Genomic DNA, 142,866 nt, shown 5'->3' on the forward strand with positions numbered 1-142,866 from the left:
GGGCTTTAAAAACAATTCTTATTTATTTTTGGCTGTGTTGGGTCTTCGTTGCTGCGCGTGGGCTTTAACTAGTTGCAGCGAGCGGCGGCTACTCTTTGCTGAGGTGCGCGGGCTTCTCATTGCGGTGGCTTCTCTTGTTGCAGAGCATGGGCTCTAGGTGCAAGGGCTTCAGAGTTGTGGCGCATGGGCTTAGCTGCTACGCAGCATGTGGGATCTTCCTGGACCAAGGCTCAAACCCATGTCCCCCACACTGGCAGGTGCATTCTTAACCACTGTGCCACCAGGGAAGCCCAATCTGACTTACTTTTGGATCTATATTTTTTCCTGAGAACATCTTAGCTTTAAAAATTAGCTGATTCACAGTGAAATATTAACTAAAGCTACACATATAATTTCATTCTGCATAAAACAAGACAAAACAGTTAAAGCTCTAATGTGGAAGTGAGGGCGGGGACAAGGGAAATATGAGGCCAGTCATGAAGCCTCCGAAAAAACTGCCGATCTTATAGTGTGTAAAGATATTATTTGCTATTGGTGAAGTGTGATAATAGTAGAATCAGGGAATGTTCTCATATATGACTGGAGGTACAATGTAGTGTATGTTCAAGTCACAATGTGACCACAGTCTTTACACTAAAACCAAGATTATCTTGTACTTCTCTGTGGTCTTTCCCTCACCCTCATAGCTTCTATACAGGGGTGGTAATCAGCATTCAACTGCTGAAGGCTACGAGAAGGCACAAGGACCTTCCAGAAGAAGTACATCACCAAAGCTACGGAATTAACCTGGCTGCTGCTGTAGATAAGCTATGTCCCCAGAAAGAGCTTCATAATGTTTACATCAACAGTAGGTACAAACCTTGGAGATACAACTGAGATTCACTTACAAGGATGGAAAATGAGGTAAAAGCTCTTTAGCTTCATATAAGCCACAGCAAAACAAATTCAGCACATATATAGGTTTTCTTCAAATTCACTGTGTAGCAGGCTACTGGTTTAGAAACTGATAATGCTTTGGCAAGAAAATCCAATTCAGTTGAGAGACAAAAAAAAAAAAAAAAAAAAAAATCACTCAGGGGAAAATATAACTAAAGGACATTTATTTGTTTCTCACTAAGACTCTGTCTTGAGGACGTAACTAAACCGCGTCACCACCCCACCCTGATTTGAAGAAGGGTTAGTACAGTGAATGTTATAAAGCAGGTGCGGACAGTCTGAAGGACTGGAACCAACATTAACTGATAAAAACCAACCTCCACCTAAATCATCATAAAAATGTTTAAGTAAAAAAAAAAAAAGGAGTGGAGAGAAGGGGGCAAAGGGGGTTTCAGATTGAACAAGATCCTATTTTATCTAATACATTCAATCCTGGCTAGAGTGTACCAAAATGGAAACAGGATTACTATAATACAAAACTTCTACTACAGCACACTGTACACACCTGTGTTCCAAGCCCACCCCCATCCCCCTAACGCTTCCAAACTCAACTATTTCCCGGCCTGTTGGGCCTGTCGACGAAGGAGCACGTAGATCTTCTCTTTAATCCAGTCTTTGTTATAAGGCTGGTACGTCTGGGTATCAGCTCGGTAACTGAGGAACAGAAAGGTAATAGGCAAAGTTACAATGGTCAATTACTGTCACGTTTTTAAAACCTGAAATCATAACTGCCCAATGATAGCACAGATGTGCACATGTTCATACATGAACTTAATGAAAATGTAAAAGAGCGATTACATAACTGTTGAATTTTAAGCGATATGAAGTTTAGATCACCTAGTACTATCTTACAGCAGAAAAAGAAACCAAGGCCTAGAGATCTTAAGTTAAATGTGTAATGTTACACATCTACTTCTTGACAAAGTATGACCAGAAACCATGTGTTCTTTCTCCTACATAGTTACTATTTTTATGGTTCTTTTAGTGATTAAAAAACAAAAATTGAACACTAATTCAAATTTGCTAAATTTACTTTGAATCAACTTAAAAAAAACCAAACCTTTAACATGTTACTGCCACAAAGATTTCTTCCCTGAAAAGTATTAACAGGAGGAAATACTTTTATATACATCCAGTATTTTAGGATTTGCTTTTTAATATAAACAATGCTAGAGGCTGGGAAGGGTCTGGAGTACAAGGAGTAGCATTAGCAATGAAGCTCCAATAGGATTCCAGGGTTTTGGGAGTACAAGGCATCAACTTAATAGCCAAATCACTCAAGGTATCTTTAGAGGACTCAAAAAACAGAAACATTCCAGCTGACCTACAACTGAAATCTAGCTGGTTAAGCAATAAATTCATTTTTTTGGAGTTAAAAAAAACTAAAGCTATAGTATGAAAAAAGCAGACAATAAGTAAGCAGAGACTGCACAAATACAAGGCACATCACAGCGTTTCAAAGTCATGTGCACCATCTGGTGGAAATATTGCATGGCATTCAAGAGAGGCGAAGGATACAACTTGCCTTAAAAAAAAACAACAAAAAACCCTTAGGGATGCCCTAAAAAAATGAAATATCTAATTTATCAATTATTGTTTCATTTTACCCAGAAGCCTCATTTTTTAGCTTCTCAGCAAAAAATTATATACATAAATACAAATGATAGTAAATACCTATTAAGAAGTTGCCAACTGCTAGGTATTGCTTTAGGCACTCATCTGAATCAACTCACTTAATCCTGTTTACAACTGTTGTAAACAGGATTAAGTGAGTTGATTCAGATGAGTGCCTAAAGCAATACCTAGCAGTTGAGTAGATAAAATTATTACCCTTTTTTTATAAAGGAGGAAACCAAGGCTCAAAAAAGTTCAGTAACTTATTAGCTAAGTGACTTCAGGCAAGGAGTGAAAGTTTAAACACTCCTGACCAGAGTCCTTACCGTGAACCACTAAGCTAGAAACGTATGACCCAATTTTTGAAGAAAAACAAACTCCAAAGTAAGAATGCCTTACACCATTATCATATTCTTTCCCTGAATGGCAAGGTCAGAATCTGGTTTATTAAAAATGCATAAGCTTTCTAATTTTACAAAACATTTGGCTTTTTACTAATGTCTTTTTGTTACAATGAGAAATACTCTAAAAAGTAAACCAATGTTCTTTGACTATCCTCTGTTCATATGTCCTAATTAAATAAGTGCTAATCTAGTCTACTCCAAGGTAGGGCAGAATAGACTACAGTATTTATATTAACACTGGAACAGAAATAAAAAAGGAAAAGAATTTTTCAGAACTATAATATCTGGGTGGGACAGTCTTATTTAGATAGATCATTCACCCCACCAAGATCACTTCAGAATCCATCAACTTGCATGCTATTTTCCAACGTAAGAAATAGTTAATAATGCCTTCTTTATGGAAAGCTGTATGTTGATGGCTGTTAACTGACACTTGAAAATGAGACAATTAAATGTTAAGTACATTAATAAAATCCTTAGCTGTTGGTACAGATAAATCATTTAGCCTACTATTATGGTCAGTAAGTGCAGGTTTAGGGACTTCCCTGGCGGTCCAGTGGTTAAGACTCCATGCTCCCAATGCAGGGGGTGTGGGTTTGATCCCCGGTCAGGGAACTAAGATCCCACATGCCCTACAGCGTGGCCAAAAAAGAATAAAACTAAGTGCAGGTTTATGCAAGAACAGAAGCTGTGAATCTGAGCAGGGAAATCAGCTGGGGTCTTCACCGATATCAAGTTGTCTTCCTGATTAGGAAGGAGTACCTTCCTTATTACAATAACTAAGGATAAAAATGTCCCTCTGTCTCTAAGCAAACAAGAAAAGCCCTCATCTTCGAAAGGCCAACAGGCTGTTATCTTAATCTTAAAAAAAGCCTATTTAAAAAAGAAAAAAAAAAACGAAACAACAACAAACAAAAAAAACCACCTTACAGATCACAGAACTGTGAAGAAATCTGTACTCTGATTTCAAATATATGAAATACAAATCCTTCATGAATAAATTTTACTATTAATGCATGGTCAGTTTGTTTTGGGTTTAATTATGTCAACAAAGTATCTTATTTATTCCATTCTTCCTCTACTGGTTTAAGAATAAATAATTAAAAATATCTTGCCATTTAAACTTAATACAAGCAACGAGTACACAGCAATTACAAACCAAAAATGAACTTAATTCTTGGTCTGAGGCCAATTCTTGGCCAAGTCACAATCCCTGATTAAGGAGAGGGGCAGGATGTGCTGTTATAGGAAATGCCATGGCAATAGGTGACCTCTTTGGAAGCAATTTTGGAAATCTTATTTCTCTGGAACATTCAAATAACAAAGTCATATGAGCAAAATGGTTCTAAATCCAAATTTGATTCTGAAAGTTTTCAAAGGCCAAAAGTTCAACATTAGAGATAGAAACATAAATAGCTACAGTTTACAGTTTTATAGACAATTAAAAACTATAGATTACCATTAATCTCTCTTTTATACTATCTGAACTACTACAGCTTAGAAAAAATTATCTATAATAATTAAATAATTATTGTAATATATATAATTGTATATAATGTATATAATTAAAGATGTATTTCCTCTGTTTTGCTTTCATAATGCAAGTATTAGAAGTCATCTTAGCATGCTAGACGCAGTTTCTGGTTTACACTTAATGGCACGAAGTTAGAAACGTTATGTTCTATCACTAATGACACACCTGTAGATGTCCCCATAAAAGCTACTATTTTACTCTGTGTAACTTTCACTGTCAAAAAACCAACATAACACCTCTTTATTCGTTAACAGTACAATGTAACTCACTTGTGAAATTTGAAACTATCATTCTACTTGGGGCAAATTTTAAAGAACCAACCTCCTCACTCTAATTAAAAATAAAACCCTGCCTGATGTCAACCTAGTTAAAAATGGAGTTCCTGCCATATACCTGATACTGCTGCGCTAAGTAAGCACTGCATCCTCACCAGTAGTCCTGTAAGGTAGAGGTATCTAAATTTTACAAATAAGCAATCTGCGGTTTAGCAGTATTAAGCTAACTTGCCCAAGGGAGCTAGCAAATGACAGAGCCAGGATTCAAACTCAGCTATGTCTAATCCTAAAACTCCAGTTAGATCTTAACCATAACCTCCCAAGGTTGTAAGTAATTCCCCATCTGTTGCGAATGAGTGCCATATCCCAAACCATCAGGATTAGATACCCAATGTCTCAATAAGTGATTTTTATAGAATCAGAAAGACAGCCATTAATTTTTAAAATAAAATCAACAATTCATTTAAAGAATGAAATGAGAATATGCATACTAGCTCTGTTAAAATTTTCAGTTCCAACTGAAACATCCAATGTTTAAGTTCAAGTGTGAATATTTCACCAAATACACCTAGAACATATATTAAAAAACAAAAAACAAACAAAACTCTCCATCACAGTGTAAAAATAATATAAAATACCCACAGCTTAATCAGATAAATAATATCAATGACTTCTGAGAATACAAGACACTGCAAAATTTAGCATGAAAGAAGTCATATTAGATTCTTTCACTTTTATTTAGACCATCCTATCATTTCCGACTGTAGCTCTGTAATGCAAATGAGAGAAAAGGAAGATTACCAATAATTTTAAAAAGCTATGCCTCAAATCATATTATATTGATGACATGTATTTTAACAACCAATATTTAGTCAATACCAACTATGTGCCAAATACTATTCTAGGCACTGGGGATACAGCAGTGAACAAAAACAAAGCTCCCTGTTCTCAAATTCTAGAAAGTAAATAAACACATTACTGGTGATTTCATATCCACTAGATGATCCTGCCAACATCTGGGCCTCTAAGTTCCTTGAACTCCTCTCCTCCAATGATCTCATGCCCTGCCCTTCCTTGGCCAGATCCCTACACCTTCTCATTACCAGCAACTTCAATCTCCCAATTTCAAGCACCTCGTTCTCTGATCACTACTTCCCAACACCCCACCTTCAACAATCCTTTGACCCCACTGTGACCTGTAATTAATTGATCCTACCTGTCCCCACGCCATCCCAACCCCTACATGGTCATTCAGTCCTTTGCATTAATACTCCCTTGCATACATCCTCAACTGTTAGCAAAATCTCTGCTGATTCTCTACCTGTAGAGACTCACCTGTAACCATTCAGGTTAAGAGTGACTAGGAAAAACCTATTTATCACATGATTAATTTAACTTTAACTTCATTATCACGTACCTCTTAAATCACACATTCCCTAATCCCTTCACCCTCCTAGATAATTTCTTACCTCTTTTCACAAGCCTCCGACACCTCCTCCCTCACCCTTAATTTCAAATGGTGTCCTTCTTCCTATTTACCTGAGGTAACTAAAACAATTAGAAAACAACTTCCCCAAGCTTCCACCATATCTGCCCATCCTTCCTACTTCACTATTAACGTACTGTCCAAGATCCCACCTAAAGCCGTCAATTTTCCCCTCTCTACTATATCATCCCAACAGCCTGCAAACTTACCATTATTTCTCTCAGCTTAAAAACAAAATTAAAGGAAAGGAAAAGAAAAAGTATTCCTTTCTCTAGCTATAACCCCATTTCTATGCTCTGCTTCTGAGCTGAATTCTTCAAAAAAGTTGTCTGTGTTGGCTGCCTACAATTTCTCTCCTCATTAACTTAAACTCACTGGACTATATAAAGATTTTACTCCTGTCACACTACCAAAACTGCTCTGGAAGTCACCAAAAACTTCCACATAGCTAAACCAAGAGTCAGTTCTCAGTCCTCATTAATTTGATCTACCAATAATATGAAGTACTTTTGAGTTGGCTTCTAGGATATCACCCTCTCTGCCCCACCAAATTCATCTCCCTCTACTCTCCCCCTCACTTATTCTTCTGCAGCTTCACAGGGTTCCTTTTAACCTGATTTATTCACTGTTCAATCCCCAGTGCCTAGAACACACATGGTACATAGTTGGCACTTCATAAATATTTGTTAAATGAATATTTGTCTCTTTCTGTGTGCGTCAGGCAATAAACAGATCAACTATAGCCATTACAAACTAACATAGCGTAATATATATAGCTCTACTGGCCTCAACAGTTTTCTGAGTTTTTATATTAAAATAATAAAATTATAAACACATTTCATTAAAGACCAGAACTGGATCACCTGAATGTTCTGAATGAGCAAAATGAAATGGCTATAAGTGAAACACAATGAAGAGATGCAGAAAACAAAACTCAAAAATCCCCAGGAAATGCTTATTTTCACCAGCAATCTTTGGTGAGACGGCAAGTCCAGGCTTGGCTCCAGTGGTGATCCAGGAAATGCCTCAGAGTAGGACCTATATGTTTTTCACCACTGAAAAATATTTTTTTCTTCTAGCAGGGTCTGGCATGTAATAAACATTAAGGCATCTGGTGACTGAAGATCTCATTATAAGGTACTTCCATTTTCCCTTTTAAAATTAGCCGTACTTATACTCAGGCTCTTGTCCAAAAATGTTGAGGAGACTGAGGAAGTATTACAGACTCACTTGCTCCTTAGTAATAGTGGTGATAAGTAATTATCGAAATAAATTATAACAAGCATAATATGTTAGAAAAAAATTTTAATTTGACAAACCTCTGAGAATAGAAAACATAAGGGTCTATAAAAAAAAAAATCTCATTCTAACATGCCAAAATATACCTGACTAACACTGGGTGGAATTAAAATTAAATTCCATTTCAGTCCTATATATATACATTCTAAAAATAATGTCATGAAAACAGAATAATCTTAGTTTTAATCAAAGCCAACTGCTTTCAGATAAAGACTATAATGGGGAAAAAAAACCAAGAAAAAGATTATTAAGTTTAAGGAACAAAGTTCTCAGTTCAAAGTTGATGCATACTAACTGCATCAATTAGCAAAGTTCTTAAGATTTTCCTGTGCCTTTAGCTTTATGTTGACAACTTAATTTATGAGCCACATGCAGAAGAAATATTAATTAATACATAGTAAGCAAAACACAACGATCAGTGTCAGGCAGAGTGAGTTCCCAACACCATAAATCGCCTCAAACAAACAAACAATAGAAAAATACAATTTAAGAGATATGGTGGCTAATACTTACACAAGGCAGCTGAGGTCTGCCAGGTCATCAATGAAGTCAAATAACTGACTGATATCATATGTGATAGAGGGGCTGTTGGGATTCATTCTCTTCAGATGTTCTTCATACATTTTACAAACACCTAAGAGGGAGGGGAAAACCAAGATCTTACAATTATATGAACTTTAGATACGAGTAGTGTTATATACTAATATCGTAATATTTATTTTTATAAAGTTGGGCTGGGAAAAGAACAGTAAGTTGATCACTTTTGTTTTCACCGTTGCCACTAGCAAATTTTTAAAAATTTTATAAATTCACCAGAATGTTGGTATTTTGTGCCTTAATAATAAAACTTTTTTCTTTTTGGCTGCACCGCGCACAGCTTGCAGCACTTAGTTCCCTGACCAGGGATCGAACCTGGGCCCCCTGCCGTGGAAGTGCAGTGCCCTAACCACTGGACCGCCGGGGAATTCCGACAGCGTGTGTCTTAGCAGGTTATTCAACAAATAAATATGTTCTATCCTGTACATACAGGTCTTCATGTACCTCTAAATTGACTTCATAAATTTCCTAAGAAAAAGTAATATTCAACCACAGAGTTGTCAAAAGCTATCTTAGTAAGGGTTTTTTTTTTTTAAGTTTTAGTTATTTTATTTATTTTTTTGGTTGAGCCAGGTCTTAGTTGTGGCTTGCCAGCTCCTTGGTTGTGGCATGCGAACTCTTAGTTGTGGCATGCGAACTCTTAGTTGTGGCATGCATGTGGGATCTAGTTCCCTAACCAGGGATCAAACCCGGGCCCCCTGCGTTGGGAACACGGAGTCTTATCCACTGCACCAACAGGGAAGTCCCTTAGTAAGGGTTTTTGATTGGTACTGATACACACACTGTGATCAGAAACATCACTCATAAGTTCCTGAATAGAAAGGGTGAAATGGAAAGGAAGTAAAAACCTTTCACAATGAAGGAAATTTCATTGTAGCACTGACCCACAGTTACCATCATACTTAGCGGTGAAAGACTGAATGCTTTCCCACTCAGATGAGAAGAACACCAGAATATCCGCTCTTGCCACTCTTATTCAACATTGTATCGGAGGTTCTAGTCAGGTTGATTTGGCAAGGAGTAGAAATAACAAGCATTCTGATTGGAAAGGAAGAAGTGTACCTATCTCTATTCACAAATGACACGATCTTATATACAGAACGTCTTAAGGAAACTACAAAACACAAACTATTAGAACCAATAAATGAGTGCAGCAAGACTGCATGATATAAGATCAATATACAAAAATCAATATTTCTATATCCCAACAATCTGAAAAGGAAATAAATAGCATCAAAAAAGAATTCTTATGAATAAATTTAATAAAAAAGATGCAAGACACACACTGAAAACTATAAAATGTCACTGAAAGTAAAGATTTAAATAAATGGAATGCTATCTCATGTTCATGGAACGGGTGACTCAGTATCAAGATGGTCATACTCCCCCAAATGATCTATAAATTTAATGCAATCCATATAAAAATCCGAGGTACTTTTGCAGAAACTGAGAAGCTGATCCTAAATTTGATACAGAAATACAGGGGTCCAGGATAGTCAACAATATTGAAAAAGAACAAAGTTAGAAGACTCACACTTCCTGATTCCAAAACTTATTACAAAACTACAGTAATCAAGACAGTGTGGTACTGCTTATGCATAAAGACAGGCACACAGATTAATGGAATAGAAGCAAGAGTCCACAAATAAACCCTCACATCTATGGTCAACTGCTTTTCGACAAGGAGACCAAGACAATCCAATGGACAAAGAGTAGTTTTATTAACAAACGGTGCTAGGACAACTGTACATTCACATGCAAAAGAAAGAACTTGGATCCATCTCACGCCATGTATGAGATGGATGAGTAGGTGGAGCACAGGGGATTTTTAGGGTAGTAAATGGTCATTACACATGTCAAAATCCACAAAATGTTCAAAGCAAACATTAACGTAAACTATAGACTTTAGTTATTAATGTGTCAGTATTGATTCTACAATTGTAACTAACGTATCAAACTAATACAGGATATAAATAATAGGGAAAACTGGGAGGGGGTGGGAAGGAAGCAGGGGTATGGTAGAACTGTACTTTCTAACCAATTTTCCTGTAAACCTGAAACTACTCTAAAAAAAATTAAATCTATTAATTTTAAAAAAGGGATGCAGGGAGGGAAAGCTCTGTATTCCAGAGGAATATTAACTACTATAACGAAGAAAAATAAGAAAGAAAATTACCATTTGGCAACCACCATGTGAGAACTGATTCCAGTATTTCCATTTTAGCTTTTAAAATGGAAAATAAACCACCATTTCTAATTTTAAAAGAAAAGAAAAAAAAAAGAGCTATCAAGCCACAAAAAGACATGGAAGAACCTTAAATACATACTGCTAAGTGAAAAAAGCTAGTCTGAAAGGGGTACATATGGCAATGATTCCAATTCTATGACAAGGCAAAAACAATGGAAGCAGCAAGGAGACCAGTGGTTGCCAGGCAGCAGGGATGGGGTGAAGAGGGATGAATACGTGGAGCACAGGGGATTTTTAGGACAGTGAGTCTATTTTATATGATACTCTAATGGTAGATACATGACATTATGCATTTGGCAAAACCCACGGAACTGCATAACACAAAGAATGAACTCTAATGTAAACTATGGACTTTAATAAAAACGTATCAATACTGGTTCATCAACTGTAACAAATGTAGCATACCAATGCAAGATTTATTAATAGGGGAAACTGGGGTTAGGGAGAAGTATATGGGAACTCTCTGTACTTCCTGTTCAATTTTTCTTTAAACCTAAAACTGCTCTAGAAATAAAGTGTATTCATTAAAAAGACAGTGTAGGTACAAAGTCTACCTTAATGGCAAGTAAGGATATCAGCAGAGGAAGGGACCTAAGAAAAGAACAAGAGCCTTGCTCTTCTAGAGCAGAATCTGATGGCAGGATCAGGAAAGTGTAGAAGCTGTCTCTAATTACTAGAAGTAGCTTTTTTCCCCCCACAGGTCTACCCATTGTTGGTTTTAAATGAAGAGATTTTAAGTCTAACCCTGTTAGCTTCAGATAATCAACAAATTCAGGGACATGCCAGCAGCAAAAACACCGACTATAACATCTTTATATGAAGTGAAGAACGTGCAATTTGCTGGACAGGGCGCAGGGTGGTTTACTTGATATAATGATTAAGTGTAAAGATGAATCCAATTTGTGATGATCCAATCTATGTGCTCTCATCTAATGGTTTACTGAGGGCTAATACTTCCCTTCAGGGTGGTGCCAGCTTATCAAATGTACACGAAGGTATACTGATTTGGTTCCATTTGCCTTTATTCACTGAGCTGATTTTTTACTTTTTAACGTTCTGATGGACCAGCTTTTAACATTTATTTGTTTAATAAGCAGACCATTAGGTTCCGTAGGCACTATTAGGTTCCTCGGGCCTGCCTTAACTACTCTATAGTGCTTGAGTTTAACCACAATATATAAGGAATACCTGTAAAATATTTACATAACACAGTAACAAAATAACATAACAAATAACAGAACATTTACACAACAATCAGAGGCTTGGGAAAGTCATTATATAATGAGCTTGATTTAAAAAACGTAAAGTAATATTTGCAACAGAAAAAGACAGTATATATAATTTATATTTCAAATATTCAACAAATACAGTCCTAAGTATCCACTTTCCTTGCTCAAATTAACAATGCAAGAAATCTGGAGGAAAACACAAACTCAAGACACCTGAGAGCTGCAGCACCTACCACCCTCACCCTGGCCAGCGTCAACAAGCTGGTGTGGACACTAGCGTAGGAATGGGGAGTCTCTACAGCCCAGCCCCCCCGACCCCCCAACACCTCCCCACCCCCGAAACAAACGCAAAGATTTCTACCCCTCGACTAGTGTTTAAACTTACCTTCCATGCATTCATTCACAGATTCGTAGTCAGCGTAAGTTCTGCCTTCTGGCCTCTTGGTAGGCTGTACCAGCAAAATGGTGTGAGACTGTGGAAAGAAAAGTGATTTCAATATAAGTTTCCAACTCATATTTGAGAAATTCATAGTATGAGATAGAATCTCCATTCATCACAAATGATCACTAGTTATTAAAACACTATTAATCAGGGTGCTCCTTCTACAATACTTATGCCTTTGCCCAAGCGTAGCACCAGAAGCTGGATTACCTTCTGTAGGGTCTCTCTTAGCCTCCCAGTCCTTAATGAGTGCTTTGTCAAACTTTTATTGCACTTAACTGGCTGCAAGTACTCAGCATAAGCTACCCTGTACTGTTTTTTCTCTTTTGCACCTATCTTCCTAGCCAGATTATAAACCTGCTTAGGTGTTCTATCTCCATTGGTCACTTTCTAGCTCTAATCCTATTAAGTCCCTAATAAAAACAGATATGGGCTGATGAAAGGAGAGAAAAAGGAAAACACTATAATGACTGCAAGCACTGCATCAATCTATGTTCTTTTTCTAACTTTAGCACAACGGTGAAGTCACATCTTATCCAGGGATTAGACTCAAACATTAAGGCGTAAGATAAATTGGCAATATAAAATTAGTATATATAGTTAACATTACCCTAGAAAATCCATTAAATTATTCACCTAGTAGATGACTCACCTTAAGGGGCTATGTATTTTTAAACTCTGGAATCACACAAAATAGCTAGAGGATCACATTGTAAGAGATGTGAATAGGCCTAAAGAACAGCAGATAGACTTTTATCTTCCATCTCACCCTCAATGGGGAGCATGTTTTTGTTAGTGGGTCTATTTTAGGGTTTCTCAACCTTGGCACTACTACATTTGGGGCTGGAAGATTCCTTGTTGCAGAGGCTGTCCTGTGCGTTGCAGGATGTTCAGCAGTATCCCTGGTCTATTCCCACTAAATACCAGTAGTACCTGCACTCCCACCCTCTCCTGGCCAAGCTGTGACCACCAAAAATGCCCCCAGACACTGTTGGTCTGTTGAGGATACAACCCCTTCCAATTTTTTGCCAAGTGTGTAAGACTTATTAAATAAATTCAAGTATGATGTAACCTCACTGTAAACCCAATCCTAAATCAAACTATTCATATTTTTCTCTTCTCTTCTGCTGTACTATTATTTTTGGGTAAAAAACAAACAAACAAAATCTCCTAATTACAGGAACCAAACTGTTTTGAAATGATCAGAATTTTTAACCACCAACAATCTGCAACTGAAATAGCTGATGCCTAGACTTTCTGAATAATTACCCCCAAACAGTACTTTGAACACAATATGAAAAACAAAAGAATTTATCGTACTCCTCCCTCCCCATCAAAAATGGAGTCATTCTGATTAAAAGTTTGAGGATTTGAAATAAAACGAAACTTGATGACAAGAGATGAAAACTAATTCTCACCTATAATGACCTGAACACAATCAAGGCCTTTCTTAAATAGTGAGTAAAAGCTAAAGAAAGCAGCATATTAGATTACGTGTTATTTATAAGTTTTTATAAGTCACCAGTAGTTTCAATAGGTCATATGTTGAGAAGAAAATTAATTTATAAACTACATTAGCATTCCTGCAAAAGGGCCTGCCCCATACACTAGCCATACCAGTTGCTACTATATTTTGTTCTTATTCTAATGCAAAATAAAGGATTAAGTCACTTAAAAGAGTAAAGATATGGGAATGGCTATACAGTATGCTTTTTATATCTACCCTTAAAGTGAACCTGAGCGAAGTTTACTGTTTTCAGTACTTACTGCCCAAAGACAAGGCTTAAAAATTAAGAACAAGAAATGACTAAATGTACAGAACTGTAGTCAAAATGGTTATTATTCTTAAGTGACAGTGCCTTTCTGTCACCAGTTTAAGATCATAATACCTCTCAAACCAATTTTGGTCACTTTCTTCTTATTGGAGCCATTTTTGGAACCCTTTCGTTTCACTAAAAATCCAAATATATTTGCCCTATCAATTTTTTCCTTCTTCTGGACAGATTTGGTCCTGGCCTTCCTTACGGTACTCTTTCTCAGGGGAATAACCAGTTCCATATATATATATATATATATATACACACACACACACACAAAACATAAGTACATATAGGCAAACATATATATATTTATATTTGCCACAATAGGGAGATAACACTGTGAAACCTAAATCAGAAAAATAAAATTTATGCAGGATTACCTTAATAAAATCCTTATTCTCTCTGATTACCAAGTGGCTTTGATTCACTCTAATGAATAGTTAATCTGGCTTTGTTAACTTTTTTAAAGTCTCACAAACATGAACCCTAATAGTCATTCTACTGTTGCAGAAATACTACAGTACATAACACTGGCTCTTTAGCTTCAAATGCTTCTCCCCAACTACCAAAAAGAAAAAAAAAAAAAGAAATCGAAGCTGGTATCTTCAGTAAACCAAAAGTACTTAAGACTTTTGAACCAATAATTGTTCCCTTTAAATACAAATTCCAATTTTTAATTCTACTTGAAATAAGGAATTATCACTGATATTTGTTCAACGAGAATGGGTTGTTTATATTAACTGCTGTCATTTTCCCAGATTTTAATCTAAGCATTTTAATACAATACCAAATAGTGACATAAAAGGCAGAGAAAGAAGGAAACTCAGAGATGAAACGACTTGCCCAAGTTATAACAAAACAGGAACTGGAAACCCAGTCTTCTAATTCCTAGTCCTCTTTGGGAGATTATGTTGGGTCAAACATTGAAATTCATTAAAGGACAACCTGAAAAAGTTCTTTGTTAACATTAGCTGCATAATCTGTTAATAACTGCAGCAACCAGAAAACGAAAATTGAAGTGTGGAAGTAACCATGACTCCTCAGAATCCCTGTAAGCGTCTCCTTTTTGCGGATTACAAAATACACACACACAAGCAAAAAACAAAAAACCACAAACAACCCTTCCCAACCACTCCACTACCAACCCGGTCAGATTCTAAGGAACCTGGACCTTCAGCTGAACCTATCTTTTCTGCCTCCAGCCCCAAGAGAATATAAATAACGATAAGCATAGGATTAAGGGCTGAAAAAACAAAAACAAAACCCACACCAAACCAGGCCACTGGAGGTCTTAGAGAAGAGGAAAAATATTACATATTTTTCCAATAAAGCAGAGCACAGAAATACAAAAGGAAATAGCTGAGAGAGCACGCTACAAAGCAAAGACGACCCCTCCTGGCCCACACGCTGGGTGCAGTAGACTCAATCTGTCAGCTTTGGGACAGGATTGTCAGACATCCCTCGGCCATTGTTCCCACAGGAAGCTAGAGAGTTTGGAGGGAAAGGGCACCCTCCCCATGCCTGCCTCTACCAAGCAGCAATCGGGAAAAAGCGCATCCTCCGCACCGCACGCCTTGCCCGAGCCAGCCGGCGGGCGCGCAACCGCAGGGCGGACCCTGGCTCCGGGGCCTACCGCCAGGCCCAGCGTCTCCGCGGCGGGAAGGGGAAGGGTCGACCCACACGCCGGAGGGCCGAGCAGCTGCATACTCGCGCTGGACTGGGTGGGGAGAAGAGGTAGGGGCTGGGGTCATCCTGGCGGCTGGGGGCTCGGAGAACCGGTTAGGCCTTTCTCACCATCGCGCCAAACTCTCGCTGCCGCCGCTGCCGACTCTACCGCCGACTCCGCTGCCGCACACGAGTTTAGCCGCAATGTATCCAACAGCCAATCCCCGCGAGAGGAGCCGCCGGAAGTCGTCAGAAGGACACCGCGAAAGAACCTTTCGGACCATAGAGACTAACATATTTCCGGCAGCTAGAGCAGATACTGACTCTGTTTCAGCCATCTTGGAAAAGGGCGACGAGACCCACGGGGAATGTATCGGAACTTGAAAAAGAATCATTTTTTTTTCAAGACGCGGTCTTCCGTACTCTCGTTATTATGCATGCGGCTAAATTGATCACTGGTATAGAGAGTGATACAAGTCATCTTTCAATGGCCCCACTCAAAAATGGCGGCAGTATAAGAATCCCGGGGCATAGGTCAGTTGTAACCCGGAAGTACCCTTCTAAAGGAGGGGGTGGTAAAGCAATCCGGAAGTGGAGTAATGAAGAGGTGCCACTTGGCGGCCATGGGAGCTGTAGTATCGGTGGCTCCGGGTCAAGCCCCAGCGGAGTGGAGTAACATGGGCAGCACTGGGTATAGGGCAGAGACAGCTTTGTATCAGCTTCGCTACTGAACCCCTAAGGCCCATCGTTAGAAATCTGCAGGACTCCTTTTCTCATTCGAGACTCGGAAGAGAGTTTGCCGGGATTGGAGGGCTGGTCCCAGACCAGCCTGAGGATCACAGGCGGGGCGGCCCCGGGGAGATAGGGCCGCTGGAAGAACGAACGAGTTCTCTTGGGTTTTCGTGCTTTTCTGCCGCCGTCTGGAACGCTGTTCGTGGAGGAAGTAGGCCCATTGTGCTACCCTTATTCCGACGACTGAAGAAATCGCTCACTCTTATATTTCCCATTGACTTTTCTCATCTGTTAACCCACGGGAATCCAGTGACTGGTATCGGAAAATTTACGGGCAGGGACCTAAAATTGCTGAAAGTTCTCTCTGGTGCTAGTATTAGCAAAAAGGGGCTGTTTCCAGGTACGTTCAAGAGAAAAGTGCCTCGTGAACACATCTGCCGGTGGGGAGGACCAAAGAAGTGAAAGTCCACTTGTTATCTTTGAACAACCACACGCGTTTAAGAACCTAAGCACCCTTCGAAGCCTCGAGAATTTGTAGGCTGGTGGTGGGTGAATAAAGGAGGGCAGAATGGATGATTTCATCTCCATTAGTTTGCTGTCTCTGGCTATGTTGGTGGGATGTTACGTGGCTGGAATCATTCCTTTGGCTGTTAATTTCTCGGAGGTAAGAAGTTCTCAATTTTCTGTTAGCTGTCAGGATGGCAGCTAGGAAGTAGTGACAGTTGTAAAGGGAAGCTGCTTCCCCAGTTAATATCAGAGTTAAAGGTCTTGTTAAGGAAGACTATCTTTTCGAAAGATGCATAACATGTAATAATAGAAACAAACCTCCTCTTCATCACTACAGTTCATAACGGGGGTGGGTGGATCCACTGAAGATTCTGGAATACTCTGAACTCGCTGAAATTGCATACCAAAATTTGGGACTCTGCATTTTACGGGAGAGAGGCACCATAATGTTCTTTTGATACCCAGAAGTTCCAAAGAATCAAGATTCTAGATTGCAATCAAAATATAAATGGAGAATGTTGTTTGTCCATATGAGTTGAAATCAGTATAACTTCTCTTTTTGAGAAAATCAAGCATAGCTTTTTGGGGAAAGGTATTTTTTTGGATACCTGTAATAAGAATGAAGTAAGAAAAACACTAAATTAGATTGTTCTTAAGTCAATTTCCTTTTAAAGAAGGAGACCATTGAATGGGTTTTTGAAGTTGTTTTCAAATGTTTGTTTAGAAATGAATTTTTTGTTAATATGGTTTGACATTTTGTTTAATTTATTTGATTCTTTATCATTACTTGAAGAAACATTAACAGGGAAAAATGATGAAAGCATTTTTCAACGAAAGTGCAGATAGGTTCTTCATGTTGTCATAAGGAGTTCACAACATGCATAGCGCTCAAAGATTGAGGGAGAAAAACTACTACATTCAGGATTTCTTGAGTATACCTTGGGGTTCAGCAGTAAGATAGTTTCACTGCCAGTCCTGAAAGTGCTTTCAAAGAAAAGGGGAGTGGAGAATGGCCTGAAGTATTGATATAAAGGAAAGGTATAGATGAGGTGTGAGGTAGGCCTTGAGGAAACCTGAGGAAAGAGGAGGCATTTATTGCTGGTAAAGAAAATAACCTGTGGGTGAGAAAGAAGGCGGAACTAGGCCTTATGAGTTTGAGAAATAAAGCCCACAGCCAGATAGAAGGGGGACTTGAATTGCTGCTGCTCCTTTTCCGTTTCCTTTTTTTATCCATTCCTTTCAGCATCTAATGATAACATTGAGCTACAATGTTTTGAACATATACACTACTTAATTTCATTTAAAAAACCCAGTGAGGTACAGATGAGGAGACTGACACTTAGATCATGTAACTTGGACGAGTTCATCAAGTGTGTTAGAGTCACAGCTGTTTTTTCAGTCTCCATTTTTCTGACTCAGAGCAGTTCTTAGCCACTCTGTCCCTTGTGGCAGAGGTAGCAAACTGGTAGCCCATGTACCAAATCTAGCCTACAGACTTACTTTATTAGATTAGCAGAATGTTAATTTTATTGTTATTGGTTTTTGTCTTTATTCCTCAAGGTAACAGTTGGCTAGAGCTGAGTAGTGGTAGATTGTCACAGTCCTTCTTGGCTGTGAAGCCTACTTCACTCATTTGGGCTACCTGCCTGCCCAGTCCTTTGTGAACCTGCTATCTCTGCTCTGGCATAAATCATATTTTCTTATAACTACAGTAGAATTGAGTTGATATTATTAGAGCTGACATTTGTGAAGTTTAAGTTGGTTTGTATATTTAAAAACTTATTGAGATAACATTTATCAAGAATTATAATTAATTCAAATGAAGAACTGATAGAACTTTTTATTTCTATAAAATTCTTAGACCTTTTCCGGTTTCAGTATTTTCTCAAACTGTCTTGAGTGATTTTTGCAATATACAGGTATACGCTATCTTTTCTCACTGAAGGAAATGTGTACGTGAGTGGTGTAATTAACTGGGCTATTAATAAGGATAATTAGTATGATATGTCACTTATGGCTTTCTAAATGGATGATCGAATGGTCTTTTTCCAGATGCAGGTCTTGAAATGCTGTAAGTCATCATTCATAATATCTGTTCATTATTACAGCAGTAACTGCATTTTGAGCTGTTAGGACAAAAATAAAAGTTATGTGTAACTTAGTTAAAGACATTTTAGAATTCAACTGGTGATTTTTTTTTTTTTTTTCCTTTCCTTTTTTTTTTTTTATTAAACATCTTTATTGGGGTATAATTGCTTTACAATGGTGTGTTATATAATTGCTTTACAATGGTGTGATTCACTCTGCTTTATAACAAAGTGAATCAGCTATACATATACATATGTTACCATATGTCTTCCCTCTTGCGTCTCCCTCCCTCCCACTCTCCCCATCCCACCCTTCCAGGCTGTCACAAAGCACGGAGCTAATATCCCTGTGCCTTGCGGCTGCTTCCCCCCAGCTATCTACCTTACTACGTTTGTTAGTGTGTATATGTCCATGACTCTCTCTCGCCCTGTCAAAACTCACCCCTCCCCCTCCCCATACCCTCAAGTCCGTTCTCCAGTAGGTCTGCGTCTTTATTCCTATCTTACCCCTAGGTTCTTCATGACATTTTTTTCCCTTAAATTCCATATATATGTGTTAGCATACGGTATTTGTCTTTTTCTTTCTGACTTACTTCACTCTGTATGACAGACTCTAGGTCTATCCATCTCATTACAAATAGCTCAATTTCATTTCTTTTTAAGGCTGAGTAATATTCCATTGTGTATATGTGCCACATCTTCTTTATCCATTCATCCGATGATGGGCGCTTAGGTTGTTTCCATGTCCTGGCTATTGTAAATAGAGCTGCAATGAACATTTTGGTACATGACTCTTTTTGAATTTTGGTTTTCTCAGGGTATATGCCAAGTAGTGGGATTGCTGGGTCATATGGTAATTCTATTTGTAGTTTTTTAAGGAACCTCCATACTGTTCTCCAGAGTGGCTGAACCAATTCACATTCCCACCAGCAGTGCAAGAGTGTCCCCTTTTCTCCACACCCTCTCCAGCATTTATTGTTTCTAGATTTTTTGATGATGGCCATTCTGACTGGTGTGAGATGATATCTCATTGTAGTTTTGATTTGCATTTCTCTAATGATTAATGATGTTGAGCTTTCTTTCATGTGTTTGTTGGCATTCTGTATATCTTCTTTGGAGAAATGTCTATTTAGGTCTTCTGCCCATTTTTGGATGGGGTTGTTTGTTTTTTTGTTATTGAGCTGCATGAGCTGCTTGTAAATTTTGGAGATTAATCCTTTGTCAGTTGCTTCATTTGCAAATGTTTTCTCCCATTCTGAGGGTTGTCTTTTGGTCTTGGTTATGGTTTCCTTTGCTGTGCAAAAGCTTTGAAGTTTCATTAGGTCCCATTTGTTTATTTTTGTTTTTATTTCCATTACTCTAGGAGGTGGGTCAGAAAGGATCTTGCTGTGATTTATGTCATAGAGTGTTCTTCCTATGTTTTCTTCTAAGAGTTTGATAGTTTCTGGCCTTACATTTAGGTCTTTAATCCATTTTGAGCTTATTTTTGTGTATGGTGTTAGGGAGTGATCTAATCTCATACTTTTACATGTACCTGTCCAGTTTTCCCAGCACCATTTATTGAAGAGGCTGTCCTTTCTCCACTGTACATTCCTGCCTCCTTTATCAAAGATAAGGTGTCCATATGTGCGTGGGTTTATCTCTGGGCTTTCTATCCTGTTCCACTGATCTATCTTTCTGTTTTTGTGCCAGTACCATACTGTCTTGATTACTGTTGCTTTGTAATATAGTCTGAAGTCAGGGAGCCTGATTCCTCCAGCTCCTTTTTTCGTTCTCAAGATTGCTTTGGCTATTCGGGGTCTTTTGTGTTTCCATACAAATTGCGAAATTTTTTGTTCTAGTTCTGTGAAAAATGCCAGTGGTAGTTTGATAGGGATTGCATTGAATCTGTAGATTGCTTTGGGTAGTAGAGTCATTTTCACAATGTTGATTCTTCCCATCCAAGAACATGGTATATCTCTCCAACTATTTGTATCATCTTTAATTTCTTTCATCAGTGTCTTATAATTTTCTGCATACAGGTCTTTCGTATCCTTAGGTAGGTTTATTCCTAGATATTTTATTCTTTTTGTTGCAATGGTAAATGGGAGTGTTTTCTTGATTTCACTTTCAGATTTTTCATCATTAGTATATAGGAATGCCAGAGATTTCTGTGCATTAATTTTGTATCCTGCTACTTTACCAAATTCATTGATTAGCTCTAGTAGTTTTCTGGTAGCATCTTTAGGATTCTCTATGTATAGTATCATGTCATCTGCAAACAGTGACAGCTTTACTTCTTCTTTTCCGATTTGGATTCCTTTTATTTCCTTTTCTTCTCTGATTGCTGTGGCTAAAACTTCCAAAACTATGTTGAATAAGAGTGGTGAGAGTGGGCAACCTTGTCTTGTTCCTGATCTTAGTGGAAATGCTTTCAGTTTTTCACCATTGAGGATGATGTTTGCTGTGGGCTTGTCATATATGGCTTTTATTATGTTTAGGAAAGTTCCCTCTATGCCTACTTTCTGGAGGGTTTTTATCATAAATGGGTGTTGAATTTTGTCGAAAGCTTTCTCTGCATCTATTGAGATGATCATATGGTTTTTCTCCTTCAATTTGTTAATATAGTTTATCACATTGATAGATTTGCGTATATTGAAGAATCCTTGCATTCCTGGAATAAACCCCACTTGATCATGGTGTATGATCCTTTTAATGTGCTGTTGGATTCTGTTTGCTAGTATTTTGTTGAGGATTTTTGCATCTATGTTCATCAGTGATATTGGCCTGTAGTTTTCTTTCTTTGTGACATCCTTGTCTGGTTTTGGTATCAAGGTGATGGTGGCTTCGTAGAAGGAATTTGGGAGTGTTCCTCCCTCTGCTATATTTTGGAAGAGTTTGAGAAGGATAGGTGTTAGCTCTTCTCTAAACGTTTGATAGAATTCACCTGTGAAGCCATCTGGTCCTGGGCTTTTGTTTGTTGGAAGGTTTTTAATCACAGTTTCAATTTCAGTGCTTGTGATTGGTCTGTTCATATTTTCTATTTCTTCCTGATTCAGTCTTGGCAGGTTGTGCATTTCTAAGAATTTGTCCATTTCTTCCAGATTGTCCATTTTATTGGCATAGAGTTGCTTGTAGTAATCTCTCATGATTTTTTTTATTTCTGCAGTGTCAGTTGTTACTTCTCCTTTTTCATTTCTAATTCTATTGATTTGAGTCTTCTCCCTTTTTTTCTTGATGAGTCTGGCTAGTGGTTTATCTATTTTGTTTATCTTCTCAAAGAACCAGCTTTTAGTTTTATTGATCTTTGCTATTGTTCCTTCATTTCTTTTTCATTTATTTCTGATCTGATTTTTATGATTTCTTTCCTTCTGCTAGCTTTGGGGTTTTTTTGTTCTTCTTTCTCTAATTGCTTGAGGTGCAAGGTTAGGTTGTTTATTCGAGATGTTTCCTGCTTCTTAAGGTGGGCTTGTATTGCTATAAACTTCCCCCTTAGAACTGCTTTTGCTGCATCCCATAGGTTTTGGGTCGTTGTGTCTCCATTGTCATTTGTTTCTAGGTATTTTTTGATTTCCCCTTTGATTTCTTCAGTGATCACTTCATTATTAAGTAGTGTATTGTTTAGCCTCCATGTGTTTGTATTTTTTACAGATCTTTTCCTGTAATTGATATCTAGTCTCATGGCGTTGTGGTCGGAAAAGATACTTGATACAATTTCAGTTTTCTTAAATTTACCAAGGCTTGATTTGTGACCCAAGATATGATCTATCCTGGAGAATGTTCCATGAGCACTTGAGAAAAATGTGTATTCTGTTGTTTTTGGATGGAGTGTCCTATAAATATCAATTAAGTCCATCTTGTTTAATGTATCATTTAAAGCTTGTGTTTCCTTATTTATTTTCATTTTGGATGATCTGTCCATGGGTGAAAGTGGGGTGTTAAAGTCCCCTACTATGAATGTGTTACTGTTGATCTCCCCTTTTATGGTTGTTAGTATTTGCCTTATGTATTGAGGTGCTCCTATGTTGGGTGCATAAATATTTACAATTGTTATATCTTCTTCTTGGATCGATCCCTTGATCATTATGTAGTGTCCTTCTTTGTCCCTTTTAATAGTCCTTATTTTAAAGTCTATTTTGTCTGATATGAGAATTGCTACTCCAGCTTTCTTTTGGTTTCCATTTGCATGGAATATCTTTTTCCATCCCCTTACTTTCAGTCTGTATGTGTCTCTAGTTCTGAAGTGGGTCTCTTGTAGACAGCATATATAAGGGTCTTGTTTTTGTATCCATTCAGCCAATCTGTGTCTTTTGGTGGGAGCATTTAGTCCATTTACATTTAAGGTAATTATCGATATGTATGTTCCTATTTCCATTTTATATATTGTTTTGGGTTCGCTACTATAGGTCATTTCCTTCTCTTGTGTTTCGTGTCTAGAGAAGTTCCTTTAGCATTTGTTGTAAAGCTGGTTTGGTGGTGCTGAACTCTCTCAGCTTTTGCTTGTCTGTAAAGGTTTTAATTTCTCCATCAAATGTGAATGAGATCCTTGCTGGGTAGAGTAGTCTTGGTTGCAGGCTATTCTCCTTCATCACTTTCAGTATGTCCTGCCACTCCCTTCTGGCTTGTAGGGTTTCTGCTGAGAGATCAGCTGTTAACCTTATGGGGATTCCCTTGTGTGTTATTTGTTGTTTTTCCCTTGCTGCTTTTAATATGCTTTCTTTGTATTTAATTTTTGACAGTTTGATTAATATGTGTCTTGGCGTGTTTCTCCTTGTATTTATCCTGTATGGGACCCTCTGTGCTTCCTGGACTTGATTAACTATTTCCTTTCCCATATTAGGGAAGTTTTCAACTATAATCTCTTCAAATATTTTCTCAGTCCCTTTCTTTCTTTCTTCTTCTTCTGGAACCCCTATAATTCGAATGTTGGTGCATTTCATGTTGTCCCAGAGGTCTCTGAGACTGTCCTCAGTTCTTTTCATTCTTTTTTCTTTATTCTGCTCTGCAGTAGTTATTTCCACTACTTTATCTTCCAGGTCACTTATCCGTTCTTCTGCCTCAGTTATTCTGCTATTGATCCTATCTAGAGTGATTTTAATTTCATTTATTGCATTGTTCATCGTTGCTTGTTTCATCTTTAGTTCTTGTAGGTCCTTGTTAACTGTTTCTTGCATTTTGTCCATTCTACTTCCAAGATTTCGGATCATCCTTACTATCATTATTCTGAATTCTTTTTCAGGTAGATTGCCTATTTCCTCTTCATTTGTTAGGTCTGGTGGGTTTTTATCTTGCTCCTTCATCTGCTGTGTGTTTTTCTGTCTTCTCATTTTGCTTATCTTACTGTGTTTGGGGTCTCCTTTTTGCAGGCTGCACTTTCGTAGTTCCCGTTGTTTTTGATGTCTGTCTCCAGTGGCTAAGGTTGTTTCAGTGGGTTGTGTAGGCTTCCTGGTGGAGGGGACTAGTGCCTGTGTTGTGCTGGATGAGGCTGGATCTTGTCTCTCTAGTGGGCAGGTTCACGTCTGGTGGTGTGTTTTGGGGTGTCTGTGGCCTTATTATGATTTTAGGCAGCCTCTCTGCTAATGGGTGGGGTTGTGTTCCTGTTTTGCTAGTTGTTTGGCATAGGTTGTCCAGCACTGTGGCTTGCTGGTCGTTGAGTGAAGCTGGGTGCTGGTGTTAAGATGGAGGTCTCTGGGATATTTCCACCGTTTAATATTATGTGGAGCTGGGAGGTCTCTTGTTGACCAGTGTCCTGAAGTTGGCTCTCCTACCTCAGAGGCAGAGCCTTGACTCCTGGCTGGAGCACCAAGAGCCTTTCATCCACACAGCTCAGAATAAAAGGGAGAAAAAGTAGGGAGAATTAGTAGAAGTATGAGTAAAGAAAGAAGGAAAGGAGGAAAGGAAGGAAGGAAGAAAGAAGCAAAGAAGGAAAGGAGGGAGGGAGGGAGGGAGGAAGGAAGGAAGGAGGGAAAGAAGGAAAAAGGACAGAAAGAAAGATGATACAGTAAAAATAAAATAAAGTATAATATAGTTATTGAATTAAAAAATATTTAGAAAAAAAAAAAAAGGGACGGATAGAACCTTAGGACAAATGTTGGAAGCAAAGCTATACAGAGAAAATCTTACACAGAAGCATACACATACACCTTCACAAAAAGAGGTAAAGGGGGAAAAATCATAAATCCTGCTCCCTGAGACCACCTCCTCAATTTGGGGTGATTCGTTGTCTAAAGGAGGGAAGGAAGGAAGGAAAGAAAGAAAGAACGAAGGTAAAGTATAATAAAGTTATTACAATTAAACTTAATTATTAAGAAAAAGAATTTTTAAAAAAAAGTCATGGACGGATAGAGCCCTAGGACAAATGGTGGAAGCAAGAGTATACAGACAGGATCTCACACAGAAGCATACACGTACACATTCACAAAAAGAGGAAAAGGGAAAAAATCATAGATCTCGCTCCTAAATTCCACCTCTTCAATTTGGGATCATTCCTTGTCTATTCAGGTATTCCACAGATGCAGGGTATATCAAGTTGATTGTGGAGCTTTAATCCGCTGCTTCTGTGGCTGCTGGGAGAGATTTCCCTTTCTCTTCTTTGTTCTCACAGCTCACAGGAGCTCAGCTTTGGATTTGGCCCTGCCTCTGCGTGTAGGTCGCTGGAGGGCGTCTGTTTTTTCGCTCAGACAGGACGGGGTTAAAGGAGCCGCTGATTCGGGGCCTCCGGCTCACTCAGGCCGGGGGTTGGGGGATGGGGGTAGGAGGGGCACTACGTGCGGGGCGGGCCTGCGGCTGCAGAGGCAGCGTGACGTTGCGGCAGAGGCCGGCGTGATGTTGCACCAGCCTGAGACCCGCCGTGCGTACTCCCGGGGAAGTTGTCCCTGGATCCCGGGAACCTGGCAGTGGCGGGCTGCACAGGCTCCGCGGAAGAGGGGTGTGGAGAGTGACCTGTGCTCGCACACAGGCCCCTTGGTGGCGGCAGCAGCAGCCTTAGCGTCTCCCGCCCGTCTCTGGGGTCCGCGGTTTTAGCCGCGGTTCGCGCCCGTCTCTGGGGTTTGCGCTTTCAGCCGCGGCTCGCGCCCGTCTCGGGGGCTCGCGCCCTCAGCCGCGGCTCGCGCCCGTCTCTGGGGTTCGCGCTTTTAGCCGCGGCTCGCGCCCGTCTCTGGAGTTCCTTTAAGCAGCGCTCTTAAACCCCTCTCCTCGCGCACCAGGAAACAAAGAGGGAAGAAAAAGTCTCTTGCCTCTTCGGCCGGTGCAGGCTTTTCCCCGAACTCCCTCCCGGCTAGTCGTGGTGCACTAACCCCTTCAGGCTATGTTCAAGCCGCCAACCCCAGTCCTCTCCCTGAGCTCCGTCCAAAACCAAAACCCGAGCCTCAGCTCGCAGCCCCACCCGCCCCGGCGGGTGAGCAGACAAGCCACTCGGGCTGGTGAGTGCCGGTCAGCACCGATCGTCTGTGCAGGAATCTCCCCGCTTTGCCCTCCGCACCCGTCGCTGTGCACTACTCCGCGGTCCCGAAACTCCCCCCTCTGCCTCCCGCAGTCTCCGCCCGCGGAGGGGCTTCCTAGTGTGTGGAAACTTTTCCTCCTTCACAGCTCCCTCCCACTGGTGCAGGTGCCGTCCTTATTCTTTTGTCTCTGTTTTTTCTTTTGCCCTACCCAGTTACGTGGGGAGTTTCTTGCCTTTTGGGAGGTCTGAGGTCTTCTGCCAGCCTTCAGTAGGAGTTCTGTAGGAGTTGTTCCACGTGTGGATGTATTTCTGGTGTATCCGTGGGGAGGAAGGCGATCTCCGCGTCTTACTCTTCCGCCATCTTCAAGGTCCCCCTCAACTGGTGATTTTTATCTCCTAGGAATTAGCATTTTTTTCTAGACAAATTATACTATTATTATAGATCAATGTATTGCGAAACTAGTGAGATGATAAATGTGTAAAAAATAAACTTCAGGGCTTCCCTGGTGGCGCAGTGGTTGAGAGTCCACCTGGCGATGCAGGGGACGCGGGTTTGTGCCCCGGTCTGGGAAGATCCCACATGCCGCGGAGCGGCTGGGCCCGTGAGCCATGGCCACTGAGCCTGCGCGTCCGGAGCCTGTGCTCCACAACGGGAGAGGCCACAACAGTGAGAGGCCCGCGTACTGCAAAAATAAAATAAAATAAAATAAACTTCATTCATGGAGACTAGGAAGCACAGTTTATACGCTTAGAGAATAGCTCCCCTAACTCCTACATTGGCTAAACAACTTTTCTTTTTAAGGAAGTCTAGCTTTTCTTGGGGACTGGAGTTATTATAAATAAAAGGACCAATAAACCTAATTTATTTTGCAGTTCACTTTCATTTATTTGAAAAGATACGCTTTTTATTCATGTTCTTAATCTGTCTGCTGCTTTGTCATTCCAAACTTTTTTCTTCAGAATTTCTCAGAGCAGGAATAAAAGATCAATAAAGCCATTAATTATGGCAGGATTAGTATTTAGAAATGAGTTGAAATCAAGTAGTCTGAAATTGCCGTAGCAGTGGTGTCTAGCTGCCATATCTGACCGTCAAGAGGTTTGTGTGGCGTAGATTTTTTTGGTCACTTTCTCCACTGCCTTGCCCGCCAACCAACTTTCTTGATGCTTTCGTAACTTCCTTATGCCTAAATGACTTCTAAAACAAAGGAACAAAATCTCTGATTCTCAAACGCATTTATAAGTGACGGATAATTACGATGCTTTCTTCTTCAGCATATGGGCAGGAGAAAAATTAAACCTGTAAAGGCAGCCGAAACATGCTTTGCACAAATGAGGTTTTGTCGGATGAAAGAGTTGGGCGCACTAGTGTAGTCCTACATTGTGTTTTAAGATTCAGTTGTCAATGAGCAGTTTTCTTTGACTCTAAATGAAAATGCTACATAAGTAGGTTGAGAGCCTGCAACTTAACATTACCTAGGATAAACCCAGCTTATCAGGTGCTCTGATTAAGGAATGAAGTTCGGATATAAATGATGGCCAGAGTGAGATTTTATATTGATGGTCTGGGGATTGTCATTTACCTGAGCATGTCTCCTTTTTGTCATAGAGCTGGGAAAGCAAAGTGTTTGCACCAGAGCTCTAGGGCAGCACTCCTCAAATTCTCTGGTGCATGCCAGTTTTTGTTTAACTTCCATTCCATTGCAGAGCAATATACTTGTGGAAATGAAATACTAAGAAAATGAAGTGGAAAAAAGGCATACAGGGCTTCCCTGGTGACGCAGTGGTTAAGAATCTGCCTGCCAATGCAGGGGACACGGGTTCAAGCCCTGATCCGGGAAGATCTCACACTCCCAGAGCAGCTAAGCCTGTGCGCCACTACTGAGCCCGCGTGCCACAACTACTAAAGTCCGCACGCCTAGAGCCCGTGCTCCGTAGCAAGAGAAGCCACTGCAATGAGAAGCCCATGCACCACAGCAAAGAGTAGCCCCTGCTCGCCGCAACTAGAGAAAGCCCACGCGCAGCAACGAAGACCTAACACAGCCAAAAATAAAGCAAATAATTAAAAAAAAAAAAAGCATACAAAATACAAGCCCAAATGCAGTATTGTGAGATTTAACAGACATACAGTTACTCCTATAACTGTAAATATCATATTGCTATAAAACTTTTTGAAGGCTTTCTCTCATTTCGTACTTTTCTTGTTACAGGCCAGTTTGGATTATAATGCCACATTTTTCATGTGTTGAAGCAGTATAGATCCATAGATATGCAGATGAAAGTAGTGCTGTTCTTACTTCAATAAAGTTTTTAAGGTAATTAGTAATGCACTCATTTCAGAAGGAACTGTCTGAGACGGGTGGTGTCGGTCAAAATCAGTGTCACTGCTTGAGCAAAGCTGTGTAACATCCAGCTCTTCTCTTACATGACTTTATAGGATTGTTGTGAGGATGTAAGGAAATAACGAGCACAGGGCTTAGCACTGTATCTAGAACATAATAAGAACTTTAAAAAACACTGAGGATTATTCTCAGTACTAATTGTAAAAACTTTAAGATTTTCATTTTTATAACTTTGTTCTAAATTATAATTTTTAAACCTTTTATTTTGGAGCAGTCTTCTATTAAGGGGTAAACTCCCCCCACCCCCAAATCACGAAACTCCTCAGCAATTTGGAATCCAAAAAGTCTTGTTTAGTGGTTGGCATTCCTGTTCACCATGAATGTTTCATTTGGAGAGGCCAGGGCTTTTCCTTTGGTCTCCCTGCTTTATAGTATTTTTCTTAGTAGTTAACTTTCTCTTCTTCATTATACTTATTCTCAGTTTAAGCTTTGTTTTGTTTTTCATGTGTTAAAGTTTTTATTTTGTGTCTAATGATAATAACTGACTCATTCATAATAAATCTCTTTGGCTCTTTGAGTTACCACCAAATCAAAGGTTTGTGTCTAAAGAACGAATTTGTTCAGTATGTTTTTTCTCTGACAATTGATTATTTTTAAAATAGATTTGACAAAGTTTCATTTTTAAGGACTTTTTGCAGTTTCTGGTGTATTAACCTTTTATTCTTTTATGGTAATACAATAGATTTTACAGTTGTTTGGAATTTCATTTCTAAATTTTAGACTTTGAAACTTTGAATTCTCTGTAGTTTATCCATATCTGGAAAGCAATCAGTAACTTTGTCTTCCCTCAGATTATTGTCTTATAATGTTATTGTCTCATAAGTATCTTTGCTTGATAAAGCTAAGTTTGAATCAAAATCTAGGTGCAATCTGATTCAATATTATTTTCCTGAAAAAGTTATATGGATAAACATCATTGAAATTTATCTGCATAATAATATTAATAATAGTTAATGCATATTGAGCTCCTTCTATGTACCAGGCAATGATGTGCATTATCTTGTTTAATCCTCAGGATGAGACTATGAGATAGATACTCAGGCTTGAAGACATCACATACCTGGTAGAGGTGGGATTTGAACTAAGTCAGTTTGATTACCAGTCCAAAGCACTTGACCATGAGATGATATTTTCTTTCCTAATGAACATTGTAAAGAAGGAATGAAAATATTATGGATCTAAATCAGCACCTTTAGCTCCCCCAACTAGGAATATCTTGCATCACTAACATTTTACCTTCCAGAGTATATCTCATGCCTTGTGCTTACTCAGTGTAGCAGAATTAAAACTACTGAGGTAAACAATCTCTGAATACCATTGAAACGTGTAAGAAAGACTGAATATGTCTTAGATGCCCTTTAAATTAGCACCTGCCAAATTGGAATCTGAAGCAGTTCTCATTTTAAACTATTCAAGATTAACTTCACACTCGATATCTCGATATCTTCATAGTTTAGTCATTCTAAATTGTGCTCTTCAAGAATTGACATCCTTTTTGAGGGAAGAGGACCTGAACTGGATTCAGAATGCTTCTGTATGACAGTCTTAACCTCTCCTCTCATTGAAGAATTTAGATGTGAGACTTTGTTGAATGACAGTGAAGTTTAAGAGCCTCTGTAGCTCAGTTTGGAATTCCAAGTAATAAGTAGTAATGCTAACCATGAGTATAGGTATTTCTTAAAACTTATGATGGAATTATAAAAATCTCAATTCTCCTTTAATACTAATATTCAATGTCTAACTTCATTGCAATAGAAGCAGGTATTTGTTGGTCTGCAAAGTCCTCTGCCCTGATTATATGGATTTTTAAGGGACAGGGTCTTGGGGTTAACTACTAGATAATTACATTAAACAATCGATTGTGAACCCTGTATTTATCTGGAGGTCAATTTTCTATTAACCAAAAAATTATACCCTAGCTTCTGCACCTTGTTGTATATGTTCCTTTCATTAATTCTTTATGCATTTGACAAAGGCAAGTTAGGGAGAGAAGACAGGAGCTAAAAGCAAAAGGTGAAACAATGAAATAGGTTTTATAGAGAAGCAGTTTAGCATGGTGCTTAAGAGTATAGATTCTGGAGCTAGACTGTGTAGGTTCAGATCATGGCTCTGCCATTTGCTGGCTTTGTGAGCCTGGACAAATTACTTGAACTTTCGCTGCCTCTGTTGTACAAAGTGGGGATAATAGAAGTATCTACCTTATAGGATTATTGTGAGGATTAAATGAGTTAATATATGTAAGGTGATTATAATTGAACGTGCCTGGCTTAGTAAGTACTTAGTGAATATTATTATTAATAGAGGTGAAGGAAAAGAATATTGATAGCACCTCTGTTATGCAGAACCTGTCCATCCAGAAGCCTCAGCAATCTAAAGGACCAGAAAAGTCTCTGATTAGCTAAATAGATAGCCTTAAGAGCAAGCACTTTACTTGCTGTCTACTGTTCTTGGCTCTCACTTGGCTCCTGTGTATCTTTTTATGTAATTTTAGTAAGCTGGTGTGCCAGTTATCAATTTATTGCCTCTCAGCTCCAAATTCACTCTTCATTAGCTACGCTGCAAAAATGGATGTGGGCCCTTTAAATATTTTTCCTTTGCCAGCTGGCGCAGTGTTAAGCTTTGTCAGTAGAGGATGCTGGAGAGAAGTTGTAAGGAGAAGGGGATTTCCCTCTTGGTTCTGGCATGCTTGCTCAGCAGGCCTCCTAGGTGACAGCCTCACCAATGTCCAGCTTCTGCACTGCAGGTGGCTTTCAAAGCCCCAGACTTCTGCTGAGCACACAGCTTCTCCAGCGCCCAGCAGTCAGGAGTTCCCACTGGCAACCCCGTCTTGGGTGGTTTTATAGGAGAGTCTCTCTGGTGAGACACTTTCCCATGAACAGTTTTCCCAACACCCTAGAGTACAGATTTCCAGTGAGTTAACACCAGTGTGGCACCACAGAAACTTCTCTGCTTGTGATATTGTGATTTATAATAAGAAGTATGTATTTGCTTTTCCTGGCACAGAGTTCCTAAAACCCTTGGAATTTCCTAAATGATAAGAGCCATAAAGGTGTCTTATTATGTGAATGAGGTGACTTTTGGAAAGCCACTAGGTAACCTAAGGATGGGGGCTTGTCACCTGGAGAACCAACCACATGATTTCAAGGGTTGGAACTTAACAGTCCCACCAGGGAGGGGAAAGGGGATGGAGGTTGAATGAATCGTCAGTGGCCAGTGATTTAATCAATCATGCCTATGTAATGAAGCCTCCATAAAACCCCAAAGGATAGGGTTTGGAGAGCTGGTTCGGTGAACATGTGGAAGGTGCTAGGAGAGTTGCATGCCCAGAGAGCATGGAAGCTCCGTGACCTTTCCCCATACCTTGCCTATGAATCTCTTATATCTGGCTGTTCTTAAGTTATATTCTTTTATAATAAACAGGTAATCTAGTAGGTAAAATGTTTTTCCAAGTTCTGTGAGCTACTCTAGCCAATTAATTGAACCCAAGGAACCTCTGACCTATAGCTAGTTGGTCAGAAGCACTGGTAACAACCTGGACTTGGAACTGGCATCTGAAATGGCAGGGGGCCAGTCTTGTAGGACCTGATGCTATTTCCGGGTAGTGTTACAATTGAACTGAATTGTGGGACACCCTACTGGTGTCCAAGCATTGCTTGGTCTAGGGAAACCCCACCACCACACATATACCTCGGAATTGGTCCCAGACCTTTTACTGCTGTTCATTGAGCCCCAGCCATGCCCTCTCCAGCAGAGTTTGGATCTCAACCCTTATGAGACCTCTTCTTCGAGCAAATCTTATTTTGGTCCTAGGTAGTCACTGCTCCTTTTAGCTGCATTTCTTATGTTCTTCAGAGTTCTTTCTTACTGGTTAATTTCTCATTATTCCAGCCCCCCCCCCTTTTTTTTTTTTTTTGCGGTACGCGGGCCTCTCACTGCTGTGGCCTTTCCTGTTGCGGAGCACAGCCTCCGGGCGTGCAGGCTCAGCGGCCATGGCTCACGGGCCTAGACGCTCCGCGGCATGTGGGATCTTCCCAGACCGGGACACGAACCTGTGTCCCCTGCATCGATAGACGGACTCTCAACCACTGCACCACCAGGGAAGCCCTCCAGTCCCCTTTTATAATTACTCTTTGTATTAAATTTTTCTGGTTCAAATTACTTTATGATTTCCATTTCTTGATTGAACCCTGACTAATACAGCTAGGTAACGGGTCATAAAATCATGTAAGTATTGAGGCTGAGCAGTGAATCAGGCCTGGAGGAAGATAAAATGGTCCAAGTGTCATGATGTGTGGCAGCTAACCTCCAGTGTCAGTGCCTGGGAGTCTAAGGGAGTCGTGAGAACTGTGGTCAACTGTGGCACAGAAGAGCATGTGCCATTTGATGACAGCAGCCCTGCTGTTGTCAAATCTTCCTACTTTTCAGAAGTTGGAAATCTGGATTCTTATATGAATCTTCTAAATTTTATACTTTGGCTACTAATTCAAATATTATTGCGTCACTGTGTGGGTCAAAAAACCTGTGTTTTGGACTTCCCTGGTGGCGCAGTGGTTAAGAATCCGCCTGCCAATGCAGGGGACATGGGTTCGATCCCTGGTCCCGGAAGATCCCACGTGCCACGGAGCAACTAAGCCTGTGCGCCACGACTACTGAGCCTGTGCTCTATGGAGCACGTGCCGCAACTACTGAGCCCATTGCTGCAACTACTGAAGCCCGTGTGCCTAGAGCCCGTGCTCTGCAACAAGAAAAGCCACCGCAATGAGAAGCCTGCGCACTGCAGTGAAGAGTAGCCCCCCGCTCGCTGCAACTAGAGAAAGCCCGCATGCAGTAACAAAAACCCAACACAGCCAAAAACGAAACAAAACAAAACCAAAAAAAACCCCTATGTTTTGAACTGCCAGTCTCAATCCTCTGGGCTGGACTGTCTGATTTCTAAGCTCTCTGTAAAGTAGAAAGAGCAAACTAGAAGGGGTGGGGCAACAAGTAGAGGAAATAAGTCACAGCACGACAACAAGGGGGGAGACTGAAAAACATTTCAAATTACTACAAAACCTAAGTGTTTTGTAGTAATTTGAAGTGTTACTACGTGTTTAGAACCACTTGGTAAAGGGGAAAACATCTCTACGTGCATATTAAGGGCACTGTGCTCTCTAAACCCACCACAGTATAATAATTAATAATAACAGTAGCTACAGTATCAACTCATGTGTCAAGTTCTGTACTGATTTTACAGTAACCTTGAAAGGGAAGAATTCTTATCCTGTTTATAGATGAGGAAACTGAGCCTCAGGGTTTACTAAGTTCAAAGTCACTGTTTATATAGCCTCTAATTAAATGAACAAAAAAAATTTTTTTAAGCCTGGCTGTATAATAGGGATTCTTTGTGGCAAATTTAAAAAATATGATAATGTGTAAAAAGAAAATAAAATCATCCATTATCCCACTGTCCAGTGAGAATCACCAGTAACATTTTTGTTTCTTTTCATTCTTTTTTTTTCTATTTGTTTGCATTTTTAATATGGTTGATTATGTGGTATATTTATAAATTTACATTTCCCCTTCTTTTACCTGGTAATTATAAACATTTTCCTTTATTATTAAAATCATGTTCTACGCACTTTTTTGGGGCGGGGGGCATGCTGCGCGGCTTGTGGGATCCAGGGATTGAACCTGGGCCCTTGGCAGTGAAAGTGCCAAGTCCTAACCACTGGACCACCACGGAATTCCCTATAGGCACTTTTTTTTTTTTTTGGCTGTATTGGGTCTTCGTTGCTGTGTGCAGGCTTTCTCTAGTTGCCGCGAGTGGGGGCTACTCTTAGTTGCGGTGCGCAGGCTTCTCATTGCGGTGGCTTCTCTGTTGTGGAACGCAGGATCTAGGCGCGGTGGGCTTCAGTAGTTGTGACACGTGGGCTCAGTAGTTGTGGCTCGCGGGCTGTAGGGCACAGGCTCCATAGTTGTGGCGCATGGGCTTCGTTGCTCCACGGCATGTAGGATCTTCCCAGACCAGGGCTCGAACCCGCGTCCCCTGCCTTGGCAGGCAGATTCTTAACCACTGCACCACCAGGGAAGTCCCCTATAGGCACTTTTTAATGTCTTCATTACGTTCAGTTATTTTACATACAGAAATTCTTATTATGCATTTAATTTGTTTTCAAGTTTTTTCTATGATAATAGTGTTGAATGAATATTTTTGTGTCTAAAGCTATGACCATATTTCAGATTATTTCTTCAGGGGTAGAATGACAGGATTAAAGAGCATAAACATCTTCAAGAAGGTTCTCAATCTATATTACCAGTTTTTTTTAATGCATTTTTTTTCAACAAATGCAAATGACACTGTGTTCTCACAAACACTGAGTACTATCATTTTTAATTTTTAAAACTTTGCTAATTCGATAGAGAAAATGTAGTTTATTATTTTAATTTTCTCAGTTCAGTCAAACTTCTTATGTATTAATAATATAATATTTCATTGCCAGTGTTTTCCCAGGTCTTTCCCATGCATCAATGGGTTTCTGTTTGTTTTTGTAGTCACATCGAACAATCTTATGGGATTTCCTTTTATTTTTAGAAAGGACTCATACAAAAAGACAAGTTAGTCTTGTTTTCCAAGATTGAAGGAAGTGGCATCAATAAAGTATTGCTTGTTCTTACCTCTATGTCAAATGAATTAGGAAAGGGGAAGCCTATATGCCACTGGCATAATGGCAACTGTGGTAGCATTGTTCACTTGAACTTCTCTCCAAGTATCTGGGTTTTGTTTTGTGATTCTTGTGGAGGAGGGGCTTAGAAGCATTTACTGCATGCTACTGATGAGGCTGAAGATAAGTAATAATAAAACTACTCTGTGCTAAATGTGCTAACATCATACTCCTACATGATCGTGGTAGTAGTGGCAGCCCTGAAGGATATTGAACTTGCTCAGTATCACAGAGCCACTACTTAGAGGCAGGAAGCTTTTTGGCATCTTGCCTCAGTTGTAAGGACTTGAAGAATCGAGTTCATATTTGAGTTTTCTTCGTTATCTGTTACTGACACTTAGCAGCAGATAATGTAGTAGTTAAATTGACATTAGGAAGTATCTCCTTGAAGCAGGCTTATTTGTAAGAATATGGAGAAAGAAAGCCTTTGTTGCTTGAACAAGAGTTACTTTGTGCCCTGTGATATTTCATCTCTTCAGTGCCTGGAGCTTTGAAGGAATCAGTCTCATAACATGAGATGCATCTTTGATTTTTTAGGAGACTATAGTTGATGCTTTCAGAACTAACATGAACATGGTATAAGGGAGATTGAAATAAACAATCTTCGGTATTAAAAGCTTTTAAAATTATCAGCATGTGTTTAGTTGAACCAAACAATTTATTGACTGTTTCTATGAGCAAGGAAAGAAAAACCATTTAACTACCTTGGTGTCTGCCAAGAAAACTAAACTGACTTCAAAGCTTTGCACTGCACTGATAGCTAATGGCATTGAATACAAACTGTTGTTTTAATTAATACTTCTGGTCAATCGTTTGGCTTAGTCAGGCTACAGATGTGAAACTGTAAAATGAGATATCATAAAATGAATGACATCGCACAGTTCATGCCTCTCTTGAGCAAATATTTCATTTCTCCACCAGAAACTATTGCTTTGGGAACTCTTTTCATCTTGGACCAACACTTGGAATTTGTAGTTCTTCATTTAAATACACCCTTTTAGTGATTTACCATAAGCAAAGGAGGGAACCATAAGCAAAATGTCAGCATTTTAACTTTGACATGTACATAGTTTTGAGATTAAATAACAAGTTATGAAGTTGTGTGAAAGAATACAGCTGTACAAATAACATGGAGCCACATCTCAAGTGCTTGAAATAAATAAGATTGAGTCTAAAATGATTTAGGTAGTTAAAAAAATTTTTTTAAGAAAAATTGAAACTACAACCCTTGACAATTATGCCTATTTTTTGACTATTGATTTTTTTTCATCACGAGTGTTGCCTCTATAATTAGGTTGTTGTAAGAAAGTTAGTACACATTTATCGAGCTGATGAAAGTTATGTAGAATAAATAATCTTTATATCGCTTTGCTGAAGATTGAAACAGTGACTGAACAGTGATTGAAACTGCTGAAGATTGAAACAAGGTTTTGAGCTCCTTGGAAATAAAACAGTTGTCATTTAAGGTATTTGCATGAATGAGACAGATGACAGCATTGCCTCACATTTACTATGATGGAATCCTATTATGGTTCTTCATTATATGTACTTTAATACCCCTTGAGCCAAAGGATAAATTCTGGATCAAATAACCACTGAAAATTCTAGATATGGTTATGCTTTTAAGGGACTTTTTCCCTTAAAAGGCCTATTTCCTAGCACAAGTATTCTAAAGAGGTTCCAGTGCATTCATATATTTGTTGATATTAAAGGCCGGTGGAGTGGCAGGTACCAAGTCCCCAGTGCCTTGCATGATGCTGGGCATTTAATTCATTCTCTTAGTATATGTTTAGGGGAGAATCTGTTATAAACTGAGTATTCAGCAGGAAATTAAAAACAAAAGTTTCTGCCTTCATAGAACTTAAAGTTTTGGGGTAAGGAGTTCCAGGAACAAACATAGGTTTGTTCAATTTAGTTAACTTAGTTAAACATAGGAAGTTTAACTTCATTTGGTAAATAAATGTGCTTTAATTTCAAAATAGACTGAAAACATAATACAGTAATTTTAGCTCACACTGCCTTTCCTCAGAGGAAATATTACAAAGCTAGATGATTTACTCAAGTTTACCTCAATGATCTCTTTTTTACAAATTCTCAAATTCTTTTTTTTCTGACTTTTTTTATGGTATTGTAATACAGATCTCATGCTTACACTGTTGTAGACCAGGGTTTTCCGGGCTTTTGGATTTCACAGGTCAGTAATATATTTGAAATTCAGGAGAATTGATAAAGGATTGCCTGCTTTAATTTTGCAAGTAAGGACACTAAAAAACAAAAACTATTGTCACCATCATTTCTTAAAAGAAAGGACATTTTAACATAAAAGAGTATGTAGGACATAATCTTAGAATAAAGAATAGTCCTCAAAAAAAAAAAACAAAAACAATAGTCCTCTACATTGAAGAAATAAAATGTTATGAAAAGCTCATTACATTGTCCTTATTTCTCATTTTGCCACAGACTTTTAGAAAATGTCAACAGAGAACAATTATAACTAATTGTAATTTTGGTTTTCCTCTCGATGTTGCTAAGGGATTTTTCTGACACACTATTTAAAGAGGTTGTGTGATTGGATTTTATCTTTTTTTTTAGAGGTGAATTTTATGTAATGGATTTATGTCTCGTGCCATATGAGGGACATTGTCTTGGAATGCACAGGGCAGCAGAGTACGATGTCAGATCTGATCATGCCTCTACACTGACTAACCTAGCTGTGTGATCTTGGGCAAATCATCCCTCATTTTTGGCTTTTGATTCTCCATCTTCATAGAGTGAGGATCATTTCTTAAATTTCTTCCAGTTCTTAAACTTGGATTCCATGTTGATAACTTTGGTAGCTAGTATCACACTTTCAAAAGTATGTGTCTAAAGACTAATAAAAATTTTTACTGTCTTTCTAAAAATTTGGGCCAGGCTCCCGTTCACATTCCTTCAGCTGAGAGCATTTAATTGTTCATACATTATTAACAAAGAAGTGTAATTTCATGACTATGTACTTTAAAGATTTACCATGATTTTTTTGTAATGATATTAGCTACACATGGAGATTTGACTGTTTTCTAGCTTGGGCCTTTGGGAAATTCTTATAAAATCTGTTGTGATAATGTTCAGAAATCTGGTCCATGTAAATACGTGAATGGAATTATAAGTAATTTCATCTTAGAAACAATGTCTAAAAATATTAGATTATTTTAAATTACTTAAAATTTAAAAGACAGCATTTTAGGAGAATTATTTTTTACTTTCTTTATAGATTTGAAGCTTTTGTTTTTTATGTAGTGTCCATAGTTATTCTGGATGGTATGTATCCCTCAGTTCTCTTAAATGGTACTGTTTCAGCACCTTAATTTTGTGGTATGCAAGCCTCAAAAACTCTTCTGCTCCTGCTTGTAAAACTTGTCTCAGTCTAGTGCTTCATGTGACTCCAGTGTAGAATATAATGAAGCACCTGGTAAGTGCCTTGTGAATTTGTGGATTGATCCACAATTGTAAGCACCACTGGTTTCTGCATGCAGTTATTTACATAAAATTCTGGTGAATGATTTTTAAGGACTATCTGAATGACAAATTAGATTAAGAAAAAAAGAATTTTTTTTTCGGCCACAGCACTTAGCTTGCAGGATCTCAGTTCCCCAACCAGGGATTGAACCCAGGCCATGGCAGTGAAAGCCCAGAATCCTAACCACTAGGCCACCAGGGAATTCCCCAAGAAAACATTTTGAAAGTGGTTTTTGGTATTCTCCATAGACCTCTGACCTTGGTTTCGAAAAACTGCCATGAAGACGCCTTGTTAAAATTGAATAGTTCTGAAATGAATCCTTTCAGAGGTCCTGGCTGAGTAAATTACTCTCCAGATAATTTTATAGAGTAAAAGGTACAAATCTTAATACAGTTTGCTAAAATGTGACAAATGTATATAAATGTAACTCACATCCCAGTCAAGATTTAGAACACTTCCATCATGCTAAAAAAATAACCTGGTGCCATTTTCCGGTTAGTCTTTTCTGCCACTGTGTGACAGAAGCAGCCTGCCAGAAGTAGCCGCTGTTCTGATTTCTATTGCCATAGATAGTTTGGCCTGCTTTTAAACTTCATGTAAATGGACTCAGTACATGCTCTCTTTGTGTAAGGCCTTTCAAACACTGGGGTGATGTTTTTGAGATTCACGTTGCTGTATGAAGCAGTCATTTTTTCCTTTTTGTTACTGATTAGTATTCCATTGTGTAAGTGTACCACAGTTTGTTTATCCATTCTGCTATTGCTGTACATCTGATTCAGATTCTGGCTATTATGGATAAAGCTTCTATGAGCATTCTTATACAAATTTTGGTGGGGACATATGCTTTCATTTCTCTTGGTAAATACCCCAAAGTGGAATTGCTGGTTTAACCTTATAGGAGATGACCGGTTTTCCAAAGTGGTTGTACCATTTTATGCTCTCACCAGCACTGTGTGAGAGTTCCAGTTGCTCTATATCCTTGCCATCATTTAGTGTTGTCAGTCTGTTTAATTTTAGCCGTTCTAGTGGGTGTGAAGAGGTATCTCACTGTAGTTTAAATTTGCACTTTCATGATGCTTAAATGATGTTGAGCACCTTTTCACGGGCTTTCTGGCCATTCATATATCTTTTGTGAAGTATCTGTTCAGTGTTTTACCCGTTTTTATTTTTTAATTTTAATTTTGTCTCTTATTGAGTTGTATTCATTCTTTATATTTCAAATACAAGCGCTTTGTCAGTGTCTTAGGTTGGGTTCCCCAGAAAACAGACTCTGAGAAGATTTGCATGCAGGAAGTTTATTGGGGAGTGCTCTTGGGAGTAACACCTGTGAAAGAATGAGCAGGATTAAGCAGATGGAGAAGTTGAACTGTCGTTCAGTTGCCCTAGAGGCCTCAGATCAACCCACAGAAGGCTCTGAAGCTGGATGGCCCTTCTGAGATATTCTGAATTGAGACAAGGAGGAGAGGCTTTGTACCTCCCTCCACATAGCCCCAAGTGGGCTAGTCACTGGATGTGGACTGCCTTGGGGGAGGGACTATAACTTGAGGCTAGCCAGTTCCCTTTGACCCAAGGGCAGTATCGCAGAGGGAGTCAGCTGCAAGCCATCAGCAGGGAACAGCCCCAGCAGCTGGGGGAATAAGTGTCTCCAACCTGAAGGGGGCTGATGTGGGCAGCGTTACCACAGATATATGTATTTCCATTACGGATGTAGGTACTGCGGGTATTCTATTCCAGTATGCAGCTTGCCTATTCATTTTCTTAATGGATCAGCAAACATTTAAAATTGTGATGTTGAATTTTTTCGCTTAGAATAGTTTATGTTTTCTGTGTCCCTGCTGAGAAATCTTTGCCAACCCTGTGATTGCCAAGATATTCTACATTTTCTTCTAACAGCTTTTGCGTTTTAGGTTTTATATTTAGGTGTATAACCCATCAAGAATTAACTTTTGTGTATGATGTGAGTGTCTTAGGTTGGGTTCCCCAGAAAACAGACTCTGAGAGGATTTGCATGCAGGACGTTTATTGGGGAGTGCTCTTGGGAGTAACACCTGTAACTGGGTTACAGGTGTAACTTGGATTACTGGTAACCCAAGTTATTCTTGAGGGCAATTAGCTCTTTCTCTTTTCGTTACATACATCTCTTTCCTCTCTTCTCATCTTCCCTTAATTTGCAAATCTGGGGTATCTTTCATTTCCATTTCCCAGAGTAGAGCATAGTCAAAATGCTGACAGGACAATCTTCTTTCCTAGTAATTTATTCATCAGTTTGAATTGTGGAGTTCTGAAACCAAGGCCTTCAAATGAAATGGTATGCTCAGTCCAGTTCAGTTTTACCCTCATTTTTGTCCTTCCTTAGCAGTAAAACTTGACATTCATGATTTTTTTTAAACAAAGGTGACTTTTATGAATTGTTTAGAGAGAATGATGAAAAGACTAATTACCGTGTCACCTTCTATACAGAATAGAGCTGTTTTTCCATCTTGTGTTCTCCATGCTCTGACAGTTTGTCTCAAATGAATGCTGTGATTAGCAGTACTTCGGTGAGTTTAGTAACTTGGAAAAGACAAAGACTCTTAGAATAGCTCAGTATTGAGCATTAAAATAGTAATGGTGTCATTTTTCCAAAATGCTTCGGCCACTTTCTCCTTTTGACTCCTCTATCTTCACAAGACATGTAGAAATATTATTTTACAGAAGAAAAGTTGAGGGACTTCCCCAGTGGCGCAGTGGTTAAGAATCCACCTGTCAATGCAGAGGACACGGGTTCAAGCCCTGGTTCAGGGAGATCCCACATGCCACGGAGTAACTAAGCCTGTGCGCCACAACTACTAAGCCTGCGCTCTAGAGCCAGCAAGCCACAACTACTGAGCCCACGTGCCACAACTACTGAAGCCTGCACACCTAGAGCCCGTGCTCCCCAACAGGAGAAGCCACCGCAATGAGAAGCCCGCGCACCGCAACAAAGAGTAGTCCCTGCTCACTGCAACTAGAGAAAGCCTGTGCACAGCAACGAAGACCCAACGCAGCTGAAAAATTAATTGATTAATTAATTAATTAAAAAATAAGAAGAGTTGAGGTGCTAACTTGTTAACTAATTTGAACATGGAGTCAGTTCTGCCTCCCAAGCCAGTGCCCCAACCACTGGATGCATTCAGAACACTCTCAGTTTATAAGTCGTTAATGGCTATCCTGAATGTATGAAGGGGTGACCTGGCGTGGGTGCTAAGGGGATTTCCCTCTTGCTATAGGGCAAGTATTAGCTGGTGCTGACACTGCAACTGTAGTTCCCCCATTTTCAATAGATACACAATAGGTATAGATCCCTTCTTTGTTCCCAAACAAGGAACGGCTAATGTTTCAACCAGCCTTTCAGCTAAAAACCCATTTTCCTGTAGAGGCAGTACTTGTACATATATATTCCCACAGCTTCACAGTTGCAAGTTCAGTAGTATATCAGAACTAATACAACCATTGTTATTTTTGCTAACCTCATGAAAGAAACTAAAACAGAAAAGTTAAGTACATGATATACTATTAAATTGTTAAAACTTTTTCCTAAGCAACATAAATGCCCTCTTGTAGGTTTTTTTTTTTTTTTTTTAAATTTCATTTTTGGCTGCATTGGGTCTTCGTTGCTGTGCACGGGCTTTCTCTAGTTGTGGCGAGCAGGGAGTATTCTTCATTGTGGTGTACGGACTTATTGCGGTGTCTTCTCTTGTTGCGGAGCACAGGCTCTAGGTGCGCGGGCCTCAGTAGCTGTGGCTCACGGGCTTAGTTGCTCCATGGCATGTGAGATCTTCCCGGACCAGGGCTAGAACCTGTGTCCCCTGCGTTGGCAGGCGGATTCCCAACCACTGCGCCACCAGGGAAGTCCACCCTCCTGTAGTTTTAAAGATCATTTTTCATACTGCTAAGACTTCAGGAAGCCATATAGGGTACATCACCGCTTCAAGAAATTTTGAAACTTAATCTTTTATATCTTGTATGTCAGGATACTGTCTCTTAAAGAAATCTGAGTGAAAAGAAAAAACTGGGATTAAGTGGATTAAAACCATAGATCATTTATGGCATTGATTGTGATGATGGTTTCACAGATATATACTTATTTCCAAACACATAAAGTTGTATGCATTAAATATCTATAACTCTAGTATGTCAGTCTTAGTTAAGCGTTTTTTAAAAAGCTATAGGACATTTAAGCATCAAACTGAATACGGGGACTTCACTGGTGGTGCAGTGGTTAACAATCCACCTGCCAATGCAGGGGACATTGGTTCGAGCCCTGGTCTGGGAAGATCCCACATGCCACGGAGCATCTAAGCCCGTGTGCCACAACTACTGAGCCTGCGCTCTAGAGCCCGCGAGCCACAGCTACTGAGCCCGCGTGCTGCAACTACTGAAGCCCACACGCCTAGAGCCCATGCTCTGCAACAAGAGAAGCCACCACAATGAGAAGCCCACACACTGCAACAAAGAGTAGCCCCCACTTGCTGCAACTAGAGAAAGCCTGCATGCAGCAACCAAGACCCAACACAGCAAAAAAATAATAATAATAAATAAATTTAAAAATAAAATTTAAAAAATGTGTTGTAAATTATATATTACACATTACGTTTATAATCTATAAAGTAAAAAATTAATGTGTAATTTATACTTGTTCTACTTGTATGTATACATTTTTAAAAGGTTTATGAGATTATCAATGCATATTGTTGGCCACCAGCTTTTTCCTCATAACAGTACATCATGACTTTCTATATCCATGAATAGACCTGTATCATAATTTTTAATTGCTGTCTTGTGCTACTGTGATGAAGTATTAAAGTTTATTAGCTAGTCTCCTTTTGTGGACATTTAGGTTACTTTCAAGTTTGCATTCTTAATATGTGCAGTGGTCATCTTTGCATAGTTCTTTCTTTCTTAGGATAAATTTCTAGAAGTGGGGCTTCCCTGGTGGCGCAGTGGTTGAGAGTCCGCCTGCCGATGCAGGGGACACGGGTTCGTGCCCTGGTCCGGGAAGATCCCACATGCCGCGGAGCGGCTGGGCCCGTGAGCCATGGCCGCCGAGCCTACGCATCCGCAGCCTGTGCTCCGCAACGGGAGAGGCCACAACAGTGAGAGGCCCGCATACCACAAAAAAAAAAAAAAAAAAAAAAAAAAATTTCTAGAAGTGAAATCGCTGGATCAAAGAACTCACATTTTTGAGGCTTTAAATCTAAATTGCCAAATTGGGGTCCAGGTAGGTTGCAGCAATTCACATTTCTTCCAGTGTTAGACAAGTATGCTCATTTCTCCTTATTGTGGGTAGTAGACAAGTTTTCCCACATCACTGCCAATCTGGTAAACTTAAAAATGGCATCTCCTTGTTTTAATTGGCATTATTATTCATGAAGCTGACGCTTTTTCATGTTCAGTGGCCATTGTAGATTTTGGCCTCACAGATAAGCAGCTCACAGTCTTCATTGCAGGTACTTCAGAAACTTTACCCCGTTCATTCATCAGTCTTTTCAACAGCTTATGTTTTCTTTCCAGGAGCGACTAAAGCTGGTGACTGTTTTGGGTGCTGGCCTTCTCTGTGGAACTGCCCTTGCTGTCATCGTGCCTGAAGGAGTACATGCACTTTATGAAGATTTTCTTGAGGGTGAGAAAGAGAGACAGGCCTTTGAGATACGTTATTGATGTGGAGGGCTGAAAGGAGCAGCTTAGTGGTATTTTTTTCTGAACACAGTTCATGTTTGCCATAGAATATATGCCAAAACATATCTTTTGACGTCTTTGACAATAAACACATCAATAGCAGTTTGTGATTGAATGCCTCAATCCATGAATACCACTTAAGATTTATTTGCAATAATGCATGAATTCTGGGCTTTATAAGTATGACAGTCATTTTTTAATGTCCGTGCAAAAACTTCCAAGATCCTACATGATAATGATTGTATTTTTAGTGTTGTTGTTTTTTTTTTGCGGTACGCGGGCGTCTCACTGTTGTGGCCTCTCCCGTTGCGGAGCACAGGCTCTGGACGCGCAGGCTCAGCGGCCATGGCTCACAGGCCCAGCCACTCCACGGCACGTGGGATCCTCCCAGACCGGGGCACGAACCCATGTCCCCTGCATCGGCAGGCGGACTCTCAACCACTGCGCCACCAGGGAAGCCCCAAATGATTCTTAATAGACAAGTTTGGGAAACACTGGGGTAGAGGAAAGAACTGCTTCAGGTTTAGTTTTTGTTTGTTTGTTTGTTTTTTAATAACAGTTTATGAGATAATTTACATACCATATTTCAGGTATAGTTTTAAAGTTAAATGTAGCTACTATGTGTTGGGTTGCTTTCCTTTATTTTAATAGTTTTCCTGGTTTTGTCCTAAAATAATTTTGTGGATTCATTTGAAAATGTATGTGCTGTATAAACCTGTTTTTTCAAAAATAAGCATTCTGGTCTCTTTAACCTTTTCACCATAGATTATTCTTCTGCCCTAAGCCATCATTAAAAAATCTTTTAAGGGACTTCCCTGGCGGTCCAGTGGTTAAGACTCCGTGCTTTCACTGCAGGGCGTGTGGGTTCTATCCCTGGTTGGGGAACTAAGATCCCACAAGCCACCGAGCCTTGCCAAAAAAAAGAAAAAAAAACTTTAAAAATTATTTTCCCTGGTGGCGCAGTGGTTGAGAGTCCGCCTGCTGATGCAGGGGACACGGGTTCGTGCCCCGGTCGGGAAGATCCCCCATGCCGCGGAGCGGCTGGGCCCATGAGCCATGGCCGCTGAGCCTGCGCGTCCGGAGCCTGTGCTCCACAACGGGAAGGGCCACAACAGTGAGAGGCCTGCGTACCGCAAAAAAAAAAAAAAAAAAAAAAATTATTTTCATTTATATATTTTACATTCACTCTTTTTGGCATGAATGACTGCATTTTGCCAAATGCATAAAGTCAAAATGCAGAACAGTCCCATCACCTTCATCCCCTTTTGTAGTCAAACCTTTCCCCCAACCTTGGGCAACCTCTGATCTCTTCTCTCTCTCTATAGTTTTGCCTTTTCTGAATGTCATATACATGTAATCCTGTAGCCTTTGGGTCTGACTTCTTTCAGTTAGCATAATGAGGTTGAGAGTCATCATGTTGTTCTGTGTGTCAGTGGTTTGTACCTTTTTATTTCTGAGTAGTATGCCATTGTTTGGATGAACCATTGTTTGGATGAACCATAGTTTGTTTATTCCTTCACCAGTTGAAAGACATGGGTTTTTTCCAGTGTTGGTGATTATCAGTAAAGTCACTATAAGCATTTGTGTACAGGTCTTTGTACGAACATGAATTTTTATTTCTTTTGACAGGTGGAATTGCTGGGTTATATGGTCAGTGTGTGTTTACCTTCATAAGAAATTGCCAAACTTGTTTCCAAAGTGCCTGTACCATTTTGTGTTCCCCTCAGTAATGTGTGAGAGTTCCAGTTGATTCCCTTCCCAACACTTGATGTTGTCTATTTTGTTTTAGTTTTTTATTTTAGTCACTCTGATAGGTGGGTAGTGGTATCTCAGTGTGGTTTTGATTTGCAGTTTCCTAATGGCAAATGACGTTGAACATCTTTCATGTGCTTGATTGCCATTGCTGTATCTTCTTTGATGGTATCCAATCATTTGTCCATATTCTAAATTGAGTTTTCTTATTATTGAGTTTGGAGAGTTCTTCATGTATTCTGGATACAAGTCCTTTACTGAGATATGTGATTTGCAAATATTTTCTCCTAGTCTGTGGCTTCATTCTCTTAACAGTATCTTTCACAGAGTAGTTTTTAATTTTGATGAAGTGAATTTATCAGTTCTTTCTTTCATGAATTGTGCTTTTGGTGTCATATTTTAAAACCTTTTGCTAAACCCAAGTTCACAAAGATTTTCTCTTTTGTTTTCCTCTAGAAGTTTTATAATTTTAGGTTTTATACTTAGGTCTATGATCCATTTTGAGTTAATTTTGAACACAATGTAAAGGTTCATTTTTTTAAAAAATAAATTTATTTATATTTTTTATTTTTGGCTGCATTGGGTCTTTGTTGCTGCACGCGGGCTTTCTCTAGTTGCGTGAGCGGGGGCTACTCTGTTGTGGTGCACGGGCTTCTCATTGCGGTGGCTTCTCTTATTGAGGAGCATGGGCTCTAGGTGCACGGGCTTCAGCAGTTGTGGCTCATGAGCTCTAGAGCGCACAGGCTCAGTAGTTGTGGCGCACAGGCTTAGTTGCTCTGCAGCATGTGGGATCTTCCTGGGCCAGGGCTCGAACCCGTGTCCCCTGCATTGGCAGGCAGATTCTTAACTACTGCACCACCAGGGAAGTCCTTCATTTTTTGCATATGGATGGATGTCCAATAGTTCCAACACCGTTTGTTGAAAAGACTATCTCTATTGAATTGTCTTTGCACCTTTGTCAAAAATCAGTTGACCATGTTTGTGTTGGTCTATTTCTGGATTCTCTGTTCTGTTCCATTGATCTATTTGTCTATCCTTTGCCAATACTACATTTGTCTTCTTGATGACTGTATCTTTATAGCAGATTTTGAAATTAGATTGTGAAGTCCTTCTAACTTTGTTCTTATTTTTCAAAATTGTTTTGGTTAAACTAGTTCCTTTGCCTTTCTTTAAAAATTTAGAGTCAGCTTGTCAGTATCTACAAAAATAATCGTGCTGGGATCCTGACTGATATCAAATTGAATCTATAGATTAATTTGGGGAGAGTTGACATTTTGAGAATATTGTGCCTTCCAATCCATGAACACAATATATCTCTCTATTTATTTAGGTCTTCTTTGATTTCTTTCATCAGTATTGTAGTTTTTAGCATACAGATCTGCAAATATTTTGTTAGATTTATACCTAAATATTTCATATTTTTGTGCAATTGTAAATGTTACTTTAAAAATGTCAATTTCCGATATTCTAGTATTTAGAAATTTGATAAGCTCCATGTAGCTTGAGCTGCTGTCAGGGCAAAGTGGCAGGAGAAAAGAGAGAACAGAATAACCTGTTTTCCCCCCATACTCTTCAGACCACTGGGGCCCTTTTCCTAGATACTGTGGCCAGAAAGATGGTGTATTTCTTGGGGTTTTAACTGCTGTTGTTACTGCCATGAAGTTCTGCAGCTGGGGCTGCCTTCAAGGCAGGGCTGGGAAAGAAAAGAGAGGGAGAGTAAAAGGAAAAAGAAGGGGAGGGCTTCCCTCCACACCAACACCTCTTAGCAGTCCCTCTTCCTGGTCCTCTGCTAGAAGGACAGGGTTTCTTTTGAAGTTTTTGCTGCCCTCTCTCTTCTTGCTATTGTTTACTCTTAATAGTCTTCAAGTAGTTGTATTTTGTATGTTTTGTCCAGAGTTTTTGTTGTAATCAGTGTGTGATTGAGACTATAGTGGGTTTACTCCACCTTGGCCAGCACCAGAAGTCCCCATCATTCTTTTTATTTTTTAAAATATTTATTTATTTATTTTTGTCTGCGTTGGGTCTTCTTTGCCGCGCGGGGGCTACTCTTGGTTACGGTGCACAGGCCTCCCATTGCGGTGGGCTCTCTCCTTGCGGAGCACGGGCTCTAGGCGCGCAGGCTTCAGTAGTTGTGGCACACGGGCTCAGTCGCTTCACGGCATGTGGGATCTTCCCGGAGCAGGGTTCAAACCCGTGTCCCCTGCGTTGGCAGGCGGACTCCTAACCACTGCGCCACCAGGGAAGCCCTAGAAACAGAAGTTTTGAGAACATAGTTTATTGAGTACTGCAGTCCTTGTTACTATGGAGCTAATGTTTGAAACCACCATAATTCTTTGGAACATGAGAATTGATATGTTTAGGAAGGCAGACTGTTGGTCAAAGACCTAAATATAAATGTGTTGTGCTCATAACTGGATGATCATTGAAACTGTTGTGATCAGAAATAGTTCAGTATAGATTATCCTACTTATTTCTCCAAGAATGCCATGTGTAAGATTCTTTAGAGAGATACAGTTATCATTTTATGACTTTCTCTGTCATTTTGCTCTACATTTAAAGTAGAGGGTTAAATCTGCTATTATATTTAATTAACTTTTATCCTATCATTCATTAATAAAAATGGAGCTTTTTAAGGCTCTTGTTATACTTTACTTTCAGGATTCTGAAACATGGATGATCCTGGACTAGTACAACCTATCTCATCTACCTCTTATTCTGTCTGCTAAAATGTCTAGTCTCTGCTTTTTCCCTGCCCCTTCCTCTCCCTTCACCCCCAGCATTGTTTTATTGTTCAGTATTGTATCTGACCAGATAATCAGGCCAACTATTTCATATAAGATGTTTAAAAATAAATCTCCCAAATTAATTCCATTTAATGTGCAACTGTGTCCCTAAACATTCAGTGAGCACTTAACCACATACCAGGTATTGTGTGGATATATTGCCTGATCACGACAGCAACCCTCTGAGGTGGATACTATTTTGTAGATGAGGCTTTTGAGCCACAAAGAGGTTAAATAATTTGCGCAAGGAACTCAGCCAGTAAGCGTCAGGACCAGGATTTGAAACACAGGCTGTCTTACTCAGAAGACTACACTTTTTTTTCTTAACATCTTTATTGGAGTATAACTGCTTTACAATGGTGAGTTAGTTTCTGTGAAGCCTACACTTTTAATGACACTGTGCTACATGGTGGACTTTGTAAGGAATTTCACATTACCAAAACACTTTATCTGCTAAAGAAATCTGTTTCCTACCTTGTAATGAGATTCTTGTCTTTCACAAACACGGTAGTATTTTGATAAAAGATTCGCTAACATCCCTTTAAAATGTCAGCTTTATACATTTGACTATGGTCAGTTTTCTGTTTTACATCAGAAACAGAATGTATCATTATTAAGAGCTACACCACCCTATTACTGAAAACACATCAAGTGTAAAGAACTGTCTGTCTTTGCCAGAAAAAGAAAAGTATATAGTAAAAATCTGTGTAGGTTATAAGGTGTGAGTAGAAGTTAAGAAATTTAAAACAACCAGTGAAGGCCAAAAATATAAAAATCAAAACTGGGGATCACCTCAAAAAAAACAAAAAAAAAAAAACCCTAATTACCTGAAGGTTTGATTCTTAGAATGCTTTGTTCTTTGTACATGTTAATCTGAAGAAGAAGTTCCAACAAATCTGTTCAAAGGGTAAATTGATTCTGTTATATTAAATTTCACGTATGTGTCTGTGTCATAGAAAGGCTACATACTATACTGATGGAACTTACTGGAAGGATTCCTATATGAATATCTAGGGAAAGAATTAAGCCCATAATGATTTGCTGAACACTCTGTTAGTGGCACGAGAAATATATGTCTGATGAGCAATATCCAATGATAATACTGGGTTTATATACTCTGCAGTGGGGAATGTGATGTGGAACATGTCTCAGCTAATGAATTACCAACCAGTGCCCTGAGTAAAACAGACTCAACGATAACAACCTGAAAGTTCTTTTGAGAATGAGTAACACATGTCCACAACGTAATGTATTTTAATTAAATAGCTTGGTTTTTAAAATATTTTATTGAAGTATAGTTGATTTACAGTGTGATGTTAATTTCTGCTGTGTGGCAGAGTTGATTCAGTTATACATATATATACATTCTTTTTCATATTCTTTTCCATTATAGTTTATTATAGGATATTGAATATAGTTCCCTGTGCTATACAGGAGGACCTTGTTGTTTATCCGTTCTATATATAGTAGTTTGCATCTGCTAATCCCAAACTCCCAATCCATCCCCTGCCCACCCCCCTCCTCCTTGGCAACCACAAGTCTGTTCTCTATGTCTGTGAGTCTGTTTCTTTTTCGTAGATAAGTTCATTTGTGTCATATTTTAGATTCCACATGTAAGTGATATCATATGGTATTTGTCTTTCTCTTTCTGACTCACTTCACTTAGTATGATACTCTCTAGGTCATCCATGTTGCTACAAATGGCATTATTTCATTCTTTTTTATGGCTGAGTAGTATTCCATTGTATATATACACTACATCTTCTTTATCCATTCATCTCTTGATGGACATGTAGGTTGTTTCCATGTCTTGGCTACTGTAAATAGTAAATAGCTGGGTTTTGAGATCTCAGTTTTTGCTAGGTTGAGTTTCATGTCCTAGAGTAGAAGGAAGGACGGATGTGTTAATACTGAATATCTGGATCCCATTTACTAATCTGTTTATGTACTAATAAGATCATGGGATTATCACTCACTTTGAAAAGTTTTTTTTGTTTTGTTTTGGCTAATGCTTGCAAATAAAACCAATAATGCCTACCATTCATTGTATATAATCCAGTAAATATTTCATGTTTTTATATAAAGTTAGATTCCACTTAAGTATAAGTAGTCAGGTCTTTTATGGAAAGCTTCAATCAACAGCACACTTATTTCAAGCCATATATATATATGCATGTGAACATGTATATATATATATACATATAAAATAATGTTGCTGACATTTTACTTATTTGCCACAATTTTACATAAAATTAGGTGTTAACGCCTTCAAAATGGGAACGTCAGGAAATTATGTACTTGTATCAATGAATGCTCAAAAAATGTTGGAACTCTTTCTTTAATTTACCTCCAGAGTATGCAGCACACTTAGATGAGAATCATCAGTGGCAGCAGAATTTTCCTTGAAAGTAGTTTAGGTTTAGAGAAATATACAACTTATTCAGTGCCAATCTGTTTGATAAGATAGGTGACCTGTTTATTCAATATTATTTTAGATCAAAAGCTGGTGATACTAGAAAGTATGACAGTTTTATTGTGATTCATAAACTTGACTCTGAATGCTGTACCAAGAGTTACAAAATTATTTAGATAAAGAAAGCATTGTTAGGATAAGATATAGAAGGATCTTATACTCATTTAAATTTAAAAATTCTGATATAGTTATACCTTATGAAGGGAAATAATTTTGGCCACCCTTTGAAAGTTGTAATTAGGCTTGACATTTAGTTTCAGAACTATGGACACCACAAAATTAATTATCTTTAAAAATTATTATGCAACTGTTCACAAATAATAGTATGACTAACACCCTTTAATAAGGTGTTAACCCACCTTTGTGCCTCAGCTCGCTTTAGCATAACCTTTCACCTAATTTAGCATGTACGTCTGTTACCTATTGAGTCTGGATTTATAAAGAAGCATGTGCATAATTATCTTAAAACATACAGCTAAAAGATTGTATTTATTTCCATTTAAAAAAACCTTTTTGCTTAGGAAGTAATTAATTGAGATGAAATGCCACATTAAAAAATTACAGAGGTGAAGGCCATTTTTTTGCCTTCAACATCAATTTGTTGAGTATCTACTCAACTTATGGCCTTATATTGATTGTTATCCGTTCATAGATATATAATATAGCCCCTGCCTTCAAGAATTCACAGCTGATGGAAAATGGATAAATTAACAGTCAGTGACAGCAGGGGTTGGCAAACTTTTTCTGTAAAGGGCCAGATAGTAAATATTTTAGGCTTTGTGGGCCATATGGTTTCTGTTGCAGTTACTCAACTCTGCTGTCATAGCGTGAAAGCAACCACAGACAGTCCATGAACAAATGAGCATGGCTGTGTTCCAGTGCAAATTTTATTTACAGAGCTAGGCATGAGCCTTTGTCCTGCAGTTTGCTGCTGTCTGAATTATGGTATAGTCATATAAAATCTATGGTAGACACGTACTACTATGCTGTGTGTACATGACTAGAGGAGGACACAGAAAATCTCAAGGAGGAAGGGACTTATGAGCTGAGTCTTGAAAGACAAGGTGTTATCCAGGAGAAGCAGCATGGAAGGCCCATGGATTCATTAACTCCTGCAGAGTCTAAGCAAAGGCAGAGACAGGAGCCCATTTTGTTAAATATTTAGTGGGTACCTTATGAAAAGATAATCATTCAAATCCTTTCCAATAGCATCTTTCTAAATAGTGTTGAAAATTGTAGTTACCAGAATTCTATGACTGACTTCACATGTGTAGTTTCTTTACATCTATAAATATGAAGAATTGGTTTGTATGTTAAAACAGAAGCATACCAAAAATTGCCTTGTCTTTAGAGAAAGTCAGTTGTTTTACTTCGTTTATTTATTTTACATTCTTGAGGGCATTGCTAAGCTATTCTCCCAGCACACAAAGACCTACTTGAAAAGTAATGAGTTCTGCCATCTCAGTATTTGTCATCAGGGTACTGCATTTTGAGTTTATTAACTTTTCATTGAAATATTGCATACAAAAAAGTATACGTCATACACACAAGAAAGTACACATATTGGCAGTATATAGCTCAATGATTTTTCACAAACTGAACACCCTCCTTTTACCAAGAGGCTACATTTTAATTGTCCAACACTACCGATCAAAATTCTTAGACTGCTTCTCTCATAAACTTAATTATTTTTCATCTCTGAGCTTTCAGTAAGTTCTCTGGCTTAAAATCCTTACTGCTAACAATAATTTTGCTTGCATGAAGGGCAGGGTGGGCTCATTCTGTCTGCCCGCCTTTTCCTCCTAGGCCTGTCTAGCGTTCCGTTCTCTTTAATGGATCACTGCAGCGTAGGCTTCTGATTTCCAGGAAATACCTTTTATTCCAAGATCATCCATTTCTTCCCCGGAAAGTCTCTCTTTACCTCCAGCAGTGCTTCCAAACTGAAGGTAGCAACTCTGGATCCTGAAATAAATTTAGTAAGTTGGACTTGTGACTGGCATTTAAGAAGAGCACAAAGGAGGGACAAGACAGATGAAGAAATAGAATAGTGCATTGTAACCATTGTAAGGATAAGTATTATTTTTTGCAAATTTTTATTTAGTTTTTCATCTATGTGTATGTTTACTAGATCATGATGTAAAATTTATTTTTTACTAGGGATCATGTCCTTAAAAGTTTAAAAAACATTGTCGTAAGTCTCATGTCAGCAATTTCAAAAACTGCTTAACATTAGCACCATTAACGTTAACTGCTGATACTCGTAGAACTTGTTTAAATTAATAAAATGGAAACTGGGGGGCTGGAGGAAGTTTTTTTCTGCCTGTCTCTTGGAGGAGCACTCCGTCTCATTTTAAGATGCCATTGTAACTCAAACAGAGATGTTACAAGAAAAAATATTGCAGACAGATATCCCTCATGAATGTAGATGGCACAGTGCTTTACCAAATATTAGCAAATTGAATACAGCAATATATAGACAGGATAATACCTTTTGACCAATTGGAGTCTATTCTAGGAATGCAAATCAGGGGTTGGATTAATATCCAAAAACCATTTTAATTTATTATCTTAATCGAATAAAGTAGAAAAACCATTTGATCATCCTTAACAGGTACAGAAAAGCATAAACATTTGACAGAATTAAACTCCTAATTCTCAGCAAACTAGGAAGGAACTTCCTTACTGAGAAAGGGTATATTTGAAAAACCTACAGGTAAGATGCCTAACACTGGGAACAAAACATGGCTGTCTCCTCTCAACCACTTGTACTTAACATTGTACTTGGGGTCTTGGCCAGACAAAGAAAGAGAAGGCGTAAAGATTGGCAAGAAGTAAAACTATCTGTTTGCAGATGACACGATCACCTATGTAAAAATGGTTAAAAATTTAAAGCCTCACAATATCAAATGTTGACAATGGAATGGAGCAACTAGTACTCTCAGACATTGCTGTTGGGTTTGCAAAATGGTACAGCCACTTCGGAAAACAGTTTGACAGGTTTTTTTTATAACGTTAAACATACATACACCTGTCAGTTCTGATCCTAGGTATTTACCCAAGGGAAAAGAAAATGTGTATCCACAGAAAGACTTGTACCTGAATGCTCATAGCAGCTTTATTTATAATGGACCGAAATTGGAAATTACCTAAATGTCTATCAACAGCTGAATGGATAAACAAGTTGTGATATGTCCATACAATGGAACACTACTCAACAAAAAAGAGGACCAAACTACATGCAAAGCTTAGATAAATCTCAAAATATTATGCTGAACAAAAGAATCCTTATGCAAAAGAGGATATATTGCATAATTCCATTTATATGAAGTCCTAGATCAGGGAAAACTCTGGGGACAAAAAGCTCTTCAGTGCCTGCTTGGGACCAAGAGTGACATATTGACTCCAGGGATGCACAAGAGAACTTTTCTGGTATTTTAAAGTACTGTTCCATATCTTGACCTTGGTGGTAGTTACTAGAGTTTTTACATTTGTGAGTTATACCTCAATAAAGTTGATTTTAAAAAAAAAGAGAGGGCTTCCCTGGTGGCGCAGTGGTTGAGAGAGTCCGCCTGCCGATGCAGGGGACGCGGGTTCGTGCCCCGGTCCGGGAAGATCCCACATGCCGCGGAGCAGCTAGGCCTGTGAGCCATGGCCGCTGAGCCTGCGTGTCCGGAGCCTGTGCTCCGCAACGGGAGAGGCCACAACAGTGAGAGGCCCGCGTACCACCAAAAAAAAAAAAAAAAAGAGAGAGAGATTTAGACATTTTAAAACAAGTAAATGAAATCACTATTAGGGAAAAAAATCTTAAGATTAAAAAATTACTTTGGGAAGATGAAAAGTTTTAGAGATGGATGATGGTTGTAGAATGATGTGAGTGTACTTAAAGCCACAGAATTGTATGCTTAAAAATGGTTAAAATGGTAAGTAAATTTTATGTAATGTGTATTTTACCACAGTTTTTAAAAGTTAAAAAAAGGTGTGTAAACAAACAAAAAATCTTTCAAGAATTAGAAAAATACATGTTTTTACTATCTTAAGATGGTATGTGCTTTGTGCTTCTCAAAAATGACTTTTAAAGAATTAAGGCAGGCTCTAAAATATTGCAACAGACTTACGTAATTTCTTTGGTCAAAGATTAAAATGCTTAATCTAATTATAAGCAAGAAATGTGTTTAGTATGTTCGCCTGTATTTATGAAACACAGCAAAGGTCAGGATTCTGGCCTTGAAGTGTTTATGTTTTGAGTGTCAAATATGTGAGTATAATAAACTAGCAGTATTACTTAGCCAGGTGTCATTTACTGTAATTCAGAGTATCCCGACAATCATCTTTCTAGAACAATCATCTTTCTAGAAGGAAATGTCTCTTTTAAATTGCTCTGCCCTTTTGGTTTCTAATTAGTGATTGTCCCCTGAGATTTTTTAAAGCTAAAAGTGTTTTATACTCAGTTTGCCCTTTATTTGCAATTTTTATATCAACCTAAGTGTAAAACTAGTTAAATTTGATTGTAATTATTTTCACTGTTACTGTTCTTCATTTGCCTATTTTCATCAAAATAAACCTTACTGTAGTTTCTGGTGAGATTGGTGTGAATTTCTCTAGCCCGAAAGGAAGATCTGGGGAATGCTATCTATCCCTTGGGAATATGACTGCTTTCTTGGTGATTTGCTTCCACTTCCTAGGTTTTGGGAATAATAGGCAGTTAAAAGCTCTGCATGCCAAAAGCAGAGGACCCTTGGGAATTTTTTCATCATGAACTTTAAGTTAAGGGAGTTTATGATTGGCTAGATTATAATACAGGAAGTGAATGTCTTTGCAGTAAAATATGTAGAGCTTGAAATACAAAAGAATGGAAGCTTCTACATGAACATGTTTTGAGGGGGAAAACACATTTTCTCTTTACGGTTCATTCTGCTCTAGGGAAACACCACCAAGCGAGTCAAACACAGAATGTGATTGCGTCAGACAAAGCAGAAATACCGGTTGCCCATGACCATGAGCACAGCCATGACCACACACAGCTCCATGCCTACATCGGTGTTTCTCTCGTACTGGGCTTTGTTTTCATGTTGCTGGTGGACCAGATTGGCAGCTCCCATGTGCATTCTACTGATGGTAAGTAGCTCCAAGGTTTTCTGGGCAGTGCAAGACATTTGCATTTTAGGTGATCACAAATGATTGACTAATTCAGTATGTATCAGTGGCCTTATTTAGTGCTAAAACTTTCTCAGGTTCTGGTGAACATTTCATTCATTTGAGAAAGCTAGTGGGTTGTGACATGTGGCACAAGGGAGTGTTTATTATATTATTACCCTGGTTATTTTAAAGCTCATTTGATGGAGGTCTAGGGCAGAAGTTCTTAACCCTTTTTGTGCCATGGAGCCTTTCAGCAGTCTAAAGCCTGTGGCCTTTAGATCAAATCAAAATTCCACTGAGATGCCATTTCTCACCTGTCAGATAGGCAGAAATTCAAAACCCTGGCAGTATACTCTGTTGGCAAAGCTGTGAGAAACAGGCACTCTCATCTATTGCTGTGGGTGTGCGTAGTGGTACAGCCCCTGTAGTGGAGAATTTACCCTTCAACCCCAAAATCGCACTTCTAGGAATCTGTTCTGATGAATCGGCTCCAGTATGAAGATACATATGCACAAGACTAATCGGCACAGCATTGTTTGTCATTGTGAAAACACTTCAACGTCCAGCCACACAGACTGGTTGAGTGCAGTGTGGCGTGTCCATGTAATGGAGTTCTATGTAGCCATGAAATAGAATAAGGAATCGATCTCTGTGAACCAATATGGAGAGATTTCCAGGAAATACTGTTAAGTGGGGGGAAAAAAAGCAAAAATAAATTATTATACATCATATATTATGTTTTGTGTAAAAAAGAAGGGGAAACAAGTATACGTGTATATATTTGCTTATCTTTACAAAAAGGAAACATGAAGGATCAGCTAGAGAACAAAGTTGATTACTTGTAGGAGTGAGGGCATGGGTGGGATAAGGTAGAAGGGTTTTGGGAGGGCATGACACTTCCCCGGGCATGCCTTTTTGATATAGTTTTGACTTTGGGAAATATGTTAATATTTTCCATATTCAAAATATAAAATGAAATCAACAAAGGATGGGGGAGCTAACTGAAACAGATGAACTATACTTCAAATGAATAACACAGTTACACTGAAGGGGATGTAGAAAAAACTAATTCAAGTAACTTATGAATGTAGTATTTGACTATATACCTTTAGTGGTGAGTAGAGTTGGGGAAGAAGCGTAAACAGTACTGAACTCTTTTTAATAGGCTTTGCTTTTTGTAATGGTGTGGGGAAAACAGTTCTGAAACTAGTTTAGATATGTTACAAGATTGAGCAGATGAGTAAATGTGTTGCTGTTGGTGGAACCAGAGTCCTCACTGAGGAAGAAGGGACATGCAAATAGGGAATGAGGGAAAGCAAGAAAGAACCCCTACAGGGATGGGTTGGAATCGGAGCTATTGGAATCATGATTTCTAAAACTTGTATGTGTATGTGTACATATACATGTGTGTCTATGTATACATGTATGTATGTCTTAGTTCTGTGTGCAGAGAGGGCCTAGAAGTAAAGACATCCCACTAGCAATGAGCATATCAGGGCTCTTCAGAGAAATGGCTGATTCTAGGACAGAACAGGGTAAGGATAAAATGAGCTTGGAACATCTAGTGCTCAAAGAAGATGGAAACATGTCACAGGATATAGAAACTAGCTTGAAGGGGCTTCTCTTGGCCAGATCTCAGACAGTTTGTGCACCAAGATAATTAAGAACAGCAATAAAGCGTAAATCATTGAAAAAATGGGAATCAATGGGCACATCCACATGGGAGAAAGATAAAAGGAGAAGGGAGGGCATTTGGTTCCAGCAGAAGCTAAATGCCATTTGGTAAATGTGCAAGCAGTTGGAGTTGGACAATCATCTTTGCAACCTTCATAGTAAAAATTGGCTCAGGCCAGAATCATCAATGAATGTTAAATCTAGGGGGTATATTTTGATTTGCTTATTAGTTACAAGGGAAAAAAAAGTAACTAAATGAAGAAATTGGACAATACCTTGATCAGATGATCAAAATTAATGTCACTGGTATTCTGCTTTCAGTGTGGGCAGAATGTTCCTACCAGACCAGCCTCTGTACAGATAACTGTAAACTTTGGACAGAATTTTGAAAACCACTATCTGAAGACATTGGAGAGTGAGTGACCTAAAGGAGGCAAATTCTGGAAGGGAGTCTACACTTGGAACCTATTTTTACTACTTTTAGTTCCTATTTTTACTGCTTTTAGCAGTCAGTGCCTATGGGGTAACTAACTGATAGAAGACAGTCTTTCTGGCCTAAGGAACTGGAGGACAGAGTTCAGGGTACCCAGCCTCTGGAAAGTGAGGGGAGAATCTTAGAAAGGAGAGAGACAGAGAAACTCAGCCCCAAATTCTATGTGTAAACTGCCCAAGTCTCTGGCTAAGCCCTGAACCATGCTTTCTTGGGCAGACTGTAGACGGCTCAGCTAAATGTAAAAGAACCAAACTGAGATTTAGGCAGCTGCCCAGAAGACAGAGTTTGCAGTTTGAGCCAAATCAAGTTATGTAAAGCAAAGCAAAAAATCACCACTCTTCGGAGGAATATAATAGGATCCATAGTATCCACAAGATAACATTTACAATATCCAATATATAATCCAGAATTCACACCACCAGTGAGCAGCAGACGTACATCCTGTGCCTCTAGATGTGATAGCCTGGGGAGCATCACCTATGTAGTATTCCAACCAAGAATGCGTCATCTAAGGACACATCAGACAAATCCAAAAGGAAGGACCACTCTGTTATAAAACAAGAAAGGCGCAGGGAAGGAAATGTATTCTTCAGAGATATCAAAGTCACACAAGTCAAAGGCAGAGAAAATGTCTCAGATTAAAGGAGACTAAAGAGATAAAACTAGGTGCAACATATGATCTTAGGCTGGATCCTTCCTGGAAAAGGAAAAATGCCCTGAAAGACATTCTTGGGCAATTGACAAATTAGAATATGCAAGAGAGAGTAGAAAAAAATATCAATGTTAAATTTACTGAAGTTGATAACTTTACTGTGATTATATAAGAAAATATCCTTTATCATCGGAAATACACACTGAAGTATCTAAGTATAAAGAGTTACAATGTATGCAGTTTACTCTTAAATGGTACAGAAAAAAAGATATACACAAATATGTGTATCTGTGTAGTGTAGATAGAGAACAAGAGAGCATAAGCCCAAATGATAAAGCAAATGGGGCAAAGTGTTGGCCAATTAGTCATTCTGAGAAAAGGGTATATGATTGCTTTTTGAACTATTCTTGCAACTTTTTTTTTTTAACTAACCAAGTCTTATTTTAGGAAATGGATTTTGGAGTAAAAGGTTTTACTTATGTGCTTTATTCCAAACAGCAAATGAGAAGCACCCTCTGTTGGATGGAATCCGACTCCAGCTACATTACATAGTTGTCCATAGTGGCCTTTATGACATTTTTCTTGCAATTCTTGTCAGTTTAAATTTAAAATGCATTTATAGGTGCATTAGTGTCCTGTAGCCCCATACAAAGAATTAACTGTAGTATGTGTTTATTTTTCCTCCTGTTTTGTCTCAGAGGTCACTGTTTTTGCTGGTTTTCATGAATCTGATGACCTCGCTTTACCTATTACCTGCAGGGTTTTATGTATTATTATCAGTAAAAGTTAATTCGTTTATTAAATTTATTCTGAATCAGTCTTTTCCTATAGATTTATAGAAATTGTGTTTTAATTTTAAAACCTCTAATTTTTTAAAAAATTAATTAATTTATTTTTGGATGTGTTGGGTCTTTGTTTCCGTGCGAGGGCTTTCTCTAGTTGTGGCGAGCGGGGGCCACTCTTCATCGCGGTGCGCGGGCCTCTCACTGTCGCAGCCTCTCTTGTTGCGGAGCACAGGCTCCAGACGCGCAGGCTCAGTAGTTGTGGCTCACGGGCCCAGTTGCTCCGCAGCATGTGGGATCTTCCCAGACCAGGGCTCGAACCCGTGTCCCCTGCATTGGCAGGCAGATTCTCAACCACTGCGCCACCAGGGAAGCCCCCCTCTAATTTTTTTTAAGATGCTACTTATAATTAGACCACAAGACTGTGTAAAGAAAAGCCAAAACAAGCTTGTCACACAGTGTAACATGATCGTTCTTTCCAGTTTGGGGTGGTATTGAAATATCTGTTGTCTCAGAGTGATTAGGGGCTTTAGCTTCCCTTCTTGCAGTGTTTTAATTAGAAGATAATTTTTTTTTTTGCGGTACGTGGGCCTCTCACTGTTGTGGCCTCTCCCGTTGCGGAGCACAGGCTCCGGACCCGCAGGCTCATTGGCCATGGCTCATGGGCATAGCCGCTCCGTGGCATGTGGGATCCTCCCGGACCGGGGCACGAACCTGTGTCCCCTGCATCGGCAGGCGGACTCTCAACCACTGCGCCACCAGGGAAGCCCTAGAAGATAAATTTTGTTAGTAAAAAGATAAAGATACTTTACTTGTGCATGCTTTTTCCATTGTAAACCATTCCTTCAGTGGGCTAGACCCCTCAAAAGATTAAATTCCTTTCAATTTACTTGACTAATGTCCATCTATCATTTCACCTGGCATTTTGATGTCCATGTCTTTGAACTTTACATTGTTTGGACATGATTTACTTGTTTATATATTTCTTTCTTTTTTTTTTTTTGTGGTACACGGGCTTCTCACTGTCTTGGCCTCTCCCATTGTGGAGCACAGGCTCCGGACGCCCAGGCTCAGCGGCCATGGCTCATGGGCCCAAGCCGCTCCGCGGCATGTGGGATCTTCCTGGACCGGGGCACAAACCCGTGTCCCCTGCCTCGGCAGGCGGACTCTCAAGCACTGCGCCACCAGGGAAGCCCTATATATTTCTTATAATACCTGTAATACAGATAAATACTTTTTAAAATCTCCAACAAGGATTTATTAAGCAACTGTTGGGTGACCAGTGCTATGCTACATTCTATAAGACAAATAAAAAATGGAAAGAAGTATAAAATTTAATTCTGTATAGTTCACAGTCAATTGGGAGGGACATATTTAAGTGAAAACAGTTTTGTATATCTAAGGTGGAATACAGAAGAAACCTTGAAGTAGCATGTAGAGACTGCATAGAGCTGTACATTTCTAGGCAAGGGGAGAGTTGTTCTAAGCTGGAATTAATCTTTGATTCTTTCGCAGAGTAAGCGGTCCTAGAATTAAGACTTTGAACAACGTCTTGGTTTTGGATTGATGAGCTGGGCAGTTTAGTACATGCCAAGAATTAGGGGTGAGGAGATTTGGGGAAAGGAGAATGAGACAATTTTTGTTAGAGGGTGTTACAGAAACTGGTTTAACTGGACTGGACAGTAAGAAATAAGATGATACCAGCTGAGGACTTCCCTGGTGGCACAGTGGTTAAGAATCTGCCTGCCAGTGCAGGAGACACGGGTTCGAGCCCTGGTCTGGGAAGATCCCACATGCCATGGAGCAACGAAGCCCATGCGCCACAGCTACTGAGCCTGTGCTCTAGAACCTGCGAGCCACAACTACTGAGCCTGCGAGCCACAACTACTGAAACCCGCATGCCTAAAGCCTGTGCTCTGCAACAAAGAGAAGCCACCACAGTGAGAAGCCTGCGCACTGCAATGAAGAGTAGTCCCCACTCTCGCAACTAGAGAAAGCCCATGAGCAGCAACAGACCCAATGCAGCCAAAAATAAATAAATTTAATTAAAAAAAAAAAAAAGATGATACCAGTTGATAGAGGGCTCAAGACCTCCTTAATAGAGCAGTTTGGACTGAATTTGAAAAGCAACAGATTCTTAACTGACCCATCACAAGGGTGGTGATTCAGAAAGATGAATCCGACAAGGATGTGTAAGATGAATTAGGTTAGGGAGAAATGAGAGTAAGGGGAGACAACCAGATGGGAGCCTACTGCTAATTTAGGTTTGAGGTGATGAAAATTTAGGTTAGGATGGTGGCAGCAAAATGGAGAAAGGCAAATGTGAACGACATTTTGATGTTAGAATACAGATAAAGTTGCAGGAGGCTGGGGAGGGGGAGGGGGTAGGCAATGACAATGAGATTGGTCTAGACAGGTGGTCAGACGCCACAGAGCACTTTCCTTGGAGAGGTGAAGCGTTAAGAGGTGTGAGGCTGTTTGGGGTGACATCTTGTCTGTTCAGGGAAGCCTGGGTCAAATGAAGAGTTTCCACCTGCCCACCTCTTCAGGACAGGGGAAACTTCCAAGTGTTTGAAGCAGAAGAAAAAAGACAACAGTGAGGAAAATAATAATCTTCTACTTTAAGAGCTTTCAAAGACTTCTTCCACCCGCAGGTGAATGTTCTATTAGTTTCTGTTTCACGTTGCTTCATGGCTGACTTGCTTATTTTTACTTCAGATCCAGAAACAGCAAGGCCTAGCAATTCCAAAATCACCACCACGCTGGGTCTGGTCGTCCATGCTGCAGGTAGGGTCAGATTGCAGTGGAACCCCTTTCTTTTCTGTCACACAGGGACCATCCACATGAAATACTCTAGGGCTGGCCTTTTGGGGAAAGGGTTGCTTAATGAAGGCCTCCAACAGAAGCATGAGCCCTGGAGTACTCAGTGTTAGGTTTGCAATAAGAATGGTTCTGTATTTCTTAATGGATGAAAATAATTTGTGGCACATGAAAAATACATGAAATTCAAATTTCAGTGTCCATAGTAAAGTTGTATTGGAACACAGCCATGGCCACTTGTTTACGTATTATCTGTGGCTGCTTTCACACAATGGTAGAATTGAGTAGTTGCAAGAGACTCATGAAGGAAGGCTAAAATTCTTCCTATCTATCCCTTTAACAAAAAGTTTGCTGACCTCTACTGTAGGATCTCATCTGCATAAGAGCCTGCTCACTTTTGTACTCAGTAGCCCTGGTGCTGGGTATCTACCCAAGTGCCAGGTGAGGCAGAGATAGGCTGTAGAGTGTCGAAGTCTCAGCATTGCTGACAGGGCATGCCTTAGAATCATAACCAAAACTAGTCCCAGTAGTAGGGCTCTGTAAATGACAAAAGCATGTGAAAGGTGACACACTCTTATCTGGACTTTGTAGTAAAACATGCTTTTCTAACAAAAAAATTCATCCATTTCAACCACTATTTACTCATTACGTATAAATCATCTATGCCAAGTCGCGGTGTCTTTATTTTGGTTTTTCATCTGCAAGATGCAGAGATGCTTCCTTTGAAATTCTTTGATATTTCTGTTATTACAGTTTGATTGATTAATCAGTAGATTTTTGAGCATCATACTTTTCCAACAACAGCAACAATAACTGACAAATTGAATATTGAATAGCACCTATGCTAAGCTCTTCACATATGTTACCTCATGAAAACCCTAGGAATACATACTTTATTGAACCCATTGTAGAAATGAGAAGGCTAAGGTTCAGAAAGGTTAAGTAACCGTCCCAGAGTCCAGTCCAGCTCTATCTGACTCTAAAGCCCACACAGTCACTCACCAACTATTATAGTTGTTATTTATAGTTACAGTGTTTTATGTTTCACTTTTTCCAAATTCAGCTGACGGTGTTGCTTTGGGAGCAGCAGCTTCTACTTCACAAACTAGTGTCCAGTTAATTGTGTTTGTGGCAATAATGCTACATAAGGTAAGCAAAATTTTGGTGTAAGATTTGGTATTGACTACATTTATAATTAAAATTTCTCTTTGGTCATTATGTTTTTCTGGAATGGAAATTTTTTTAGTTATTTTCGTAATTGCTGTTCGTTTTAGAGAATTGAATAAATCTGTTCATAGCTGGGTCTTTTGCTACCATTTTCTTAACCTTATACTTGAAGGGTTTTTTTTTTTATGGTCATATACACAAACTGTTAAGTCCTCTACAGATTTCTACATTTCATAGTAATTTTTGTTCATAAATATTCTTCCTTTCTTTATACTCTTTTCTTAACTATTACACAGACACACATACACGCACACACACACACAAATGGGATATTTTCTAGCTTAGAACATTAATTCCTAAAAGGCAAAGCCCAGACTTACTAGTATGCCTGGTTTTCTTGTATGAGAATTCAGTCAAATGATATGTACTTCATAATGTAGAAGCAATGCAAACTTCCAGAGTAACAAGGGATAGTTTTTCTTTTCCAGGCACCAGCTGCTTTTGGGCTGGTTTCCTTCTTAATGCATGCAGGCCTCGAGCGGAATCGAATCAGAAAGCACTTACTGGTCTTTGCACTGGCAGCACCAGTTATGTCCATGGTGACATACTTAGGACTAAGTAAGGTAAGTCTGACTCATTCCTAGCTTATCTAGACAAGTATCTAATTCTTTGTGATCTACTAGAAGGTGTAGTCTCTTATATTGAATTTTTCAGTTAAATTACCCCCTCAAACTGAAGATAAAATTCGAATTAAAAACCTGTACGAAGTGTACATCTTAATTCCAAGTCAATCCTCTTCATAAATTTGGAGCATTTTCTTATTCATTTAATTCGAAAACTTCTTCCCCATCAGTTCCAAAAATACTTGCACAAATATATGATCTTTAAAATAATACAACTTAAACCTTATCAGACATGCTAACTTTATTTGACAGATACATAATAAGTCACAACAGAATGTATTTAATGTTTCAGGAGGCACAGGAAGAGGGAGGGACAAGGTTGCAGCAGCTTTGAGAGCAGTAAGGGATGAGCAGAGATCTCTGTATTCAGCTAAGACTCAGATTCTTCTACTCCCAGCTCTCATATCACTGCATGTTAAGTACCCAGGGCTTCATCATTGCACTCAATGTAGCTCCCCACCTGAAGTGGCATGTGTCGCTTGTCACCTCCGAGCCCGGGCATTCTGCTCTGTTGCTCCAGTTGGACCTTTCCACGCTTTATAATTTTGTCCGCTAGGGCCGCAGTTCTTAGCAGCAGCCTTACCCATTTTACTTAAATATCAGTTGGCAGGCAACAGGAGGAAAACCTTGGAACCAAGCCAAGTCAGGGCTAGTTCCTGGAAACCACTTTCCCCCACTGTCTCTGAAGGTCACTGATTCTTCTGAGCATCATTCAGTTCGTATTTGATATAGTACAATTTGTATTGAACATATGAGAAATGAGATGGTTAAAGAATGGTTAATTCCTGTTAATCAAGGGTTAGTTGATCTGGATTGCTAACACCTGATTGTGAGCTTTATCGTCTTTTAGTCACTGAGCAATACATAGTTCCCTTTTAAATATTACCCTATTGGGACTTCCCTGGTGGTCCAGTGAGTAAGACTCCACGCTGGCAAGGCAGGGGGCCCGGGGTCAATCCCTGGTCAGGGGACTAGATCCTGCATGCATGCTGTGACTAAAAGATCTCACATGCTGCAACTAAGACCCAGTGCAGCCTAAATAAATAAATATTACCCTGTTTATTACTGCATTGATCAATATAAGTTTTTAGAACTTTTGAGAGGAAGGTATGATAATTTTGGAGGCATGAAGTTAACATATTACATTTATGGCATGTTCTTAAATTTTCAATTAATTGTCTTAGGAGGTCCACTTTTTTCATTAAAAAAATTGAAATGAGGGCTTCCCTGGTGGCACAGTGGTTGAGAGTCCGCCTGCCGATGCAGGGGACACGGGTTTGTGTGCCGGTCCGGGAAGATCCCACATGCTGCAGAGCGGCTGGGCCCGTGAGCCATGGCCGCTGAGCCTGCGCGTCCGGAGCCTGTGCTCCGCAACGGGAGAGGCCACAACAGTGAGAGGCCTGCGTACAGCAAAAAAAAAAAAAAAAAAAAAAAAATTGAAATGAATTGTATAAAGATTAGCTTACGAGATATTTCTAGGCTCTGTGAGGGCAAGTACTGTGTCTCGATTCCCACTGTATCTCAGGCACTGGCCTAGAGCCTGGTGCATATGGCATATTTGCTAATATTAGTAGAATAAATGAATGAATGTATGAACTTTGATATCTGCATTAATGCTGTTGATTCCATCTTAATAATATAGGCCAAACCTGTTCAACCAGACTTGAAGTTTGTTTGAAAAAGTAATCGTGTACATCACCAATAGTCTTAAACCCTTGTTTGGAAGCTTCCCATAAATAACAAGATCGTTCCGATCTCAGGATGTCCCCGGTGCCCCAGATAACACGAGTTATGAATATTGGGTATTTTTTTATTGGGACTTCTTCCTGCCTCTGGATTTTACTTGACTTAATTTTTCTTCTCTACCTTACTTCACAGAGCAGTAAAGAAGCCCTTTCAGAGGTCAATGCCACTGGAGTGGCCATGCTTTTCTCTGCTGGGACATTTCTTTATGTTGCCACGGTGCATGTCCTCCCTGAGGTAGGCGGAATGGGGCACAGCCACAAACCCGACCCCGCTGGAGGGAGAGGCCTCAGCCGCCTGGAGGTAGCAGCCCTGGTTCTGGGCTGCCTCATCCCGCTCGCTCTGTCAGTAGGACACCAGCACTGACTGTTGAGGGTCCAGCCTCAGGCCATGGCCATTTTCCATCCAGTGAGAACAGCCAGCACGTGACAGCTGCTCACTTCCTCAGTCTCTTGTCTCGCCTTGCCCATCTCCACCCGTAACCCTAAAGATTCTGGAGGGAGGTGAGATGAAAACCTGGAGCAATGGAAAGCTTTTCGAGTAGAAACAACACACTGCGAAGGATACAGACATTCCATGTGTTGTCTTTTCAAGGGCCCTTGGCATTTTGAGTTTTGTTGTTTCCCTTAACCCTATTCTCAGGGAAGATGGAATTTAGTTTTAAGGAAAAGTGGAGACCTTCATACTCATAATGAAATAATTATGAAAGTACAGTGTTCTGTAATTAAGCTAAATCTCTTTCTTAGTTTCGAGGCTCTGCCACTTTAATCCATTGATTTTTAACATGGTTCTCGCCGTGTAAGTCTGGTGCTTTAGCATCTATGCCACATCTATGCCTTGAATGAAGGTCATAATGCCCACTGTCTTAGATGCTAAAGATAAGTAGTTCATTTGGGGCTAGAGTCAGGAAAAGGACGGCAAGACACATTGAAAGCTGACTTTATACTTGAGAGAGATCCACTGAAGAGGGTATGTCTGGAGCGTCTTTTAAACACCTCCTTCTGCACTGGTCTCTTTAAAGAGAGCCTGCCATTCCATCCAATGGAGCAACAGAGGTGGACTGGCTTTTAAAGAGGTAACTAGTGTTTTATAAAGCATTTCTTTTCAAGTTCTCCTTTGTGTAGAGTAGCTGCCTGTACAGCACATTCTTTATAGAGGAGCCAGGTTCTAGTAGGTGGGCTTTCCTTAGGCATAGGCTTTCCTTCAGGAACAGTCAGGTCCCAAAGTATCTTTGGAAATTAAAGGGGATTCAATTATAAGTGAATTCGGATAGTTACTGACATCTTTGTAGTAACCTTTTAAAAAGTAAGATTACCAAAACCTATGTTGTCCTTTTTTTGTCTCTTTAAGTACTTATCTTAGCAGACCAGCAGTCCCTCTGGCAAAATACTTGGTGCCCCTTGGGGACTGCTAGGTCAGTGTCACATAAGCACCTGTAGCAGTGAGGAAAGTCAAGATGTATCATAAATGGGAATTGTTTGCCTGTTGATTTAAAGCTTATTAAAATCATGTCTTTTGTCTCTTCATCTTTTCCATGCTTTTCTCCTAACTTTTCCCTCCAGCCCTTCCTCGCTACAATTTGCTGCTTACTGCTGGTGGTGATGTTAATATTTGTGAGTTGAGTTCTCTCATCAGGACAACCACTTCTTGAACTGTGATGATGAAGATAGTCTCGTGTCTGTTCTTTATTCCTTTCAGTGAAGTTACCTTTGTGTCAAATGCAGCTTTATTAAGCCCTTAAAATATCACTTCCTCATATGTGAGATGACACAATCACTAATATTCTGGTAACTTAAACAATTGAGATAGTAAAAGTGTTAAGCAAACTAGGATAATTTTTCCATATTTGCCAAAATCCCTGTAAACCTTATGTTATCAAATAAGTATATGATATATTGTTAATTTATTTTGATTTTCTGTACCATTTCAAACCACATTACAGAAAGGGGGAACCAAGACTGTTTTCGTCAGGGCATTGGATTTAGGAGTTTGTAAAACATTTTATATGACACATAAGCCAGCATGCCCAGGATATCTTTATTTCCTTCCTAGATTTGTTACTGGGTCAGCAGCTGGGGAAAAAGAACTTGAGAGCCCTCTGCTGGCTGTAGACCAAAGTAGCATAAACAGGATCTGGTTCTGGATAGTGGCTGGCGGCCATTGTGTACGACATTAAAACCAACAGAAGGTACAGTATGAAAGTCTAAGTGACTTTCCTGATAACAACTCTGACTTAGGAGAGTCATAGGGTTTCATCTGGTCCTTCAAAGTAACACGGTTGCCTTGATTCTCCCTGGAAATTTACTTAGTTAAGTAAATAGCTCATTTTAGTGTCTGGTTCGGTTTGGATAGTGGCACTTTCTATCATATTATTGTGTGCAATGATCAGAAATTTGTTCTGCTGGCCAAAGCCTCTTTCAGCAGTGCCTTGCCATCACACTTAAAAGTTTGGCTACAATATCTTGCTGGGTAGGGCCTTGAACTCTGGCAAGGATCAGACCATCTAACTTCCAAATTTGCCTTCCCCTCTGGACCTCACGTTAACAAGCAAACCTTTCACGGCCTGTCAGCTCTCAAGAGCTATGGGCTTTCCCAGATTTTAAAGCTGCTGCCTCGGAAGCACTTATTTCCCTCCTGGTCAGCAGGCAGAAATAGCCATACTAATCTTACAGGGCTCAAATGCATCTCCAGGCAGCAAGGAACCGAGCAGCGTGGCAGAGGCCTCCTTCACGGGGGGAAGGACTTGTTCATGGTGGGCAGTGTCCCAGGAGAGGTCACACTGATGGTCACTTATTGGCACATTTCAGTTCCATTTTCCTCTTGTTTAAAACTGCCTCCTTCGATGTGGATGCCTTAATGCTCTCACACATTTGAAAACCTTGGCAATACTTAAGTTGCTGCCATGATTACAGATGGAATTATTGGCTACCAGAGAGATGCAACTGATGATGAAAAGCATGGCCCTTCCTTCCTCATAACCAAAGTTAATCTGAATTGCAATTTGACTCCCTTTCCTCGGTAGGGATAGACTTTCTTCAGATCGCAAGTGCTCTCTTAAATGGCAAATTAAGTTGAAAAACACTACTGATGCATTCCCATCACTTGTTCGCCAGTGAATTGCTTGTCAGTTCCCATATCCCCAAAGTAGCGATGTTCCAGGTCTGATGGCTTTCCTGTGCATGCTATTGCCAGATTTCAGTTTTTAGGCAAAGGTTCTGCACTGGAGTGTAGAGAGTTGGAAACAGTACCACCTACAGAGGCTATGTTGTTCTCTCTTCCCCTCATCACCTTTTAATTTCCCTATTCAAGACAGCCAAGTCTGTTCCTGTATTTTGAATCATTAGAAAAATGAGAGAGGTGGCTGTTTTGAGTGGTCAGTTCTTTGTAGAAAGGAGAAAATGTAATTGTGTTTTTTTACCGGCCTATTTCTAAGTGTCATTGCCTGGTTTTTCTCTTTTTCAAGGATTAGAACTCGGAGGACATGCCAGCCTCTCAGACACATGGTAGCTAGGTACTGAACGTGGGAACTGTATGTATGTCAACAGCACAAGCCCCCAAAGAACGTTCCTGTCTATGGGGCCCCCTTGGGAGACTGAGAATAATGACCGGATTCATCCAAAACTGCTGTAGGGCAAGGCCAGAACTCTCTATAGGCGTTCCACAGGGGTACCTTCCTTACATTACAAAACTTCTGCTCAATACACAATGGTCCACATAACCCCAAGAGCACTGTTGGAGATGCTATGAAATTAAAACCAGTGATGTAGCTCCTTTGTACCTGAGACATCTAGATTCACCTGAGGAGACCTGAGGGAAATGTATGACTTGCATAAGAGGTCTAGACAACCATTAGGAATTTTCTAGATATGCCCAGCCTAACACAGGGAAGTTGGCTTTGATCTGTTTTCTCATAGCATCTTCTACCAAGTTGGAAGTCTCGTGGGACAACACTGCAGTTCCCCTGGTTCAGTAGCCTGAACAGTGATTTTAAATGTCCCCTTTTCTGGATCCTTTGTAAACATGAAATCATTCCATGGATGGCTGCCTTATAATTTTGTCTCTTTCCACTTTAATTGTGAATGGTTTAAAGAAATGTTTTTGCTGTTTTCTGGTTTATTTTATGATATTAAATTTTTATTAGTGCATACCTTATGTGAGTGGTTCATTACTTATCCTCTCGGCAGTTTTCTTTTTCTGTTTGATGACCAGACTGGACCCACATTCGAACATCAGAAAAGGTAATGAAAAGTTTTGAGGGACAGTGGAAAGATGTGTCTATATGTACATCCTTTAGGGAAGGAGGGAAGGAAAGGAGGAGGGGAGATTAAGCACTCAATACACCATCTGCCCCAAAAGATAGCAATTTATTTTCCATGGCCATTGTTGTTAGCAAATATTATTTGTGAAGGTAGCCATTTAATCCCAGAAAAGAGAAGCAGGCCAATAGATCCCAGTCACAGTGGGTGCATTTCAAAGGGCACAGTTACTAATACGAGTGTGTAGACGCTATGAACAACTGACTCTGGAAATAGAGATTTCAATAGAAGTGCAATTTGTGAATTTTATAAGTGTTTTCTCCCTCTGTAGACTTTAGTACTAGATCTCATTTTTTAACTGATATACCGATAAACGCTCTGTATAGCAATGGATCAGTTAAATGTATAGCTTATGTTTATTCATTAGATTTCATTATTGCTGGTCTACTTTGTGCTGACTTTCTATATGTGTCACGTGTGCTACAGCTAGTTACAAAGATTGTGCCCAGAGTGTTACATGTTGCCTGAAAACCTTTCCTCATAAATAAGAAAATAGGCCAAAAGGACATGGTATTTATGATTCCTGCCATCTCTTATGGAAGCTTTCAGGTGAAGTGCCTCATCCCTCTTTTGCCTTAAGCAGTGGTTGTGAAATCTTCAGAAGCCAGCATTATTAAGTAACAGCCCTTTCATCCTACTGCCCTGAGATCAAAATGTATATAGATATATGTGTATACATATACATATTTATACATGTGTGTCTATATACAGTTTTAGCCAAAATAGCCAACAATCCTTATTCTGTTTAATTTCTAATTCTTACAAGCTAGAGCTGCATCCTGCAGTGTAGTTTTTATGATGTATGATGAGCCTGCTTTGTGTCCCACTCTGGTCGCCCCGCGTCGAGAACGCCCCTCCTCTAGCTCCCTCACGCCCTCCAGGTCTTGGTCCAGAGTCTCCTTCAGTTAGGCCTCCTGTGACCACCGTATTTAAAACTGTAATCTGCTCACCCCCGCCTCAGTGTTCTTTGCGGAGCACAGGCTCCGGATGCGCAGGCTCAGAGTCCATGGCTCACGGGACCAGCCGCTCCGCAGCAGGTGGGATCCTCCCCACGAACCTGCGTCCCCTGCATCGGCAGGCGGACTCTCAACCACTGCGCCACCAGGGTAGCGCATACCCTATTTCTTTTTCTGTAGCACTGATCACCTTTTAATCTGCTTTATAATATATGTCTTTGCTTTGTCCCTCTTCCCTGCTGAAATATAAGCTCTGGGGAGCTAGGTTCTTAAAAAATATGTTGTTAAATGAATTGGTCTGCCCTGAGGGGGCAATTTTTTCCTGATATGTGCTCTCCCCTCCTTTTCCCCCACCAGCTTCTGCCCTGATTCGTGGCAGAATCAGCTGCTGGCCTTATGTGTAGCTCCGCCTTTGTCTCACACTGAAGCCAGGGCTGCTTGGGAGTTAGCAAAGGGGCGGGGAGTCAGGGCAGGAGACTGAGCATATACGTGGGCAATTAACTGGGTTCAGGTTACTAATCCAGTACTAACTAATGTTAGTAAGGTACTATGTGACTGATTTATGGATCAGAAAACCTGGTTCTCCTTTCTGGCTTAGCTACTGATTTCTGTTGCAATGATAGCCATTGCCCATTTCTGTAAATTTTGGATAAGGATGTGAGTGAAAGCATGTGTCCCAATCTGGTTGCCTCATTCATAAAGGGATCCTGACAAATTCTAGAGCCGTCAGAGGAGGGAGCCCAGTGGAGAGGGGATGGGAAGCCAGGGCCTTGGAGGCGGTGTAGAAGGGACTGGATTGTTTACTTACGTCTGGAATGCTCTTGGGGACAGAATTTGATAACCATCACCAGATACTTCAAGGGCTGTCAGGTGCAGGAGGGTATAGATACCATATTCTCCAGTGGGTGGAACAGGAAGTAGACTGAGCCCCCCACCTCTCCTCCACTAACCCACCTCTTCATTCAGCAGGGTTAACAGCCCTTCCTATGGACCAGGCACTCCTCAGAGCGAGTGCACAGAAGGCAATAAGGGTCAGTTCCGGTCCTTAAAGAGCTCATGCTTCAGTGAGGCATTCGAACAAGGAAACAGTTGGCAATGCTGAGAGCCAAGGCAATGCTGGGCGCTCAGAGAACACCTGGGGGCAAGGAACCCAGGGTGGGCTTCAGGGAGAACATCAGAGGGAGATAGCACCTGCGCTGAACTCAAAGGCTGAGCAGATGAGCTAGTGAAGGTGGGAGAGAGAGGACCCACGAGGGCAGAGGCCTGGTGGCACAAGAAGACGGACTCCGCCTAGGAGTTGCCATGGCTGGAGGACAGGTGAGGTGAGAGCTGGTGTGCAAGACATGCTGGCTCCCTAGGTGACTTCGAAGCTTCCAGATTTGAAATCCTACAGGTAATTGGGCCCAGCCAGGGTCTTTGTAATTCCTGCATCAACTGCCACTCCCAGGTGCAGTCCGGCTGGCCTCAGCTCCTGTCACAACACGATGATTTGTGGGGTAGAAGTCTGCACTCTGGTGGCTCTGCTGGCACCTCAAGGTGGGGCTTGGTGACTTTCCCTACCTCATCCCTGCTTGCCTTCCTCACTTCCTGGCTGGGGCCCAAGGACTCCCTCCTTCCACTTCTGAACATTGGTGTTAGTTATATTCAGAGGACCTGACCCGGCCTGGGAAGGGTGCCCCATCTTCCTTCTCTCTTCGCTTCTCCCTCCCCAATTCTCTGGTTTACTTAAGGGGACTTGCCCTGGATCAGGAAGTGTCCTGCCTACTATCTTCCTTTGTTACCACTGTCTCACCAGAGCCTCCACCCTCCACCTCTTGTTTCCTCCCCCGCTCCAGCCCCTGTGTGAAATGGGTCTTCCCCTGCGCTGACAGTGGGGTGGGACTGGGAATGTGAGGAGAACCTGTGTTACCTTCTCCTCTTCTGTCTCTGCCCTTCCCCGGCTCAGTACTTTGAGAAATCAGAAAAGAACGTGCTATTGGACCTAGAAGAAAGAGTCCAAGGATGACGTGATGCTGAGAGTTGGAAGGGCCCCTTTTGATATATGAAGGGGCCCTTCATATATCAAATATCACATATGATATATATGAAGTCACAAACGTTTCAAAGTAACTTGCCCAAGGTCTTTTCACTAAGTCAAGATGGAGCTACCACTGGTACCCAAGCCCCTGGCACCTGGTCCCATGAACTGCCGGCTCTGTTCTAGAGGAACCGGCATCCTGGCTCTCCCTCAGACGTTCTGGGAGTGTGTGAGATTGTGACAACAAATGGCTATGGGCTTTCTGGTCAGATTGAACACCGCCCCCCCGTCCCCTAATAAAATATTATATTCAGTACTTGTTCTTAGAAGCCAAATTAATGTTTACATTTGAGTCCACACATCACCCACGAGGGGGAGCCCTTTGTACCTTCAGTGTTTCTGAGCAGCGTGCTGTCCTCAGCAATGCCGTTGGGTACCAAGAGCCCGCGTCAGTGCAGTGAAAAGGCTGGCAGGGCAGGAGATCCTTGGCCACCCCGAGAGATACATCACATTGGCAACCTTGAGTGTGAGCAGGTGTTTGGCAGAGAGGGTAGAAGCCTAGCAAGAGGCTGACCCTGCTGACGAGAACAGAGCTGTCTAGTTCGGTGCAATGGCCTCTCGGTCTCAAGACGTTTAGAATGGGGATTTGCCCGGGGCCCACACGTGCACTCCTTTGATCCCCCATCCCCTTCGTCCTTCGGCTGCTGGCTTTGACCTTACCCGTGGTGCCATTTACCCCCCTCCCTTCCCCCTCGGGTTCCCCTGCGGGCAGCCAAGCCCTGCCCCTTAGTATAGGCGTCTGAGACCTACCCTTGGTCATAGGAAATGCAGTCAAAGTGGAATACAATTCGATAAAAAGAGGTAAGTGTTTCAATCCTCAGAAGGGGTGGCATCAGAAAGGGCTTCACAAAAGAAGAGTCATTTGAGCTGAATCTTGAAGTAGGATTTGGGGAAGTTAAGAAAGACATTCTAGACTGAGAGAACAAGTGAAAAGAAGATGTGAAAGAGCGTGGTAGCTCCTCAGAATATTAGAACCCATGTGGCTGGAGAAGAGAATGTGGGATAAGGTGACAAGGGGTGACCGTGACAATAAGTTGGGACCAGATTGTGGAGGGTATTAGTCAAAGGTCAGGAGCTGGCAGCTGAAGTTGAAGGAATGGAGACCCATTCAAGGGTTTTAAACAGGAGGCTCATATGATCACCTTTGAGTCTTGACAAGATCATGTGAGTGAGGGTGACAAGCTGAGATTCCTTCGGGGATCCTGCTGTAGGTGGGGAGTCATTTGAAAAGGCTTTTCAGTGGAAGAGGACTGACTACATGAAGCAAGCTGGGAAGCCCAGAGAAGTCCAATGATGGTTCTCAGTTCACACAGCTAATGGCAGAACCTGGAATTAAACCCACCTTAACGCTAAAAGCAGGCGACAAGCCTGCCATCTAAAGATTGTTTCATGGCCATTCTCAGCCACCCCACAGATTCTGTTTTGTAGATGAGGGTCAGCTGAGGGCCTGAGAAGTCAGTCTCCACTCAGGTGGCAAATTGAAACAAGAAACGGTGGCGTCTGAACAGGGGCCAGGAGAAGACAAATCAGTTCAGTAAGCATTTGCTGAGCACCTACTACACGCCCTGGACCCTGTCTTCAAGGAGCTCACAGTCTGGAAGGGACATACACAGAGAGAAAAACTCCAAACAAGGCAGACAGACACGTGCTAGGATGGAAGGATGGGCAAAGGTCCACAGGAACCAAGAGGAGAGTGTAGTTTCAGCTGAATTGGTTCCATACCCTGTGGAATCCAGGACAGGAGCCTGAATGATGGAATTAGGGTTGGAGGAGGAAAAGAGCTTCTATGGAAGAGATTTGATACTATAGCAAGGCCTGGCCTGGAGCCCAGATCTTTTCTGTTTCTTCTGCTTCTTGGCCCTATAGGCATACTTGTGCTGGGCCCAGCCATCAGACTGACACGGGCACCGGGACAGCTCAGGGAACCTGGAGTAGAAGTGTTCCTGGGTCCTTCACTTAGCATCAGCCTGGCCTGCTTGCCTGAGGGTGGGGTCAGGGTCAGAGAGGGCTGAGGGCTGAGGAGATGGCACTATGGGAAGAGCTACTTCTGTCCAAGTTGCTGGGAGCTTTTGAGGCCCAATCAGGATGTGACTCCAGGAAGACCCTTGTCACTGTTCCCTTTCTGAGAATGTCTTCCTGCCCATCCCTGGCCGGAGCGGGTTAAGTAAGACTCTGTGTCTGGCTCGCTCTGGCTGAAGTGTAAGATCAGAGAGCTGGATACCTGTCAGTACTCACACATTTAACTACCACGGGCTGGTCATATACAACAGCCATGCTAATACCTGTTTCATGGAACAATGGTGACCATCACATGAGCCTGCAGATGACGGATAAAAGCAACATTATGAAACTGTATGTTCTTTTTCACAGTAAAGGAAACAATCAACAAAATGGAAAAAAACAAAAAAAAACTATGGAATGGGAGAAATGATTTGCAAACCATTTATCTGATAAAGGGTTAACATCCAAAATATGTAAGGAACTCATACAACTCAATAGCAAAAAAGCAACCTGATTAAAAAGTGGGCAAGGGGCTTCCCTGGTGGTGCAGTGGTTGAGAGTCCGCCTGCCGATGCAGGGGACACGGGTTCGTGCCCGGTCTGGGAAGATCCCACATGCTGTGGAGCGGCTGGACCCGTGAGCCATGGCCGCTGAGCCTGCGCGTCCGGAGCCTGTGCTCCGCCACGGGAGAGGCCGCAACAGTGAGAGGCCCGCATACCACAAAAAAAAAAAAAAAAAAAAAAAAGGGGCAAGGGACCTGAATAGACATATTTCTAAAGAAGAAATACAAATGGCCAACAGATACATGAAAAGGTGTTCAGCATCACTAATCATCAGGAATGCAAATCAAAACCACAATGAGAGAGTACTTCACACCTGTTAGGATGGCTAGTCTCATTAAGACAAGAGATGAGTATTTGTGAGGATGTAGAGAAAAGGGAACCCTTGTACACTGTTGGTGGGAATGTAAATTGGTACAGTCACTGTGGAACACAGTATGGAGGTTCCTCAAAAAATTAAAAATAGAACTACCATATGATCCAGCAATTCCACTTCTGGAATATATATCCAAAGGAAATGAAATCAGTGTATTAATAAAGAGCTATCTGCATTCCCATGTTCATTGCAGCGTTATTTACAATAGCCAAGATATGGAAACAACTGAAAGTGTCCGTTGATGGCTGAATGGAGAAAGAACATTTCATACACACACACACACACACACACACACACACACACACAGGAATATTATTTTACCATAAAAAAGAAGGAAATTCTGCCATTTGCAGCAACGTGGATGAACCTGGAGGACATTATGCTAAGTGAAATAAGTCAGACACAGAAAGACAAATACTGTATGATTTCACTTATCTGTGGAATCTAAAAAAGTCAAATTCATAGAACCAGACAGTAGAACAGTGGTTGCCAGGGGCTGGAAGGTGGGAGAAATGGGGAGATGTTGGTCAAGGGGTAAAACTTTCAGTTATAAGATGAATAAGTCCTGGAGATATAATGTACACTTAATAATACTGTATTGTATACTTGAAATTTGCCAACAGAGTAGATTGTTTTTAAAAATTTATTTTATTGATGTATAGTTGATTTACAGTGTTGTGTTAATTTCTGCTGTACAGCAAAGTGATTCAGTTATACATATATGTACATTCTTTTGCATATTCTTTTCCATTATGGTTTATCACAGGATATTGAATATAGTTCCCTGTGCTCTACAGTAGGACCTTGTTGTTTACACATCCTACATATAATAGTTTGAATCTGCTAATCCCAAACTCCCATTCCATCCGTCTCTCATCCCCCTGCCCCCTTGGCAATGATAAGTCTGTTCTCTATGTCTGTGAGTCTGTTTCCAATAGAGTAGATCTTAAATGTTCTCACCACACACACACAAAAACAGTAACTCTGTGAGGTGATGGATGTATTAACTAACTTGATTGTGGTAAGCACTTCCCAATGCATATGTATATTAAACTATCATATTGTACATCTTTAAAAAATCATATTATATACTAAATATATACAATTTGTATTTGTCAATCATATCTCAGGAAAGCTGGCGAGAAAATAAAAACTATCAGAAAATGTGTGTTCATTATTAGGAGTCTATCCCTGAACACAGCTGAGAGGCTGGAATTTTACAGTGTAAGAGGAGTTTTCTCTTCAATTCTGCGGGAACTTGGTGAGTTGGCAATTGAGAGAAATTACTAGAAAAAAGTGGAGAGACTGAAAGAAAGGTCCAGCACTTTCCCAGACTGCACCTCACTCGGCAGTGTGCTGTGGTGTGACAGGTATGGGCTTAGGATTCAGACCAAATTAAGTATCTCCATCCTGCCTTTCCCTCATTCAACACGGTATCTGAGGGTCTATCATGTTCCAGGAAATGACTAGCTGGGCGACCTTAGGTAGACAACTTTTTAATTAATTTATTTATTTAATTAATTTATTTTTTTGTGGTATGCGGGCCTCTCACTGCTGTGACCTCTCCCGTTGCGGAGCACAGGCTCCGGACGCGCAGGCTCAGCAGCCATGGCTCACGGGCCCAGCCGCTCCACGGCATGTGGGATCTTCCCGGACCGGGGCACGAACCCGTGTCCCCTGCGTCAGCAGGCGGACTCTCAACCATTGCTCCACCAGGGAAGCCCTAGACAACTTTTTTGAACTTCATTTTTTTCATCAGGAAAACTAAAAGTAACACACACCTCATCGGGGCTGTTTCAAAAATGAAACGAAATAGATAAGATGTAAATCATATATTCAGAACATCATCTCTGTATTTGAGCCTGTAGAGCACAAGGTCCCTGAGTTTCCACCCCGACTTGCTTCCCGATAAGATTGGGCAGCCCTGGCCCACACTTGGGCTGGGGCAGTGGATTGGCACCCAGCTTGTTTTGTCTTATGCAGAAGTACCTGTCAGGCATTCAGCACTGCCACCAGCTGGAGCAGAGAACGGAAGCAGAAACGGCGTCTCCCAAGGCTGACTTAGCATGATCTGGACTGGTTAGCTGAGGGAAGCATGATCTGGACTGGTTAGCTGAGGGAAGCAGAAGCCACTCAAGTACCCAGTGGACCATCAAACTCATGCTGTTTGTCTCAGGGCAGTCTTTCCACCTCTTCTTAACTACCAGTAGCTAAGGTCTCTTCAGAGGTCCTGTCTGCAGAGGGAATGGGCAAAGATTGCTTTCTCTTTGCTGCTGAAGGAACTTGTGATCTATTTCTTCCACAGAAGAAACAGAATGAAGATGGTTCTTTCCCAGGAACTATCTGGGCTCACCCAGCCCTTCTCCTTGGGAAGGACTCCCTTAAAAATGATTCCAGGCATACTGCCTTTCTCCCACCTATGGCTCATCCCCAGTCCTTCATGACAAGCAGCTAAAACTGGTACTGGCCTGATTAAGCAGAAGAGGAATTAATTTATTAAAAGGACATTGGCAGGGCTAAAGAACCAGGGTCTGACCTGGGGTGAAGCTTCCAGGAATGCTATCCAGAACCATGCGGCAGAAGCAGCCTGATGGGGAGGCTGTTGATGCTGCCATGTGTGTGCTGCCAGGAGCCCACCTGCCTGTGACTGTCCGTGTGGCCAGTCAAATGCTGCTGGCTGCGTTGGGCACGCAACCTTACCGCCACAGCTGACCCCCAAAGCAAGTCAGATGCCTCCGGTACTTACCCTTGAGGAACTGGTGGCGGTGCATCCTCTTTCCTCATGTTTGTCCCCTGCAACTTAGTCCTGTCCTGGTGCCCCAACCAGTGAACTCCACACCACAAGCTTGTGACCCAAGTTTTCTAGCTTCCATCTGGAAAAAAACAAAACTCCTAAAGTGGCAAGTTTTCCAAGCATGAAAACGTGTCAAAAATAACCTCCCAAAGTGTGAAATGTCCACTTTGTATGCTCTCCATGGGCTCTCATCATCTTCCTAGTCCTGTCTCTTCCCACCTGGTGGACCCAGGCCCTGGACCCTGTGTTAAAGCTGTACCTGAGATGTTCTGCAGGGAAACGTGAGCCCCGAGGGGCACAAGGGGATTCAGATGGGCCCCTTTGGACAGTGAGAAACAAGAGGATGTTGCCTGGGCTTGGGAACCCAACACTTGGTTAGGGGAAGGGTGCCAGCGTGTGGAAGCCCTTTATTAAGCCCCTTCTTAACTAGACTCATAACGTGTTAGGCCTGGGAAGGCCTTGGAGGAGCATCTAGTGAGGATCACAAATCCAAATGCCTGAAACGAGAAGCCAGGCAGGTAATAATGAGTGAAGCAGGCTTAGCAAAGGACTCCAGGGGATGGTTGCTCTGTAGAGAATGCCATTTTAGACATTAAAATTTTAAACTTTTAAAAAGGCGTGCCAATGTTGATAAGAGTCTGAAAGTGGTTTGCCTGGGTCGGAGTGAGGATGGGAAGTTGGCCAGCAGGAGCGTAAGGGAACTTCCTGGGGCGATGGAAATGTTCTGCATCTTGCTTTGGGTGCTGGTGGCTTGGTGTATACATTCATCAAATTAACTTCATCAAATAAATACCTGCGATCTGTGCGTTTTGTCATATTTTAATTATACCTCAAGTTTTTACTTTTGCTTGGGCAAATTAATAACGTCTGTCTATAAAGTGATTTGGCACTCAGGCTACCTATTTGCAAACTTCTGCTCCAATCTGACGTCTTTATCTTACAGCTGAGGCATCAGAGCCCCTGAGGGGGTAAGTGGTTTTCCCAAGTGCGCGGAAGAATCCTGACTGTCCAGAGATGGCCTGCAACTCCGCGGCCAGGAGTTGCAGGAGTTGTAGGATGGTCCAGCCGGCTGCCTCTCCGAGCAGACTCACTTCCCTGCCTTTGGAGCGGTGCCTGCACGCAGCGATGCTAACAGAGCCTCTCCGCGGGTGGTCCCCAGGGGCAGGACAGACGTCTGCACCCGCCGGAAAGTGAGACGGTCATCTAGAGGCGCCGAGAGGAGCGGAAGTGGATGGAGCGCCAGGCCCCAGGGAGCACGGGCCAGGCGTGCAGATAAATCACGGACAGTAGCTGCACTGACCGTTCGGGATTGGCACTGAGTGCCAAATGCCGACGCAGGCAGCCAAGTTCTGGGAAAAGAAATCCGATCCGGGCGCGGCAGCGGTGGTACAAAGTGAGACCCAGCAGAGCAGGCGGGGAGGGGCTGACAGCCCCGATGGAGCCTCCTCTCGGGGCGGGCGCTCGGGCACTGGCTGAAGTCTTACCTGGTCCCCGCCCTGCCTGAGAAGGTACAGGCGTCTCCGCTCTACAGGAGAGAAAACTGAGGCTCACGGAGTCAGGTAAGGACTGAAGTGGGATTCCAAGCCCGATCATCTGCTCTCCCCCACCCAGAGCGAGTAGGGATCTGCAGCAGTGACTCCAAGCCCGTCACAAAGCAGACGTGTTCCCGGTTTCGATGTGGGCGCTGCAACCGAGAGGAAACCCGGGGGAGAAATGGGTACGCGGGGTGGGGGTGGGGAAGTGCTGGGGCCTAGTCTCGGGGCCGCGCGACCCGCCGGGACCTTCCGGGCGCACGGAGCCCGGCCCTACCGCCGGCGCCCGCACTGATTGGCGCTCGCGGCCGGCCTCCAGCCAGCTCACCTGCCCCGCCCAGCCAATCGGGGCCACCAGAATTGGGGCTGTCTCAGGGAGGGGGGTGGGCGATGCTTCTGGCTGGAGGCTGAGCCTCCCTCCCCGCCGAGTTCCCGCCTGGCCCGGCTCACCCCCGAGCCCTAGCCGCAGACTGCGTGCCCCTCGCCAGTTGCCGCGGCGCTCCGGGCTCCGCGCGCTTTAACGCAGCAGCTCTCGGTCGGAGCCGCCTCGCGTCTCCGCCGGCTGCGACGCGCCCCGACGGCGCCCGGAGGCGCCTGCCGACGCCGACGCCTCGCAGCCTCCCGCCGCGCCCGCCCTCGCCCGGAGCCCCGCATCCGTGCCGGCCCCGGGGAGCGGGTGGGCCCGGCTGGGGCAGCCCCGCTGAAGCAGGATGTTCGCGTCCAAATCCAACTCGGTGTCGCCCTCGCCGTCTCTGGAGCAGGCTGACTCGGACGCGCTGGACATCAGCACCAAAGTGCAGCTCTATGGTGTGCTGTGGAAGCGGCCCTTCGGGAGGCCGTCGGCCAAGTGGTCCCGACGGTGAGTGCCCCTGCCGCGCCCGGTGATGACCGCCGGGGGAGGGAGCCAGGGCCGAAGGACCCCCTACCAAACCCTTCATTACCGTCCTACCTCTGCCTTCCTTTGTGACCTTGGCCTCGCCCCATTTCACTCCACACTGGCTCCTCCTGGAAGATGTGGATCCTAGCCTGGGCTGGGTCATCTCTGCCCGAGGCTGGTCGAGCTGGGGTGGGACCACGGAGTTCTCTGCGGAATGGATTTAAGTCGGGTTGGGGAGAGTGGGTGTGGGCTGAAGAGATCGTGGCCGTGGTAGGAGCCCAGCTGGGTCAGATTGGGCCATACTCTGGTGCGGAGGAAGAAGCCCTGTCTCCAGCCAAAGATAGCCTCCTGGGGGCCCCACTGCGGCTCCATCATCTTCACAGCTCCCCTGCTCCAGGCTTCTAGAAGTGCACTTAAGGTGGGACATGGGTGTCCTACATCCCACCCCCCACTTCCGCCTACCCCCAACTGGTACATACACTGAGAGAGCTTCTGAAAGGCACCGGCCAGGAGAAGGGCCTAGAAGGCTCTGTGCCCACCCCTGGAGGAGTGATGCTAGGAGCCCCTCCAACTGTCCCTTGAAATGCATATATTTCAAGGGAGATGGGGCAGAGACTGAGGAAAGTGGGAGAAAGGATGGACTGGTCCTGTCAGAAGGATGTATCCCTTGGAAGGAGTGGTTAGGAAGGTCAGAGCAGCCTGGGTCTTTCAGCATCAGCTTCCTGGTCCCAACTCAGAGGCCACACTCCCCAGACATCAGTAGCTACTTTCCACTCATAAATGAGCCTGGAAGGTATCGGAGGAAGGGGGAGTTCACAGCCCTGAATTTGCAGGAAGCTCCCAATGCTGGTTTCAGGAGCAATGGGACACCTTCTGGACAAGCCCATCTCAGTTCTGAGGTTTTCTATGGAATGGCCTAGTGAACTCAGACCCTGATTGGCCCCTCCCTGCAGGCATGATCCTGCCCAGGAAACTAGGATTGTGTCTAGATGCCCCTTCCCAACCCACACTATGAGCCTGCCCCTGAGCAGGGGGGGCTTCATATGTTCCCAGGAACACAGTTCACGGAGACATGGTAGGGGTTGGTTCTGATGTTCTGTTTTGATGAATAATTTAATATGTCTGCAAGACCACAGAACAAACGGAGCTGTAGATGGTGTTTCACATTTTACATACCTGGTTTCGCATACTTTCGTTAGTTCTGCTGGATTTTCACTCTAGGGTTTAATGGGATGTAGGCTCCTTGAGTTCCTCCAAAGTTCAGCTTATCTCTGATCCCCTGAATGGAGGCCTGGGGCAGTGTGGAGAGCATCTTGTGAGGGGTCTCCAGGGCTGTGCTGTCTGAGTTGCAGTTCCCGAGCGCCAGGAGCAAGCTTGTCTCTACCAGGGCGCCCGAGTGGTGGTGGGAAGGCTGCTTATAACTTTAAGAACCCTTAGCAGAGTGCCCCATCACCACTTCTACCTCAGCTGCTCCAGGCAGCCCACACTCCTCCACTGGGTCTGGCTGCTGTCCTTGGTATTACCTCCGGACATCCAAGATGTCTCTTTCCAGGTATTTTCACCTGATTGCATCCCTAGTAAATGCTAGGGATCTGCAACCCTCAGGTGTGGGGACCTGGCCCCCGCAGCTACAGTTGATTCCAGGGCTGGGAGGTGTTGGGGACAAAAGCTCCAGCTAAAAGCACAGTGATGGAGCCAAGGGGGCCTTGGAGAGCTGTAGTGCCCCCACCCCAAGGATCTCCACCAGTAACCCCTACAGCCACTCAGAAACCGTCCAATCCAAGTCAGAGCAGCGTACATGCCCTGCAAAGTCAAGCCCTCCAGCCCCCTTCCAAGGAGACTGTCACTTCTGTTCCCCACCTTTGTGGGAATTCTGGAGTTGCCACTGTGAAAAGACTCCCCCGGCCCACTCTAGGCCTCTGTCCATGTTCACAGTTCTGGGAACACACCAGACACACACACACACGCACACACGATTTAGCCTTGGGTCAGCAACAGCCAGCCAGAGAGGGTCTGGGATGGGGGAGTCACGATGCTAAGCTTAGCTCCCTTTCAATGCCCAGCAGGGGCCCCTGGGTCCCAGTTCCCCATTTGTGAAGTGAGGTCTGTGGACTCCAGCTAATTAGCAGCCGCAGGAAGGCCTGGGAAGGGGCAGCTCAGGCCCGCCACTGCAGAGCCTTGCCATTAGGGCGATCGATGCCCTGGGAGGGGGACAGCTAAGAGGAGGGGCCCTGGAAAGGCTCCCAAGCCACATAAATAATGAACGGGCAGGATGGCGGCGTCTGTGGCCAGCTGGGTTCTGTACAACCTCTTCCGCTCAGGGTGTGTTTCAGGACTGTGCCTCCAGCTCCTGGTGCCCCAGCAGTCCTGCCCTTCCGCGGGTGGGAAGGTGCCTTTGAGCTGAAGGGTCAGCTTTTTTCCATGAACAACAAAAAGAGAAAGGAATCAAAAACATTCCTTAGCAGAGATAAGAGGATCTGGAAGAGGTGTCTAGAGGGCAAGGTGGATGACTCTGTCCTCCCCCTAACCTGTGAGCAGTGGAGATGCCGGTGCTCAGAGACAAGGAGGAAGGGAGTAGAGCATCTCTGCCTTGGCTGGTGTGAGCCCCGTGGTAGGGCTGGTCCAGCAGACAGGCCAGCTCTCTCTCAGGGCTTCATACTTTCCCCAGCATTCCAGTCCCTCTCCCAAATCCCCCCCAACACCTCCCAAGGCTGGAGCCCCTGATGAGGCGGGCCCAGCCCATTCCTTCCTGCGGCAGGAGCGTCCACACTCCCGTCCCTCCTCCCCCAGCCCCCCAGGTGTAAGGTGACTAGTGGGCCCTGAGCCTAGCCCAGCAGCAGCTCACTCTTGGGGAACATCGGTGGGTCCTGCCTCAGGGAGCTGAGACTCACGGTGTCCACGAAGTGCCAGGGAAACCATGAAGACAGTGGCCTGATTTCCCAAATCTCAGGCCACAACCTGCGCAGGTGTGGAAAGGTGATCTGTGCAGTTAGTGGTCATCATACCAGAAAGACTTGGGGAGACTTTCTTCACACAGAGATTTGGGTCCGGGAGTTTCATCTTTGGCTCTGAGCACCGCTTCCTAAAGGTGACGCTGCGGTACTGAGCTGTCCCAAAGGGCTGAGGGGAAGAGCTAGCATATCACCTCCATGCACTAGGCTCTGCCTCACGCTAGTGACACTGGGATTTGGTCTCACTTTCTGGCTCAGGTAGCGTTTCTCACAGCTGACTGGGAGGTCACCCCCCAGCACAGCTGCAGCATTTCTGCTTGTTCTGTCCCAGCTGGAGGGTGCCCGCAGGCCCCTCTTTTTCTAATCAGCTTGTGTTCTCCAAACTTCTTTTAGAAGGACAGCATTTGGTGGTAGGCAGTGGCTAGGTGGCAGCGGAGGGATGTCCCCAGATCCCTCTGTCCATCGCACCCTGCCCCTTCTGAGGTGGTGGCATCGAGGTTACACGGAGTCCTTAGCTTAAGGAGATGGGTACGCTCTCCGGATCGCAGCACAGCTGTAAGATGAAATTAACACCCATTATTTCCGGCTTCACTGCGGTCCTGTGCTGATTCGCCTGCCCCGAGGTTAAAGGAGTTGATTGTGCCAACAAGACACACTTCTTCCTCTCCCCGCCCTCCCAGGGAGCTGGCAGTGGAGGCTGTTTGAAAATGGGGGCCAGAACCCTTTCAGGCAATTCAACTTCCTTATGTCCAAGACTTGGAAACATAAAGCCGTTTCTTTTGAGAGCAGCTGTGGCCGTTGGTGGCAGGTGAACCCATGCTTAGAGGCAGGACCTCTGAGTTCCAGTCCCAGCTCTGCCGGTGACCAGCCGCATGGCTCAGGCCGAGGCATGGCTGTGTCACATCTCACTGGCTGGCAGTGTCTCATCCACAGAATGGAAATGGATCAAATTGTGGCTTTTAAACTCTGTTCCATGGTGATTCTACAAGTGCCTCGACTCCACCACAGGGGGGTGGGGAGAGAAGGCGGGGCTCCAAGGCCCCTCCCATTTCACCCAGTGCCTCTGCACGGTTATCTGCTTGACCTAGTAAGCTCGTCTTGACTGTGTTCTTTGAAGAATCCTCACATTTTTTGGAGCCCCTTGGACTTGATGATCTCTTCATAAACCCTAACTTGTCATCACCCATGTATCAATACGTCACAGGCAGGATTCCTCCTGTCCTGTCATCTCAGACCTAGAGCCAGGCAAGTGGCAGAGGCCAGGATGAGCATCCCCTGAGCATACAAGGCCACCCGGAAAGAATGAAAAGGGACACGCACTGAGGGCTGTGTCATTTCTACCTTCCTTCTGTCACTTCTGAAAGGGACACTTCTGATAAGCTGTCCTTCCCTCGCTCTAGGGTTTACCTGGCTTCAAACCCCACACCCCCGTTCTCAGTGCCTGAGGGGCTCAGGGATGGGGGAGCCTGTGTGCTGGTTCTGTGCTGGACGTTTGTGCCCAGGGAAGGAGGGGCAGCCAGGCTGCGTATCCCGCCTTCCCGTGAAACGTAACCCATGGGCAGCTCGCACGTCCGCTGGGCTCCGGCTGCCCTCTTGAGAGTGAGATGTCTGGCCCAAGGTCTCATCCCACAGGAAGACTTGAGGAAGTGTAAAGCCTGCGCAGGGTTTCTGCTAATCCCCGAGGGGCTCTAAACTCTTGTTTCCTTGTTTTTGGATGAATTGGCTGCCCAGTGTAGATGCTTCTTGTTGCACTAGCAGATATGGACCCCGGCTCGTTCCTCCGTCTTTGCGCCCACCCCACCCCCGCCACACAGATTCACCAGCCTCCACACAAGGTCTTTGGGGGTCTAGTAGACTGTGCTGAGGGGAAGGTTTGGCAAAGAGCAGGGTGGAGGAGGCATTTAAATCCCAGAGGTGCAAGCACCTAGTTGAGGGTCAGCTCCCTAGTTTCTCGAGCTTTCCAGGCACCGCATCTCACTAGCATCAGAGCTGGGATTGTTCACTGCTATCTCTTGACCCTGTAGGACTGGGGCTCGTGCAACTTCCCTGCATCCTCTCTCCTCTGCATTCTCCCATCACCCCTCCTCCCCACCGCCCTCCAGGATTTCCCCCAACTCCAAGTTTCTCTCACTCTGTGATGCAAAGCCCTTTCCAGCCCGTACGCCCACACTTGGCTTTTGCATCTCCAAACATTAAGGAGCTCGGGCAGAGTAGATGGGCCTTTCTTTGCCAGGACCCACCCAGCCTAGAAGGTACCTGTGGGTCTAAGTACCATTTTTTCCCTCACTTCCAGCTGGATCGACTGTGAGGCCTATGTTAGCTCTCAAGCTCTGCCTGAGCCCTTGTCAACCTTCAGAGCACTGAGGAGGGGAGTAAAGGTGGAGGCACAGCTTAGGAAGGTTCCCTAGTTCAGCTTGGATTGCACCTGTGTCCACCTTGTCACCTAAGCTAGTTCCTGGCCCTCATGTCATCCCAGACTCTGCTCTCCCCACTCTTGTCCATTCAACAAGCCCTGCTGATTCTTATCAGCAATAACCAATAACTAACTCTAATCTGCGCCTTTGCCGGGGTGTGGAGCCCTCAAAGCCACCGTCACCATGTCTACGACTGCAATCTGACCTCCCAAGTGCCCTGTTTGAAACCCACTGGCAGCTCTCTTCATCTGCAAGAAGCAGCCCCACCTTCTCACAAGGACCACACGCCCCACCCTGGTCTGGTCCTCACTTGTCTCTTTGACCTTGACTCACCCCCTACTCTCCCTCCCCCCACACCACTGCCCACCCCTTTGGCACCTACCTGCCAGTAATGCCAGAATGTTCCGATAACCTCGAACACACTATTCGTTGCATCTGCTGTTCCTTCTGTCTGGAATGCATCTCCCCTTTCCTCTTCCTCTCAGTTTCCTAGATACTCGTATTCATTCTTCCAAACCCCGCTCAGTTGTCACCTCCTCTCACTTGCCGCTCCCTTGGCTGGACACCCAAACCATTTGTTGCTCACTGGTCTGTACTCTTCCGGTGTCTCATACAAACTTACAATGTCACAGGGTACCCTGGTGCTTTGTAATGATCCCAGCTCCCCACTTACCAGCTGTGTAAGCTGGGGCATGTTACTTAACCTCTCTGTTCTCCACTTACCTCATCTAGCTCACGTGAGGAATGAGTAGTTAACAAACATTCTGATGTTACTAAAACAGTGCCTGGCACAAACGAGGAGCTTGATAAGCATTGAGTAGTTCTCAAATTATTGATTTATACAACTCTCGCTCTTGCATTTGCTCCCTGAGGGCAGGAAATCATCAAGCCCCAGGGCCCAGGCTGTACCAGGTGATTCATTCACGCTGTCTGACCTGAGCCGGCCAGGAGCTTACAGTCACTTTGCAGAGAGAAGCTCTAAGAAGGCAAACAACAATGCCAGGTCTGAAGCCATGAGGAGAGACAAGTGCAGCGATGAGGGGCAGGCATCAGAGAGCACAGCACTTGAGAACCTGAGCTCTGTCAGCATGTTACGCAACCAGGTTTGTTTGCCCGACGCACAGCAAGCCAAGCACTGAGCCACCCAGGTTTACAGCAGAGGAAAGGTTTATTCACAAGGCAGCCAAGTGAGGACACCTGAGAATAAATCTCAAATTCGTCTCCCGGAAGGCGAGGAGCTTGGGGTATTTATAGTGTAAACAAACAGGGTGGTCTGAGGTGTGGGGAGAGGTGATTGGAGGGAAGGAGGTGAGGAAAGAGGTGTTCTGCGCAGGCGTATCTGAGTTACAGACTTCTTCATGGGACCCATGTGCAAATTCCAGGTGAGTTTGGTATGAACCGTGGGGGAATTTGGGGCTGTGACGTCAAAAGGTCACCCATGGGGCAAGCAAGTCTATTCTGTGCAGACTGGGATCCGCAGGGTTGGGTCCCTCCGGTTTCAGCAGGTCTCGTTGTGTTACAAGCAGAGGGGTTTTAAAGAAGCTGTTCCCTTATCTGCAGTTCTGTAAGACAAGCTCAAGAGTTTCTGTGAGTCACCTGTTTCTGTTATGGGTTTTTAACCCTGTGGGGCACAGTTTCAGTCCTCCCCTATCTTTTGATCCAATTCCTCAGTCTTGAGGGAAGAGGCCTACTTTCTGCTGTTAAGGGGCGAAGGCCTACAGAGGATTTGAGGAATGGAATTGTTTTGCCTTTGATTGCAAATATGGGACCAAGGCTTTGGGTCTGGGTCTTTTCTTTTGGCGGGGGATGGTGGGGTGGGGGTGGGGTGGGGGTCTGGGTCTTTATGTTGATTGGTCATCGTATGGATTAGAACTTGGGGCTTAAGCGTGCGTGGCAAAGAGCAAGTACAGAGTTTTAGCAAGGAGTATAGGTCGTAGCAAGCACACCAAAAATGACGGTTTAAGTAATCCCTCAATTATCGACCTTATTCCTGATGGGATCCATAAGAAGATATTTCCCAAGAGATCGATCCAGGCTCTCGTGATGACCCTTGTTGGAGCCAAGTTGTCTAATGTTCTCTCAGTAGGTTTTAACTTCCGATGTGGTATTAATATACACATAACAGGAGCTACCGGCCACTCCACATATGCCCTTGTCTCTGCTGCAAACCTCGGCCTCTCAGCATTTGGCTTGCTGCGTGTCAGGCAAACGAACCTGGTTCAGTAACAGGCAGACACAGCTGAGTTCCCAGTTTGCCCTTTGCTAGTTGCTGAATCTTTCTGTGCCTCAGTTTCCTCACCAGTGAAATGGAAAAACAAACACCCCCATCTCTTAGAATTGCTATGAGAGATTTAAATGAGATAATGTCAATAAAACACTTAGAAAAATGAGTATCTTGGTACCTCATAAATGCTCCTTAATCTAGAGGTGAAAACACTTAAATTCTTTAAAACCAGAGAGAAGAGGCAGCCAGGGTAGACACTGACCCCCCAGACACAGACTCACGCACGCTCTCTGGGCTTCACCACAGCACAGTGGGCTGGACAGGGAGGCCCTGAGGGCTAGGGCTGGAGGCAAAGCTTCGCCCAGGACTGAAGTTGGCCTGGATAGAAGGGTGGGCCTTGGACAGGAGGGAGGGGCAAATGCAGGAAAGTGCTGTGTGTTTGGAGGAGAGCGAGCTGGCCAGCTGGGCTGGAGCCAAGAGCTCCTGCCAGGAGGAGCTTTTGTGAGCACAAATGGGAAAGGAGGTCAGGGGAGGCTGCGGCAGACGTTGAACCTAATAATAATAAATAAAATAGTAGTAATAAAAGTAAACACTTAAGGAATATTTACCATGTGTCTCACAATGTTCGAAGTCTTTATGTGAACAAACTCATTTCATTATCCTGACAACCCTAAGAGATGTATGTACTATTATTATCCTCAAGTTACTCTGGGGGACCTGAGACCTAGAGAGATCAGGGGACTTGCCCTGGTCACACTGCTGGTAAGTGGCAGAGCTCTGACCCTTGGCTACCCCAGCCTTAACACCTACTGCCTTTGGCCCATCTGTTTCCTGCCCAGGTGCTGGCACGAAGACCAGAGTAGCTCCCAAGACAGTGTGGTGTGGGTGTAGAAGCAGGGGCTGTTGTCTTTGGGTTCCAGTCCCAGCTCCACCTCTGCCCTGGCTGTGTGACCTTGCATGTGTTACTTCACCTCTAAGCCTCAGTTTCCTCATCTATAAAATGGGAACAAAAAGCCCTACCTTCCAGGATTGTTACATGGATCAAATACTGATACGTACGTTCTGCATGGAAGCCAGTACATGAGAACAGCTAAGTAATCAGTGACTATCTCCGGCCCTTACTCAGCCAGCCCAACTCTGCAGGGCCCAGAAGGAGGCGGCCCCTGGCTTGCAGTCAGAATGAGAGGCCTGGGAGTAAGGGGACTTCGGAGAAAGGGGCAGGAAGAGGAAGTGGCCAGTGCAGGGGCACTCAGGCCCCAGGCCCCCACCTGCTGAGGTGAAGCCTGAGTCATCAGCTGGAGCAGTGGGCAGGCACTGAGGCGGAGTTGTAAGCAAAGCCAGCCCTTTGGGTCCTCGAAGTTTGCTTGCCAAATATGCCCTTTCTTGGGCCATCCTCTTCCTTGCCAGCCAGGGAGTCGCCCTCCTCCTCCAGGTCCGTGCCGGCTCCCCTCCCTGTGACCCTCACCCCTACCCAAACCAAACCGACAGCAGCTGCAACAGGGGCCAGTCTTGGCATGCATGGCCCATGGGCCCTTCACAGCCCCTGCAGCCATGGGGGCCCTGAGGCCTGCTGAAGTCTGGCTGGCGTGGAACAAAGGCTACCCTGGACATCCGTCTGCCCCTGCCTCTCTGTGCCCTCCTTGAGAGGGCAAGGGGAGGAGGGCCGTGACATCTGGGGACACATCCTGCGTGGCAGACAAGTGCGGAGGACTTTATGGGCCTTTATCCACCGGATCCTTTCTTGCCCCTTTTGTGGCCACTAATGGATCCCTGTGCCTCCCCCGCTCCCTGACACTCCCCGCCAACAATCTGTTCTCAGCCCAGCAGCCAGGCTGAACATTTTGCAGTGTGAGTCAGATCCTGTCACCCCTCTCAGAACCCTCAGTGGCCGTCCCTCTTAGAGGAAAAACCAGCCTCTAACAACTAGCAGTCTGACTTTCAGCGGGTTGTGTCACCTTTCTGCTTCATTTCTGCCCATAGACGCGCAGACACCTGCCTCATAGGGTAATAGCGAGTATTAAATGAATTAAACGCCACAGCTGAGAAGCGGCAGGTCTGTGTCCTTAACTACTCTGTGAAGTTCCCTTGCAACTCTCTGGGGACATCTCCTCATCCCACAGGACTGAGGGACCATGGCCCGCCCTCTAGGAGCCCAGTGTCCCCTCCAGACAAGATGAGCACATGGGGTGTGGCTGTGGAGCTAAGTGCCAAGCTCATGGCCGGTCAGCAAGTGCGGGAGGAACTCCGACGGCAGTGTGGGCTGGGCTGGGCTGGTCACCAAGGGTGAGGCAGGTTCAACCAGTGGGCACTCCTGGGAGAGCTGCACAGTCTCCGCAGGATCATGCAAAACAGAGTAAGGCAGTAGGCAGTGAGCTCGGTGTTCGCCTCGAGCAGAGAGGCGGAAGGGCAGAAGTGGTGGCAAGGCCAAGAAGGTGGGCAGGGGTCAGGTGCTGGGGGGCCCAGGAGGTGCCTGCAGTTCCGCAGAGGGTGGTATTCGTGTGTTCTTCCTCCACTGGGCGAGGAGTTGGCATTAGCAGTATGTCACCTCTGAGGTCCACAGCTCCCCTCAGTATCTGGCTGGGCAGAGAGGGTTGGTGCAAATAAAGAACGTGGTTGGGGTGAGGCACACAGCAGAGGACAGAGCTGAGCTCCTTTCCTAGAGGAGGTGAGACGGTAGCTGTCAGCCATGCCAGCGACCCTCCAGCTGCAGCCGCGGCCTCAGGAAGGGTCCCAGGGCTGGTGGCACCTTCAGAGATTCGCCAGCAACTTTTCAAGCCCCTCCCAGGAGGGTGTGTCCAACCAGTGATGTGCTGATAAGTATTTAATAACTGGCTCTCTTGGGAGGGGGGTGGGGTGCAGCACTGCTTTGTAACATTTGATGATTTTCATGGTGTAAATACTCACAGTATGACTGATATCAGCTACCAATACGGTGTCACTGAACACAGAGCCGGGGAGAGTCATGCTGTTGGCTGTCATGAGCCCATCTGAGCGCTGTTTCTGGCTCCCCCAAGTCCCATGGCTCCAACAGTGACATTAGCAGGGGCCCTGGGAGGAAGGAGCCAGCCACTCTGAGTGTCCCAGAGCCTCGGGGCTCTCAGTTCCAATTGGATCTTCCCCTGGAGGGCACCTGGTGTCTTATCCTAGTCAGCTCCAAGCACGAGGTCTGTGAGAGTCCCTAGGCCATGCTCCAGCTGTGGGCATCAGTCAGAAAGCACCAAGGGCCCAGAGATCCTAAGTGAGACCCACATCCCAGAAGGAGGCTGTGGAGCAGCTGAGCCCAGAGGCAATGCGGGTGTCACGTGTAGGCGGCAGGCCTGGCCTCACCAGCCTGGTACCCACACCCCATTTGACCGCCAGTCTTCAGGACCACGTGTCAAAAGACCCACCTCGGGATCCTGTGTCTTCTTGCCCTCCTTCTGCCTCTCCTGGGGTAGACCCTAAGGGACCAAGATGATGGCTCACGAGGCTGAAGGTACCTGAGGGGAAGGACCACAGATACCCGCTGTGTGGCGGCTCAGGGGGCTGGAGGAGCTGGTTGTGGAAGCCACTGAAGGCCTCTCGTGTTCACTTCCACTGGTGCAAGGGTTGGGCTGCCTGCTGGTGGGTGACTGGCCAGCTGAGGCCTTTGCCCGGATGTGGCACATGAGTGGGTGAGGATGAGTCTGAGCTGGTGTCCCCAGGGGCTCCCCATGTCAGCGTGCGCCCCTCAAGGCCTTGTCGTCCCGAGAAACCTCACCCCTTCTCTCTCCTGGTTGCCCCTCCTTCCCCACCGCCTGCTATAGGTTTTTCATCATCAAAGAGAGCTTTCTTCTTTACTACTCTGAGAGTGAAAAAAAGAGCTTTGAAACCAACAAATACTTCAATATACATCCTAAGGTGAGGGGGCCTCTCCCCAGGGCCACAGTGGGGGAGGTCCCCGTGGGGACAATGGGGGCTGGTATCCTCTGAGGGTAGGGTACCATCTGTTGTCCTGCTCTGGTCAGGGAGTCTGGAAAACAAGTCCTTCTGGGGACACAAGCCACCCTGGACCCCTCCTGACCTGGGTCCCCGCCCTCCAGTGCCCCCTCTGGGAAAGTTCTGGTCTGGCTTCCTCTCGGGCCCTGGGCAACACCTGGCTATGGCTGAGGGCTCCCAGAGGACTTGAGTGACCTGGGCTGGGCGGGGGTGGGGGGGTGGGCGCCTCTTCTGATTCTTTCTCAGGGTGTCATCCCTCTGGGGGGCTGCCTGGTGGAGGCTAAGGAAGAGCCCAGCATGCCCTACGCCATGAAAATCTCCCACCAGGATTTCCACGTGAGTAAGGCTCTCCCCTTGGCCTGGGCTCAGCAGGGGCACAGCAGCTTCTCTGGGACCCCAGGCTCCCCAGGGGCAACCCCTCCAGTGGGCTGGCCTGGGAAGAGTGTCAGTGACTTGTGGATGTCGGGAGGGAGAGCAGAACAGGGCCTACAGAGGGCTGGCTGTGGCCTCCATGGTCCTCAAGCTGGCCTCCTCTCAGGCACAACCATGGCTCCTCTTCCTGGCAGGGGAACATCTTGCTGGCTGCCGAGTCGGAGTTCGAGCAGACCCAGTGGCTGGAGATGCTGCAGGAGTCTGGGAAGGTGTAAGTGCGCACGGGCAGGAGGGGTCAGCCTGAGGGTCCAGAAGGGAAAAGGGTGTGGGCTGTGCCGACCCGGATCTCCCTGCCTCTCTGCCGGGATCCCGGTGCGCACTGAGCATCCTAGGGGAGGGCAGGGTGGGGAGGACAGGGCTGTGGGAGCTGGTTATTGTGGGAAGAGGAGACAGACCAGGTTTCGAGCATCTTTGGGGGGTCTCCTAAGTGAGCTTTGAGCCAAGTGAGTTTGCTTGTCTAGCGTCACAGGTGGCAGACGTGGGCACCATTTGTCTCCAACTCTCAGGACCAAACCCAGCATCGCTAGGAGGATTTGGCTGCCTCCTGACACCCGTCTCATCTCCCCAGGCCCATAATTAACCCTAGCTCAGACCAGAGCTGGTGCTTTGTACATCAGAGTCCAGATCACAGAAACCTCCAGCCCAGCGCTATCCATTTGCACACAAACCCCTGTCCCAGCCCCTGCCTATTCATGCTGGGTCGTGCTTTTAGTTCCACAAATAATGCTGAGTGCCTGCCCCGTGCCAGGCCTTGTGCCAGGTGGTGGGCATTCAATGGTGTAGAAAGCAGTCCAGGAAGCAATCTCTTCCCTGCTCCCAAAGTTCTGTTGGCCCAGCCCACGGTGGCCCACTTTGCAGCCTGGGCCAGCCTCCGGGGACTGTAACTGATCGATGCTGGTGGCGTGCCCAGAGCCGCGGGTGCCGAGGGGAACGCGAGCTGGGATTCTGGAGGAGAAAGAATGGCGAGTACACACCATGCATATTCTTTCTCCTCCACCCTTCTGTTTTAACGATTTTGTGTTTCTTCCTCTTCTCTCCTGTCCCATCTGCCCTCCCTCCCCAGGACTTGGAAGAATGCCCAGCTGGGAGAAGCCATGATCAAAAGCCTAGAGGCCCAGGGGCTACAGCTGGCCAAGGAGAAGCAGGAGTATTTAGGTTGGCTGAGGGATGGGCTGGAAACTGAGGCTGCCTGACGGTAGCATTTCAGGGCCGGGGGCTGCAGCCCAGGGCTTGATGCAGCACTGAGAGAGCGTGTCTTGGGTGGGGCTTAGCAGGCTATGAGGAGCCAGAGACTGGCTCGGAGCCTGGAGGGCTGTATGGCGTGATACATGTCCTCTGGGCCAGCGTGACAGGAGGCAGGATAGCCTGGTGGTTAGGAGCCTGGCCTCTGGACCCGGCTTTGTCATTTATTCATCAGCTGTGTGTATCTTTAGGCAGCTCAGCCTAAGTTTCAGTTTCCTCGTCCTTAAAATGGAGACATTTTTGTTCCTAGCTTTTAGAGGTGGTATGAGGATCAGGTTAAATAAGAAAACGCCTGGAAGCTCTTGTGTCAGGCATGCGGTAAGGGTCCCACTAATGGAATTGACGTTATCCTGCCCAGGGCCCCAAAGGTCTGGACTTGGTCCCAGTTATGACCCCCAGCCCACTTTAAGGTTCTAGGCCCCTGTGTTCCTGACTGGCTGGTAGGCATGCTCTGTTTGAGAAAGAAGCAGGTGAGCCCGGGAGGTCGGTCCTTTGCCTGGGACCCTCTCCCCGGCTTAGACAAGTGGGGCCCCAGCACCGGTTCCCCTCTGCCTGCTCCAGACACCCTCTGCCCCCAGGACCTGCCCTGCCTCACTAGCCAGACACCAGCACAGAGGTTAACCCGGGGGTGCAGAGAGCCACCTGAGCTTCCAAAGATGAGCTGTCATTGTCTTATGAATGCACGAAGCAGGGACAGTGCCGGGACGGGAGTGTAGCAGCTCAGGCCAGCATGGAGCGTCCGTCCCCGGGAGCTGCCCCACCTCCTCTGGCCTGGGCACGGTAGTGCCGACCTCTTCCTTGGGAGGAGCTGGGGGTGACGGAGGTGATCGCAGGCACTGACCCCTCAGGACTGGACCTGGAGTGAGCTTTTCGTGACAGCGTGTGTACTTGCTTTGGCAGACAAACTGATGGAAGAGACTGAAGAACTCTGCCTTCAGAGGGAACAGAGAGAGGTAGGGGCGCATCGAGGCTGCTCCCCGCCGTCTCCCGCTCTGTGGGCCCTTTCACAGCCACAGTGTACTGACTTGTGTTCCTGGCATTAGGGAGTGGTGTAGGGGAGATGGGCACCCAGACAACTCGCTGGGAAATCAGACGGGCAGAGCAGGGAGGCCAATGAGATGACAGTGCTTGGGACTTGCTGTTGCTTCTTGGCAAGAAGTGTATTTCTCCTTGCCAGTCGCGGGGGAGGAAAATAAAAAGGGTGGGTGATCACTTTCTAGAGAAAGAGCCATTCAAAAATTTTATAAGCTGTGTCAGGAGGTAATGAGCTGCTTGTCACTGGTGGTATTCACAGGAGGCTGCGGTGGCCTTTCTCATCCATAGCGGGGCTTCTGGCACCATAAAGGTGATTGGGTTGGATGATATCAGAGGTTCCTTCATCCTCTAAATGTCAACATACAAGTTCTAAGGAGGCCAAGCATTGGCTGGGGGCAGGCTGTGGTGTGAAGGAGACCCTTGCCTCATTTGAAGATGGGGGCTGCTGAAGTCCATGCCGTTTGGGATCTCCATGCAGCACTGGGCCTTGCCTGTTGTGAGAAATCATGACCACCCCTGAAGGGCAGGGTAGGGTAGTGGTTAGCGGTGCTGACTTGGAGTCAGGCTGCCTGTGTCTGGATTGGACCTTCACTGCTTCTGGCTGTGTGACCTTGGGCAAGTTACCTAACCTCTCTGAACATTAATAGTCTCATGTGAAAAATGGGGATAATAATAGAACCCATCTTATCAGGGATGTTTTGAGGATTCAGTGAGGTGTTACATAGAAAGTGCTTAGCACATAGTACGTGCTTAATGAACATCTACATTTGTTAGTGTTACGGTTATTAATTAGCCCATCCTGCACTTGAACTGCCTGGGCGCCAAGCCCCAGAGCGGCATACCCTGAGGTGCCTGCAGAGGGAGGGCCTGATTTGGTCCACTTCTCTTTGCCTGGTGCCTGTTCCTTGTCTCTCCCAGGCAAGTCCAGGGCTGGGCCCATCAGCCTGGGCTCAGTGCCTGCCTCTCTGACTTGACTTTTGCAAACTCCTCACCCTTTCCAACCACCCGTCACTGGGCTCGGAAACGGGCCCGACAGTCAAGAAGCATCATGGCCCTGTAGCACCCCAAACACTCCCGGGGCCTGGCAGAGCACCTGGCCCAGGATGGGTGCGTGATAAATGTCGTGGAATGACTCGATGATTCTTATAATTTTACATTACATCTTGATTTTAATCCAGTAGGACAATCTACCCTCATTTTTCTTCTTCTAAAAATGTATCAGATATTCTTGCCCAATTTTTCTTCCAGCTGGACTTCAGAATCATTTTGTCAATTATAAAACAAACAAACGAACAAAAAACCCAAACCCAAACAAACAGGAAAGAAAATCTATTGAGGATTTGTATTAGGACTGCATGGATCTGAGGATTGGCATCATGGTGGCATTGAGCCTCCTCCCCCCCAGCAGTGTGTGGGCCTCTGGGTCCGGGCTGTCATCTGGGCTCTTCCCACGTTAGCATTTTGGCATTTTCTTTATACAGTTCTGTACATTTTGAAAAGTGAGACTTCTGGTGGATTGTCAGCAACTTAAAAGCAGGTAATTTAGGAAGCCAGGGGATGGGATGGAGTGACAGACACAGCCGCTGGCAGAGAGAGACAGACTTATCCATCAGAGAGACTAAATCTGGGACAGCAGTCAGCCCGAGGAAAATTTAGACACTCTATCTAGGTCTTTAGCCAGGAAATGAGGCCAGCAGAGACCCACTGCTCACAGACATTGCTTAAAGCCATAGCACGCTGAAGGAAGGAGACCTGCCAGCTGTGAACGTCCTGGGTTTTGGGTACAAAATGTGAACAAGACTCACTTGGGTCCAGCTTGGGTCCACCTTGGTGAAGGCTGCTCTGGGCTGGCAGGAGGGAGAGGATGCGCTCAGGTTCTCATTCCAGTGTCAGCTGTGTGCTCTAGATTGGGAATAGAACTCACGGAGTCATTCTGTCAAGGGTTTTCCTTCCTTAACTTGTTCATTTATATTATGGATCCACCTGCCTCCTTCACCTTTCCCATTTCCACTCCAGGTCACAGAGATGGTCTGGGAGTACCTTGCTTGGGCCACTTAGAAAGGCATTTGGTACAATGGCCCAGTGAGAAGCTGAAGATTCTCTGGTCTCCAAGAGGCAGTCTGGTTTAAAAGGAGACTCAGGGTCTGGTACCAGTCTATCACTGACTGTGTGACCTAGGACAAATTCGGCTCTGTGATGCTCCAGTAAGGGTGATGGCTGTGCCTGGCTGGCTCCCAGGTTGCTGAGGGGCTCAGTGAAATAGAAGCCAGGGAGTGCTTTGTGGACCGGTAAGGCCTGTGCAGATACGCGCTGTGTGACGGTGCAGCTCTGACATCCTCCACTTGGCAGAAAGGGCGGGGAACTCTTGGGGTACGAGCTGAGAGTTCAAAGGGAGCCATCCTGGGCTCTTCTGCCCTGGGGTCAGAAGACAATGCCGTTCCTTGGGTGCAGGTCCCTCAGTTGTCCCTGGCTCCCTTATCATCACTCTTATTCCCTGGAGGAGGGCAGCCTGCCTACCTTCCCTTTTCTGGTTGAACTGTGAGAGCTCAGCCTTGCATGTGGGCCGGCACATGGGAAATCAGAAATGCCCAGGGCCAAGTCAGGCAGGGTTCCTGCCATGCGGGGTGCTCCCAGTCAGAACTCAGACTCTTGGAGCTGGAAAGGATGGCCCCTTTCAAGGTGAGGCTCTCTGCCGACCTCCCTGATGGATACTGATCCTGATTCTGGCATGGGCAGCTCACTACCTCCGGAGGTATCCTTTGCATTATTGCTCCACTATCTGGAAGCTCTTCCTTCCGTGGAGCTGGAATTTGCCGTCTAGTGCCTTCTTTCCAACCTCATACTTTGGCAACTTAAGTCAGGTGCAAGAGTCAGAAGCAAAAAAAAAAAAAAAGCAAAAAAAAAAAGTCAGAAGCACAAGCATGATGTGGTGGAGAAAGTCTTCAGCTGCAGGGGGTCTTAGCTCACCCCAGTCACGGCAGCGGTGCCGCAGACACTCATGCCGCCTTGGGCCGCGTGAACAGAAAGTTCTGGCTGCTTCGGCTTTATAGGTTGTGTGTTCCACTCCCATCAGCATTCTTAGGCTCTACCTGGACATCAGCTTCATTTAAGAATCACCCAGATGAAATGGAAGGTGGAAAGGAAGGGAGCAACCAGGAAGGAGATTTTCTTTCTTTTTCCTCTTTAATATAGAACTTTAACCCCTAATAGTAGAAATCGTGCTCTTTGTAGAAAATTTGGAAAACATGAAGAAGAAAACATATTTTATCCTTAACCCCACAACTGATCAGTAATTACTGTTAACTTTTTTAAAAAATTTATTTATTTAGTTTTGGCTGTGTTGGGTCTTCGTTGCTGCGCATGGGCTTTCTCTAGTTGCGTTGAGTGGGGGCTGCTCTTCATTGCGGTGCGCGGGCTTCTCACTGTGGTGGCTTCTCTTGTTGCGGAGCACGGGCTCTAGGCCCACGGGCTTCAGTAGTTGTGGCTCGCGGGCTCCAGAGCGCAGGCTCAGTAGTTGTGGCGCACGGGCTTAGTTGCTCCACAGCATGTGGGATCTTCCTGGACCAGGGCTCGAACCCGTGTCCCCTGCATTGACAGGTGGATTCCTAACCACTGCACCACCAGGGAAGCCCCTACTGTCAACTTTTTGGTGTTTTTCCTTGGTCTTTTTTCCTATATAATATTCTTATATATATCTTAAACATAATAGGATCACATCAGATATTCAGTTTTACGGCCTTTTTCATGATACCTTTCATTTTACCTTCATTAACACTGTACCTTCAGCAGTCTTCCATGTCATTGAACGTTCTTTGAAAACATTAGTTTTAGTGACTCTAGGGTCACTAATCGGACTCTTCCCTTTCCTTTGGGTTTTATTCCTTCTCTGATTCTCCTCAAAGCCAAGGGCAACTTCTCCCTACAGGCAGCCCCACTCCCTGGTGGGGTTTCCATTCCTTGAGAACAAAGCCCCTGGGTGAAGAATGAGGGCGTAATTTGGAGCTAGAAGATGAGAGAGAAAGTGGATCTAGAAATAATATCCTCCCACAGCGTAAAATGTGGAAGAACAAAACAGTTGTCACAAAATGCTTCTAACCACCCTTCGCTTGAAGTACACCCCTCAATACCACCTGCCACTGAACCCCAGGAAAACAGAACCCCTGGGGGGCACCTGCTTGCTGGGAAAACACATGAGCTCGCCGGCAATCCTGAAGGGACTGGTCTGGTTCCCCGGGCCAGCTTGTCCTGGGCTTTCTGGCTATACTGTTCCCTTGGGGGTGAGTCCAGGGGAGGCTGCAGCCACCCGTGCTCATTGTTTCCCAGATGCCTTGAGGAAAAGGGCTTTACTCTCTGACTCTGGGATTGGGAATAGCTTTCCTTTGCGGCTTCTAACAGATGCCACTCCAGGGATCTTTAATGGAAATCTACACACACACACACACACACACACACACACACACACACACACACACACACGTTTCCCTCCAGGGCTTGGGGGCCAGCCAACACGCCTTAGGGTGTGAGTGACTGGAGTTGCCCAGTGGAGCAGACATCTAGAATTATCATCACATCCTGTCGCAGGAGATAATGTTGGGATCCTTTCTAAACCCTAGCTCAGCACGCTAAGTGTGTTCTTGTTTTGCTTTATTTTTTGTTTATTTATTTTTGAAATTTTTATTGTAGTATGGTTGATTTACAATGTTGTGTTAGTTTCAGGTGTACAGCAAAGTGATTCATTTCTATACACACACACACATCCATATGTATATATGTTCTAAGTGTGTTTTAAGTGAGCCCAGTTCATCACAGATCTCGGTTTCATTGAGACTGTGTGTCACTGAATGGGACCAGGGCTCCTCGGGCTTAATTCCAGGTCTGGTGCAGACGGCGCTGAACCGCAGAGGGTCCCCTGGGCTAGAGCGGGGCTCTCTGGCCTCAGGAGCCCTTTGCTGCCTGTGACGCTTTTCTTCCTCTCTGATTCTCTTTAGGAGCTTGAGCGCTTGAACCAGGTGCTGGAGGCCGAGAAGCAGCAGTTTGAGGAGGTGGTACAGGAGCTGAAGATGGAACAGGAGCAGATCAAGAGGTGGTGGTGGGGCTTCCCTGGTGGCGCAGTGGTTGAGAGTCCGCCTGCTGATGCAGGGGACGCGCGTTCGTGCCCCGGTCCGGGAAGATCCCACATGCCGTGGAGCGGCTGGGCCCGTGAGCCATGGCCGCTGAGCCTGCGCGTCCGGAGCCTGTGCTCCGCAACGGGAGAGGCCACAGCAGTGAGAGGCCCGCGTACCGCAAAAAAAAAAAAAAAAAAAAAAAAAAAAAGAGGTGGTGGTGGTGCCTGGGGGAAGGGGGCGGGGGCAAGGTGCACCCAGGCTGGGACACATAGGACCCATGTTTCCCGTTAGGCTGGAGAGGCCTCCCCCCAGGAGATCCTCACTGCTTGATGACTTGGTTTAGATCTGTCCTCCCAATGCTCCGGGCCTTGGAGTGTGCCCAGAAAAAGCTGCAGACCCCACACCAATGGGCCACTTCTGCACCCTGGAGCATGAGGCATGGGCAGGTGCAATCAGAAATCCCCATGAGCAACGACCCCCTCCTGCCTCGGGCAAACCTCCCTTACCCGGGGCAGACAGGTCAGGCTGGGCTGGAGGTGCCCTTGGCCAAAATCCCCAACATTCCCTGTCTTTCCCGCACAGTCTCTTCACATTCCGGCTAATGATGTCTGTCCCTTGGGATCTTTAGTCTGTGTATGGTTTGCAAACCCAGTTGCATATTATAATCATCTAAGAGGATTAGAATCTGCTGAAGTTAGGACCCAGAAATCTATCCAGTAAGTCCCCTACACATGAACGAGTTCCTTTCCAATAGCTTGTTCCTAAGTCCAATTTGTAAGTCCAACAGATTTAGCCTAGGTACCCAACTGACCCAATCGGCTGTATAGTACTGTACTGTAATAGGTTTCTAATACTTTTCACACAAATAATACATAAAAAACAAACACAGAAGATAAAGAAAACTTTTTCGATCTCACAGCACAGTACCTTGAAAAGTACTGTAGTACAGTACAACTGGCATCCCGGGGCTGGCATCGAGTGAACAGGCAGGAAGAGTTACTGACTGGAGGAGGGAGAGGAGGTGGGAGATGGTAGAGCTGAAGGATCGTCAGCAACAGGAGATGGAGGACAAGCTGCAGTTTCACTCACAACTGACGTTGATGGCACAGGTTCTGGTTCCTTGCTGGATTCAATTCTATCTACTCTCTTGAAAAAACGATCCAGTGATGTGTGGGTAGTAGCTCTTTCCTGGGCTTGAGATAAAGATACTGTACTCTGTACTCTATACAGTACTGTACAGTAAAGGGCACAAAAGCACGACCATTTGTAGAGGATGCACGCACGTGACAATGTACGCCAGACACGTAAACTAACTTAGGTGATGGGACATGCGAATGCCTGTTCACATCTTTGAAAGTTTGCAACTTGAGGGTTCGTATGTAGGGGACTTACTGTACTTTAAAAAGTTCTCCAGGTCGTTACTTTTTCTTTTCCTTTTTTATTTTTTTCTGCGTTGGTTATTCATTGCTGCTCGCGGGCTTTCTCTAGTTGTGGCGAGCGGAGGCTACTCTTCATTGCGGTGCACGGGCTTCTCATTGCGGTGGCTTCTCTCGTTGAGGAGCACGGGCTTAGGTGCTCCACGGCATGTGGGGTCTTCCCGGACCGGGGATCAAACCCGTGTCCCCTGCATTGACAGGAGCATTCTTAACCACTGCGCCACGAGGGAAGTCCCTGCAGGTCATTCTGTGTAGCCTATCCATGAATTTGGAGACAACTGCTCCGGTTACTGTTAATGGTGCTGGTTGTTGTCACCATCACCATCATTATCATCACCGGCACCATCATCACTACTGATTATCAGTGATAGCCCAGAAAGAGTGTTCTTGAAACAACTTTATAAAAGAAAGTCATTAGACATGTGTTTTGGGGAGGGAGAAGCTCAGAGACTCTCATCAACTAATAGCCAAGCACCTGCTCACTTCCAGAATTGTGCCAGACCCTGGAATGGAAGATAAGCCCTCTCTCCCTTCAGGATCTGGTTGGGAAAACCAGACTCACACCCAGGAAACATCAACAATGTTTACAATAATGTACAAACAGGTGCTCAAGGGCACAGCACAGACCCCCTGTTTTATAGGAATTAAGATATATGTGGGTTTCAACAGAGGTTAGATTGTGCTGGGCCTTGAAGGGTGGTAGGAGTTGGAAAATGGGTGGGAGAAGGAAAAGGCATCACAAGCAGGAGGAAGGGAAACCAGGTGTAAAGGCCCAAGGGGACCCAGGCTTGTTAAGACAGCAGCAAGGAGTTTGTCACCCCAGAGAAGGGCCTCAGCCATGTCCCATGTCAGAGTGAGCAGACTGTAGCAAGGGCTGTCCAGGGAAGACAGGGTGAGGCCATTGTTTCTCCAGTACTCCTCTTTGCCCTTGGGGTGGCCCTGGATTTATTTTGACAGATTCATGTACACCTGGAGCAAGTGACTTCAGCCCCACTTGGCCGGGATCTGCTCCGTTCAGCCCTGGGCTCCTACAGCTGCTGGCAGCACCCAGCCATGTGAGGGGCTGGCCTTCCAAAGAGCCCTCTGAGCTGTATAGGGAAGCCGTATAAGCTTCTGTGAAGCGGAAGCCACAAAGGGGCCTGGGAGGGGTGGGCACTGCCATACCCAGCCCTCTGTCCCTGCAGGGAGCTAGAACTGACTGCAAGATGCCTCAAGGGTGTGGAGCAAGAGAAAAAGGAGCTGAGGCGCCTCACAGAGTCCTTACAGCAGATGCTGGAGGTGAGGGGTCACTGGCGGGCTGGCTGCCTGGAGGGAGCCATCGTTGGTTGGGCCATGTGATACAGTTTTTTCCAACAGTGTTGCCCCAGAGAGTTATCTGCAAGGGAAACAGGGCACGAAGGGGAGCTGATCTAAAGGGTTTCTTCTCTGTGGACCACTGGGAACTCCAGCTGACACTTGAGGCTCAAAGCAGATCCCAGAAGGGCAAATTCAAGTTTGCCCTGGCTATGACCGTGGCCTTAGGAAATCCACCTTCTTCAGTGCTTTTATATATATATATATATTTTTTTTTTTTTTTTTTTTTTTGCGGTACGCGGGCCTCTCACTGCTGTGGCCTCTCCCGTTGCGGAGCACAGGCTCCGGACGCGCAGGCTCAGTAGCCATGGCTCACGGGCCCAGCCGCTCTGCGGCACGTGGGATCTTCCCGGACCGGGGCACGAACCCGTGTCCCCTGCATCGGCAGGTGGACCCTCAACCACTGCGCCACCAGGGAAGCCCCAGTGCTTATATTTTTATACTCGATGGAGGATCGATTAGGGTGGGCTGCATGGCCACCCTCCACTTCCTTCTTGTGGCTCATTCACTTAGCTGTTCCCGGTGAAATTGAGCATGAGGGAAAATCCACTGCCAGATCACCTCCACTTGATACGGAAACAGCGAGGGGGTAGGAGGAGGCATGTGTCAAGGACACGGTGCCAACTCTTTAGCAGGGCGTCCAGGTGCACATTCTGGCCCCAGCCTCTGCTACCCTCCCGTCCCCTCTCCCTCTGCTGCCCCTCCACACCCGGCACAATGACATCCCCACATCTGGTTCAAACCACTGAACACAAGTGCCCCAAGGAAGCCGTGACCTCCATCCTCCACACCTTGGCCCACACTGCTCCTTCTCCCCAGAACGTGCTCTCACCTCTTCTCTGCCTAGAGAACACTTTCATCCTTCTAAAGCTCAGCTCAAATATCACTGTAGTCCAGGTTCCCTGACTCTTCGAAGGAGGGATTTGCTCCGAGCTCTGGGTCCCCACGGCACTTTGTACATCTGTTAACGCACTTGACACATGAGGTTGTGTTTTCCAAACGGTGAGCTTCACTAGATTGCATCTTAAGTTCTCTCCAAGCCCAGCACCTCGAGTGAGCCTGGCATGTCGTGGGAGATCCGTGATGGTTACCAGATTCATGAACTGCCTTGCGGATTGCAAGGTTTCTATTCCCCCTTGACTGACTGCGGCTTTGTGGTGCCTTTATTTGTTTATCTTTCCCTGTCTCACCACAGGAAGTCGTTCTCATGGGTAGTTTCAACTCCAGAATTTCTTAGTAGTGCAAGATCCCAGTCTGATAAGTGGGGAGAATGTCTAAGTCTGCTCTTGGGCTGGTTCCTGTTGGGTGTTCTTCACACAAGCCCAGCACACTCCCTCACTTGTTCCTGGAGGAACAAGGACCCCAGAAGCTCACGATGCCCTTGAGCCTTTGGTCCCCATTGTAGTAGGTGCCCCGTCCGCGTCCACTGCCACGAGCTGGGCTCCTCCCTGACTTCCTCGATGGAGGAGTAGCCTTGCCTCAGTGGGAGGAAGGAGATCCTCGCTGGCCTTTTACCTCAGGGAAGAATGAAGACATTTCAGGTGTCCCTCAGAGGACTGAGCGAGGAGAGCCTCACTTCCCGGAATTGAAATCCAGGTGAGGGCAGCCATGGCGGAGATCCTGACTTAGGCTCTTTCTCTTCTTCGCCTCCCTCCATGCCAGGAACTCTCCATAGAGAAGAAGAAAACCCTGGAAATGCTGGAGGAGAATGAGAACCAGCTGCAGACACTGGCCAATCAGAGCGAGCAGCAACCCCCCAGTGGGGGTCTCCATAGCAACCTGAGGCAGATAGAGGAGAAGATGCAGCAGCTCTTAGAGGAGAAGCTCCTGGCGGAGAAGCGGTGAGGGAGCCCTAAACCCCTAAGTCCATAGAGGAAACTCTCCGTGAACTGGACACCTGGGCTCTTGGGTTCTAGTTGTCCTCGATCAAATGGGTCACTCACTTCCTTTTGGCTAGGACTCAGTTTCCCCACCAGGCAAATGGGAAGCAATCCTTCGCTATCCTAAGCAGACTTGGTAATTGTCTCTTGCAATGGTGTGACCCATACAGACAGTCACTAGGCCTGTCTAACAGAGCTTTGTGACGGGCTGGGCAGGTCCTCTCAGCCCCATTTTACAGATGAGGAAACTGAGCCTTGGAGGGGTTGGAGGACCTCCCCGAGCTCACAGAACTAGCGAGACGTGGACCCAGGACTCCCCTCACTGACCACGTTACCCCCATCACCACCTGGGAGACAGGACCCAGCCAGTTCTGGGGCTCACGAAGCAGGGTCTCAGGTTTCTCCAGCCAGGTCCCTGCGAGGGGCCGCCCTCCCACTGGAAGCCCCGTTGGTGAGTGGGCCCTGAGCGAACACCTCTCCCCGGGGCAGGATGAAGGAGAACGAGGAACGCTCGCGGGCCCTGGAGGAGGAGCGGGAGTTCTATTCCAGCCAGTCCCAGGCGCTGCAGAACTCCCTGCAGGAGCTGACGGCGGAGAAGCTGCAGGCAGAGCGCGAGCTCAAGGTGCTGGGCCACTGGGAGCGCGTGGTGCTCGGGGCCCTCCCCTCACCAGGAGGCTTACTTCCCTCACATCCCTCCCCTCACCGGGCAACTTCCTGAATGAGCCCCTGACCAGCCAGGTGCAGGCAGTGCAGCCACCACGAGGGGAAGCCCTGAGCCTCACCTGCGGTGGGGCATCATTGGAGACACCTGTCCCGTGCAGGGGCTGAGTCCCGGCCATCGGGTGGAGGGCGTAAGACAAGAAGCAGGATGCGGTAACTTCCATCCCAGTCTGGAGGCGAGAAAGCCCGCTGAGCCACGGGTGATCGGGGAAGGCCTCCAAGGGATGGTAGCTGCCCCGCCAGGACCCATTTCCCTCTCCTCGCCTCTCCCCTCAGGCTGAGGTGAAGGTCCGCGTGGACCTGGAGAGGCGTCTGCGGGAGGCAGAGGGGGCCTTGCGGAGCCTGGAACAAGGGCTCAACTCCAGGGTGCGGAACAAGCAGAAGGAGGAGAGGATGCGGGCTGACGTGAGCCACCTGAAGAGTAAGCCCTGCCCCCAACGCCGGCCCAGCCCTCGAGCTCTGCCCAGCCGTCCAGGCCCTGCGGAGCCCGGCCTGGGGCCGGAGCGCCACTCGGGGCCTGGTGTGCACTAGGTGACCCATAGGTGTTGATGGGCATCTCCTGGGCGTGGCTGCCTTTGGCTCTTGGATCCGGGGTGGGGGGAAAGCCTGAAGTTCTGCCCCCTTTGGCAGGTGACTTAGGTCTCCAAAGGGATGGGGGTCAGCGTATTTCCCTCTCCACCCAACCAGGATCCTGGGGAGGGGAGGGGCGGGCAGGAGGGGAGGGTGCAGTGGAACTGCGGCCGCAGGGTTCTTTGAAGAGTGCATCCGGAATGCGGAGCTGGAGGCCAAGATGCCGGTCATCATGAAGAACTCCGTGTACATCCACAAGGCGGCCACTCGCCGCATCAAGAGCTGCCGCTTCCACCGGCGCCGGTCCAGCACCTCCTGGAATGACGGTGGGTGTGGCTGCCCCCCCCCCCCCCGCCCGGGCCCTGGCGGGTGGGACGGTCCGGGCTGTCGGTGACTAGGCAGGAAGAGGGCAGGGCGGGGAGGGAGAGGGGCTGGCCCAGCCCCGAGTGTGGCCCGAGCCCGGCTCCCCCAGCCTTGGGCTTCTCCCAGGGTCATGGGAGCCCATGGGCCGGGAGGGGCTGGAGGATGGGGTGTGAGGGAGGGGGGCTGGGGTTGGGGACAGGGCTGTGCCCCAGTGGAGGGAGGGCTGTTCACGGCCGGCCCGTGGGGCCACCGTATCCCCAGTGAAGCCGTCCCAGTCCTTCATGACATCCCAGCTGGAAGCTAACAACATGGAGGAGCTGAAGGAGGTGGCCAAGCGGCTCAGCCGGGACCAGCGCTTCCGCGAATCCATCTACCACATCATGGCGACCCAGCCTGGAGCCCCCTCTGCGCTTCCCCCGGTGGGAAAGTGATGGGCGCCCCTCCCCGCCGCCCAGGTCCTTCCTCACTGGGGGCAGGAGGGAGGGGGAGGGGGAGGCCTGACTCTCCGCGGCTCCTCTCTGCCCCCGCTCCACGTGGGGACCGGCCTCACCCGCAAAGGACAGGGGCGCCACCTCCCTTACCCTCACCCCAGACCCTACCCTTGGGTCAGCTCAGGCCAAGCTGGGTGGCGCCTGGTTGTCATGGTGAAGCAAGGATGGGGCCTGGCGGCACGGAGACTTTTCTGGCCGGGGAGGGGGATGGGCAGGGCAGGGCCCACCACCTTCTGCCATGCCCGCTGTACTTCTCTGTGACTCTGCCGCCCTCCCCACCTTGACCCTTGCTTCCCAACCCTCTTTGCTTCTGAGATCCACAGGCGTCCCTCGGTCAAGGCCCCTCTTTGACCACACCGCGGGTCAGGGAAGAAAGGGAGCTGGCACAGCCGCTTCTGGGCCGGTGGCCTACCACCCTCGCCAGACACACCGTTCCCGGGGCCGGGCCCTGGCTGTGGGGCCACCCGCTCCCTTCCCTACTCAGGGTGACTCGCCCACCTGCAGCCTCCATGCCCCCCGGGGAAGGTGTGGCCCTGACATTCATCCCGTGCATGTCCCGAGGGCCCTGGGCGGGAGGGAGCTGTGGCCAGCAGCGAAACTGAGGTCTCTCCCAGAGGACAGGCAGCAAGTCAGCGAGTGGAAGAAGGCGGCGGGCTCCTGCCTATCCACTCCTGGCCCGGCAGGGAGGCTGCTCCCTCTGGCTGCCATGGCCCTGCTGGGCTGCGGGACCCCGGAGGTCTCCCTCCCAGCTGCCTTTCCTTTGGTCACCTTGCTGCCTCCTCTCCTGTAGAGACTTTACCCAGTGAAACAATGTGACCACGAGCCCTGGAAGATGGGGGGCCACTGGTTGGCCCAGGGTCATCAGAGGCGAAGCTGAAACATCTGTTCGCAGCTTTTGTGGGAGACACTGCCCTACAGGGTGCTAAGGACTGTGTGTCCCTCTCCCATGGACAGACTGTCTGTCTGGCTCCTCTCCCTCCAGGCCTTCCCTCCGAAACTGCCTGAGTCTGTTGGTCTCTCCAGAAAAGGGGTCTCCCTGGGGTCAGGGTGCTCAGGGGCACGGGTAGTATTAAAGGTGCTGATCGTCGGCTGCTTGGACAATGGAGCCCAGTCTGAGAGGTGGACAGATGGCTGCAGGGCAGGGGCCTGCAGCCTGTTCTGTGGGAAAAGGAATGTTACTGACTCAAAACATGGGCGTGTCTACGGCTGGGCCAGCCAAGGCCAGGCAGGCTGCCCTGCTCTGCGGTCAGGACTGCCTGGTGAAATGAACCTCATCAGTCCCTTCCCAGTGGTGGGTGGACTTGGATGGCCTCAGCCAGTCTCTTACGAGCCTAGGTGGGAATAGGGGTGGAGATGCTTCAGAATCAACGCATCTGAAAGGCATGAGTCTCAATGTAAAAGCTTTAAACGTGTAGAAACGTGCATAAACCTGAACTCATTGATTTAACATGTATGTAGGATGGACTTTAAAACGAGGAAGCTTTAGAAACCAAGATTGCTATTTTATTTTCTGTTTTTAAAGAATTAAATTAATAATGGTTTGTTCTTGGAGAGAGATCTTTCCGAAATTTTCAAACGCACTTCCCGGCCTGGGCAAGCTATTAACCAGAGAGGAAAGTGCTTTCTCACGCACATTCACCAATCTCTAATTTCTTCCCTCCTATCTCACCCTGTACTTTCCACGCCTCAGGCAAGTCTGTGTTGTCGTCAACCAACTGATCAATCCATAAGTATTTATTTGTTAAAAACTTACTCTGTACCTAGCCCTGTAAATAGAAAAAGAGTAACATCCCTATGTGAAAATATGTAGGGGTGAAAATTACTTACTGGAAATATATGGATCTGATTTTTTACAGAAACAAAACCCTATTCCTTGGCCGATTAAAAGGGTTTGCTGCCGCGTCGCTTGCTCTGTGGTCATTGCTAGAGAGATGCTGCCCCCTGCAGGCTGAATGTGGAATTGGCTGCCTGTGCTCATTTGCACACACGTTTCCCTCCCTACGAGGAAGTACTCCCCATTGCTGCACCTCCAGGAAGTGGCTTCTTAATAACTGAAAAATCTGTGTTCCCGCCCTGAGATCCTGGCTGTCCCCTTGTAACAAGGACTACCAGCCAGATTTTCTTCTGATCTGAGCACGGACCAAAAGGGACAGAGCTGACTGCGCCCGTGGGAATAGCCTCAGGCAGGCAAAGGGTACCTAGTTTGATGGCTTGCTAGTTTTGGTGTCCCTATTGGAAACTGACAGTTCTACCTGCTCTGATGAGGAGAGGCTTATGCTTTTGTTTTGATCGTGTAAGGGAGGGAGAGAAATGGTGATGACTGGGTTCTCCTCCTATTTGATCTGTTCCTTCACTGGGGAATGGATGATCTATATCATAGCCCTTTATATGTTGTTTCCCAGCATAATTATTAATGACTCCCCCTTTTGCTATCACAAGGGTCCCAGTTTGGATGGTATTTCCATGGTCATCTTAGCTTTAGTGCTTTTCTCCAGTGAAATGTTAATGGGTGAGGCAAGAGATCTGTAAAGTGTAAAACACTTGTGTTCTGATCTACTCTCCAGCTCCCAGCCCCTGGGAAGGATCCACTGCCTGTATTTGTCTCTGGAGGGATGTGATTCTTGCCCCCATCCATCCTATCTCACCCAGCCCAGCATGATCTGGGCAGCCTGTGGGTGCTTGGGTACCATCCACGTGAGATTTGGAGCCTACAATGAATGATGAAGGTGAAACTGAAACTTGCTCGAGCCCAGGGTGGGTCAGATTTGGTCTAATTGGAAGGTAGTTATTAAACCCATCAAACAAAGGAGCCCTCGGATAAAGGCCAGCAGTCCCTGGGGACCCTTTTGCTTCTGCGTTAAGCCAGGATGAAGCCACTCAGACCCCCAGGATGCAGCAAGGGCTCTCCAAGATCAGAAACCCTATGGCTTTGACTCTTGGGGGGGAAAGATGCTGACTTCTCTTATCTCATCCCACACCTGGGAGCAGAGGTGAAGGGGTGTCCTTTGCAAGGCTTTGGGAGAGGGTACAGTGGTATCCTTTTGTTCTTGCCACTTAGAAATAGAGGTCCAGAGTGGTCCCAGACATCCAAAGCAACTGGGAGAAACTGGTTGTTCAAACATCCACGTGGCTGTGGACGGGTGCGGTGTAGCGCCCCAGGTTTGGTCCTCCTGACTCTTTGCACATCCCATCTCCCCTTCTCTTCCCTAGACTTGGGCTTCCACTCGTTGCTACCAACTCCTCTGGCCCAAAAATGAGCTTCCCTCTCCATCCCGCTGGGTTAAAGTTGTTCAGGGGAAGTTCAGGAAGCACTCCAAGCCCAGAAATCCTGGGGGCGGGAGGGTCTTAATAAACTCCATCCCCTTGTGATGAATTCTACCTGCAACTGCCACCAATGTTTCAATGCAGTCCATCATTCCGTGTGTCCTTTGGCTTTCCCTCTGTGCGACCCTTGACAATCAGGCAGCGAAGTTGTTGTGAGTCAGGGCTGCTCAAAGGCCGGTGCTCAGCCACAGGGGCTCCAGGAGCTGTGCGGACAGTTGCAGAGCCAGCCAGCGAGTTTGGGGCTCAGGTTCTCTGCCTTGCTTGCCCTGGAGGATCTGACACCTACCTCTGGGCCAAGAGTCCTGCTATGAACAGACTCAACCTGCCCTGTTATCCTGGCAAAAACTAGGACCAATGGGCCTTGGAGTGACACTGACCACAGGAGAGCCTTTCCTCTTGCAGGGCAGTGACCCCATCACAAGGCACTGAGGGGAGGAACTTGTCCCACACTCTGCCTGCTGCTCCCCAGGGGGTGGGGCTGGTTAGCATTGTTTCACTGCTTCCTGTTCTGGAGCTTTTGATAAGCCACTGTTTTAAATGTTTTTTGTACTTATATATTTTTATTAGATAGGACATAAATCTCTTAAATCTCACGAGGCTGCTCAGAGCCCTTGCAGTTTTGAAGTTCTATGATCTGAGAACTTGCAGCCATGGAATCAACAAAGACATGGCCGCCACCGACAGCACTGACCAGGAAGATACAGTTCTCAGGGATGACGTTCCAGCTTAGGTTGAACTTGGAGCCATGCTGTTGTCAGAAGGGATGAGAAGAGGAAAGTTTAGGGTTGAGATGAGAACAGGAAGGGTAACTGATTTATCACCCCAAGGAAAAGGTCACTTGGAAGGCTGTCCTGGGAAAGGGAAGATGTCCGTTCTCATGTTCACCCTGGCGTCTGAGATCACCTGTCAGCATCACTTCTTCCCATCTTCTGTCGACAAATATTTATTATAATTCTACTGCATGAAGTCAAGCACCTACTATGTGCTTATTATCCCTATCACTTACTTTTTTTTTTTATTATTGTGGTAAAGTATACATAACATAAAAGTTTCCATTTTGGGGACTTCCTTGGTGGCGCAGTGGTTAAGAATCCACCTCCCAGTGCAGGGAACATGGGTTCGATCCCTGGTCTGGGAAGATCCCACACGCCATGGAGCAACTAAGCCCCTGCGCCACAACTACTGAAGCCTGTGCGCCTACAGCCCGTGTTCCGCAACGAGAGAAGCCACTGCGATGAGAAGCCCGCACGCAGCAACGAAGACACGTGCAGCCAAAAATAAATAAATTTAAAAACATGTATATATATGAAAGTTACCATTTTAAGTGTATAGTTCAATGGTGTTAAGTATATTCACATTGTTGTACAATGAATCTCCAGAACTTTTCATCTTGCAAAACTGAAACTCTACACCACTTTTTTTTTTGCCTGTGTCATGGAGTATGTGGGATCTTAGTTCCCTGACCAGGGATCGAACCGTGGTCCCCACAGTGGAAGCCTGGAGTCTTAATCACTGGGCCGCTAGGGAAGTCCTCTACACCCATTAACAACTCTCCATTTCCCCTCCCCCGCAGCCTCTGGCAACCACCATTCTACTTCCTGTTTCTATGAATGTGAGGACTTTAGTTACCTCGTGTAAGTTGAATCGTACAATATTTGTCTTTTTTGTGATGGCTTATTTCACTTAGCATAATGTCCTCAAGATTCATCCATGTTGTAGCATGCGTAGGAATTTTCTTCCCTTTTAAGCCTGAATAATATCCTATCACTTACTTTTAAAAAGAAAAATGGGTAGACATCTTATTTTTCTCATAAATTGCTGTCCAGGGGTGAGGGCCCTGCCCTTCTTAAAGGGTAAGAGAGTCACAGCTGAGCGGAAGTTGGGTCCCTATGCTTCCCTTTTTCCAGGTTGCTCCTTGTGATGGCTTCATGTCAAGGGATGCTTTGGTGTGCACCTCCTCCTTGTGACCAGCAGATGGCAGCATGCTCTGAGCTGGGCCAGCAAATTCCAGTGGGAAAGTGAACAGAGGCTCTCGAAGAAAAGCGAGGGCTTTGTGACAAGGCCGAGGTTCTGCATTATTGGTGTGAGTCTCCCAGCTGTTCTCCCCTTTAAGACACGAAACAAAAGTCTCTGCTACAGCCAACATGTATTCAGTCTATTGTGAACCATGCACTTTCACACTGATTTCTCTCTTTTGTCCTCACAACATCCCTCTCCTTGATTTACAGAAAAATGAACCCCAAGGTCACACAGCTTCTAAATGGAGTTTCAGGTATTTGAGTTCATGGCCAGTGTTCTTTCTAGCATATGTAATATTAATGTGGAATATTAGTATGTAAAATATTATGTGTAAAGATGTAAATTGTTACATGTAAATTATTTTCAGTGAGCTTCCTCCTTCCCTTCCTTCCTTCCACAAATATACTGAGCTCCTCTATGTTCTAGGCCCAGAGTCTCCACACAGATATTTTCTTTTTTTTTTTTTTTTTTTGCGGTACGCGGGCCTCTCACTGTTGTGGCCTCTCCCATTGCGAAGCACAGGCTCCGGACGCGCAGGCTCAGCGGCCATGGCTCACGGGCCCAGCCGCATCCGCGGCGTGTGGGATCTTCCTGGACCAGGGCACGAACCCGTGTCCCCTGCATCGGCAGGCGGACTCCCAACCACTGCGCCACCAGGGAAGCCCTCCACACAGATATTTTCTAACAAGCGTTCTTAAGGGATTGATTCAGGGGCTTGGTAACTGACAGTCTCCCTAGAACTCTTCCTTTCTGAAAGTGTGGCTAGTCCAGTATAGGAGGTCCTGAGGGTCAGAGCTTCTCATCCTAATGGCTTTGCAAAGCAGTGAGGCCTTTTCTCGCTGTCTCCAACCACTTCCAGGCTGGCAGTGTCCTGACCTTCACCTTCCTTTGCCCTTCCCTCTCCTCAGCCCAGTGTCCTCCGGAACAGAGGAATCCTCTCAGGGTGGGAGTAAGCAGCCCATGGGAAGGCCCTGGGCTGGGAATCTAGAGGTCCGTGTGTTCCTGTAAAGCCAGTGATTAATCCTGAGAGAGGGGCAAGCCATCTGACCTCCCCTTGATTAAATGAGGATGTGAAATTAGACGCTCTCAAAATCCTCCTTGTGGGAGAGGGATAGATTTAGAGTTTGGGATTGACATGTACACATTGCTATATTCAAAATAGATATCCGAGACTTCCCTGGTGGTGCAGTGGTTAAGAATCCGCCTGCCAATGCAGGGGACACGTGTTCAAGCACTGGTCCGGGAAGATCCCATATGCCGTGGAGAAGCTAAGCCTGCGAGCTACAGCTACTGAAGCCCACGTGCCTAAAGTCCGTGCTCCACAACAAGAGAAGCCACCGCAATGAGAAGCCCGCGCACCACAACGAAGAGTAGCCCCCGCTCACCGCAGCTAGAGAAAGTAGGCGCGCAGCAACGAAGACCCAACACAGCCAAAAATAAATAAATAAATTTATTTTTTTTAAAAAAAGATAGCCAACAAGGACCTACTGCATAGCACAGGGAACTCTGCTCAATATTCTGTAATAACCTAACTGGGAAAATAATTTGAAAAAGGAATAGATACTTGTATATGTATAACTGAATCACTTTGCTGTTCACCTGAAACTAACACGACATTGTTAATCAGCTATACTCCTTCATAAAATAAAAAAATTTTAAAAACACCCTTCTTGAATTCTGGTGACCCCACTTCTCTGCTGGAGACTGCTTTAGGTGTGGGCCAGGCTGGCTAATGAGATGAGAAGTCTGCTGGGGGACAGATTTTCTCACTTTCAGAGAGAGTCATGGTGAAGATACAGTCCCTTTTCCTCCACTGGACATTTCATGTCTGGATATGACACCTAGAACTAAGGCAGCCAACTTGTGACCATGGGGGTAGCCGACCTGAGGCCCAAGCCAGCGTGCCTAGGGTAACTGAGCAGAACGATGGCAAGGAGCCTTGGTCCCTGCTGAGTTGTCACTGAGTTAACTGATACTAGATCTGCCTATTCAGGACTCCTTGTTACGTGAGCTGATGTATCTTTCCTCATAGTTTAGGCCATTTTGCTTGGGTTTTGTTATTTGCGACAAAGGAGCATAATCACCTTAGCTTTATCAGACTTGTTGTGTGATCCCAAAGTCTGAAGACCTTTTTTTTTTTCTGCGGTACGCGGGCCTCTCACTGCTGTGGCCTCTCCCGTTGCGGAGCACAGGCTCCGGACGCGCAGGCTCAGCGGCCATGGCTCACGGGCCCAGCCGCTCCGCGGCATGTGGGATCTTCCCGGACCGGGGCACGAACCCGTGTCCCCTGCATCGGCAGGCGGACTCTCAACCACTGCGCCACCAGGGAAGCCCCTGAAAGACCTTTTCCTAAGAAAGTCAAGGCGTTTTTTCAGTCAGACTGGGAACTAGAATTCATCTACTCATTCATTCAACAAATATTTATTGAGAGTCTACAATCATATTCTTTAAAATTCTATGACACACGCACCCCAACTCAAAATCTCTGAAATTGGGATGTATCTTAAATCGATGGCAGCTTCTGATTGCCGCTGGCCGTACAGCAGTCTTGATCAGGTTGTCCTTGCCTTTGCGGGCATCAGAAGTCCCAGCATCAAAATGTGCTGAACGGGCATCAACAGTTTGGTGAAAAAAAAAAAAAACCCAAAATACTCACAGAGGTGCACTTAACAGATAAGAATCAGATGACTGCCGGGGAGCTGGTGAATCAGACTTGTTTGGCAGTGCTTGAGATAGAGCTGATCCACACAACTGTAAACTGGCTTAAGAGCCCAGCACCTATGACACTTAGTTCTGTTACGGATTCTTTTGAGAAATGCTGCATCACTGACACTCTTGATGCTTCAGAAGATGGCATTGTGTGGAAAAAATGTGGTCACCGTCACTCTTAGTCAAAGAGACAGGAGTCAGATTTGGGATAAGAAGTTCTAGAAATGCCTTAGCTCACTTATTTCACTTCTATTTCCCATTTTATTATGCACAAGAGTGATATCTGATGAAAACCTATGACTAACCAAATCTAAAAACACTCTTTCAATAAGTGTAAAATAAAAACTCTGGGGGGACTTCCCTGGTGGCGCAGTGGTTAAGACTCCACGCTCCTCACGCAGGGGGCCCGGGTTCGATCCCTGGTCAGGGAACTAGATCCCACACGCGTGCCGCCACTAAGAGTTTGCATGTCACAACTAAGACCCGGTGCAACCAAATAAATAAATTTAGTTTCAAAAATTCCGAGTGCAAGTATAGTGTCATAGTTTGATGACACCCTTTATTTCTTTTATTTATTTATTTATTTTTGGCTGCATCGGGTCTTCGTTGCTGCGCGCGGGCCTTCTCTAGTTGCAGCAGTGAGCAGGGGCTACTCTGTTGCGGTGTGCGGGCTTCTCATTGCGGTGGCTTCTCTCGTTGTGGAGCACGGGCTCTAGGCGCGCGGGCTCAGTAGTTGTGGCGCGCGGGCTCAGTAGTTGTGGCGAGCGGGCTCAGTAGTTAGTTGCTCGGCAGCACGTGGGATCTTCCCGGACCAGGGATCAAATTCGTGTTCCCTGCGTTAGCAGGTGGATTCTTACCCACTGCAACACCAGGGAAGTCCCCACCCTTTATTTCTTAGTGGTACATAGAATAATGGTGTGCCCTACATCTAATGATGTCTTATGTTGGATGATATGTACTATGTGCCGAGCCCTGCTCTGGTGCTGGGGAGATGACAGGAAACAAGAGACAAAGCCTGGTTGTTTGTGCAGGTTGACTGTGGAGAGTCCTATATATGTCATTCAGGAAACTGCATAGCAGCCAATTTTTCGCTATCAACCCAAGGCTTCCAAACTTGCCCTGGTGTCATAGTCTCCAGCCATCCCTAACGCCTTTCCATTGGGCCTGGAAATGGCTCAGAGCTCCTCTGTCCTCATTTAATTGGCTGAAACTATCACATGGCTACATTCCCCTGCAGGGGAGTCTGGGAAACGTAGCCTGGCTGAGCACCAGGAAAAAGGCGAACGTGGACGCTGACAAGCAGCCAGCGGTCGGTACCCCTCACTGTAAGTGACACTGTGGAGGTCGGGGAGAGTCCCAGCAGCTCGGAGCCTCCCAAAAGGAGACAAAACAAAACACCAACCTGCTTATCCTACCACATTGTGTCTGGGGATGCTGGTCCTGAATATCAGACCTATTATCAAATAGGAAGGTGTCCATGACTCAGAATATTAGCCCCATGGGTAACCAGCTATAAGCTGATGGGGTTAATGGAGGCTGTGGCGCTTATCCTAAACCATGGATCTCTACTTGAGCTATTTTGGGGCAGACGTTTTTCTGGAGTGTCTGTGAAGCCCCGTCACTTAGCACTGCCCCTACCACCACTCTGCCTGCCCAGAGGGCTAAGAGGGGAAAGTTTCGCTTTTGCTCCGTGACGTACATGCTAGTGTCTCGGGACACAGGGCTCCAGTCTCCAGGAGGGAGAACAGAGCAATGGAGTCCCATGGCGGAGTTGAGGTTTCACGAATTATAAGTTGTGTGACTTGGGCAAATTACTTAACGTTTCTAGGCACTGGATTCCTCAGTTGTCAGTGTACATTCCTCACTAGTAACTGTAGCTGTAATGTCTGCCCTTACTACCTCAGAGGTTGTTCAGAGGATCCAGAGAGCTGAAGTAAGGGAGACCTTTGGGAACCGTAAACCTTTGCAAACAGGTGTTGTGCTGAGGTGAGAGGGCCACCTCTGCACTTAGGAGAGACCACGTGAACGCTGCTTGGGTGAATCCTGATGGTCTTCCTCATGCTCTCCGCCTCGGATTCAGCATTTCTACGCTGCTTGTTTGAAAGTCTCTCCCTGTCCTTCACACACACAGAGGAACTTGTTCCCTTTGGTACTCAGGGTAAAGCCTCTGGGTCAGGGCTGAGGAACTGAAGCCTAATGTTAGCGGGACATCCTTGGGAAGGTGAGGAAAGCTGGGGGCCGTGCTGTCCTCTCACCCTGTGTGGCAACCGGATGCCTTCTTCGCTGGCAGCAGCCTGGCAGTGGCTGGGATGCCAGGAGCAGCCCACACGCCCAGTGCCCAGTGCCGGGCCCACAGTTTTGTCACCCCGCTCAGGCCAGCTTGGCAGGGTTGGGCCCTTTCTGTCCCTTCACGTCTCTTCAGCATGAACCATTTCTGTCATTTCCTGAATCCTGTGACATATTCCTGAGTTTCCGAGCCTTCCAAGCCTTTTCTGTCTCCTCTTGTTCCATTAACAGTTCTTAGAATGAAGGGAGGTTGGGAACAAGATGAATTGTCTCCATTGTAGAGCTATGCAAATTAAGACACAGAGAGGGAGGGGATTTCTTCAGAAGGGGGATAGAGGTGGATGGGCGGTGCCCGAGGAGAATTCACTTGGAAAGAGGGAGGGCCCATCTGGGACGATTCTGGTTCCCGTGACAGAACATATTGGCTTTGGAGGCTGGGAAGGACTCAGTCAAAGCATGAGTGACAGGAGCCAGGGCTTAGGGCCTAGAACTGGAGACTCGGCCACCGGGATGTTGGTTCTCTTTTCTGCTTATCTATGCTTCTATTTGTGTGTTGACTTCGCTTTCCCACCGCAAACATCTGGGAGAGGGCCTGGCCGCTGCCAGCCCCAGCTTGGCACCCTAGAGGAAGGGGAGCTCCTTTTTTGAGGTTCCCTGTACTCATCCCAAGGAATGAACTGGTCCTGCAATTCAGGTCATATGCCCACCTCTTGGCTGAATCATTGTTGTAGGTGGGGAGAATTGGATCTGTGATTGGTCAGGAAATCCACCAGTGCAGAGGTGAGTGGGAAGAACATGTGCACAGGACAGATGCAGGGGAGTGGGAGGGTTGTGGGTGTGTGTGTGAACTGTAGCCAGCGGGCCTGTTGCATCACTGGGCGAGGAATGCTGAGGAGCTGACGAGCAGCAGCCGCAGCAGGACCACATCCTCTCGGGACTCCAATAGCTTCCTGGAGGCTGGGTCAGCAATGGTTGTCATGGCAACAGCCTGATGGGAGTGTTTTAAGGAAAAGACTGAGGCTGGAGTGTTTTGAATGGTATTTGCCTATAGATGAGTCCCTCTCTTGCTAAGAGCCAAAGAAAGACAGAGCCCAGCCATTTGGGTTGTCTCACTCTGAGTAGAGGGGGTTGGAGTGGGGTTCAGGTTTCCCTCCCTGTGGCTGCAAGGGAGGCTTGGCGGTAGCCCTGCCTGTTATCGGTTAACAAAGACTCGTGTTCTGCACTCAGGGAGTGATCTTTCTAGCAAGTAAATCCCATCAGGCTGCTTCTCTGCCTTAAGTCCTATAGTGGTCCCTGATTGCCGACAGAATAAAGCTCAAGTGCCTGAACCTGACATTCCTTGTCCTCAAGACCTCATCTTGTCTGGACTCTCTGCTTTGCTTTCACTCTCCTCCGCTCACACTCCTTGCAAATCTGTATTCCCAGATGGCTTCGTGCCTTGGTGCCTTTGCACATGCTGTGCGCTTGGACCGTCTTCCTGCTTCCATTGGAGAATGTTGGCTCCTTCTTTAAACAAAGTGGGTGACAGCTCCTCCCATCTACATGACTCTCAGTCTAGGAGAGCACCAGCCAAGTGGCCGTGCTTGAGCCTTTTGAGGCTCATTTGTCCCTCTGGGTGCTGGAGGCCACGGCCACACCTGCCCAGCACATCTGCGCACGCGCCCCCCGCCCCCCTGCCCCCCCCCCCCGCCCCGCACCCCCCCCCCCTCCCCGGGCCAGGTTGGGCTGCTTTCCCTTTAGAGACAAGCAAACCCAAGATAAATAAAAAACCCTCTCCTTGGTTCCTTGGTTTCTTTTGCACCTTCAAAAAAGGTGACTCATCCCTTCATTTGACAAGACTTGGTGAATATCCCTTATGCACTAGGGAAACAGGAGGGAAGGGGGCAGGGCACAACCTTTAAAAGAATGACTTAGCCTGAGGACATGACATAAACTGGTTAGAACCAACTAGGCCCAAGATGGTGGATGATCGACTTCCACTAGACCTTGAGCAAGCTAAATGACACACCCACAGGTGCCATGACAGTTCCAAGGCTGACTACTAAAGGTCAAAAAGTGGGCGATGGGCCTTCCCTGGTGGCACAGTGGTTGAGTCTGCCTGCCGATGCAGGGGACGCGGGTTCGTGCCCTGGTCCGGGAAGATCCCACATGCCGTGGAGCGGCTGGGCCTGTGAGCCATGGCCGCTGAGTCTGCGCCTCCGGAGCCTGTGCTCCGCAACGGGAGAGGCCACAACAGTGAGAGGCCCACGTACCGCAAAAAAAAAAAAAAAAAAAAAAAGTGGGCGATGGCCCAATTCTTGGAAATCCCCACCCCTTCCCCGAAATAGCTGGGATATTCCTCCCACTCATTAGCCTATGAAATTACCTACCCTATAAAAACTGACAACCCCACACCCAGGCGCTGCTCTCGCCTTCTGAGATGGCCCACACTCTGTCTGTGGAGTGTGTTTCTCTCTAAACAAATCCACTTCCTACCTATCACTTTGTCTCTCACTGAATTCTTTCTGTGATGAGACATCAAGAACCTGAGCTTCATTAAGTCCTGAGACCAGGTGTGTGATCTCAGTTAAGAGACCATGGGTTGAAAAAAAAAACAAGACCATGGGTTGGGCTTCCCTGGTGGCACAGTGGTTAAGAATCTGCCTGCCAGTGCAGGGGACACGGGTTTGAGCCCTGGTCTGGGAAGATCCCACATGCCATGGAGCAACTAAGCCCATGTGCCACACCTACTGAGCCTGTGCTCTAGAGCCCACGAACCACAACTGCTGAAGCCTGCACACCTAGAGCTGTGCTCCGCAACAAGAGAAGCCACCACAACGAGAAGCCCGCGCACCACAACAAGAGTAGCCCCTGCTCACCACAACTAGAGAAAGCCCGCGCACAGCCATGAAGACCTAACACAACCAAAAATCAATAAATTTATATATATATATAAAAAATTTCTTAGAAGACCATGGGTTCAAGTCCCAATCTGAGTTTTGACTGGGTCCGAGTCCCTGCCATGGGTTCAAGTCCCAACCGGAGTTGCACTGTTTTGGTTTCACTAGGCACTGTTCCAAACACTTGGATACACTGGTAAGCGAAACAGACAAAAATCCCTGCCCTCATGGAGCTTATGCTCTAGCAGGGGAGACAGACAGTAAACAGTAAATATAAGAAAAAAATAAATTATATAATTTATTAAAAGGCACTAAGGGCTATGGTAAATTGGACAAGTAGAACAAGGTAAGGGAGTTTGGGAGCCCCAGGAAGGAAGGGTGGGCAGATTGCAATAGTAATAGAGAAACAGGATCAGTCTGCTAGGGCTGCCATAACAAAATGCCACAGATCAGGTGGCTTAAACCACAGAAATTTATTTCTCACAGCTCCGGACCCTGGGAAGTCCATGATGAAGGTGAATGCAAGTTAGGTTTCATTCTGAGGCCTCTTCTTTCTCCTGGTAGGTGGCCGCCATCTCTTTGTGTGCTTACATGACCTCTTTGTGTGTGCAAGGAAAGAGAGCTCTGGTGTCTCTTCCTCTTTTTATTTTTATTTTTTTTATTTTTTATTTTTTATTTTTTTTCTCTTTTTTTTTTTTCTTCCTCTTTTTAAAAGGACACCAGCCCTATTGGATGAAGGCCCCACCCTCATCATGTCACTTAATCTTTATTGCCTCTTTTTTAGGCCTTATCTCTAAATACCATCACATTGGGGGTTAAGGCTTCAACATATGAACTCAGGGGCAGCGTGGGGGACACAATTCAGTCCAAAATAAGCCTTATTGAGAAGGCGAAATTTGAAGATGGGATTGAAGGTGGTGAGGGAATTGGAATATCCTGGGGGAAGCAGTCCAGGCAACAGAATGGCTATTGCAAAGAGCCTGGGGTGGGAATGTGTCCAGGTGTTAGAGAGATCACAAGGAGGCCAGTGTGGCCGGAGTGGGGTGAGCAAGGGGACAGTAGCAATAGGAGGTGAAGTCAGAGGAGTGACAGGACCAGATCATGCAGGGCCTTGTGGGCCATGTGACAACTTTGGCTTTTCCTGGGAGAGAGATGGGAGCCATCTCAGGAGGTTGAGCTGAGGGATGGCATGATCAGACTTACGTTTTAAATGACAACCTGGCACTGTATTGAGACTAGACCATGTAGAAACAGGAAGACGTGTTAGGACACGCTTACAGAAATCCAGATAAGGAATAACAGTGGCTTGGACCAGGATGATGAGAATGGAGGCAGTGAGAAGCGGTCAGATTCTGTATCTATTTGGAAGGGAAAATCCACAGGATTTCCTAACAAATTGGATATGGAGTGGGAGAGGAAAAGGAGTCAAGATTACGCCAAGATTTTGGCTTGGACAGTGGGAAGAATGGAGTCACCATTAGTTAAGATGTGGAAGGCTGCAGGTAGAGGAGGTTTAGGGGAAAGGGCCAGGTGTTCCCATGTTAGATATATTGAATGTGAGATGTCTGCTAGATATCCAAGTGGATGTATCAGGAAGGTAATTGGATATTTAAGCCTGGTGTTGGGAGAGAGGCTGGGATGGAGACATAAATTTGGGAGTCATCCCATCCTGATGGTATTTAAAACCGTGAAACTAGGCGAGACCATCAAGGGAGTGAGTGAAGGTCAGGACAAAGGTTTGACCCTGGGGCACCCCAACAAGAGGAGGAACCTGCCAGAAAGACTGAGAACAAGGCTGATATGCTCAGAACCAGCGTTCCAGGAGAGGACAAAGGGGAGACAGAGAACTAGAGACCACTTCCTGTAGGTTCCCAGGGACAGGTTTCTTAACCTCCTCACAAGGTTGCATCCCAGCCTGTCCTCTGAGATTATTATGCCATGGCCTAGAGGTTTTCAACGCTTGCAAACCTCCAACCTTAAAAAAAAAAAAAGCATAAAAATCTGAGATGAGAGTTGAAAGTTTTTACTTTGATCATCCGCTGATTTCTAGCCTCCAGGAGAAGAAGGAACCCCTGTGAGGGTCCCCTACCACCGTGCCGCATTTTGATCCACTCCATGAGGGGCGTTGCTGCCGCTGCCCCTCCCTGTGAGCCCCCTTGGTAGCCTCACCCAACCCCACTCCCTGGCTTCTCTCCTCCCCGTGGCTACTGCTGCGGCACCTGAGGACCTTATCTTCTCACCTACTCGGGCCAGATGAGCGGCAGTCAGCCTTCCCAGCTCCCCACAGCGCACACTGGTACAGGAGTGTGGCTTCACCCAGAAAAACAACCCATGGGAAAATAGCCTCACTCTTGCCCATGACTCACACAGCGTTGGGGATGCTCACGACTCATTTTTCTCACTCGCAGCAGAGACAAAGCCTTGGAGGCTTCATGGGGTAATTAATAATGAGAAAACTCCCAGAGAGGCTCCACCTGCCCTCCCAGCGCCGCAGGAAAGAGACCATTAGGTCCTCCACAGGAAACTGGGAAAAAGCCACTCTTTGTGTAGACTGTAGAGGCGGAGCCCAGGAGTGGCCAGGTCAGGTTGAGTCACCTTTTCAAAGGTGTGAAAGGAACCAAGGAGAGGGGTTTTTATTTGTCTTGGGTCACCCCACCCAACCCTTACCTCTCCGTTTGCGGCACCGCCAGGTCCAGCCAGGTGCACCAGACAGCCTTCTCCAGTATTCCCTCGGCTCCCTGCAGAGGGTCCTTATCCTTCCTTCTACAGCTGAAAAGATCTTCCTACATTCCGTGAGATGCCACACCTCACCCCCAGATCCACTCTCAGAACTCCAACACAGAAAAAAAAGAAACCAACACTCTTTCACTATTGAATTTTGTGCTATTCCATCTGAAACGCTGCCTCTCCCCACCCCCCGTCCACCCACAAACAGGCTGGCGATACCAGCGTAGAGCCTGGCACTCCCAACGCTTTTAGAATCGATTCCGGCAGCACAAGTGAGAAGGTCCATTTGAGAGGTGACCCCCAAACAGTAATTTACAACAATGTGGGTGGTAGAGGGGAACCTCCTTCTGGGAGGGGGCAGGGTGTCAGCACATGGACTGGGGGCAGCTACACCCAATATTCTAATAGAATTTAAACAGCGTCATCGTCATTGTCATCATCCAGCATTTTGTCCTTCAAACCACAGATAGTAGTAAAGCTTGCTTGAATCTTTGTGGACTATGAATTTTAAAATGTCGAGAATCAGGGCCTAAGAGATTGTTCGCTACTAAGTTCCTTGGCTAGGGGGTGAAGTCTCTCCTGAAAAATAGAGTTGGTCCTTCGGACAGTGACTACAGTATGGCCAGTCACAGAGGGAACTGCTGCTCTCTGGGGCTCGCAGCCCGGGAGGCTGAGGCAGTGCTTGGGGGTTTGGCTCACCGTGAGTCTTACTGAGGAGGTCCATGTCCAATGTGCGAACAGCACCAGATAAACTGTGATTTAACTTATTTTCTTGGCAGAACGGTTCATGGAGGACAGAAAAAAAAGAGGCAATGGACTGTCAGGAGAGTGAGGCTTCCCAAGATACTCAGCGAGAAAGAGACTGTGGATGAGAAGGGCGTAGGATGCAGCCACCATGCGACTGTGATGGGGTAATAGATGATGCCTTGTGAGGCTGCCCAGTACCCTCTGGTTTCACTCTTTATGAGGAAAATTTCTGGTCTCTCACTGGGTCCCTTACATGGATTTATGCCTTCTCGGAAGAATGTGGGCTCTGTGCAAATGAGGGGCTGCTTTTCCATTGTAAACAATGCACTGACATCTGGACCAGGCTGACGTGAACCTCTTTCCCAGGGTGGATTAGTGTCTGAAAGGGTTTTGGAGCTACTGAGTAAAGGACCAGGCTGGGAGTCCTGGTGACTCCACCAAAGTGTGGAGGATGCCAGGAGCCCGATTGGAGGGAGGCCAGGGGACTCAGGTGCTAGAACAAGCACGCTAACTCATACAACCAACAGTCTGCAGCAAAGAACCTGCACCAGGTTGTCTACCATTGCACGGTGGTTCCTCAGGGTATTGCAGGAGTATGTTCTGTTCCCGACAAGCATTTAGGCAACTTGCAGGCAGGGACTATATTTCATACACAGGGTGCGTCCCTGCAAGGAACCTGCTGCAGCCAGAGGATGCTTGTTGTCTATCTCCAGTCCAGCGAGGGCTTCCTGAAATAGGGACTGGCAGCCCCACAATGAGAGCCAGTATTGTGAGCCTCCTCGCTGTCGATACCTTCACCTCCATTGCCTCAGCCCATGAAGAAACAGGGCTGGTGCTTTTACAATTTCCATTTTTTTTTTTTTTTTTTTTTTTTTTTCCGCGGTACGCGGGCCTCTCACTGTTGCGGAGCACAGGCTCCGGACGCGCAGGCTCAGCCGCTCCGCGGTATGTGGGATCCTCCCAGACCGGGGCACGAACCCGTGTCCCCAGCATCGGCAGGCAGACTCTCAACCACTGTGCCACCAGGGAAGCCCTACAATTTCCATTTTAAAGATGGAGAAACAGAGATCAGAGACCGCTGGCTTCAAGAGAAGCTTGAAATCTCCCTCTTCCTAGCCCTGTCCACGCTCTCCTCCCATCCCCAAGGAACAGCATGATATCAGGGGTGATCCAGGGCCTGGGGAAGGAGGCATCACTCTAGGCCCACAAGATGGGGAAGGGTGCCTCCTTGGGCTCTTCTCCATGCCTGGGGACTTCCCTCCCTGAGTGAGCCTGAAGTATGTGGATTGGACCTGCTCTGTCTGGATCCTGGACAGAAATTCTTGCTCACGTTTCCTTGGCATGCTTTTCCTGGGACTCCCCTTTCCTTTCTATGGGAGTGTTAAGTAGTTTGGGGATACAGGAGAAAAAAATAGGCTTCTTAAGTGGGCCTTCAGCCTGCATTAGGGAGTCCCTTACATGGGGCAACCTGGTCCACCAGGGCAAATGAGCTTCAGTAGTAAAGAGTTTGCATTTGTTTGACCTGTGATAGGATAGGATTTAAAAAAAAAAAAAAATTCTATCCACTTCACCTCCTTGGAGTGGGAGGTGTATAGTAAAAAATGCATTTATTTAAAAAGCAAAAGAATTCCAAGATAGTAAGCTGAGACCCCACCTGTGATGGAAGTGGGAGGGTCTCTGGCCAGATACGGTCATCCTTAGCCGGACAAAGTTACCCTGATGACACCACACATTAGTGACCCGCCTGAGGTCCCACTGCCATGAAAAGTAGAACCGGGGCTGAAACTCAGCCAAGTCCCCATATCTTTCCTTCTATCTCTTCTTGTCTGGAGACAAAGCCAAGACAGAACAGGAGGATGGGGGATGGTCCCACAGGCTTGGGCATTCCAGGGAGGAGCTCTGCATGCTGGTGCCGGGTTCCTACCTGGGTTCGAGTTTGGTTCCACGGTGGACAAGCTCCACACTCAATGGTTACTCTCCTGTAGCTGCTCTCGAGGCAGGTTGGCCTGGCACCACAGCCTGACCACAATTCTTCCCCCAGTGCCTGTTCCCCAACATGAGCTGAAGTCCTTGGGAGCTTCTAAGACTGCTTGAAGAAGGAAATTTGTCTTATATCTGACTTCCCTTCCCTTTTCACTCCCTCCCACCCTCCTTTCTTTTATCCTTCCTTCCCTGCATCCTTCCTCCCATCCATTCACTCAAAGGGGTGCAGATGCATCCCTGCGGCATCCTATCCACTGTCTCCTGTAGGTTAAGAAGCTTCAGAAACTGAATACTTCCCCTGAGTCGAGAGCCATGCTGAATTATTCATAGGCCAAATCTGTTGCAAATTTCAAAGTGATTTTTCTTCAAGGTTGTGATTGTGAGGCTATGGGTAAAAGGACTAATGAACATGCCTGACATTCATGGAGGTCAGAAAAGCCATCAGACATCAGATAGTCTAGGGTCTCTGTCTCATAAGGCCCTAGGACAAGCACAGTGAAGAGAAATGTCTTGTGTAGAGATTCACATAACCTTGGCCTTGGACCCCCTGAACTCTTCAATCAGTGGTTTGACGGATTAAATGCACCAGCAGATAGCTGGGCCTCACCCAACCTCTACAGCTGTGTAGAATCCATCTCCCCTTCAGCTGGACCATTCAGAAGGGGATCAGGGTACCCAGAGTTTTCTGACACAGACACTGGCTGGAGGTGGTGAGCTCCCCTGCACTGAAAGTGTTTGAGTTGCCAATGATGAACAACCACCAGGCACGCTGCGGGAGGGGCTCCTGCTTTGAGTCGGGTAGGACTAGACGTCTGTGGATGATCATTCAAAACTATCCTGTTGATCGGTTTGAGGAACCAGATCCTTATATCTGAGTGCCTTGAGATTCTAGAATTCAACTACTAGGGATAATTTGATCTCAAAGCAGAATCTAAACACTGATTCTCTTAGACTCAGACATGGTTGGCTTTATCAGATGTGCCTTCCTGGATTCACTTGCCAACTGTTGCCAGTCCCCTCCCTGCCTCCTAGTCTTCACTCGTTCCTTGCAGTGCCCCACCACTGGCACCATTCAGCCAGTGACTCCTGGAGTCTCCCATAGCCTCCCCTCTACCTTCTAGGTGGCTTCACAGAGAGGCACTGTAGCCTCATGGAGAGACCAGCAGGTCTGGAGCCGGGTGGACCTAGATCAATATCTTGGCTTCACCTTTACAGCTGTGTGACCTTGGGAAAATCACCCAACCTCTCTGACCTTCACTTCCCTCTTCTTTAAAATTAAAATGGTAACACTTTTTATTTGTAGGATTATGAGGTTTAAATGAAACCATGTAGGTAATGTACTTAGTATAATGTATGGCACATTCCTCCCCGAGTCCACTGTACTCTCTTTCACCTCTTGCCCTTGACAAGGGCATACACGCATAGACCATTCTCTCTCCCACTGTGACAAAGACTTCTAATTGTCCACTAGTGTCCATTCTCCCCTTTTTCCCTCTTAGCTTTAGTTTGAGACATGGCAACTTAGCCAGAGATTATATTCTCCAGCCTCTTTTGTAGCCAAAAAGCGACCATATGACTAAGTTCTGGCCAGTGAGATGGAAGCAAATGTGATGCATGCAACTCCCAGAAGAGGAAATTGTTTGTCTTCCACGTTCTCTCTTTTCCTGGAATATGGAAGCAGTGTTGGTGAGTTAGCTTTGATTATGCAAGCGAGGAAAATGCCATAGAAGATGGCAATGTAAGACAGAAGGAAGCCAGGCCCTGGACAACCTCGTGCTGTGGGCTGTCTACCCAGTCTGGACCATCTGCCTGCCTATGGAATACCATGCAGGAGAAAAACAAGCCTCTTCTCAGCCTTCTACTCATCCCTCCAGTCTCAGCTTAGACATCGCTTCTCTAGGAAGCTGTCTCTGCTGCTCCCAGGACCAGCACTTCCTGTGAGCTCTCACCCGTGTCCTCACTGGAGCATACACATCACAGGGTCTTGTAAAAACTTATTGGCTTGGGCTTCCCTGGTGGCACAGTGGTTGAGGGTCCACCTGCCGATGCAGGGGACGCAGGTTCGTGCCCTGGTCAGGGAAGATCCCACATGCCGCGGAGCGGCTGGGCCCGTGAGCCGTGGCTGCTGGACCTGTGCGTCCGGAGCCTATGCTCCGCAACGGGAAAGGCCACAACAGTGAGAGGTCCGCGTACCGCAAATTAAAAAAAAAAAACAAAACTTATTGTCTTGTTTCCAACCCTACCTGATTGGCAGAGCTTTAAGGCAGGGACCACGATCTCACCTGCCCTCTGTTCTCAGGATCTGGAATACAGTCAGAATTAAGTGAATGTTGAATGGATCAACGGTAGTGCCACTCACTTGCGAACTGCCTTGGTTCTTGCCTAAAGGGATCTCAAACACTTCCACTGCTTAATCCCAAGCAAAACCTGAAAAACAATCTCCACTCTTCTCTCCCTTCCTCCAAACACACCCAGGGCTTTCTTCCACCTCCAGTCAGCCAGTCTAGGCTCCGGAGAGAAGCGCTCCCCAGGGAGCTTGTTAACTATGGGCTAAGTGCAGCCCAGTGCTGGACCCCAGTCCATGGGGTACATTACCATAAGACCCCTGTTATCAGGAAAGCTCCACCCTAATATGAGGCCTGGGAGTATTTTGATTAGGTCTCACTAGATTATTTTTGCCTTGAAAACCTGGGCAAAAACAGTCTCTTGGTAAAAGGGGGAAAAATCCATACATCAAATTTAATTGGAAAAGGTATGTAAACTCTTTTGTAATTTGTTTTCAATTTATAGACAGCTAGGGAGGTCTGTTTACAAATCTGGGGCAGGGCAGCCCTGGTGGATTTCTCTGGTCACTGTATGGAGGGAACCATCCAATGGATCAAGGCCTTGGAAGCTGACTCTGAAAGCCAGGGCTCTGGCCTCCCGCCAGCATTTCCTTGAAGACAGTTCCCAAGAGCCTTGGCAGCAGTTAGATGCTGCTGCTTTTTATTAGTGCTTCCTTCTCTTTTGTCAGACTTTCTTTGGGGTGCTTTGCGTGGACAGCGGCTTTAATTGTGACCTGAGGGTTCGGAAGAGCACAGTTGGCCTGTCTCACTGTCCATCAGCCTTGGATTTGGGGACCAAACGCACAGCATCATCCACATTCCCAAACTTCCAAACATGCACTATTGTGATCCCGCAGCCCAGGAGGCTCAGAAATAACGTCAGCTTTCCTGACGGCTCCGTGGGTCTAGTGAGCCCCAGCCTGGGGTGTAAGCGAGCCTTTAAGGGGTTGAGTTTGCCCCAGAGCAAACTCTTTTTAGCCTAAAAAAGAGCTTTGGAGAAGAAGGGGAGTACTGCCTCAGAGCGGGGCATTCAGACCCCACATTCGTCTCAGACTTGTCCTTGACCATGACAAGGAGATGATGGTGGTTTAATTGTTCCTGGTGTTTGAGCCAGAATCGCACATGTTTGTGGAGGGATACAAAGGGCTGAGCTTCCTAGGGCTCAGCCCCTGATGGGCCATGCTCAGATTTCCTCCCTAGTGGAGCACAGGGTGAGGAGGGGTCGGAGGGGAGGCCACCCTCAAATAAATCGTCAAGCAGGGGGATCCCCTAGGGCCTGGGATTAGTTCACATAAGCTAATGTTGATGCAAGGTCACTGTTCCAAAGTTCATATTCACCTTACTTAAACATGTTCAGGTGACAAATCATGTGGAAGTCATGAATCTTTGTGGTCCTAAATTTAAAGATACTCACTCTACGTTGGTTTTAAATGGTTGCCATTTTAGTCTACATTCTAGTTTAGATATCCAGAAGCACACACCAAAGTCTTAAGAAAAACCTCACGGTGGGGGTGGGAATCTAAAATTAAAGCAGTTTTATGCGTTGACTTAATTTTGTCTGTGAATTGGCAAGAGAACTGCCTTAATTGAGCTTTGGGGGAGAAACCTCAGGAAGTTAGTTGAGGGTCCATGATCCCACCCTAATGGGCTGTTAGGGTAGACAATTTGGGTTGAACATGGACACCTCCAGCCAGTCTCTCTGTATCCCTTCTAGCACTTTCTCCCTGAGAGTGAGGTTAAGAGAAATAGTTCAGCTCATGGTTACCTCTGTTTCAACAGAGCTCATCTTTTAGAAGCACCTACTTAAAAAAAATAATGATGAGGGCTTCCCTGGTGGCGCAGTGGTTGGGAGTCCGCCTGCCAATGCAGGGGACGCAGGTTCGTGCCCCGGTCTGGGAAGATCCCACATACCGTGGAGCGGCTGGGCCCGTGAGCCATGGCCACTGAGCCTGCATGTCCGGAGCCTGTGCTCCGCGGCAGGAGAGGCCACAACAGTGAGAGGCCCGCGTACCACAAAAAAAAAAAAAAAAAAAAAAAAAAAAAAAAAAATAATAATAATGATGAGATTAAACAAAAAAGCCATTTATTGCACTCATATAACGTGCCAGGTACTGTGCTCTTGTCTCTTCACTTTTTATCTCATTTAGTTCTTACGACCACCTGTGAGGTAGGTACCATTACTGTCTCTACTTTACAGATGAGGAAACTGAGGCTCAGGGAAATTATATAATTTGCTCAAGGTGATCTGAAGGCCAGGTTGTCTGACTACAGTTTTAACCACTGCATAATTTTGTAAAAAGGCTGATTGTTAATGAAACGGGCAGAAACCAGGTTCTTCCTCCTTGGCAAGGGCTGTGTCCTACCACCCACGTCTGATGGGTCCAGAAAAGCACTCCCTAACCCTTGTACTCATGTGTAGGGAAAGATCGGAATGGGAATTAGATAAAGGAAAACAACAAAATAGGATGTCTGAATTTCTTTTCTCTGAGTCTAGTTTTGCAACTGTAAAAGTCCTTATCATTCTTAAAGTTTAAAACTCCCGAAATGGACTTCCCTGGTGGCACAGTGGCTATGAATCCATCTGCCAATGCAGGGGACACAGGTTCAATCCCTGGTCCGGGAATATCCCACATGCTGTGGAGCAACTAAGCCCGGGCGCCACAACTACTGAAGCCCGTGTGCCCTAGAGCCTGCAAGCCACAACTACTGAGCCCTAGAGCCACAACTACTGAAGCCCACGCTCTCTAGGGCCTGCATAGTGCAACAAGAGAAGCCACCGCAATGAGAAGCCCACGCACCGCAACAAAGAGTAGCCCCTGCTCGCTGCAACTAGAGAAAGCCCACACGCAGCAGCGAAGACCCAACGCAGCCAAAAATTAAAATAAAATAAAATAAAACTCCAGAAATGTTATCTCCTGGCGTGTGGCTACAGCTTCTTCTACCAAGGATAAGGATTTGGCAGACCTGGCTTCATGGGGGTAGATCTTGTGCAGCTCACGGGGCCCTGTAGAAGGGTCCTGTGCTGTGTTGAATGTTCTGCTGTAGCCGTCTGGAAATTGTTAATAATATATGAATGAAAGGGCATGCATTTTCAGTTTGCATTGGGCACTGCGAGTTTTGTTGCCAGTCCTGTAATTTAGGAGATAAAAATAACGTACTTAATGACACAGAGTAGCCGTAGCCGTGAACTACCCCAGAGCCAAAGCTGACATGCCTATGGCACCCCCTTGTCAACTCACTCTCTGTGTGGAGAGTGACCATAGGAAACAACCCAGAGGAGACGTCCACTCCCCCTGCCCTGCAGCGAGGGCTGGTGTTGACCGTAGAGCAGGAGCTCAGCACTGACCCCCATCAGGAGAACGGAGGTGGAGGGAGTCCTGATCCTATTTGAAAACCCCAGGAGAATGGTGGTAGGTGGCTCAAGGTTCCCTGAGTTTGGGTTTGCTTGATGCCCTGACTGGTGGCAAATGGTCTGATTTCAATGCCTCTGACATGAGTATGTCCTTCTGAACCCAGATCGGAGTGCAGATGTTTGGTACCCTTTGTTTTGAGGCCAAACTATGAAACCACCACACCACTGGTGAGGGCTTTGCTTAAACAGGTGGGGTGCAGGCTGGGGAAGGGTGCAGTGTGAGTGTGGCAGGGAAAGCACCTGGCTCCTCGCTAAAGGATGCCCTGAGGTCTGGAGGTCCTGCCTCTGGTTTAGCCATAAAGAAGCTAGATTGAAGGGCAGAGCTGGGAAGGAGAATTGGTGCCATCTGGTTTGGCTTCTGTCTTCACCCCTGTTTCCAACTCACGGATATGACCCTCCCTTGCTCCTCTGGCTTTCTCCCTTGTTTGATGACCTCCATACTCCCGACAGCAAGCTCCTAGGAAGCTTCTTTGTGGATGCTGGGGTCTCGAGGAGCCATCTCTGCTGTGCCTGGCGTTCTGCCCCAAGGTTAATGTCATTCAATATTGGAGAGGGAAAGTATAGAGATTTTGGTTCTTAGGCCCTGGCCACTGTGAGATTGTCTGGGGCTAGGGGTGATTTGGGCGGGTGTGGGGAGGCGACATCTGTGAGACATACCATCTGGATGGCACTTGAGATATATAAAGACTTTGTACAATCACAAAACACTGGCAGCCCATTATAAAACCCAGGTGCTTCTTTGCTGCATTTCTCTCTTCTTGTTCTGCTGCAAAAGATCTTTCAAGAAGAAAAGACGTCCAAGCTTCCCTGGACTATTTGGCTTCTGTGCTAACATCAGGGTTTATGAATTATCATTGTTGGGCATCCGGAGACACGGGCTCACTGCTTCCCCAGAAGATGGGGAGTGCTAACCCCAAACTGCAACACTGCTAAGGCAGACTTTTAGCATCCCCAGCTGCCCTGTGCTGTCTTTACGCCGTTGCCCCCAGGGCAGTTCTCTGGCTGCTCAGATCTGGCAGTCCGCTCACGGCCCTGCGTTGTCATGGAGAAGGTTTTAGAAATATATTGCTGGATTGCAGACGTATTTCTGTCACCTGGAAACAAGTGGGCTTGTAGAAAAGCGACACTGGAGGGAGAGAAAGGGCTCTTGGAGGGTGGAGCTCGTGCCAGGGTAGCCGGCTGCAGCAGAGGACTGGGAGCCTGCACTGCTGTTGGCTGTTTGGTATTCTGGGCAGACAGCAGCGTGCTGGTCAACTTGCTCCCTGCAGGACTCCTGGGAGCGTGCAGTCAGCCAGGAGGCCGCAGCCTCTGCAGAAAAGTTTGCAGATTTCAAGAAAATGAAGGGCCGTGCAGCCCAATCTGTGGCGGGAGACCAAATGGATTCCCATTTAGACGTGCTGATGCAAATGTACGCTCCCTGCAGGCAGAAAAGCTGCCTTTTGCTATGCAGGCCAGCAGGCTGCCCTTGACCTGCTTGTGCCAGCTCCTTAAAGGACATCTCTCTCTGCGTGAAACCTGGATGCCCCAGCCATCTGGGCCTCTTCCCACACCCACAGCCCCCACCTCCAGTTCCGGTAGGAGCTTCAGACAGCCCACTTAGGGCGCAAGTCATCCCGCTGTTCGCTGCTCCGTAGGGCAAAAAACAGTTGAATATCAACGGTTTCATATTGTTCAGCCAGACTGAAAGCTTCAGGGCAATCTGGCATCTTTCATTGGGATTAGATGATAAGAACATTAAAGAAAATCAATAATAGATTTTCTCTTGCCTAATAAATATGATCTATTGCCCTCTACATCGTTCTACATTCTAGTGCGCTGTGTACATTTCAAGCCTTCACCTTCCACATACTGCTACCCATCATGTCCTCAACGTTACAAAGCATGCTGTCTTTGCCTTGAGCACTGTTTACTTTTTCTGCTACTTGAGGTAGAAACTATATCTGTCCTGGACCCACATAGAGAAGGGGTATCTCAAGAGTACCTTCGAATGGATTCCAAGGATTTCTTAACTGGCTTAATCACCAGCACAAGAAATTATGTATGTTTTCGTTACTTGTACTTTCTTTTTGCTAGAAGTTTGGCGACTTTTGGAAAGCCCTTTAGAGATGGCTTGCCCAGCCTTATCTTTGTAGATCTGACACATCTAGACTATGAACAATTTTGAACTGGGACCTACAGCAACTATCAGTGTCTAAGGCACCTGCTGTCTCCTTTCTCCTCCCTGAGTCTTGCTTCAGCTGTCTTAAGGCGGCTCCAGAGGTGGGCCTGTTGCTCCTCTGTTGAGGCACTGACTTATTTAGCTGTGCTCGGACTCACAAGATATAGATCCCAGCTGAATTCTTCTGTCTCTGGCTTTCTCCTAGTATGCCCCAGCCTCTCTCTTTTTTGATTCCCTTCCTTTTTTCCTCCACTGTCGCTGCATTTTCTCCTTTCTTGGACATAATGATGCTCTTACTTATTTTAATGACCCTTCATAAATCAGCCCTTTCCTTTCCCAAAGAAGCTCACTTTCCTCCCTCCCTGTCATTTGTTTCCACTTACTTTAGTGGCTGCAGGAAGTAGGAGCCCAGGCAGAATTCTTGACCCACATATGGCAACTGAGGCAGACTATGAAACGTAAGGCCAGAGATTTTGGCTGAGCCTGGATCAAACAATAAACAGCTCCACTCCTAATATCCTTTTGCTTTGAATCTCAAGAGGCAGGAAGAGCTGGTCTAGTAAGTGACATGTGTATCAGTTGAAGGTAAGCCCACTTAAACTCAATTCCCCAAGCCCAGTTCTGCCCAGCACTAGCTGTGTGACCTTGGGCAAGTCACTTAAACTCGGTGCCTCAATTTTCTCATTTGTAAAACGGGAATAATAATGTACTTTCCTCCTAAAGCCCTTGTGAGGATTAAGTGCTTAAAAAAAAAACCCAAAACCAAACCCAAAAAGCAGTCAGCTGCCCAGTATAAGTGCTTAGCATGCGTTAGCTATCATTACCCCTGCAATCACAACATGAGCAAATTTTTTCCTTTGGCTATGTGTTTTGCTCACCCTGTGGGTTCTCTTCAAACAAGCAGATGTCCTTGGGAGGCATGCTCTGCCTACTCTATGATTTTGATGAGGGCTCAGGAGGCCTCTAAGGTCCACTGGAGCCTCCCTCTAGGGTATCCAAGGGCAGAAGAAAGGTGACAAATGCAGGAGAGCTCCTAGCAGCTCGCCTCACCTGTGGTCCTCACTTCCCGATGCACAGTGCGGGCCAGCACGGGCCAGGAGGCCTGTTCAGCATCTCTGTGCATTGATGTACATCCAGAGTGGGGAATGGACTTCTGCAGATCCAGTCCTGCAGCTAACCTCCATGCAACTGTGTGCAGGGTTGGGGGACAGGGAAGGAGACGGGGGCATTTTCTGTGCCTCATCAGAGAATGTCATTTGTTGAGGATGAAGCAATGCTAATGCACACCCACCTCTCTCCTTCCTGGTCCAACATCGGTTCCCACAGTGAGCCCATCAGCGCTCTCCCGGGTTGGGCTTGTCCCAGACCCTCTTCCTCATGCCCATGGGGCCATAGCAGAGATGGCTGCATATCTCAGAATTCCTGCCAGGTACCACATCCTGCATTACCAGAGCACCCCAGAACAGTGGTTCTCCCACACCCTCTTCTACTTGGTTCTGCTAAAGATGTTACCAAAGCATTGGAGTCTAACCAAGACAGCAGCACACCCTCTTTTCCCCAAGAAGAGATGTAAATTTAAAAACATTTTGTCATTTTAGTCAAGCCTTAAGATAAAATTTCAAAAATTATCATCATACATCAATTTTATTGCCAAACATTTGGTAAACACGGTAATCCGCCCCCCGCCCCGCCCCAGACTATGACACATTACTGGGACCCATTATTCCAGAGCCCCTTCCTTTGGAATGGTTGAGGGATTGCCACACAGCAAGGGATACATACAACTGCAAAGGGCTGCCATCTGAGCCTGGGGTCCACCAGGACCACCTGGCTAAAGTTCAACCTACCCCATTCCTTCCTTTGCCACCTTCCCAAGTTCAGGATAACAGTAGTCACAAATTGAGTGCTATTTGCCAAGGACTGTGCTGCTTTCCAAGTGTTAACTCTATTTAGTAACTCTCTACCAAGTAGGATTTCTTGTCCTCATTTTACAGACGACAGGAGGGGCCTGTGGAATAGTAGGTAATAGTTTGAATAAGTCAACAAAGCTTGTTCCTTTGCCAAACACTTTGCCTTGAAGGTATGGTAGCCACACGGACTGGATGTTCAGAATTTTGTAGATATCAATCATTCTGTCACACTGAGATGTTCTAAATGTCAACATTTTGGCATTCAAATTCCATTTCCCAGTCAGTCTCTCACACTAAGTAGGGGGAAGAGGTGTAGTGGCAACATGAAAATCCTTTGTCACCCATGTGGCTCAGTGGTGGAATTGGGAAATATGGACACCATGCTCACAAGCCAGAGACTGAAGCAGCCTTGGAAATGGAGGTATAGGTGGAAGGGCAGCTCATTGTTCCCAGAGCTTACCCTTCTCTGAAAAATGAGATGGCTACACGTCCCCTCCCTCTGCAAGAATGCTGATGCTGGGGTGGGTAGGAGCGTGGGTGTGCATGCGCGTGTACACTCCAACACAGGAGTAGAGATGGATCATCTTTCTGACAGTCCTGTGAATCGTTTAAGTGTCTGACAGAAAAACATGCCATCAATACCGTACTAGTGGAGAGGAAGAAAGGCATGAACACTTCAAAGTGGCAGCTAATTGAAAAATCACTGCGGACTAGGTTTTTGTGCTCAAATACCGACATGATGGCATTTGATGAATCAGGAAGTAACAAGACTGCGAACAGTGATTACCAGTGCTGCTCAGAAAGAAACCGCCTCCACTTCTGTATCCTAACACCTGCTACTAACTGCACCCTCTGTCCCAGCCCCGACCTATGTGACGACAAAGCAGCACCAGGGAGAGTATGAGGGGCTGGGAGGAGGTGCATGTCCAGAGCACCAGAGCTCCGTGGAACAGAGCGCGTACGTGAGCAGACGAAGCGCTCTTGCGTAGAGTCACGTAACCGAAGCATGTGACCAGGCGTAATGCTGCAGGGGTTGCATCAGATACCCAAAGCCAGTGTGTCACATCTAAGGCCTAAATAACATTTCTAGAACAGAGACTTGTCTGCTGGGTCTCTGACAGCCCCTTCCCAGGCTGTGTTGAGAAATGCCAGATTTCCTTATGCTCCTTTGCCTAACGTTTTCCTGGGACATGCAGGCTAGAGATGCAGTCAAACGGTGGAAAAAGACAAGTCTACGGAGCAACCTGGGGGTAAGCGCAATCACCTGGAAGCTTTAAGAAGTGGGATATTCTGGTTCACTAAACGTTCTTACCAATTTAGTACTAATCAGAAATCTCTTTCTGTTGGGACTTTAAAGCTGGAAGTGCTTCTGAAGTGTGGAGGTGCTTGTGTCAGCAAGAACACTCGAATGATGGAGGTGGTACCCTGTTTTGGTGATCTGGGACTCTGCACAGCCTGAGGCTTGGTTCTCTGTGTTGACGATCATTATTTACGCTGCCTCTGTTAAAGGCAACACAGATAATGCCCTTGAAGGTAATTAATCTCTCTCTCTTTTTACTGTAATTTAAAGCTGATTAAGTACATGACCTTATGAATTTGACCTGATTAATCAAGGCTCCTCTGAGGGAAAGAGAACAACAGTGACTAGATGAGGGTTGGCTGGCGGATTGCACGTCCCCGGGAAACTGAAAAGCCTTGAAACTAGTGCTTGAAGGACCATCAGGTTTGCTTGTGGTTGGATACCAGGATGGGAAGGTAGTTAAGCCCAGTGGGGAAATGGAGGGGTCTGCCCATCTCACGACATTGCAGCATAGATGTTCTCCAGGGTCAAGGATCAGAGGGACTCTGTCTCCCCAGCACCAAGAGCAATGCCTGGCATACAGCTCAATACTAATTTGACAAATGAATGGAGGCCTCCGTTCAATCCATTCTATAGAGATGTCCTCTGGTTACCATTCTTTGTCCATCATCCATCCTCTCTCCATCCAGTGTTTACGTGCTTACCGCATACGAGATGCTAAACCATGGGCTGCAGGGGATTCAATGGTAAATAAGATACAGGCCCTTATGTAGGGTTGATCACTCCTCTGTTTCAGCGGACTTTTTTTTTTTTTTTGCGGTACGCGGGCCTCTCACTGTTGTGGCCTTCTCCCGTTGCGGAGCACAGGCTCCGGACGCGCAGGCTCAGCGGCCATGGCTCACGGGCCCAGCTGCTCCGCGGCATGTGGGATCCTCCCAGACCAGGGCACGAACCCGTGTCCCCTGCATCGGCAGGCGGACTCTCAACCACTGCGCCACCAGGGAAGCCCTCAGTGGACTTTTTAAAGGAAGGGGGATGATAAGTGGTAGGCTTTCCAGAATGGCCTGAACACAAACAGCATTCTCACGTGCCTTCACTCCCCTACAGACTCTTTGCCTTAGGAAAATCCTGCTTCCTGCTTCCACTGAAGACTCACAGTCTGTGTGCTTCTGAAAGGAAACTTCCATCTTCCTGTCCAGATGTGGTGTAGGCACTGGTCATTGCCCGAGCAGGACGCTGGGCTAGCTTCACCGATGATTCCATCTGAAATGGTCTTGTCCTGCTTGTTCCCTTGGTAACGAAGCAAACTAAAGCTTTTTCCAACCCTTTCCATTCCTCCTCTTCCCACCTCACGTTCTCTCTGAGCAAGGGGTTGTTCCAAGGGGCAAATGTGAAGGCCTGGGGTCACGTCAAGGCTGCATTTTCCTGGATAGTAAGAAGTTCCAGCGTGGCGCGCGGAGACAAATTCCGGGCACTTGTGAGAATGTTTACATCAGGAGAAGTAAGACTTTCTCCGTCCATCATCCCCACCATCCTCCACCCCTCTGATTTTCTCTCGCTGCATTTCAGAATAAGAAACACTCCTCCTCGCTGGCATCACTTCAAAGAGAAGACTATAAAAAAAGGGCACAAAAAAGGATCCTGGAAATCGCTCCTCCTCAAAGAACAACATGACCACTTATCCTAGAATACAGAGATGCTCTACATTCTAGAAGATGGTCTGACACTTGGAAGAACCTTTCTTTATTATTACCAAGTTTGGCTTCTGTTTTTGCTTGAATTCTACTTAGCTATATACGTATATTTAAAGGATCCCAAAGTTTTTTTTCCTTTACACTGTGCTTTTCTCTAAGTGCAGACATCTAATTTGGTGACATTCAGACCTGGGCCTTTGCATCACATGTGGCATTATGGGCCACAATGTGCTTTTCGAGAACATTCCTTTCTGCACTAGGTCACGATGGTACTTTACACGCTAGGCATAGTGCAGTCACATGATCCTTCCTGTTTACAGTGATGGCACCGGCCGTTCCAAAGTCTTAGAACTGAGAGCACCACTTTGACTCTGATTCATCCTCACAGTGTTTTTGTGGGGAGGGCAGAAATCATGATTCCCATTCTACAGGTGGGGAAACCAAGGCACACAGAGGTGATCTACCCAAAGTCACCCAGAAGTCAGAAAACAAACTGACTAAAGGGCCGAGGAAGATCCCCTACGTACCTTTCAGTGCCTTATCCACAAAAGCAGACTGTGTCCTTCTCAAATGAATGCATATACTTTGGAAGGAAGTAGTTTTAGGTGGAACTTTCTATTAAGGCCTCAAAGGCCCCTCTATCAAATCAGGAACCACAAGGTAAGAACCAGTACCACATTAACATTTTTAGTTAAATGCCCCTGACTCACAGAAAGGCCGATTATTATAGCTCACTGACAACCTGGTTACCCACATGAAAATTTAAGGAAAAATTCACCCATTCAAGAAGTAAGCATTGGCACAGCTCCTTTTCTGGTCATCATCTGAAGTGTAACACCTAAGCACTGCTTCCTTCTACACAATACTCCTGTACCTGCCGGCATTTGACTGTGGGGGCGGGGGGGGGCTAACAGAATGTGTGTGTGTGTGTGTGTGTGTGTAACACCAGACACTTTAGGGACAATTCTGCCCAACAGAATATACATGAAATATGTCTAGCAGAGTAGTTCTCTACCTTGATTCTTCTTTTTTTTTTGGTAACTGTTATTTCTTGATCTTGACTTAATGTAAAAAGAAATGTTTTACTTCCCACCTTCCTTGATGAAGGTAGAGTCCTTGGGTGGACATGGCTGGGGGCTGATTTTGACTTCCTGGAAGGGAAGCACTCTAGAGGTTAAAGTTGCCGGAAGACAACTGAATGGGACTGTTTGGACCAGAAAGTGGCCTGGTCTTGCGTGCATTTTCCCCCAGAGGCTAAATGACCATCTGTGCGTGTCGCACTGCCCCTTCCTATGCCAGGAATCCATATTCCCAGAAACAAACTAGGCCAAGAGCAGCCCTCCTGCCTCCCAACTCCAGGTCAAGAAAGGCACAAAGAAGACCAACAAATAATACCGAGGCGGTGCTTTGGATCCGGGAGATCTTGAGGTACCAGGAGAAGAGTACTGATGGCCCCATCTGGCCAGTAGGAAAGGTGAGGCACGGATAGATTGACTAAATACTTTCAGTTATAGGGGAGAGGGACGCAGGAATGTCAGAGGGAGATTCTCTTTTTCCTCACGTGGGGAAGGAGAGGAGAGGAAGATACACTGCCAACCGTAGTGAGCACGACCCTTACAGCAAAGAGGCAATTCCAGCTCTTCTGCCACCACAGTAAAGTAATTGCCCTCAGAGCAGTTGTGATGACTCCTTCACAGAGGGAATCCGACACCCCAGACTCTCTGGGGCCCACTCTTGGGACTGCATCCAGGGCTGGAGACTGAGGCAGAATTGGCCTGGGCAGGCACATAAGGTAGCTCTGCTTCTTAAGGCATGGCTGCTGTCTGCGAGGAGTGGGCTCCACATTGGGAGGTGGCCATCAGACACTGCCTCCCCTGAAAATACCCTGCAGGAAAGCTCAATCGGGGGAAACACTGCTGCCTAAGGAATCCGCCTCCCCCGAGGGGCTGGGGGCTCCCACTAAAGCTAAACAGCATCACCAAACCAACTGATTTCTTGTGTCACTTGGGAGAAAGAGGGGGAAAAACCCCAAACTGATCGTTATCTGCAGATGATTGTCTAACTAGAAAACCTAGCGGAATCAAGGGAAAACCTATCAGAAGTAAGACCAGAATTTAGGCAGATTAAAAGTCTAGCTCACAAAAATCAATAGCTTTTGGGTCGCTTGAGTGTGGCCTAATACCTTGGAAGAGCTGTGCTTTTCTGCAAGGCCTCCGAGCTTTGTGCAACTTGCCATATGTTAAAAGACGGAGGGGAGCCAAGGAGATGCCTCCTCCACTGCAGTTCCCGCAGTCGCCTCAGACACCAGTATGTGAAAGATGCCTGGGGTGACTACTGCAGGAGAGGGCAGTCACCTCTGCACTGTCTCCTTGCCCTCCCCTCCCCCAGCCTCGACCCAGCCCTTCTCCCAGCTCTTTTCTTTTCCAACTCAACAGACAGAATGGGAAACTTGGCAAGGACCGGTGCGATGCGGGAGCCACCAAGGTTGGATGTGGTCAAAGACTGTGCTATGTCATTTCCAAACGAAGTCAGTTTTTAAAAACAAAGGCGGCGGACTGAAAGGTCTCACACGTCGGTTCTCTCATTGCCTCATCGGTCAGAAGCCTGGCGACGCTGCGGTGCCGCGCCCAGACTGGGGACTCCCACGGTCCGGTCAAAATGGCCAAAAGAGGCCCCGCGGGGCTGAGCGTGGCGCTCCGGCCAGCGCACGGCGGCGGTCATTTACGGTCCAGGCTGGCGTGCAGCTGGGCCTCGCGAACCATGCGATCGAAGGAGCGCGTGTTGGTCTCCTGGCGTACCTTCTCGCGCACGTGGAAGGAGGCCCGGGCTGTGGAGCGGGCGCTCTCCAGCGCGCTGCGCCGGTCCCGAGACAGCTGCTCGCTGCGCTCCAGCTTGCGACCGATGGCTTGGAGCAGCTCCCGCCGGCGGCAGTCTTCGTCCCGCTCCACCTTCTCCTTGTTGGCCCGCTGGGCCCGCTCCTTCT

General features: G+C 45.5%; 4 protein-coding genes across 7 annotated transcripts in view; 2 read left to right on the forward strand and 2 right to left on the reverse strand.

Moving 5' to 3' along the window:
• Nucleotides 1-1,080: 1,080 nt before the first annotated feature.
• Nucleotides 1,081-15,780, reverse strand: ERH (ERH mRNA splicing and mitosis factor). 2 transcript variants are annotated; one of them, XM_032624338.1, is made up of 4 exons: nt 15,679-15,780; nt 12,008-12,095; nt 8,062-8,182; nt 1,081-1,590 (listed from the first exon to the last, which is right to left on the reverse strand). In XM_032624338.1, exons 1-4 carry the CDS (start codon nt 15,679-15,681, stop codon nt 1,488-1,490), a joined length of 315 nt encoding a protein of 104 aa, XP_032480229.1. In that variant the 5' UTR covers nt 15,682-15,780; the 3' UTR covers nt 1,081-1,487. The 2 variants fall into 2 exon arrangements, with proteins under 2 accessions (XP_032480229.1, XP_032480228.1); XM_032624337.1 differs by having other exon boundaries at nt 15,518-15,726.
• Nucleotides 15,781-16,142: 362 nt separating this feature from the next.
• Nucleotides 16,143-70,896, forward strand: SLC39A9 (solute carrier family 39 member 9). Of its 3 annotated transcripts, none has more exons than XR_004348455.1 (8): nt 16,148-16,945; nt 44,427-44,535; nt 56,520-56,714; nt 63,055-63,123; nt 64,220-64,305; nt 64,812-64,946; nt 66,885-67,252; nt 68,312-70,896. XR_004348455.1 is itself a non-coding variant. In XM_032622731.1 (7 exons), the coding sequence occupies exons 1-7, from the start codon at nt 16,850-16,852 to the stop codon at nt 67,113-67,115; spliced, it is 921 nt and encodes a 306-aa protein (XP_032478622.1). In that variant the 5' UTR covers nt 16,143-16,849; the 3' UTR covers nt 67,116-70,896. The 3 variants fall into 3 exon arrangements, 1 of the variants encoding a protein (XP_032478622.1); XR_004348454.1 differs by having other exon boundaries at nt 16,156-16,945; nt 66,885-67,824; XM_032622731.1 differs by having other exon boundaries at nt 16,143-16,945; nt 66,885-70,896.
• Nucleotides 70,897-81,756: 10,860 nt separating this feature from the next.
• PLEKHD1 (pleckstrin homology and coiled-coil domain containing D1) lies at nt 81,757-110,315 on the forward strand. Its single transcript, XM_032624828.1, has 13 exons — nt 81,757-82,220; nt 93,613-93,706; nt 94,031-94,120; nt 94,351-94,427; nt 95,280-95,371; nt 96,359-96,411; nt 101,482-101,576; nt 104,219-104,312; nt 106,050-106,228; nt 106,757-106,889; nt 107,264-107,408; nt 107,734-107,883; nt 108,182-110,315. The coding sequence occupies exons 1-13, from the start codon at nt 82,072-82,074 to the stop codon at nt 108,349-108,351; spliced, it is 1,521 nt and encodes a 506-aa protein (XP_032480719.1). The 5' UTR covers nt 81,757-82,071; the 3' UTR covers nt 108,352-110,315.
• A 32,285-nt stretch (nt 110,316-142,600) lies between these two features.
• Nucleotides 142,601-142,866, reverse strand: part of CCDC177 (coiled-coil domain containing 177) — a 2,097-nt gene continuing 1,831 nt past the window's right edge. The window contains exon 1 of the mRNA XM_032621408.1: nt 142,601-142,866. This exon is cut by the window's right edge and continues 1,831 nt beyond it. Coding sequence (XP_032477299.1) covers nt 142,601-142,866 — 266 coding nt within the window.

The sequence above is a fragment of the Phocoena sinus genome, chromosome 2 (assembly GCF_008692025.1).
Source record: "Phocoena sinus isolate mPhoSin1 chromosome 2, mPhoSin1.pri, whole genome shotgun sequence".
NCBI lineage: Eukaryota > Metazoa > Chordata > Mammalia > Artiodactyla > Phocoenidae > Phocoena > Phocoena sinus.

Coding starts and splice junctions, on each gene's coding strand:
- ERH (XM_032624337.1), bottom strand. CDS start 15,589: ATGCAGCTGCTCGGCCCTCCGGCGTGTGGGTCGACCCTTCCCCTTCCC. Junction 12,096..15,517: donor CGGAGACGCTGGGCCTGGCG/GTAGGCCCCGGA, acceptor TTCTTTCCACAG/TCTCACACCATTTTGCTGGT. Junction 8,183..12,007: donor TGTGAATGAATGCATGGAAG/GTAAGTTTAAAC, acceptor CCTCCCTCTTAG/GTGTTTGTAAAATGTATGAA.
- SLC39A9 (XM_032622731.1), top strand. CDS start 16,850: ATGGATGATTTCATCTCCATTAGTTTGCTGTCTCTGGCTATGTTGGTG. Junction 16,946..44,426: donor TGGCTGTTAATTTCTCGGAG/GTAAGAAGTTCT, acceptor TTTTCTTTCCAG/GAGCGACTAAAGCTGGTGAC. Junction 64,947..66,884: donor CATACTTAGGACTAAGTAAG/GTAAGTCTGACT, acceptor CTTACTTCACAG/AGCAGTAAAGAAGCCCTTTC.
- PLEKHD1 (XM_032624828.1), top strand. CDS start 82,072: ATGTTCGCGTCCAAATCCAACTCGGTGTCGCCCTCGCCGTCTCTGGAG. Junction 95,372..96,358: donor GGAGAAGCAGGAGTATTTAG/GTTGGCTGAGGG, acceptor TTGCTTTGGCAG/ACAAACTGATGGAAGAGACT. Junction 106,229..106,756: donor AAGCTCCTGGCGGAGAAGCG/GTGAGGGAGCCC, acceptor TCCCCGGGGCAG/GATGAAGGAGAACGAGGAAC.